At 37.7% G+C, this 141,838-nt stretch overlaps 14 protein-coding genes, 1 long non-coding RNA gene and 1 pseudogene across 24 annotated transcripts in view; 10 read left to right on the top strand and 6 right to left on the bottom strand.

Moving 5' to 3' along the window:
* LOC121774928 (imidazole glycerol phosphate synthase hisHF, chloroplastic) overlaps positions 1-5,035 on the top strand; it is a 5,297-nt gene extending 262 nt beyond the window's left edge. The window contains exons 2-19 of one of the 2 annotated variants that reach the window (XM_042171839.1): positions 117-199; positions 410-504; positions 803-906; positions 1,284-1,453; positions 1,562-1,676; positions 1,809-1,864; positions 1,948-1,986; positions 2,327-2,425; positions 2,673-2,735; positions 2,867-2,929; positions 3,086-3,168; positions 3,317-3,425; positions 3,505-3,558; positions 3,706-3,793; positions 3,967-4,004; positions 4,101-4,206; positions 4,413-4,579; positions 4,732-5,035. In XM_042171839.1, the coding sequence (XP_042027773.1) occupies positions 117-199; positions 410-504; positions 803-906; positions 1,284-1,453; positions 1,562-1,676; positions 1,809-1,864; positions 1,948-1,986; positions 2,327-2,425; positions 2,673-2,735; positions 2,867-2,929; positions 3,086-3,168; positions 3,317-3,425; positions 3,505-3,558; positions 3,706-3,793; positions 3,967-4,004; positions 4,101-4,206; positions 4,413-4,579; positions 4,732-4,791 (1,592 nt within the window). In that variant the 3' untranslated portion in view covers positions 4,792-5,035. Of the gene's footprint in view, positions 1-116; positions 200-409; positions 505-802; positions 907-1,283; positions 1,454-1,561; positions 1,677-1,808; positions 1,865-1,947; positions 1,987-2,326; positions 2,426-2,672; positions 2,736-2,866; positions 2,930-3,085; positions 3,169-3,316; positions 3,426-3,504; positions 3,559-3,705; positions 3,794-3,966; positions 4,005-4,100; positions 4,207-4,412; positions 4,580-4,731 lie in introns of those variants that run through there. The other variant, XR_006045068.1, reaches the window with a different exon arrangement.
* An 8,349-nt stretch (positions 5,036-13,384) lies between these two features.
* Positions 13,385-22,176, top strand: LOC121775365 (glycine-rich cell wall structural protein 1-like). Its single transcript, XM_042172443.1, has 2 exons — positions 13,385-13,627; positions 21,889-22,176. The coding sequence occupies exons 1-2, from the start codon at positions 13,385-13,387 to the stop codon at positions 22,174-22,176; spliced, it is 531 nt and encodes a 176-aa protein (XP_042028377.1).
* Positions 22,177-35,979: 13,803 nt separating this feature from the next.
* On the top strand, positions 35,980-45,101 carry LOC121773293 (DNA mismatch repair protein MSH5-like). Of its 7 annotated transcripts, none has more exons than XM_042170118.1 (34): positions 35,980-36,083; positions 36,534-36,565; positions 36,643-36,737; positions 36,823-36,903; positions 36,990-37,062; positions 37,723-37,786; positions 38,388-38,542; positions 38,678-38,779; positions 38,913-38,940; positions 39,032-39,063; positions 39,138-39,195; positions 39,577-39,663; positions 40,220-40,276; positions 40,372-40,473; positions 40,558-40,602; positions 40,876-40,953; positions 41,078-41,128; positions 41,207-41,288; positions 41,595-41,668; positions 41,759-41,858; positions 42,072-42,168; positions 42,287-42,376; positions 42,457-42,521; positions 42,611-42,669; positions 43,160-43,236; positions 43,344-43,430; positions 43,587-43,648; positions 43,732-43,793; positions 44,055-44,108; positions 44,204-44,289; positions 44,478-44,509; positions 44,586-44,609; positions 44,725-44,840; positions 44,917-45,101. In XM_042170118.1, exons 1-34 carry the CDS (start codon positions 36,048-36,050, stop codon positions 44,992-44,994), a joined length of 2,421 nt encoding a protein of 806 aa, XP_042026052.1. In that variant the 5' UTR covers positions 35,980-36,047; the 3' UTR covers positions 44,995-45,101. The 7 variants fall into 7 exon arrangements, with proteins under 7 accessions (XP_042026052.1, XP_042026055.1, XP_042026053.1 ...); XM_042170119.1 differs by having other exon boundaries at positions 36,004-36,083; positions 39,138-39,180; XM_042170121.1 differs by lacking the exons at positions 36,643-36,737; positions 36,823-36,903 and having other exon boundaries at positions 36,002-36,083; positions 36,940-37,062.
* A 323-nt stretch (positions 45,102-45,424) lies between these two features.
* On the top strand, positions 45,425-46,688 carry LOC121773874. The gene is made up of 2 exons (XR_006044871.1): positions 45,425-45,671; positions 45,740-46,688. It is a non-coding gene; the product is annotated as an uncharacterized LOC121773874 (long non-coding RNA).
* Positions 46,689-49,035: 2,347 nt separating this feature from the next.
* On the bottom strand, positions 49,036-50,810 carry LOC121775251 (autophagy-related protein 8C-like). 2 transcript variants are annotated; one of them, XM_042172299.1, is made up of 6 exons: positions 50,731-50,810; positions 50,582-50,634; positions 50,267-50,322; positions 50,109-50,161; positions 49,400-49,518; positions 49,036-49,314 (listed from the first exon to the last, which is right to left on the bottom strand). In XM_042172299.1, the coding sequence occupies exons 2-6, from the start codon at positions 50,616-50,618 to the stop codon at positions 49,220-49,222; spliced, it is 360 nt and encodes a 119-aa protein (XP_042028233.1). In that variant the 5' UTR covers positions 50,619-50,634; positions 50,731-50,810; the 3' UTR covers positions 49,036-49,219. The 2 variants fall into 2 exon arrangements, with proteins under 2 accessions (XP_042028233.1, XP_042028232.1); XM_042172298.1 differs by having other exon boundaries at positions 50,582-50,800.
* An 8,272-nt stretch (positions 50,811-59,082) lies between these two features.
* On the bottom strand, positions 59,083-62,610 carry LOC121775496 (probable beta-1,3-galactosyltransferase 2). Of its 2 annotated transcripts, none has more exons than XM_042172573.1 (11): positions 62,056-62,610; positions 61,249-61,345; positions 61,123-61,172; positions 60,823-61,034; positions 60,677-60,740; positions 60,461-60,533; positions 60,274-60,394; positions 60,086-60,173; positions 59,849-59,974; positions 59,664-59,773; positions 59,083-59,562 (listed from the first exon to the last, which is right to left on the bottom strand). In XM_042172573.1, the coding sequence occupies exons 1-11, from the start codon at positions 62,166-62,168 to the stop codon at positions 59,414-59,416; spliced, it is 1,203 nt and encodes a 400-aa protein (XP_042028507.1). In that variant the 5' UTR covers positions 62,169-62,610; the 3' UTR covers positions 59,083-59,413. The 2 variants fall into 2 exon arrangements, with proteins under 2 accessions (XP_042028507.1, XP_042028506.1); XM_042172572.1 differs by having other exon boundaries at positions 61,123-61,175; positions 62,056-62,609.
* Positions 62,611-67,716: 5,106 nt separating this feature from the next.
* Positions 67,717-69,088, top strand: LOC121773364 (heterodimeric geranylgeranyl pyrophosphate synthase small subunit, chloroplastic-like). The gene has a single exon (XM_042170194.1). The coding sequence runs from the start codon at positions 67,991-67,993 to the stop codon at positions 68,933-68,935; it is 945 nt and encodes a 314-aa protein (XP_042026128.1). The 5' UTR covers positions 67,717-67,990; the 3' UTR covers positions 68,936-69,088.
* A 6,388-nt stretch (positions 69,089-75,476) lies between these two features.
* Positions 75,477-76,361, bottom strand: LOC121775363 (thiamine thiazole synthase, chloroplastic-like). The gene has a single exon (XM_042172440.1). The coding sequence runs from the start codon at positions 76,359-76,361 to the stop codon at positions 75,477-75,479; it is 885 nt and encodes a 294-aa protein (XP_042028374.1).
* Positions 76,362-79,058: 2,697 nt separating this feature from the next.
* On the top strand, positions 79,059-85,873 carry LOC121773951 (aconitate hydratase, cytoplasmic-like). The gene is made up of 20 exons (XM_042170862.1): positions 79,059-79,351; positions 80,011-80,115; positions 80,241-80,401; positions 80,514-80,606; positions 80,827-81,012; positions 81,196-81,357; positions 81,752-81,896; positions 81,975-82,117; positions 82,204-82,260; positions 82,350-82,429; positions 82,545-82,620; positions 82,815-83,000; positions 83,124-83,191; positions 83,288-83,406; positions 83,724-83,845; positions 84,232-84,330; positions 84,413-84,892; positions 85,033-85,131; positions 85,232-85,474; positions 85,597-85,873. Exons 1-20 carry the CDS (start codon positions 79,096-79,098, stop codon positions 85,663-85,665), a joined length of 2,949 nt encoding a protein of 982 aa, XP_042026796.1. The 5' UTR covers positions 79,059-79,095; the 3' UTR covers positions 85,666-85,873.
* Positions 85,874-85,888: 15 nt separating this feature from the next.
* Positions 85,889-88,584, bottom strand: LOC121773952. Its single transcript, XM_042170863.1, has 6 exons — positions 88,325-88,584; positions 88,124-88,254; positions 87,862-88,031; positions 87,273-87,350; positions 86,598-86,739; positions 85,889-86,502 (listed from the first exon to the last, which is right to left on the bottom strand). Exons 1-6 carry the CDS (start codon positions 88,449-88,451, stop codon positions 86,083-86,085), a joined length of 1,068 nt encoding a protein of 355 aa, XP_042026797.1. The 5' UTR covers positions 88,452-88,584; the 3' UTR covers positions 85,889-86,082.
* Positions 88,585-89,513: 929 nt separating this feature from the next.
* Positions 89,514-93,278, top strand: LOC121775118 (AUGMIN subunit 4-like). Its single transcript, XM_042172098.1, has 13 exons — positions 89,514-89,754; positions 89,841-89,888; positions 89,981-90,106; positions 90,405-90,758; positions 90,953-91,052; positions 91,240-91,285; positions 91,424-91,517; positions 91,646-91,717; positions 91,840-91,898; positions 92,018-92,086; positions 92,161-92,212; positions 92,785-92,862; positions 93,074-93,278. Exons 1-13 carry the CDS (start codon positions 89,626-89,628, stop codon positions 93,143-93,145), a joined length of 1,299 nt encoding a protein of 432 aa, XP_042028032.1. The 5' UTR covers positions 89,514-89,625; the 3' UTR covers positions 93,146-93,278.
* A 168-nt stretch (positions 93,279-93,446) lies between these two features.
* Positions 93,447-96,747, bottom strand: LOC121775117 (calcium-dependent protein kinase 9-like). Its single transcript, XM_042172097.1, has 8 exons — positions 96,049-96,747; positions 95,381-95,524; positions 95,096-95,248; positions 94,883-94,998; positions 94,425-94,592; positions 94,185-94,312; positions 93,995-94,094; positions 93,447-93,732 (listed from the first exon to the last, which is right to left on the bottom strand). Exons 1-8 carry the CDS (start codon positions 96,695-96,697, stop codon positions 93,658-93,660), a joined length of 1,533 nt encoding a protein of 510 aa, XP_042028031.1. The 5' UTR covers positions 96,698-96,747; the 3' UTR covers positions 93,447-93,657.
* A 7,683-nt stretch (positions 96,748-104,430) lies between these two features.
* Positions 104,431-106,888, top strand: LOC121775385 (NEP1-interacting protein-like 1). The gene is made up of 5 exons (XM_042172465.1): positions 104,431-104,653; positions 104,821-104,972; positions 105,426-105,509; positions 105,604-105,756; positions 106,534-106,888. The coding sequence occupies exons 1-5, from the start codon at positions 104,506-104,508 to the stop codon at positions 106,654-106,656; spliced, it is 660 nt and encodes a 219-aa protein (XP_042028399.1). The 5' UTR covers positions 104,431-104,505; the 3' UTR covers positions 106,657-106,888.
* A 599-nt stretch (positions 106,889-107,487) lies between these two features.
* On the bottom strand, positions 107,488-109,296 carry LOC121773420 (annotated as a pseudogene).
* A 6,572-nt stretch (positions 109,297-115,868) lies between these two features.
* LOC121775362 lies at positions 115,869-116,147 on the top strand. The gene has a single exon (XM_042172439.1). The coding sequence runs from the start codon at positions 115,869-115,871 to the stop codon at positions 116,145-116,147; it is 279 nt and encodes a 92-aa protein (XP_042028373.1).
* A 3,507-nt stretch (positions 116,148-119,654) lies between these two features.
* LOC121775361 lies at positions 119,655-121,861 on the top strand. Its single transcript, XM_042172438.1, has 2 exons — positions 119,655-119,948; positions 121,319-121,861. The coding sequence occupies exons 1-2, from the start codon at positions 119,655-119,657 to the stop codon at positions 121,859-121,861; spliced, it is 837 nt and encodes a 278-aa protein (XP_042028372.1).
* The last annotated feature ends 19,977 nt before the right edge of the window (positions 121,862-141,838 follow it).

Genomic DNA, 141,838 nt, shown 5'->3' with positions numbered 1-141,838 from the left:
TTTGATTTTGATAAGTGAAATGTCGGAGCTGAATTTGCTTTGATTTTGAAGTTTTCCCCTATTGTTTCCGATACTTCGTTATGACCTATTCCGATTTTATGCTGAATCCGTGGCAGTGGTGACGTTGCTTGATTACGGTGCGGGGAATGTGCGCAGTGTCAGAAATGCAATTCGATTTCTCGGCTACGACATCAAAGATGTAACTTTTCTCAATCCTATCGTTTCCTTTTTATTTCCCCTTCGTTTTCTGTTATTCCAGTTCAGCTAGTGAAATTTCTGTATCTCCATTGCAAGATAATATAGTCTATTTCAGCTGGAGAAGGTTTGAAGATATGATACTAGGAATTGTGTTTTTTAGATAGGTTTACACAGATCCTAATTTCTCTACTTTCTGGCCTTGGTCTCTTAGGTGCAAAAACCAGAGGATATATTGAATGCCAAGCGACTTGTTTTTCCTGGTGTTGGTGCATTTGCACCTGCCATGGATGTTTTGGAAAAGAAAGGGTAAAGATATTTAGATTGCGAATTATGTTTCAGTGCTTTAATATGATAATTCTTCAGCCTTTTGTGTCCGGTTTTATGTATGTTTGTGTCACTAATTTATGCTGCTTGGAATTTAGTGGGCAGTGCTACACTGTTACAGTTAAAGCTGTTACTTTGTATTTTTAAGTTCTATGGATTGCCTTGTGCTTAATGCACATGATTATATAAACAACCAGGATTATTCATTATATTCTCTCATTAAAGTTTTTATTTTAAGTTGAATCACTGGTTAACTCAATGATTCACTAACTATTTGTAGACTGGCTGAGGCACTTTGCACTTACATTGAACAAGATCGTCCCTTTCTAGGCATTTGTCTTGGATTGCAGCTACTTTTTGAGTCAAGTGAGGAAAATGGACCAGGTAGTTATTTAACGCTCCTTTTGTTATTTCAAGCAGATGCATTATGCTTAACATATTATACATCTTTCTCTAGAATTTTTTAGAATCAGTTAGTGAACTTGTTGAATAATTCTTTGTGACCTGCTATTGTTTTTTCCCTTGCTTGTATTTCCCATGTGGTACAAGTTTCAAACATTTAGTATTTGTTTGTGTTCAACGAAAATGTATAGAAATGTTGTGCATTTTTGGTTCCCAGTTTCTTATTCATAGATGATACCAATCAGACAGGAAGTGGATTGTGCTAGGCACTGCTCATTGATTTACTTAATTACTTTTAGTACTTGTTGATTATTGATGATGCCTGCTTAGTCTAGCTAATTTACTGCCATTATTTTCAGTCAAAGGTCTCGGTTTGATCCCTGGAGTCGTTGGACGTTTTGATTCGTCAAATGGTTTCAGAGTACCTCATATTGGCTGGAATGCTGTGAAAGTCACAAAAGACTCCCAAATTTTGGATGATATTGGAAACCGTCATGTCTACTTTGTCCATTCTTATCGTGCAACCCCTGTAATATATCTTTTACATTAGCTTGCTTATGAGTTTTTTTATTTCAATTTCTCATTTCCTGCGGCCTTACATTTCAAGTGTCTGCTTCTTTTTTCTTATCTTATGTAGTCAGATGATAATAAAGAATGGATATCTTCGACATGCAACTATGATAGTGATTTTATAGCTTCCATAAGAAGGGGAAATGTTCATGCAGTTCAGTTCCATCCTGAAAAGAGTGGTGGTAAGAACTTCCGAGTTGTTGCGAAATTAAAGAAATTAAAAGGGAATAAAACTGAAATTTAGTCTCCTTAGTCCGTATTTGTTCTAGCCATGCAAATATACATAACTTACATTTTCGGGGTGGTTTCTGCAGAAGCTGGCCTCTCTGTCCTGAAAAGGTTTTTGTATCCGAAGTCTGAAATTACAAAGGTATCAATTACCAGAATATTCTTCCTTTTATATCAGATATTCCTATAACCAAATAACATACTGATATCTTCTTGTGAAGAAAGGTGCCAGTTAAAGGGAGGGCATCCAAACTTGCCAAGAGGGTAAGTGATGTAGTCAGTCAGTGCTGGCATAATAGTTATAATTCAATTAATTGAATGCAACTTAAAGTCACAAGTTCAGAAAGAAAATGCCTCAATTTTGAGCAGCATAATAATTAATTTCAGTAGCTGTTTTCTTACCTAGTTCAAACATTATTGTTTGGAATCTTGTGTTACTTATAAACTATATCTGCTTCATGTGTAAAGTCTTAAAAACTTCAGCTGATGCCTTTGAACGAACACAAAAATATCATGTTGTGTAATTGGCTATTTAATATATCAAAATTGGTTTCTACCACCATAACTACAAATAATTGTGTATCTCTTATATCACCTTGACCAGGTCATCGCTTGTCTTGATGTTAGAGCAAATGACAATGGTGATCTTGTTGTAACTAAAGGAGATCAATATGATGTAAGAGAGCAGACGGTCGAAAATGAGGTACCTTAGCATAAATGCTTCATGTATTGGTATTTTATGCCTGATAATATTCTGTCATTCAAATGAAATTATCCATGTTAGTTCTGTTATAGAAAACTCATCTATTTGAGAGAAATAGATGAGTTTCGATTCAATTTGTAACATATATCGGTTTGATGTTCAGAAAATTAACACCTTCTTGATGAAACTAGATTGTATAGTTTGTGTTTGAAATGTGTATCTCCACTTTGTGTGATTGTTTTTTAAGGTGAGAAACCTTGGCAAGCCTGTGGATCTTGCTGGACAATACTACACTGATGGAGCAGATGAGGTATGTCCTTTCCTTTAATAATGTCATATAGAGTAGAATTTAGGGGAAGGCAAAATGAATGAACCCAAACAAACCTTAAATTTTGCATTTCACAAAAATGGAGCCTAAGATTTTATCTTTCACTATTCCAGGTCAGCTTTCTCAACATTACTGGCTTCCGTGACTTCCCTCTAGGTGATTTACCAATGCTACAGGTTTGTTCTATGTATGTTGTGTAGCTTAATAAGTTGTCTCCTACTTTCATTGGCTTCTTAAAAATAGTTTTGCTAGAACACTGGCAGTTTGTTCTTACATCATGTCTATTAATTTTGCTAGACTATGTTTATTTTTCTGTTTGTCTATCTGTATAGGTGCTGAAGTATGCATCAGAGAATGTTTTTGTTCCCTTGACGGTTGGAGGTGGCATCCGAGATTTTACTGATGGAAATGGCCGGTATGTTCTATATATCGCCACCCATAAAAGAATTTAATTTCTAATTCTTTTATATTGGTAGAGATTTGATTGTAATAGTGTCCTAGAAGAATTCAGTACTTGTACATATACTTATTTTGTTTGATGTTAATAAACAAATGTTTGACAGATACTACTCAAGTTTAGAAGTTGCTTCAGAATATTTCCGATCGGGTGCAGACAAGGTCTCTATTGGAAGTGATGCAGTTTATGCTGCAGAAGAGTATCTAAAAACCAAAGTACTCCCTTCTGTCCTTGTAAATCTTCTGATAATATGGTGTCTGCCTCAAATTCATGTTGCTTTGTTTACTTCTTTAGGTAAAAACTGGAAAGACTAGCATAGAGCAAATCTCTAGAGTATATGGAAATCAGGTGAGGTTTATTATCATCAGCAATAATTTATCCATTCTGTCTTGATGTCTTCACGACATCTAGTAACGAGCTTATAGATCCTTCGTTTATTCCCTTTTGTTCCTATATTTCACATCCGACCATATTTCTGTGCATTTCATGCAACAGGCTGTGGTTATAAGCATTGATCCTCGTCGGGTGTACTTGAAGGATCCTAATGATGTAGAGTTCAAGTCAGTAAGAGTTTCAAAACCAGGTAAATGAGTCTTTTATTTTGTATGTTGCTTTATAAAACTTTACATTAGCTCGATAGCCAGAAGCTTACATTGACTAACTGACAGCACAATCAGTCAACTTATTATTTAAGAGAAAAAACTCAACTTATTCTTTTTTAACATATGGCATATGCACAACTGGTGCTTTATTCAGGTCCTAATGGTGAGCAATTTGCTTGGTACCAGTGCACAGTACGTCTCTGTCGATCTGTTTGTTCTAGGACCATATTTTCCTCAGTTTCTCTATACTTAAATGCTTGAAATCTCCAATTGCTGCTTTTTTTCTAGGTAAATGGTGGGCGAGAAGGTCGATCCATCGGTGCGTATGAGCTTGCAAAAGTTGTGGAAGAACTAGGAGCTGGAGAAATACTCTTAAATTGCATTGACTGTGATGGTAAGATTTATTCTTATGCTTTTGCCTTAAAGGAGTATTTAAATGTTGATGCATTTCGGGTTCAGTGTGTATCTTCGTTCACTGTTTTACCGTTATCTAAGCCTTTTGACGGATTTTCTCTCCCTCTGCTTGTGAGGCGGGAAAAGACATGTCGATTCAAAACACTGCCAAATCTATTTACATTGTTTCCTACGGTCTCTTACCAGGACAAGGTCAAGGCTTTGACATCGATCTAATAAAACTGATCTCAGACGCTGTTAGTATTCCAGTGATAGCAAGTAGTGGTGCTGGGTCTGCTGAGCATTTCTCCGAAGTTTTCTCGAAAACAAATGCCTCCGCTGCCCTTGCTGCCGGCATTTTCCATCGCAAGGAGGTAAAGATTACGAAAGATAATGAGAAACTTTTTGATATTCAGAAAGCATCTAAACAGTTGTATTCTACCTCATGTTTATTTACCCTCAAACATGCCCCCATTGGTTGAGGCTTTTTCCACTTATTTAGCTCCATTTGTTTTATTTGTTGCAGGTTCCCATTCAAGCTGTTAAAGACCACCTACTTAAGGAAGGTGTAGAAGTAAGGGCGTGACAGAAGTGGCCGAGCCAGTGCCGCTCCGGCAGGGGCTTGGATGGTGCTGGACCATGCGGTGGAACGAGATGGGGTTGGGTGGTGAAGAAATCTAGCAAACATGGTGCTTGGGAGATGGAGAAGAAAGAGAAGCAATAAACAACTGCTTTAACTTTCATGATTTAATTGAGGAATCAACTTAAATGTTAAATTCATATCAATGCTATTCCTTTTTCTATAAATATGCTTCTAACTTTTGTTTGTAGCTTCTTATAGTACTTACAGATGCATTTCTTTTCGACACTTATTTATTGAAAATGATGTGGAATTTCATGATACATTTGGCACTTCCACACACTGCAAAAAAAACACACATTGCACACACAATTCATATCATTCCTTCAAAATTCAAATTCAATTTTGTAAGATTCCAATTCCAATTCCAATTTTAATTCCGTGTACCGAAACATACCTTAATATTAACTTTTGTGGTCAGATTAACCTTTTGCTTAAGTAAAATTGTTGTTTATATATGATGACAATCGTATAATTAAAGAACAATAAAAAAAGAAATTATAAATTTAAAAAGGTTTTCGTTGCCCATATCTTATACTCATCTAGTCTACAATATTTTATCCAGCTAAGGGACGAATAAATGACGTGCATGTGTTGTGGATGACCTCAGTTACGTGCCTTGCACCATTTTAACATCTAGGTGCCAAACTTCGAATTTAATTAATTTGTAACACGTATAACACATACGTGTGATGATATAATATGTTGAATTTCCACTAAATTGACAAGTTTAACTCTAACTTAATTAGCTACAACAATTAAAGCCATAAGTTCCAATTTTACTACTTAAAAAAGTCGCACACTAGAATAATTTTGCTGTCGAATTAAAGAAGTCTAGCTAGAGGCGAGCTACCATTTTTTTTCCTCTTTCAAACAAAACTGTGTTTTTCTTTTCGAATTTGATCGCCTATAAATGCACATCTCAAATGCATTAACTCTCACCATCTATAAAATTTGAAACATTATCAAAATATATAGTATATCTGTATGAATATGGCTTCAAAGTTGGTTCTTGTTTTTGTTATGATGATCAGTGCTATAATTTGCATTGCCACTGCAAGAAACCTTGGTGGTTCTGGCATTGATGGTGAAAAGGTGATTATAGTTGGAGAAGGTGGAGGAATTGGTGAAGGAATTGGTGAAGGAATTGGTGGAGGATTTGGTTACAGATGGGGAGGAATTCCATGAAAAAAGCAAAAGCTCAGAATATTATATAATACATCCCTATATATATTGTGTGTGTGTGTGTGTGCCAGTTTCAGTGTGTGTGTTTGTGTGTGACAGATGCTACATTATGTGTATGTGGGTAATAAAAGTAGCATCATCTAAATAAAAGTAAATCACTTGATGATCAGTTGTTTGATTATAAGTTCTATGTTCCTTTTTCTTCAGTTGTTTGATCATAGCTATCAGTGTTGCATTACTACTATATACCTATGTACAAGTACTACTTTATGTCTATAATTTGGTGTATCTCGGGCAATGGTGCATGAATGAAGCATTATAATACTAGTGGTGTGATCTAACGGTTAGATTAAAGTCACGTGTCATCTAATAATGTGTAGATTTTTAGTCTAATAATGTAGATTTTCGGTTTAATAATGTAGATTTTCAGTCTTATAATGTAGCTCGGCTATTATTATTATTATCATTATTATTATCACAATCATCCAATCCAATGACTGTTATTTGTGTTGTGTTTTACACTAAGAATGGTGTAAGGACTCTAACACACCCCTATTTATGAATATCTATTGATCGACCCAAATAAGTGATCAAACGATTACCAACACACCCCTATTTATGAATATCTATTGATCGACCCAAATAAGTGATCAAACGATTACCATATAATATGAGATCAGACGATTACCATATACTATGAGACTTATTGTGCATATACTTACTATTTTAGATAACTTCTAGTACTATTTTATTACAAGAGACATGAAAATTATAGGGTACTTGTTCTCTAAAACTATGTTCTAGGCATATAAACTTTTTTTAAATGAAAAGTATACATCAAATAACATCGTTTTGAGATTTTTTTTGAACTTAACGTTGTGAAAAAGGAACATAGAACTTTGATGATAAAACTAACATAGAACTAAAAGTATACATAAAAAAATCTCAAATATAAATGTAACTAGAACACTATGGGAGAGGATAAGTATGTAAATTATTTTGAATAATAATAAAATAACGAATTTTGTTAATTTTTACGATGCAAGTCATCGTGACCACATAATTTTATCAACATTATTGTTCTAAAAAGTTGGCCACATTAAGAAAGTCATAATTTCCATCGAATCAGCCTAGCCACCTACCATATTTTTTACTCATTAATTACCATTTAGCTACGTGGTTTATGCATGGCAAAATTAACAATACTTAGGGCTAAACTATCCAATAAATCAATAATGCATAACTAGTTCTTCAATAATTGACGATCGATGATATTTGTCTATAAATTCAATCCCCAATTACCTCTCATCATCAATATCTAAATATTCAATTAAACTTTTTTGTATAATAATCTCTTTACACAGAAGACGATACAATATGGCTTCAAAATTGCTTCTTGTTTTTATTCTAAGCGTTCTTGTTTGCACGGCCGCCGGCCGGCCGGAACCTCGGTGGCTTGGAGAGCGGCGTTTCTGTCAGTGACAAAAAGAAAGTGGAGGAGTTCCATGAAAAGGGAAGCTTTCAAAATAATTATATGGCCAGCTGCTGGATTTATGTATGTAATAAAAGTAGCATATGGTTTTAATAAAAGTAATTGATCACTTCAGTTTTATTGATAGCTTATGTATATTTGGTGTTTAGGGTTTATGATGACCTAATTAATAATTTAGCATATGTATGAAGATGTTTTGGTATTAATACTCTCAAGGTCAAGTTGAAATATAGTGATTTTTTGTGGTATTAATTATTGATATTTTACACTCTTTTTGTCGACTATGATTATCCATATAGAATTAAGTTGTGAGATTAAATCTCATCAACGAAATATACTACATAATTAATCTTGAAATATAATCTTTCAAATCGAACCGGCCCTAAGTGTTTAGTGGCACGGGTTTTAATAAAGTGTTTGAATATCAGTGCTAGCAGAGAAAGGACGCAAATTATTTATGTACTCACTCCGTCATTTAATATAAAGATGTCTCACTTTCTTTTTTAGTTTGTCTCACAAAAGATGTCGTATTTCTTTTTCTAGAAAAAGTTATCTCACATAAATATAAATATAGTGGGTGTGTGAGTTCCAAACGGTAGAGAGGTTAATGCCTGAGGCCAAAGGTCTCAGGTTCGAGTCCTCCATACGCAACCTTTAAATTTAAATTTATTTACCCATAAAAAAAATAAATAAACATAGTACTCCCTCCGTCCCATTGAAGATGACCCACTTTCCTTTTTGGTTTGTCCCAACTAAGATGACTCATTACTAAAAATGGAAACATCTTTGTTTCTACTTTATTCCCTCTCTTTTACTTTACTTTCTCCATTTCACGCACAAAATAAAGTTGCATAATTTTCCGTGCCGTCCAAGGAAGGGGTCATCTTCCTTGGGACGGAGGGAGTATTATTTTTTCTTTCCACTTAACAAACGAAGTAACATCTCTTAAAATTTCACGTCATTATTTAAGTATGTCATCTATTATGTGCCGGAGGGAGTATTATATTTGGGTTGATTGAAATTGATAGGGAAGAAGATTTTCGTGGGTAATTAATAAATAGATCATGATATATCTTTGGTGGACCAATACAAATAAAAGCATATGAGTACTCGTCTAATGGATTGTGTACTTTGAGAGTGATATATATGATGAATTATTAAAATGACCTAAGATAATAAATGTACTTAAACATTGTTTATTATGGCTTTAAATGTTTTTGCTAAATTAGTTTTAAAAAGTGAATATGGGGGTAAGTCAACTCATTATCAGACATGTATTTTTGCCTGGAATTTCGAAGTTTAGCACCGACCATGTTAAAAGTTGTACTATGAGCTAGCATACCACTTCTATTAAAAATCTTGATACAAAACGTTAGGGGAATATAATACTATTTCTTTATATTACTTTTATAATAAATATTAGTAATAGTATCAGTGGGTCATCTTCTGATGCTTATAACAACCATAATTCAAAATTAAGACTAAATCTGCACCCTTAGATTTTGAAATGAGTGGATGGGATTAAAGCTCACAAATTTCAATAAATAGTAGACAAAATATCAACAAAATGGTAATATCGTCATTATGTTATCATATGATAATTTTCGTGGGTGTTTTTTTATATCAACATAGTGTATTACAAATATCAACAATATGATATGAAAATATCAACACAAGTAAAAGAAAATATCAACACAGTTTTATTGATATTTTACCTACACTATATTGAGATTTTACATACAATATATTGAGATTTTTTTGCATTCGTTGATAAAATCTGCTTATCAACATGTACGAAAATTGAAATATAATTTGTCAAATTTCATCACCAGAACATCGTCGGAACATATGCAATTGAGATCTCGTTGGAATCCTTATAAAATTATATTTAATTTAATATATTTTTTGCGAAAAATAATTTAAATCGAGAGAGTTACATAAATTTAAATTTTTAGATGATTTTGATGAGAGAGAATTAACATTAATACCCTTTAAGTTTATTTAATAATTTTTTTAATTTAAAATATAATCCATCTGCCATTATTTTAACCAATAGATCTCTTAATCTAATGACTAAGATTTAGTCTTAATTTGTGATTGGTAATTAGTTAGCAATTGATCACTTTAATGAAATTAAATAAGAGATTTATTATTAAAATAAAAAAATAAAACTAATATTAATAGACCGAAATGAAAATATATATGACATAATTATTCACTTACAAAAATGTATAAAAAGTTCTTTAATTATAAATTTAACTTCATCTATTCTATTCCTATTACGTACACAATTACTTTAAGCATAAAAGTGTAATTCAATATAGTATTATATTATATCTTCTACAATAAAAAAAAAACGGAAATGTATCCATAAAGATTTTTAAAAAATTATGGAACACTTAGGGCTAATTACTATCCAATAAATGCTTCATCAACAATTGATGGTCGATCGATGTCTATAAATACTGAGTAACTCTCATCACCAAGACTTGTTTGTAAAATAATCTCTTTAATTAATTTCTCAGCAAATGGCTTCAAAGTTGTTTATTGTTTTAGTTAAGAGCATTCTTGTTTGCACCGCCACCGCCGGCCGGAACCTTATCTGCCTCGAAGTCGACCTTGGCAACTTCGTGGACATAAACGTGAACCTGTCCCAGAGCATGCTCACGGAAGTGGACGTAGGCGTCAATGCTGGCGCCGACGGCAGCCACACTGGCGGAGGAATTCCATGAAAAGACGAAGATATCAAAGTATTATAAGTATTATATATATAGGTGGCGTTCGGTTGCCATGACTAATATCATGAGACTATCCATCTAGAATTAAGTTGTGAGATTATTTTAGTTGAAGGGGAAGGCTATGACTAATTATCATTAGACTATCCATCTAGGATTAAGTTGTAGGGTTCAATCTTATGAACCAAACATGATACATATTTAATCATGAGATTTAATCTTGGCAACTGAACACCTATGTATGAAGGTAATAAAACAAGTATGGTCTGAATAAAAGTAAGTTATTTCAGTGTGTATGAAAATATATTGCTGGAAATTAAGGGTTTATGATGACCCTAGTGTATATAAATAAATAAATGAGGAATAAATAATGAATTTTGGTGAAATTCTGGTTTTGTCCTATTAACTTTAATTATCAGCAGCAAAAATCATGAATTTAGGTCGAATTCTAAGTTTTCCTCGTAACTTTAAAATTCAGCGCAAAATAATTATGAATTCTTGTCTCACCCCGTAACTTTAGAAATTAACTGTAAAAATGATGAATTTAACATTTTTCTCAATTTTCTCACGCCGAAATATTCCGATTTCTTATATATAATATGTTGTTGATTTGGTGCACACGTGTTTCAAATGATGACGTGATTGAGTTATATACTAATTGTGTTGAGAAAATATTAAAATTCACATGCGATGTCATTCTTGTAGAATTTTCGGATGCTACATTAGATACAATTTAACCCAAATTAGGCTTCGTGGGAAATTTAAGAAAATTGCTAAAATTAACAATTTTTACGGCTATTTTAAATTAAGTTGATCTTAGCCATTTGTTTTAAGATCGGATGGACTAGATTTAGTACTCCCTCCGTCCCCTAAAGTTTGTCACAATTTGACTCGGCGCGAGTTTTAAGAAATTGTTTGACTTTGTAATAAATGAAGGTATGTATTGGAATAAAGGTCCCACATTAAGAAGATTGAGGGTGTATTTAATGTCTATTTTTGGTAAGATTTCAAATGGGACAAACTTTGTGGGACGGAAGAAAATGGTAAAATGGGACAAACTTTGGGTGACACGGGAGTAGTAGTTATCAGTTTAAGGTGTAGTTAGCTACCTAACAAGACCCTTACCATTGTCTTGTTATCACGCGAATATATACTTTTGTACTATTGGAATCGACCCTCTATCAATTACTCCGTATAATGGTAAAGATATCGTAGAAACTCAAGTTCTTTTTAAAAAATTCAAAATACATTAATATTGATCAAATCTAATTACTCCTTCCGTCCGTCATTAGGAGTCCCGGTCATTTTTGCGCACTCTCTCATACTTTACCATTTCTCCACTTTAACTATTTATTATCATTTTTATAAAACGAGTGCACAAAAGTGATCGGGACTCCTAATGACTGAACGAGGGAGTATAAAACAATGAAATCCATTATTTATAAGTGTTTGGAAACCCAATAAACTTAAAAGGAAATAAAATAAAATTACGGAAATTATAGAAAAATCCAAAAAAATTAGCTCGCCCCTTAAACGAAGTCAAATAAGCAAAAACCAATCGTACAGTTACATCATGGCAAAGGTGATGGGTTTGATTCGTCAGTCCATTTTGTAAGCATCATGCGAATTTCACGCCATTCCGATACAACTGACGTTTTCGGCTTTGTCAGCGCGTCTATAGATGGAACTACATCAATTTAGTTGTTATCTTGTCTCTCCTCTATTTTGATAGGTTTCATTTCTTTATATCTTTCTTCATTTTAAAATGTTACTGTACTACTTAAAAACCTTTCTTGAAGTACAAAACGACCGCATGCATGTTGTAACACAATTCGATAATGTTATTTTACAAATCTGAAATTACTTTACAACATTACAGATATGGATATGAAATGAATATAGTCCCCAACAAACTAGAGATACATCTCTAGTGCCAAAAAAAAGAAGAAAGAGAAACAAGGAAACTTATGATCAAACAACTTAATTAGATGAGTGGCATTTATTAAGACCATGCTACTTAGTTTTATTGCCTACATACATATCAAATAGTAGCAACTACTATTACACACATATAATATTTTGACTTTTGAGGTTTTGTTTTTTCAAGGAATTCCACCTCCAATTATACCAGTGCCCTCTCTAACTCCCCCTTCATATCTGTAACCAATTCCTTCACCAATTCCTCCACCAATTCCTCCACCAATTCCTCCACCAACATATGGATCCCGAACTATAATCACGTCCTTTTCGTCGTTGAGGTCAGAACCACCAAGCTTTCTTGCAGTGGAAGTGCAAACAAGAGCAACCATCACAACAATAACAAGAACCATCTTTGAAGCCATAGTTTAGATACAGTATGATTTTATATATTGTTACTAGTTTGTTTTTTCTCTTAAATCTTGATGATGGAAGAGTAAATGGGAGATTTTATTTATAGGCAATGAAATCTGATCATGAATTATTATTGGATAATTGTGTTAAATAATGCAAAATACACTTGTTGGGATTCTAGTGATGGATGTGATATATAGCTAGGTTAACTTCCTGAATTTTATGACTTAATTTTGATCTTTAAAACTGCAAGAGAGAATATGGCCTTAAATGTTTTTGCTAATTTATGTTTAAAAAGTCAATTTGGTGATAATTCAAATCATTATCAGCCATGTATTTGTTTAAAAATTCAAAGTTTGGCACCGAAAATATTTATTAGTATGATGCAAGACGCCACCTTTGAACCCTAGGGTTTAGGGTTCATCTCTCTCTCTCTCTCTCTCTCTCTCTCTCATTTGTTAATGGTATTCATCCATCACATATTTTAAAGTATAGGTGAAATCCAATCTTTTATAATAATCAAACATGCTATAAAAATGACGAACTGCATCACAACCAATCCCAAAACTTGGACGGCCCTAGCTACCATACATATTAATTACCATTTAGCTACGTGGTTTAAGCATGACAAAATGTATAACACTTCAATAATTACATGAGTATAGTTCTTCAATAATTGATGATCGATCGTTGTCTATAAATACAATTTCCCATTAATCAACTCTCATCACCAAAAATCCAAGATCTAATTAAATTCCCTAGACTTGTTTATAAAATAATCCCTTTTACTCAGCAAATGGCTTCAAACTTAGTTATTGTTTTTGTTCTGAGCATTCTTGTTTGCACCACCAACGCCGCCAGCCGGAACCTTGGCGGCTCGGTGAGCGGTTCTGTCAATGACGAAAAGTGCATAACTCCGGCAATTGACGGCGGAATTGGTGCGGATGGTGGTGTTGGTGAGGGCGCTGTCGGAGACAGCGTTGGCGTTGGCGTTGGCCTTGGCCTTGGCGTCGGCGTCGGCGTCGACGTCGATACCCCTGTCGGTCTAGGAATTCCATGAAAAGACGAAGATATTAAAATAATATTTTACTCCTTAATTCCATCCACGATATATAGTCGCTAGTCGCTAGACTAGCTGATAGATTGTATGTAAGTAATAAAAGTTGCATGGTCTTAATAAAATACTGCTACTAAATTAATATATTTGCGTTTGTCATGTGTTATTTTGATGGATTAATTAATTACTACTCCCTCCGTCCCAGATAATTCGTCTCACTTTGATCGGACACGAGTTTTAAGAAATGTAATGAAAAGTGAGTTGAAAAAGTTAGTGGAATGTGGTTCCTATTTTTATATATTAGTTTTATAATAAAATGTGAGTAGGAATAAGTTAGTGGAATGTGAGGTCCACTACCAAAAATGGTAAAAAGTGAAATGAGACAAATTATGTGGGACGGACCGAAATGGAAAAATGGGACAAATTATCTAGGACGAAGGGAGTATAATTTTGTCAATCTGTTTTCATGAATTAATTATTTTTTTACTTGATAAACGAAGTTCTTGAAAGATTCTTTGTGCTTATAAGAGAAATAGACATAGGACCCACCCATAGTTGCTAATTAGTAGTATAAGGACGTGTTCGCCTTCCCGGTTATATCAAGATCATGGCCCCAAGTCTGGGACGGCAGCAGCACGAGGAGGACAGCCAGTGGCCGAGAGAAAGATTCGAACTTGCTGGAGGATGACGGCCAGCGGCCGAGAGAGATTCAAACTTGAGGATCCTTTTACTAAAGGTTTACCGCCTTCTGTCTTTCATGAGCATGTATTTCACATGGGTATTCGACCTTATGATATTTTGGTTTAGTGGGAGTTTATGTTCATCTATGTAATAATATTGAATTTCAATTATATTAAGTGCACACTTTAGTTACTTTGGTTTTAGTTACTTTGAATTATTATACTTTGGTATTTTTTTATCTCACTACAGTTTCAGAGGACCAGTTGAAAATAAATATGCAAAATATCACATAGCAGGTAATTTTCATGCTGCACACTCATATTTTGATTTGTGTTGTTAGATGTGTTGATATTTGTGATCATTGATGAGTTTAGTCATGTATACGTGTTGTACTTAAACTTCTTTGGTTCTATATTAACATGTTTAGTAGATCGGATCAGTAAAGATGATTAATATAAATAGTGAGCGTGCAACGACATTAATGTACAATCATTTAGTGACTTTTATGTTGGCCCAAGTGGATGATTGTTGGAACGTTTTAATATGGTCGAACATAATACTCTAAAGATTGTATAATATATATATATATATGTAACACCCCGACTTTTTATACCCATTTTATTTCTTTTAGTTGAGACCAATTTTAAGAAGCTTAAATATTAATTAATTATTCTAATCCTGCTAACCTCATTCTAAATGGTTTATTCATCAATATCTCCATCTTCCCTAAAATCTCTCCAACCACCAAATCCATCAATATCTATCAGTTTTGCCTATATATATCCAATCAATCCCACAATCTTTCAATACCAAGAAAACAAAGAGTTAGAGAAGAAAACCGAGAGAGTTAGAAAGGAGAGAAGCGACGGCGCCGATTGCCGCTGAGGTAGGAGGGAGAAGGCGAACGACGACGAGCCGGCTGGGAGCAGCAGCAACTGTTCGGTAGTTCCGGGCGGCTTCGAATGGCAGCAACGATGTTTCTGACGTCGGTGATGGCACCGCCGACGAAAGAGAGAGAAGAGGAGACGGCGGCTGATGCCACTACACGAGCAGCAGACAGCAGCGGCGTCACGAAGGAGGGACAGCAGCAGCACGAGGAAGGCATTGATGGAGACTCGCCGCGATTCAGATCCGAACGGCGGTGGGTAAGACCGCAAAAAAAAAACTAACGGCGACGCAGTTTCGGCAGACTAAGCGACGGCGGAGGCAGAGGCGGCGGCGACGGAGCGGCAGTGCTGCAGTGAGGTAGAAGGAGATGAGGGAAAGATAGGGTGGTGACGGCAGTGCTTGATGCAGCAGCTCGCGTCGGCGGACAGCAGCTCACGTCGGCGAAGAACGGTGGCTGCGGCAATGCCGAGTTTTGCCGGAGAGAATAAGCGAGGGAGAAAAGAAAGTTGCTGCTCAAATTTAGAGATTTGTTCCTCTAAATGTTAAGATAGAAGAGAGGGAACGGAAAGAGAGGTGGAAGATAGAAGAAGAAGGAAAAGAATTTGGAAACTTCAAAATCTTTGGATTTCACGTGAGATGAGAAAAAGTTGAAGAAACTATGCACCTTGTTTATTTAAATGTTTCTATGAATTAATTTATAGATATGGGCCTATTGTTTTAAGTGAAGGAGATGATTGGAGTTAATCTAGTCTTTGGGCTGTATTAATAAAATGGAAGATTGGGCCGGAGTACATTAAATCAATGGGCGCCTTCACACACGTGTTTCGAGAAAGCAAGATAAGATTTTATGCAGACGAGGTGGGCTTTCTAACTAAGTATTTTGTGGGTTTTCTATCCTACATTATTGTATAGGCTTACTTTTAAATTTACGCAATATCTTTCAAGTATGAGTTATGAGATTAAATTCCAAATATATTGTGTCATGCCGTATTTTGTTTTTGAGGATGTGCCTATCTGATCGCCATAGTGGGGAGTGTGTCCCTACTAGAAGTTATGAGTTTAATCGAATTCGGGTTTGTCTAGGAAGTGAGTCCCTATTCAAACTAGTGTACACAGAGGGGATCGTGCGCTATCTTTCGAGTTGGCCGGTCCGGTGATCGAGAATGTGGCCACGTTCTCGTTTCACATATGAGGTTCAGCTATGGTACGAGGAGAGAAAAAAATGGGTTGCACGGCCATACTTTTGAGCGAGAAAAATGTTTTGGTGACTTGGCCTTTTATAAAACCCCGAGTTTACTTTTAAATGCTGACACAATATTTTATGAAAATTATTTTGGCATGTGTCCACTGAGTGCATCAAGTACTCAGCCCTGCATTTCTTTTTAAAAATGTGCAGGTTGAGCGTGACGGGCGCGGTGGGTGTTGAGCAAGACCGTTGAAGAAATTTATGTGTCTAGAATGTGTCATGTCTTCACACGTGGCATATTCCTTCTCTCAAATACTTCCGCTGAGTAGTTGTCCTTCTTTTGAGTTCTTGTATCGTTGAGATAATATTCATTTTTGAGTTGTTGATTGTTGAGATACTCTGATTTTATTCGAGCTATTCCCATTTATTTTGAGCTATGGTCGAGTTGTGTTGTTTTCTCCTTTCTTCCCCGCTTCTTTAATCATCCCCTAGTCGCGATCAACCGTGTTTTCTATCCTTAGAAAATGCGGGCGTGACAATATATGACTATTTATTGATTGACCCGATTACGTGATCTACCAATGTTATATAATTTATAGGATCAAACGATTATCTATAAAAGTATGAGGACTATTGTGCAGATACTACTTTGGATAACTTTAATTTTGTTATGGGTGAAATTAAAGTTATAATAAAGTTAGGGACTTATTCTCTAAATACATGATTATAGTCCCAGGTGCAACCTATAAATACAGGGACAGAGCTAGGCATGGGCCAAGCCGCCGCTCCAGCGGGGGCTCTGGCTGTGCCTGTGCCTGTGCCGGTGCCCGTACTCCCATTGCTGCCTGTGTCTACATTTTTTTTACTGAAAGAAAAAAGAAGGAAGGGTAAGGAGTGAGGGAGAAGAAGGCGAAAGGGGGAAGAATGAGAGATTTAGAAAGTAATTATGACTAATTAATTTACAGCTGTGTGGTCCTCTATTGATTTACGTTTAACTTTCTGTTGTTTATTTTGGGAATACATTAGTACTATAATAGTGGATATAATGATATAATCAAATTTGTATTCTTTTTATTTTTGAATAATACTATATGCTAATTTTCTTGCATTTATAGTTTAATATTTAATTTATACATAAAAAATTATTTTACATATGATATCTCCATAATATCACAATTTATGTATATCTATTTCAATATATAGAGTAAAATATTACTAATAGTAATTTAAATAATAAAAATTTGGTCAAAATCTAGTTAATTTATTTGAAAATAGAATATAAAATCATGATTTTTTAATTTTTATGAGACTATATATTTCTTTATTTTTTCATATTTTAATAAAAAATACGTTTTAAATATCACCAAAAGACAACATTTTGTTAATCGTAGGTGATGATTGTGAAAAAAATTGAAGTTTACGTTTTAATATTCTGATTTCAAATATTATGAAACTTACCAAAATTTTACTAAATTTTTTAATTTCAATGAATATTATCTCATATAAAAAATATATGAAATTTTGTAGTATTTGGAACTCAATATGTTATTGTGTTTTCATCATTTTATAAAATTTTAAAATAAATAAAGAAAGTGAGAATAATAAAATATTATTTTAAATATATATTGATCTATGCAAAACTAGATTTAAATACAGAAACGCAGAACAATATCATACGTAGGATACTTTTAGGTCATAGTTAGTTAATATTTAGGTCATGCTAACAAAGCATGACCTAAAATGATCTTAGTATGACATTAAACTCAAATATTATAATATGACCTAAAATTGCTTAATTATGACCTTCCGTGTTTTTGGTTAATTATTGACCATTATATCTTCTAATCCTAGGGCAAAGATTTGGGCTGCATTTCTGGATTTAAATGCATTTTTATTTTGATCATCTATATATATATATATATATATATATATATATATATATATATATATATATATATATATATTATTTTTTAATATAATTTTAGCACCGGCTTATTCAAAATTCTGGTTCTGTCCCTGTATAAATATGTCAATAGATTCTCATTCTTATTGATCAGACGTAATAATATTACTTCACAGATTACCGAGAATTTGTGAATGCGTTGTCACTTGGAAGACTAATTTCCATACTTCAGAATCATCAACAACATCATGAATCCGAATCTATATACGCTTCCGGTTTAAGTTTATCAATCGTAATTCTAACATGTATGCTTTGTGTGAATGAATAATTTGATTCCAACGTAACTGTGAAACAATTTGCAATTTATCACTATTTGCTACCTAGTACTATGCATGGCAAGCATACTGAGACAATCAAATGTTGAGAACAAACAAAACAATTGGGTTAATATAAATTAATCATAAATCAAAACCCTATATTTATATCTTCATTGACTATCTAGTATAGCAATTTTTCTACTCATATACGTGGCTCAAAATTTTTCAACCATATAATTGACAATTTACTAATGCGAAAATTTGGACTCCTATATCTTCTAGTGCTTTTAATAATGATTGATGCTAAGAAAGAAAATATGTAAGTGCAAAATTTTAAAATATTTTTAGATTTAATTTTATAAAATAAAATTTAAATTAATGATATATTAGTCAGATTAAGAAAGTGATCGTTTCCGTCGAATCAGCTACCATATTTTTTATTCATTAATAGTACTATTTAGCTACGTGGTTTATGCATTGGCAAAATACGCATAAGTAGTTATCCATTAAATTAATACTATTAATTATCCATTAAATTCATAATGCATAAGTAGTTACGTTCTTTAATAATTAATGATCGATTATCTTTGTCTATAAATCAATCTCCCATTAACTCTCATCATCGACATATATGGCTTCAAAGTTGCTTCTTGTTTTTGTTCTGAGCGTTCTTGTTTGCACCGCATCGGCCACCGGCGCCGGCGGCCGGAACCTCGGTGGCTCGGATACCGTCGGTGACAAAAAGCTATATATTCCAGAATTTGGCGAAGGCGGCGGAGTTGGAGACAAAAAAATCTACATTCCAGAATTTGGGGAAGGTGGAGGAGTTCCATGAAAAGAGGAAGCTTTCAAAATAATTATATGGCCAGCTGCTAGATTGTGGAGTAGTATAGTATGTATGTAATAAAAGTAGCATAGTCTTAATAAAAGTAAGTTACTTCAGTTTGTTTGATAGTTTATGCTAAGTAATTATATTTGTAAGTTTTAAACAAGGCTGGAAATTATGGGTTTAGGATGACCCAATTAATAGTTTAGCATATATATGAAAATGTTTTGGTGTATGTGAATCATGATGTGATATCAATATTCTCAAGCTCATGTTGGAATACAGTGGTTTTTGTAGTATTAATTGTTGATATTTTACCCTCACAAGAAAGGATCCCACATTATTTATGGTACTTTGGGTTGATTGAAATTGATAGAGAAGAAGATTTACATCTAATAAATAGAGTATATAGATTGCTTTCAAGACCAACAAAAAAACAAAATATATACTATAATAGCTTATATATATTGTTAAAAGTTTGTATTGCTCTTAAACCTTGATGATGGAGGAGAGTAAATGGGATACATTTATAGACAATTGGAGTTTTATCATACATGAATTACTGGATACTTGTGTTAAATACTGCACAATAAACCTTGATGGTGGATGAGAGTAAATGGGATACATTTATGATTTATATACAATGGATTTTATCATGCATGAATTGGATAGTTCATAGTTGTGTTAAATAATGTAAAATACAGTTGTTGAGATTTTAGTGGAGGAGATAGCTAGGGTTAAATTCTCGAATTCCATGACTTAATTTGATCTGTAAAACTGTACGAGAGATTATGGCTTTAAATGTTTTTGCTAAATTATTGTTTAAAAAGTTAATTTGGTGGTAAGTCAACTCATTATCAACCATGTATATTTAATATTTGTATGGAATTTCGAAGTTTGGCACCGAACATATGTTAGGAGCTAGCTAGCTATAAAAACTGGATATAAAAAGTTTATGGATATATAGTGAAGAAGATTGAAATTGATAGAAGATTTTCGTGGGTAATAAAATAGAATATGCATATTTTTTGGCGGATCTATACAAATAAAAAGATATGCGTATACTCGTCTATGGATTGTTTACTTTGAGTGATACTCCATATATAATGAATTGGTAAAAATAATCTAAGAATTTAGTAGTAATTAATTTGAAAATTCGCAACACTAGAGTAAAATTCTAATTGTTGATTTTGCTGGAAAAAATGTTGTTTATATAATACTTACTACTCCACCCATACGTATGTACACTATTAACTTTATTTATTTGTATATTTATTTATTTTTTATTCTTGTACTAGGAACAGTAGAGATCCCCACCCATACGTATGTACACTATTAACTTTATCTATTATAACAATACACGATTATTTTTCGAATAAAAGTGTAATTCAATATATAATAAAAAATGAAAAACTATCCAATATTTCAATAAATGAATATTATTAATTGTCTATAAATACAACCTCCCATTAATTAACTCTCACCACCAAGACCTAAGAATTCAAGACTTGTTTGCAACATAATATCTGTATTCATTAATTCATGGCTCCAAAGTTGGTTCTTGTTTTTGTTCTTAGCATTCTTGGTCTTAATAAAAGTAAGTCATTTCAGTTTAATTATTTGATAGTATATGCTCGAGGTAGTGTGCTAAATTAGTATATTTGCTTTTGGCATGTGTTACTCCAGTATATAAGTTTCGACAATGCTGGAAATTAAGGGTTTATGATGGCGCAAATTAATAGTTTTGGCATAACTGATATTTTCAAATTAATTCTTGATATTACACACACTCTACGACACGAAGAAATGTTTAGTGGCACAAGTTTTAATAATTTTGATAGAGTTTCACGCCATGGCTGTGCTCGGAATGTGCACAATTTCTTTAACATTCCAACAACTAGGCTCATGTGCTCGGAATTTTATGCTAGGTGAACAGCATTTTTTTAGTGTGATAAGTCAACTCATATCAGCCATTTATTTTTGTATGGAATTCGAAAGTTTGGCAACAAACAAGATTAAAATTGTAGGAGCTAGCATACTACTTGAAAAAGGGGATACAAAATGTTAATGAATACATATACTATTAATTTCATAATTAAAAATTAATAGAATGTAAAGTCTATTTAGCAATAAAAATAAACGGAAGAATTAAGAATTAATGGAATATAAGGTTTATTTAGTGATGCAATAAAAATAAACGAAAGAATTAAAAATTAATGGAATATAAGGTTTATTTAGTGATAATAAAAATAAACGAAACAATTATTTAAGAACAGTCATAATATAATACTACTAGTCAAATGTACAATAAAAAATGAAAGAGTAACCGATAAATAAATTGTGCACGTGATCGTTGTCCACAAATATGCAATCTCCCAATATCTCATCACCAAGATTCAAGACTTGTTTGTAAAATTAGTGCTAATCTCTTTAATTTCTCAGCATATGGCTTCAAAGTTGGTTCTTGTTTTTGTTCTCAGCATTATTCTTGCTTGCACCGCCGCTGCCGCCGCCGGCCGGAACCTTAAGTTCATAACTCCAGAAATTGGCGGCGGAATTGGTGAGGGAAGCGATGGCTCCGACGTCAGCGGCCGCCGCATCAGCCTCGGCAGCGGCAGCGGAGGTGGCATTAGCTTCAGCTTGGGCATCGGCCCCGGCGGCAGCGGAGCTGGTGGCGCTGGCTTCAGCTTGGACATTGGCGCTGGCAGTGGCGGCGTAGGCAATCCATGAAAAGATGAAACTATTAGTAGCTAGCTAGGCCAACTGCTTGATTGTGTAGGCATATAAAAGTAGCATGGTGTTAATAAAAGTACTAAGTCATTTCAGTTTATTTGATACACTAGGATATACTCCTATATTAGCTCGATATCAGTTACTCCCTCCGCCCCCGCAGTCATATTTTGTCATTTCCGTTCGTCTTACAATAAGAATCTATTTCATTTTTACCATAAATGGTAAGTAGGTCATATTTTTCACCAACTTATTCAACTGACATTTTATTATAATATATATATATAAATATAAATGGGACACACATTCCACTAACTTATTCAACCACTTTTCTTTACCTTTTTTAAAACTTGTGCCCAAATCAAATAGGACTCCTATTGTGGAACGGAGAGATTAGTTTTGAGGTCATTTTATAAAATACAAATTTAAGATTATTTTTAGATTATCTAGGACATCTTTAAAAATGACTTAAAAACAAACTTAGAATGAGTTCAGTTATATCTAAAAATAGCTTCCATATTTTTTATTTAGTATTTTATAACAAGATTAAATTTTGCATAGATCATGACCCCTAATATATATGTTTAATTAATATAGGGAGTATTTGATTTTAGCCTGTTTTACTCTAGTAGTATATGGAGTACTAAATATTGCATGATTTTAGCATGTTTTAATTTTGCATAAATTAATAATGCATTAGTAGTTATTCAATAATCGATGATCGATGATCTTTGTCTATAAATACAATGTCACATTAACTCTCATCATCAATATATAAGGCTTCAAAGTTGTTTCTTGTTTTTGTTCTGTGCGTTCTGGTTTGCACCGCCGCCGGCGGCAGCCGGAACCTCGGTGGCTCGGAGAGCGGCATTTCTGTCGGTGACAAAAAGCTATGTATGTAATAAAAGTAGCATGGTCTTAATAAAAGTAAGTTACTCAGTTTGTTTCATAGTTTATGCTAAATTAATAGTACTATATTTGTGTGTTACTCTAAGTTTTGAACAAGGCTGGAAATTATGGGTTAATGATGACCCAACTAATAGTTTATAAGCATATAGTATATGAAAATGTTTTGGTGTATGTGAATCATGATGTGATATCAATATTCTCAAGCTCATGTTGGAATACACTGATTTTTGTGGTATTAATTCTTGGTATCAATACGATGACAAAAATTAATTAGTGGCACGAGTAATAATTTGATCAATTGTTTTTAGTAAAAAAATTAAGGATCCCATATTAATTTCTCCATTTATGGAAATTTGAGTGATGTACTATATGATAAATTTATGAATATAATCCCAATTAAATAAATAATTAATTTTGAATTTGTTCGACCTTCTTATTCGAAAAAATTAAATGTAGTTAAACCTTATTGATTATGGCTTTAAATGTTTTTGCTAAATTAGTTTTAAGAAGTGAATTTGGTGGTAAGTCAACTCATTATGTTAAAAGTTGTACTATGAGTCTATGAGCTAGCATACTACTTATATTAAAAAACTGGATGTAAAAAAGTTTGGTAAATACAGCAGTACTGCTATTTTTATATATTAGTAGTTTTATACTAAGAAATATTAATAGTATTAGTTAATGGAATGAGAGATCTATTATTAAATAATAAAAAAATAAAACAATTATTATACATAAAAAAGAAAATATGAGACAATTATTCACTTATAAAAATATAAAAAGTTCTTTAATTATAAATTAACTTCATCTATTTTATTCCTAGTACAATATATACTATAAGTCTACAACAAAAAATGAAAATGTATCCATAAAGATTTTAAAAAATATGGAACTCTTAGGGCCAATTACTATCCAATAAATGCTTCTTAAAAGATTGGTGGTCGATGTCTATAAATACTGCAATCTCTCAATTACCTCTCATCACCAAGACTTGTTTGTAAAATAATCTCTTTAATTTCTCAGCATATGGCTTCAAAGTTGGTTCTTGTTTTTGTTCTGAGCATTCTTGTTTGTACCGCCACCGCCGGCCAGAACCTTATCGGCGTCGACATCGACCTTGGCGCCGGCCTGGGCGTGGACCTGGACTTCGGCGACCCTAGTGGCGCCGCCAGGAGCGGCGTTGGCGTCGACACTAGCACCATCAGCGAGGGGCGGAGCTAGGAATTTAGTTCAACAGGGGCAAAAATAAATATATGATTTTTTTTTTAAATTTGAGATGGGGCATTTATAAAGGAAATTAAAAAATTTTAGAAATTAAATAAGAAATTAGTATACATAAAATAAATTGAGGTAGAGCAAATGCCCCTTATATACAATAAGTAGATTCGGCCCTGCCAGCAGCAATGCCGGACTCGGCGGATCAGGAATTCCATGAAAAGACGAAGCTATATATACACACTGTATGAAGGTAATAAATATATATACATGATCTTAATAAAAATAAGTTATTTCAATTAATTTTAAATTATATGCCGGAAATTAAGTTTCAAACATAGCTGGAAATTAAGGGTTTATGATGACACAAATTAATAGTTTAGTATAGCATATATAAATAAATGAGTGAATTAATAATCAGAGTAAAAATTATGAATTTCGGTCAAATTCTGATCTCGTCCCGTAATTTTCAAAATCAGCAAAAAAATCATGAATTTTGGATGAATTATGGTCTCACCCCATAAGTCACAACTTTAAATATTAACAATAAAAATCATGAATTTAACATTTTTTTTATCAATTTTCTTATGACGAAATATCCGATTTCTTATTTATAATATGTTTTTTATTTGATGCGCAAGTGTTCAAATGATGGTGTAGTTGAGTTATTTACTAAGTGTGTTGTAAAATAATAAAATTCACATGTGATATCGTCCTTCTAGAATTTGTCGGATGCCACATTAAATACAACTCGACCCAAATTAGACTTCATGGGAGATTTAAGAAAATTGTTAAATTTCATCACTTTTATGGTTGATTTTCAAAGTTGCGGAATGAAAACTTGATCAAAATTTACGGAGCTTTAATAATTTTGGTTAAATAATTTTAGTAAAAAGGATCCTAAATCCTAAGTTATTTATGCACTCCAACACATTTACTTTGATATAAATGATAAATTATAAAAATAATTCAAACTTTTATTGTTTAGGTTTATGAAGTAAATAATTATGCACTTGTTTAATCATCTTATTCTTTATGTAATTAAGTAATACTCCCTCCATCCCGCTTTAACAGTCTCAGTCACTTTTAAGCACTCGTTTTGTAAAAATGATAATAAATAGTTAAAGTGGAGAAATAGTTAATAAAAGAGAGAATAATGTAGTGAAGACTCTTTTCTACATTATTCTCTCTCTTACTTTACAATTTCCTCACTTTAACTATTTATTATCATTTTTATTAAATGAGCGCTCAAAAGTGACTGGAACTGCTAAAGCGAAACGGAGGGAGTATTTTGCCAATCTATCATGTCAATCAAAACTAATATATGCAATAAAAGGCATTAAAATTGTCATCAATAATGTGAGGAAGCTGCCAAGTAGTCTAAGTCAATGCGAAGGAAAAGGAAAAACAAATACTCCGTAGTTAATTTTGATGAATTAATATTTTCCGCTTGATAAGTTCTTGAAAGAGAAATTAAATAGTGTAATATAACGAGGGATATATATTAGCATTGTCTTGTTATTACACAAATACTTTTGTTCTATTGGACTCGACCCTCGAGGGATTTTAATGATATTGATATAATAGAAACTCTTGTTTCTTAATTTAAAATATTTTAATATTAATCAAAACTAATCGCAAAACAATGAAATGTGTTTGAAAACACAATGAACTCAAAAAAATAAAACAAAATTATGGAAATTATAGAAAAACCCAAAAAAAATTAATTTAATGACTATTTCACCTCTTTCGAAGTCAAATAACCAAAATCCAAGCGTACAGTACATCATGGCAAAGGCGATGGGTCTGACTTGTCTATTTCGTAAGCACCATGCGAATTTCACCTCGATACAATTGACGTTTTCGTCTTTGTCAGTGTCGATTGATGGAACTTACATCAATTAAGTTGTTATCTTAACTCTCCTCTATTTTGATAGCTTTCTTCATTTTTCATTTTTCATTTCTTTTTTCTTTTCAAATATCACTTTAAATCCTTTCTTGAATTTCAAAGCGTGCACATGTTGCAACACAATTATATAGTAATATTGTTATTTTACAAATCTGAAATTAATTTACAGCACTACTTGACACTATGCTGGATTACAACATTACTGATATGGATATGAAATAGATATAGTCTTCAACAAACTAGAGATGCAGATCAAACAGCTTAAAGTGACATTTATTAATACCATGCTACTTAGTTTTATTACGTAAATACATTATCAAAGAGTAGCACCTATCACACATACATAATATTTTTGAGGTTATGGTTTTTCAAGGAATTTCACCTCCAATTATACCAGTGCCCTCTCTAACTCCCCCTTCAATTCCTTCACCAATTCCTTCACCAATTCCTTCACCAATTCCTCCACCAACATATGGATCCTGAACTATAACCACGTCCTTTTCGTCGTTGAGGTCAGAACCACCAAGCTTTCTTGCAGTGGAAGCGCAAACAAGAGCACACATCACAACAAAAACAAGAACCATCTTTGAAGCCATAGTTTAGATATAGTATAATCTTATGTATTGTCACAAGTTTGTATTTTCTCTTAAATCTTGATGATGGAAGAGTAAATGGGAGATTGTATTTATAGGCAATGAAATCTGATCATGAATTATTACAGGATAATTGTGTTAAATAATGCAAAATACACTTGTACGTTTGGATTCTAGTGATGGAGGTGATATATAGCTAGGGTTTACTTCTTGAATTTTATGACTTCATTTTGATCTTTAAAACTGCAAGAGAGATTACGGCCTTGAATGTTTTTGCTAGTTATGTTTAAAAAGTTAATTTGGTGATAATTCAAATCATTATCAGCCATGTATTTGTTTAAAATTCAAAGTTTGGCACCGGAAATATTTATAAGTATGATGCAAGACGCCACCTTTGAACCCTAGGGTTTAGGGTTCATCTCTCTCTCTCTCTCATCTGTTAATGGTATTCATCCATTTTTTATTTTCTAATCCTTAGATATATCAAATATTTTAAAGTATAGGTGAAATCCAATCTTTTATTAAGATTATTAAGTTAGAGTTTGAATTTTGATACAAGAAAAATATCCCTCATTATACACACATTCGAGCATAAATGAAAATTTTGAAAATTTGTAAATTCTTGTAATTGTGTTATTAATAATAATCAAACATGCTATAAGAATGACGAACTGTAGAGATATTAGAGAAACTTAGTTTTTTGAAATCAAAATTTATTACTACTAATAATCAAAACTGATTGCAGAACAACGAAAGTCACTATTTATAGCCTGTTTCGCAATCTCAGTCCGAATTTCAAGTCATTCGTTGACATTTTCGACTGCGTTCTCATGGAACTGCATCACAACCAATCCCAAAACTTGGACGGCCTAGCTACCATACCATAGCATACATAATTCTTTTCTTTCATTAATTACCATTTAGCTACGTGGTTTAAGCATGACAAAATGTATAACACTTCAATAAATACATGAGTAGTTCTTCAATAATTGATGATCGATCGTTGTCTATAAATACAAATTCCCATAAATCAACTCTCATCACCAAGAATCCAAGATCTAATTAAATTCCCAAGACTTGTTTGTAAAATAATCCCTTCTACTCAGCAAATATATGGCTTCAAAGTTAGTTCTTGTTTTTGTTCTGAGCATTCTTGTTTGCACCGCCAACGCCGCCAGCCGGAACCTTGGCGGCTCGGTGAGCAGTTCTGTCAATGACGAAAAGTGCATAACTCCGGTAATTGACGGCGGAATTGGCGCGGAAGGTGGTGTTGGTGATGGCACTGTCGGAGGCGGCGTTGGCGTTGATGAGGGCATTGTCGGTGGGGGCGTTGGCGTCGGCGTCCCCATCGATAGGGGTATCGGTGTAGAAATTCCATGAAAAGACGAAGATATTAAAATAATACTACTATACTCCTTAGTTCCATACACGATATATAGTCGCTAGACCAGCTGATAGATTGTATGCAAGTAATAAAAGTTGCATGGTCTTAATAAAATACTACTACTAAATTAATATATTTGCGTTTGTCATGTGTTATTTTGATGGATTAATTAATTATAATTTTGTCAATCTATTTTCATGAATTAATTATTTTTTAACTTGATAAACGAAGTTCTTGAAAGATTCTTTGTGCTTGATAAGGGAAATAGACATAGGACCCATCCATAGTTGCTAATTAGTAGTAAGTATATTTTAATATAATGGTGGATATATTGCTTTTAATTGAGGGATATATATCAGCTTTCTCTTTCTTGTCTTTCTTCAAATTTTCGGTGTTTTTCAAAATATTAAAAACCCTTCTTAAAGTTATGAAGCGTGCACAATTAGATAAAGTTAGAGTATTATATTTATCTAATCACATATTACAAATTTGAAATTAATATGTTGGATTAACACTGTTACATATATTGATGCAGCCGACAACGTAAAAAATTTTGTTATATTTTCTTTTGGAGTTCTAAGGTCTCCGAACCACTTATGGAATAATATAATGACTTTGTATTCTCCATCAGTTTCAACATTCTTGTGGGATATGGTATATTCATCCGCCATTCCACTAAATAATATAATGACTTTGTATTCTCCATCAGTTTTATTTTGTTTTTTATTCACCAATAAATATCTCATTACATTTTTACTATATTCAGTAGGTGGATCCTACATACCACTAACTAATTCCACTAATATTTTATTATAAAATTAATATATAAAAGTAAGTCTCACATTTCACTCTGAAAACATGCTGCAGAATCCATGAAGAAGAAAGATGAACAAGAATATACTAAAAATGTATTGAGAGAGAAGTTGCTATCTTTCATTGATTAGAACAAGGTTCCAAGAACACATACATATATTCCACATTCGAACTATCTAGAATATTACTCTAATCTACTCAGTACAAGATTAAAACATGTTTACAACCTTAATCAAAACTAACTCTGCAAATCATCTTTCTTCTTCAATCTTTTGATCAACACGTCTCTCCAAGTACAAGGGTGGTCCTCCACCTTAGCTGTCACTTTTGGCTCATTCACAACTTCAGCTCGTGTGAGGTTGATGATTGGTTTCTCTCGTGCACCACATGCTGCACTCACACGTTGATCATCAAGGCTAGACAACTTGACATTACACACAGTGGCTGAATCACTTTTGCTATCACTTCTAACACGCCCCTTCAAACCGAGCGAGGCTAAGGATATCACACCTAATCTTTGTCTTAGCTTCACGAATGGTTGATGGCTTAAGGGTTTAGTGAATATATCTGCAATCTGATTGGCAGTCGGCACATGTCTTAATTCAAGTTCTTTACCTAGAACTTTGTCACGAACAAAATGCATATCCAGCTCATTGTGCTTAGTTCTTGCATGAAGCACAGGATTTGATGCCAAAGCAATGGCACTCATGTTATCCACCCAAATCACTGGGCTGCCTTTCTTCTTGATCTTCAACTCACCAAGCATCGAGGATAGCCAAGTCACCTCTGCAGCCGCTTGAGCTAGGCTTCTATATCCAGCCTCTATGCTAGATCTAGCTACCATAGTTTGCTTCTTGACACACCATGATACAAGATTTATTCCATGATAAGCACACACTCCAGTGGTAGATCTTCTATCATCTATATCAGCTGCCCAATCTGAATCTGAGAAGACTGAAATCTCACCACTTTTTAATCTGAATACCATAATCTAAGGATCCTGAGAGATATCTCAAAATTCTCTTCACAGCTCTCCAATGTGTGTCTAATGGTTCTGCCATATATTGACTTACCTTATTCATAGCAAAATTGATATCTGGTCTAGTAATGGTTGCATACTGCAAGGCACCAACAATGCTTCTGATCAAACACTGGTTCTCCAGAATGTTTACTCAGTTCTGAGCTTTAAATCATGGGAGTTGGACACCCTTTATGTCACACCTCAATTCCTATGATTATATTCTTTTAAATCAACACATATAATCAAAATCAATACACAACATATAACATAATCTGGATTTCTGCTAACACTGTGTTTTTGGGAAGCTTCATCGCAACAAGTTCCCAAGGAAGGCTGTTCATCGGACCAAGGGGACACTCGACTACATTCACATAGATTGTTGGGGTCCATCACGTGTTGAATCTATTGGAGCTCACAAGTATTTTGTGTCGATGATTGATGACTACTCGAGGATGACTTGGGTGTTCATGATGAAGCATAAAGGTGACGCTTTCAAGAAGTTCAAACAGTGGAAAACCTTGGTGGAAAATCAGTTAGGGAAGAAGATCAAGCGACTGAGAACTGATAATGGTTTGGAATTATGTTCGTCTGAGTTCAATGAGTTTCGTAAGAACGAGAGGATTGTTCGCCACCACACTATTAGACATGCACCCAGCAGAATGGTGTAGCAGAACGCATGAATCAGACACTGCTGGAAAGAGCGCGATGTATTCTTTTCTAGACTGGGTTGACTAGGAAGTTTTGGGCAGAAGCAGTAAACACGGCGTGTTACCTGATCAACCGTGGACCTCACACTGGAATTGACTCCAAGACACCTTATGAGGTATGGTCTGATACACCTGCAGATTACTCGTTGCTGAGAGTTTTTGGAAGTACTGTTTACTATCATGTGAGTGAGGGTAAATTGGAACCAAGAGCTAAGAAGGGTGTATTTGTTGGTTATGGAGAAGGAGTTAAGGGGTATAGAATCTGGTCACATTCGGAAAATAAAGTTATTCACAGTCGGAATGTGGTGTTTGATGAGAATTCTATGCTTAACTCAGTTGTGAAGCCTGTCGGTGCAGAGGATTCTGGTAGTGTTGATAAACAAGTGGAGCTGCAAGTCACTCACGATCAGAGTGAGTCACAACTCCAAGGTGGAGAAGATCAACACACTACTACTGAAACTATTGGTTCTGATATCCATCCGGAGGCTCGTCAAAGAAGCATTGCTATTGACAGAGCTAGGAGGACAGGTGTGAATCCGCCACAGAAGTACGGTTTTGAGGACATGTTGGCATATGCACTACATGTTGCCAGTGAGGTGGAAGATGAACCATCCACTGCAGAACCATCCACATACAAGGAAGCTGTTTCGGGTAGTGAGCGTGCTAGATGGCTCGCTGCAATGAGAGATGAGATGGAATCATTATGGAAGAATCTGACTTGGGAGTTGGTCAAACGGTCTAAGGGGAGGAAGATTGTAACTTGCAAATGGATATTCAAGAAGAAGGAAGGGACCACAACAGATGAGAGTGTTAGATACAAAGCTCGGCTAGTTGCAAGAGGATTCACGCAGAAGGAGGGGGTTGACTATAATGAGACATTCTCACCAGTGGTTAGACACACTTCCATCAGAGTGTTACTTGCGATAGTTGCACATTATGATTTGGAGATTGAGCAACTAGATGTGAAGACGACTTTCCTACATGAACTACTCGAGGAGGATATCTACATGACTCAGCTGGAGGGATTTGTGGTTCCGGGCAAGGAGGATTTTGTTTGCAAGCTGAAGAAGTCCTTATATGGACTAAAGCAGTCCCCGAGGCAATGGTATAAGAGATTTGACAGCTACATGATCCAGCTGGGATACAACAGGAGTCTGTATGATTGTTGTGTATATCACAACGAAGCTTATGATGGTTCCATGGTCTATCTTGTTCTGTATGTGGATGATATGCTTATAGCTGCAAAGTCGAAGTCTGAAATTCAGAAGTTGAAAGCTCACCTCAGTGCTGAGTTTGATATGAAGGATTTGGGTGCTGCAAAGAAAATTCTGAGCATGGAGATATGTAGGGATAGAACAAAGAAGAAGCTTTCCCTGTCACAGAAGAGCTACATTGAGAAGATCTTGTCAAGATTTGGCATGTGTACATCAAAGGCTATTGATACTCCAAGTGCCATAAACATTCATCTGTCATCTGATCAGGCACCAAAATCTGAAGTTGAGGAGGAGTACATGTCTCGAGTTCCGTACTCGAATGTTGTTTGGAGTATGATGTATGCTATGGTCTGCACTAGGCCAGACATAGCACTGGCAGGCTGTAAAGAGGATTTATCGTTACTTGAGAGGTACGTCTGATGTTGGTCTCGTTTATGGAGGTGATTGTCGTTGTTCTGTGATTGGTTATTCTGATTTTGATTATGCTGGAGATGTTGACGGTAGAAGATCTATGACTGGTTATGTTTTCACTACTGGTGGTTCCGTTGTTAGTTGGAAGACAACTTTGCAGGCTGAAGTTACTTTGTCTACAACTGAAGCAGAGTATATGCCATTGACTGAAGCTGCTAAAGAGGGAATATGGCTGAAAGGGCTAGTTGGTGATCTTGGTCTACATCAAGAGCAAGCTGTTGTTTTCTGTGATAGTTAGAGCGCTATTTATTTAGCCAATGATCAGGTCCATCATGAGAGGACCAAACATATTGATGTGAGGTATCATTTTATGAAGAATGAGAAGAGAATTGAGGTGAATAAAGTAGGTACTACTGATAATCCTGCTGATATGTTCACCAAGCCGGTCCCGCAGAGCAAGTTTCAACATTGTTTGGACTTGCTTAACGTCATGAGCTATTAATTGCCCGAGGATGGCAAATATGAGGCAAGGAAGGAGAAGTCTGTTCGTCTGGCATTGTAATGATGCGTCCGCAAGGGAGAATTCAAGTCAAGGTGGAGATTTGTTAGTATGTCTTGGATCTGTATAGATTATGTTTCTTAATTAGGATAGGATTATGTTTCCGAATTAGGATAGGATCTCATGTGTGCCTATTTATAAGGGAGTAGAGCACATAATTCTGTGATCTGAGATCCAATCTGAAATCTGAAATCTGTAGCCATAATCAGTGGCGGATGCAGAAATATTTATCGATAGGGGCTGAAATTTCTAAATTTTGTTTTAAAGCATATATTTGAGTAATGTAGATAATTTGTAGGGGCTTTTACACTATAATATAAACTAAATTTGAATAAATTTAAAAAACAATTAATAGAAAAAAAGTAACAAAAAATATTCGTTGAGGGCTTAAGCCACTCCCCCATTATACTTGGGTCCGCCCATGGCCATAATCCGAAAACACTCTGAATAAAATCTGTTCTCCGTTTCTGCAGTGGACGTAGCCTACACAACGTTGGTAAACCACGTAAATTCTGTGTATCTTTACGTTTCTATTTGTCTCGATTACACAATTGCTCTATTCTATCACGAGCACATGTCACAACAACAACAACAATAATAACCAACTTTAAAGCCATGTTGATACAGATGTAATCTTATTGTAACAAGTTTGTACTGCCTCTTAAATCTTGATGGTGAAAGAGAGTAAATGGGGGACTATATTTATATACAACAAATCATGAATTATTGGGTAGTTATGGCTTTTTAATGTCTTTGCTAAATTGGGGTTTAAAAAGTCAATTTGGTGGTAATTCTAAAGTTCGGCATCGAAAATGGTATATAGCATTAGCATACTATATATAGAAAATTAGGCACAGTACGTATTTGAATAAAAAGTGCCTTGATTAAATTAACTACGTCCATTAATATCTCCTACTACATAATTATTTTAAAGAATTTAAGTTTAATAGTATTCAATATATTATATATTTATCATAAGGTGAACAAGAGCAACACCAATTCTAACCTAAAATAGAAATGGAAAAGGTATCCGTGATTCGTGAAGACAAAAATGTGAAAAACTAGCCTTTTGGTGATAAAAGAACTTGAATACTCTAGGTAGCTAGTTACTACTTCCCTCCGTCCCTGAAAGTTTGTCACACTTATTTTCTACGCTTATTTTATACAAATATACTAATAAATAATTAGAGTGGAGAGAATATAAAGTAAGAGAGAGAATAATTTAGTTAAGACTTTTCTCTACATTAATCTTTCTCGAGTGCAAAAAAAAGTATGACAAACTTTTAAGGACAGATGAAGTAATAAATATGTTTGTAGTAACTAATAAGAATCTGGAATGATTTCATAAACAAAAAGAAATAACAAGCCAAAATATAATATTTGGACTATAAGATAATACTTAGATACAATATGTGATAACTTAAAGAGATTTTATCAATCACATGTGTATAGGTGAAATAGATAATCCTCAAAATACAATGTAATATTACTCCTTTAGTGCCAAGTTGAGATACATTATCACATGTTTTTTTAGAGAAAGTACAACAAAACTAGATACTCCATCTTTTCGGGAATATGGAGTCTAATTTTTTTGGCACGAATTTTAAAAAATGTTAAGAAAAGCAGGTGGAAAAAGTTAGTGGAATACGTGTCTCATTTGTATATATTCGTTTTAAATGAAATGTGTGTGTATTGAGTTAGTGGAATGTGGGTCCTTTTGGGCCTTTTCACCATTTATGGTAATTATGGACCGAGACTCTTATTCGCGGATGGACTAAAATGAAAAAACGAGACTCATATTCGCGGACAGAGGGAGTACCCTCTAATCATGGATACGGGTGATAACCGAACAAATTCTACATGCTATATTATTCATCTATTTTTTGAATACTACTCCCTCCGTCCCGCAATAGGAGTCTTATTTGGTCATGGCACGAGTTTTAAGAAATGTAAAGAAAAGTGGGTTGAATAAGTTAGTGGAATATGAGTCCCACCTACATGTATAGTTTTATAATAAAATGTGAGTGAAATAAGTTGGTGGATTGTGGGGCCTACTTACCATTTATGGTAAAAGTGAAACATGACTCTTATTGTGGGACGAACTGGAATGACAAAGTAGGACTTTTATTGTGGGACGGAGGGAGTAGTATAAACCACTTCACTTACATTGGCCAATGTTTTTATTTAAATCTTAATTATTGGAATGTATAATTTCATTTTTAAAAAATAATAATAGTAGTAGTAATAATTAAATCGATTTATTTATCCAAGCCCCCTAGCTCAAGTGGTTGAGGAGGGAGGCAAGGATACCGCGCCATCCTACAGGTCACGAGTTCGACCCCTGGGAGCAGGTCACAAGTTCGACCCTTGGGAGGCGCAACTTGGGGATTAATTTCCCCTGGGGAGTTCTTGAGTCCTGGCCTATATCTGGGGGAGATAGGCTAATTTGGTACCCTTGATTGGGTTGATACAGTTAACTGGTCTGGACCCGTGCTTGGGGAAAGGTTGGCTGACTCGTTCCTTCCCATCCCGACAACGAAGCGCAGCTCGGTGGTAAGACGCTTCACCTCCGACCGTTAGGGCAGGGTCCGAGTCACTTCTGGGGTAGATGAGGAACTCGTTCCTTCCCATCCCGACAACGAGATAGGCTAACTTGGTACCCTTGATTGGGTTGATACAGTTAACTGGTCTGGACCCGTGCTTGGGGAAAGGTTGGCTGACTCGTTCCTTCCCATCCCGACAACGAAGCGTAGCTCGGTGGTAAGACGCTTCTCCTCCGACCGTTAGGCCGGGGGTCCGAGTCACTTCGGGGGTAGATGAGGAACTCGTTCCTTCCCATCCCGACAACGAAGCACAGCTCGGTGGTAAGACGCTTCACCTCCGACCGTTAGGCCGGGGGTCCGAGTCACTTCGAGGGTAGATGAGGAACCATCGTCGATCCTCCTTTAAAAAAAAGAAAAAATTAAATTGATTTATTTGGGGAATATAGATGGAATCGAGGCGTGCTATTATACGCCGTGCTATCACACGTGCCAACTCGCTACAAAATTTAAAGCGCGAATTTTTTATCTTCAACAGATTTGAAAGTCTCTCTCTGTCTCTCTGCGCTTCAGTGTACGGATTCAAGGTCGAAATCATGGAAGAGGTTGACGAAACAGATGCCCTACCTCAGGTTTTCTTCCATTCTCTCTTCTCCGATGTCTTTATCTTCGCAGCGATTTGGAATTTGTTTTCAGTAAAGTAGCTGAAACTTCAAAATATGAACTGTTACATCGCCGTCGCTCGATACAAATCCCGTTATACCTCGTTCAGCTGATTTTAGGTAATTTTATCTCTGGTTAGTCCAGGAGTGTTGGCTCTGGCTGTTTGGAAGAGCAAATTGAAGATCAATTCCTTATACCTATATTTGCAGAAATATTTGTGTTGTACCGTTCGGCGGCTAATCCGCCTTCATTTTCCAATTTGCTGGATCTAGACAGCATAATAAATGTCAATTGCACTCGGAAATAGTTATTCTCCGTTAATCCTAGCTTAATTAGCTTTTTCGGTGCACATTTTGATGTGGATCATGGAGATTTCTCCGATCTCATGAATCTTCCTGTTTCATTGCTTCATTTTTCAGGTGTATATGGCATGCATCATGCACGGTCGAAGGTAACCCTCTGTAGTTTATGAATCATATTTATAGTTTACAAATCATTGATGTGATTGTGATTGTGGCCTTGCTACAGAGTTGGAATCTCTTATTATGATTCCAGTATATGCCATCTCCATGTTATGGAATTTTGGGAAGATGAGGATGAAGATTTTCCTATGGTTGAGATGGGTACTTGAAAATAAAATGTTCAAGTAGCTTTCACTCTGGTTTTGTGCCTTACATATAATAATCTTTTTAATCTCTTTCAATGTAGTAAAATATCAAGCTCAGCCTTGTGTTATCTATACCAGCACTAAGAGTGAAGAGTCCTTTTTGAATGCTTTACAAAGCAATGGTACACTACTTAATAACTGATATCTCATTTGGGCAGCTAGTTCCATTGTTTTATCTATGGAGTATATAATTTCATGAGTTAAGCAGACGGAGAAACCGAAGCTCCAACAGTGAAGCTTGTGAAAAGTTCATTATTCACCTATGAGCAAGCATGGCACAGGTAAAACCATAATAGCAGAACTTTGTAACTGCATTTTTGCCCAAACTTTAAATTTTACCATTAGGTGTTTCGCAGTACGCTCTTAATGATAGTTTTAGCTATTCTGGTCAACTTCAGTAATCTTAATCTTCTCATCTCGATTTCTCAAAAAATATTTTAATATGTTGTCTGTGATGCATTTCTAGAAAGATGTATTGACAAATGAATAGAGTAATTCATGAATCCTAGAAGATTAGAACAATTAATACAAACTGATCAGGTGTTCCTGATGGTGGAGCTTTGTATCATTCTTTATTTCAATTGATTACTTTCATTTATAGTTGATCAAGCAAGTTGTCCTCCAAAGTAAGAGTGATTTTGCAATCTGATTAGTTTGGTTATGTGGGAGAATGGGGTTTCTGGATAGAAGTTTTATAAGGTGCATACTGATGCCATCATATCCAAAATGTATTTTCCTGAAAGTCATGAGATGACATCTTCTTTTGTTCTATGGTATGGATAAGAGCAGGGATTGAAGGATCACATAAGTTGTTTTAGTATAAATGCTGAAGTTTTATTGTTTTACCCTGTGTTTATATCTTTGGATTACTTTTTCTGGCAACATCCTTTTTGTAATAGATTTTTTAAACTCTCTGTTTTGGCCTATATTGCCTAAACCAGGCTAATGTACCTGCGTGTTGCCGGAATGGATGAAGGATTCAATATTAAGGAAAGGGTCTCTTTTGTAAGTTGAAATTTTTTCTTGATTTAGTGCTGTGTTTTATTTGCACCCTTAATTGTTTCATCATTTCTTGCTGTTACACTAGATCCACTTTCCAGTTCTTACCTGTCAGCATTCATGATTATCTGTGAACTAAATTATACTATTGCACTCTTAGGAGTATGTCATGACTTGAATTGTGTCCACCTCTAACATTAAGCTATTTGGTATGGCATTGTCAACTGAATTGAATAACTCAACTATCTCTCTTTTAGTTTGTTTTTGTTATTTCTCGTGAAGTCGAACCATATATGCATTGTGTGTGTTATTATTCACCTGACATACCAATGTCTTGTTTGATTCATTTGTCACATTTGTTAATAAACAAATCTGTGTCAGAGGCCGTGATAATCGGAGATAGCCCTTGTTACCAAATGCCAAATCAGATCTATAGATATCTGAATTCTCCAATAGATACCGAAAATATTGCGACGGAGTTTATAACAATAATAACTGACAACGTCGCATGTACACGTCTGATCACAGGCTTATGTTGTCAGAATATCAACTCCATTCTCATTTAATCTTCTATTGCAAGTTGATTTATTCTTTTGTTGAAATGTAGCTCAGTTCAATGATGGACATCCGAAGTGATGTTCAAGTTCGTGTCAGTGGGGGACTTCTTGCCATATTAGAGAGTGAAAGGTTAATAGACACCCTTGAGCAGAAAGAGTCTCTGAACCCATCAATTGCAATAAATTCCATATCTCAAATTTCACTGTATCCTTTGCAGTCTTTAAGACTCCAGTTCAACTTAATTCCTTAGGTTAAGTTCTTTCATTGTATGTCTATGCATTTTTGTTGAGAAAAGCTAGTCTCAATAAGTTGACTCCACACCTTAACAAACAAGATCAGGCAAAATTTCCTTAAAGTTGACTCCACTGCTCATGAGGCACTACAAATATTTCAAACTGACAAGCATCCCAGCCATATGGGCATTGGTAGATCTAAGGAAGGGTAAAATCTGAAATATGCTTTAACTCTTCTGTTAAAAAAATTGTCCAAGCTGTACAAGCATAGGTAGAGCGAAAGAATTTTAAGAGAAAATAAGACATGTTCACAAAGTGTTTACTGATGTTACTGATTGCAGGTTCTCTGTATACGGAATGATGAATAAGGTGTTATTAGACTTCTGTATTTATGTTTGCTGAATGATAACATATCATATGATTTCAAGACAATTAAAAATGATTATTTTGCATATTTCAGTGTGTAACACCCATGGGCAGACGTCTATTAAGGTAAGAAAACTCCCAGCCGATGTAAAAACTGCCTTATCTAGCTGAGTTTTCATCTAATGTTCCCATTTGATTAGGAACTGGTTCCTGAGGCCAATAGTGGACCTTGAAAAGCTTAATGTTCGTCTTGATACTGTATCCTTCTCTAGGCACGTCTGTATGATGCTTTGATTTTTTGCTTGGTTTTGTCCATATGACTTGTGAAGTGCCCGCATGAAAAAACACTACAGACTCCATAAGACGGACAGCTTTGAATGAGCAAACTGCAGTGTATCTTTCACAGTGATATCCGTCCAATGCTGATCAACATATGAGTTTTCTTCATATGAATCTTCTTCATTTGGATATTTCAAGCATGAATAGTGTTTCTTATTAGCAATGGTAGTTTGCATTCACCTTTTATTAAAATTGAGGTTTTACTCGTGTGAAGTCTGCATGCTTATCTCTGATCGTGTTTTGAGTACGAACGTTATATGCTTATGGGCTTCGTGCACCTTCTCCTCTCAATAAATCTAGATATCTTTCTTTGTTGGTGCTGAAGAATTTATGGTTTCCATACGTCAGACCCTGAAGTCTGTGAAAGATATTCCTCACTTACTCAAGGTGCAACAGTCTTCTCTTAGCTGTTCTAGTGAATGTATTTTAACACTTTTATGCCCATGTTATCTTTATTATATGTAAAATCAACAATATGTTTCTCATTATGACAATCCCTTTATACCTTACTAACCATGCACTCTTTGTATTTTTTATTATTTTTTATTATCATCTTATGTTCGCTCTTTGTACTCCCTCCGTTCCCTCATAGTTGAGGCGAAACATTTTGGCATGGCGTTTAAGAAAGGAATGTTGAGTGTGTTAAATAAATAGATAAAAAGTAAGAAAGAGAAAGAGGTAGAGAGAATAAAGTAAAAAGTGAATAAAGTAGAGTGAATAAAGTAAGAAAGAGAAAAAAGTTACTCCACTATATATGGAAATGACTCAACTATGAGGGAACTTTCCGAAATGGAAAAATGACTCAACTATAAGGGAATGGGGGGAGTATTTTTTTTTTTTTTTGGGGTAGGGGGGTTATAAGGGACATTGTTTTCTCTTTGTTGTGTGCTATCTAATCTCCATTTTTGTGGTTCTGATTCAGATATATTTGTATTTGTTACAGAAAATCAACTCTCCGAGTTCTGTATGTACAAATAGTGATTGGGCTACCTTTCTGAGGGTAGGAGAGATGCATACCTCAACTCACCAAGTTATACTTGTACTCTTGGATGAACTTTGTGGTGAAATAACTGTGGACGATATTTTGTTTTCTAGAGCATATGCTCTCTGCTGCACATCAACAAGATATTTGAAGTAGGTATCTCTGAAACACTCCAAGAGCAATTGAAGTATTTGAACTTGGACATAATTGAGAAGGTGTAACGGCTACTACTGATCATTATTTTAATTGCATACCATAATCTTGAAAATATCCTTCTTCATATTGTTTTGACACTGCAGGCTGGTCTTCACATCACTGCAGATCTGGCCTACGTATATGAACTGGTATGGGTTGTTTTCTTTCCCATATGTTTTTCTTCTATTGATCTGGTAGGTTACACATTTAATTTTTAAGCAGACTAATCACTCAATTATTAGTTGGCTTCATTTTTTCCCAGTTGTAATTTAAGAATCTAGCTATGTGAATTTTTTTAACCTTGAAGGATGAAGAAGTGCAGTTTTATACGTCATACTTAAATTGCTGATCAACATCATCTTTGTTGTTGCTATACTGCACTGTATTTATTAGCTTTATATGTTTACTCGAACCTTTTGTAGGTTATTGGAGTTATAGATCTAAATCGAGGTAAAGAAAAGGGTTATGAGACAATAGTGAAAGACAACTTTTGTGGGGAGGTGAGAAAGCTTTATTGTGAGGAAGCAGATCTAGAGATTTTAATCTGAATCTTCAGATCATTACAGTTTATTATTTTCCTCTTAGTTTGTTAGGAGTATAATTTAGTTACTCCATTCCATGCAGTTGGACGAGCTGAGGCAAATTTATGAGGAATTGCCTGAATTTCTTGAAGAGGTGCTACATTTTCTGTTTATCATGTTAATGAGAATCTAAACCATGAAGTTGACATGAAGATATTACCTGCACTTACAGGTGTCATCATTGGAACTTGCACGTTTGCCTTATATGTCGGGGGAAAAATTTATTCCCTGTATTGTTTATATACACCAAATAGGTTGGTCTGAGAGGATGCGTTCATTTGTTTTGTTGAAACACTTCCTGCAATTAATAAAATTTCAGTAGGATCAGTTCCAGTGTTTTCCAGTTCTTTTTGTTGTAGACAAATACTAACTTAATTGGTTTGATTTTGTCATTTATTGTTTCTCAAAGTCAATCAAACTTCAATAACTCTCCCCTTCACCTGAAGAATGGTTCTCGTCTGGAATACATAAATTCCTTTTTATTTTAGAAAGACTGGTTTTGCTATATTTTGTTACAATTACTTTATCTACACAATAAGTTAGTTTTACACATGATGTAGGCTACTTAATGTGCCTTTTTGAAGAAAAACTTGATGATGATGTTCTGGAGAAACTTCAGGATTTTGAATTTGCTGTAAGTGATAGCATATAAGTTTATCACTTTGACTCAATACATTATATTCTTGCTTCACCTGAATATGCATATTTTCTGGTTGATTCATAGTTCTCCGATGAAGATAAAGACTGCAAGAAATTTTTTTATCGCACTGCAAAGACAAGGGAATTGGATAACCTTCTTGGAGATGTATATCACAAGATTCTTGGTAAGTAAACCATCTATATCATCGACCTTAATGTTTCTTTTAGCTATTGCCTATCCCTAGCAAGAAAAATAGATATTTTGGTACTTTGAGAATGAGCTGTAAGACAAATGGTCAAAGCAGCTTAGTTTTTCAAGGCTGCTCAGCTTTTTAAGGCAATTAGCATTCCCATCTCTGATGCTTTATCTATCTCTATTATTTTTGTTTTTTCCCAAGACATGGAGAGAGCAATTACCAGAGACCTCATCACGCATATTCTTGAATTCTATGTTCCACTACTGAAAGCTGTTAATTTTGCAGCTGAGCTTGATTGGTTAGTTTACTTAAGTTCAATGGCACATTCAATTCGTGGATTTTCTTCATGCGCTTCGGCGCTTCCCTTGTTTCTTCTCTATTTTCCCTTTATTCTGACCTCTATGTGATTGTTCTAGCACTTTGTCATTAGCATTAGTTGCTCGTCAGAACAACTATGCGAGGCCCATTTTAACTTCTGAAAGCATGATTGACATAAGAAATGGAAGGTTTGAGCAGTTATGCCCTATGAGTTGCACTTTGTTTACACTGAGAATATTTTATAAATCTATCTTCTTCTGGCTATCAGGCATGTTTTGCAGGAAATGACTGTCGATACATTTATTCCCAATGATACAATAATTATGGATGAAGGTGCTTTCGAGAAACTTGTCCTGCTTAATTGATCAGCTTTTGGTTTCATCACTAATATTGGCTATTAAAGAGATATCATGGATATTCAGGAAGAATCAGTATCATTACTGGGCCAAATTATTCTGGAAAAAGTGTCTACATAAAACAGGTTAACAAAAACTTCTTAACTTTTCCCTCTAGATTTTTTTACCAAGAAATATAGTCCAGTCTGTTTTGGCGCTTAATAAAGTCACCATCAAGGCTGCAAATAATCACCAACATATTACAACACCTACGGACGTAATTGGTGATCACATCTTTTAAGATCCTCAGTATGCGAGATGTTCTCTATGTAGATGCTGTGTTTTTCTGTGAGGGGAGTGACATGAATCCACATTCAACTATAACCTGTGACAGACATCAGGAGAGTGACTAGTCCGGTCATGCAATAGATTCAATAAAGTCTTGAGTCATAAACAAACCGATCTCATGTCATGATTATGAAATGTGTATATACAAGTGTAGTGTTGCATAGTATGACCATTACAACAGATCAAGATTGCTGTAGTTTTTTTTTTGTAGAAGTTTATATTTTTTCATACATTGTCAAAAGAGTGGATGGGTAATTTTGTATTTTAAAGCCCACTTCTCCATCTCAGGTTGCCTTGATTGTTTTCCTTTCCCATATTGGGAGTTTTGTACCAGCAGATGCAGCAACAGTGGGTGTGACTGATAGGTTGCGTCCGTTGTTTTCCAATCTTCTTAATTAATCATCCTTCTCTGGTGACACTTGTTTATTTTATTTTGTTGGAGAAGATTTAATGCCATCATCCTTTAAAATAGGATATTCTGTGCAATGGGAAGCAAGTATATGACTGCTGAGCAATCTACATTTATGATTGATCTCCAACAAATAGGCATGATGTTGAGGTATGTTAAGTTTAAATTGATAAGAATTATATTCATTGAGATCTTAAACATCACTTCTTTTTCCTTGTTTTTTAAGGAATATTCCATTAACGATGTAGTTTTGAACTATGAAGTACTTCATGAATATAAAATTCCTAAAATGACTGTATCCTTCAGGCATGCCAGTTCTCGATCTTTGTGCCTGGTTGATGAATTCGGGAAAGGAACTCTTTCTGCAGGTTAGCTACTGCAATAATGCAGGACTCTGTAATTTTTTAAGGTTGCTGCTGACATTATCTAACATCCTTTATGTCAATTCCAGATGGCATCGGTCTCCTCGGTGGAACCATAAATTATTTTGCCTCATATGATAACCCCCCAAAGGTTTGGTATCGACTCCCTTTCTTCATCTCAGATTACAGGAAACTGCTTATAACTTCCTTCATCAGAAATTTTTACTGCTTCCATTCTGTTGTTAACGCCTCATGTATGCCTTTTCTCTTCAAAACGGATAAGCCTCGCCCTTCATATTCAAATTGATGAAGTCCTATCCCGTTAAACTCACCTACTACTTTCGGACATCCACATGAGGAGTATTCAAACAACTTCTTATCTGACATATCAAGATTCTCCATGTTTTTGCAGGTTTTGCTCTCCACTCACTTAAGTGAGATATTTGAAGATGGTTATTTAGTGGAGGTAACATCATTTGTATTCATGTTTCGCATTTTCAAATTTGAGCTTCTGCAACTTTCTAGATGTGGTATGACACAAACATTATGCAATTTCTTCAGTCAAGCAAGATCAAGCATTTCACTATGAGTGTGCTGAGCCTAGCTGAAAAATGCACAGACACCGACGACATTGTGTTTCTATACAGGTACTCACGCTGTTTCTGATCAGGTTTGGAAATAAAGCTCATTCTTAGAAACGCAAAACTAGGTCACAGTTGTTGAGCCAATAATCTATGTTATGCTTAATTTTCCTTACAACTTTTTGGTGTTTATATTTGCTTGAATGGTTATGGAGAGACTGTCTTCGTTGACAGTCTTGTTCTTTGCCTGTCAGGTTGGTTCCCGGACGTGCACTTCTTAGCTATGGTGAGTGACCTACCATCACAAAAATAAGAGATTCACATTTCCTTTCTAATAAGAATTGCTATAATTTGTTTTGCAGGGCTGCACTGCGCATTACTTGCTGGTACATCTCAATTCGTATCAAAATCTCAAGATTTCGTATAATTCAGGATCGTTGTTCAGCAGTTGAGCGAGCCTATTTTCGTCTGATTTATGTTTTTTAATCTAAACCACTTTAGGTGTTTCTGAGAAAGTTGTAGAGAGAGCAGCACACCTACTTGTTTCAATAGAGAATAACAAGAATGCTGAGAGACTTGTCAACGAGAGCATATCCGCGCAGGATCAGCAGTATCAGGTGTAGTTTACGCGCATTTTTCATTGTGATCCGCCTTAGTTTGTCAAGCCATATTGAAGGTGTTGAAATTGTGCAGGAGGCTGTTAAGAAGTTGTTGGCATTTGATACTTCTAATGGAGATTTTAAGCTTTTCTTTGAAGATATATTGCCTTAGAAACATTACAATCTTGGATTGTCAGTTTCCATGTGGCTTCATTTTGGCATATTGTGTGGTGCTCGGTAATTATCAGTCTTTTGAGCAAAGAAAAGTTTTGGGAATCACAAAATTCTTCTATAATTCTAATTGTCATCGTCAGTTTTTATATTGTTAAAACTTAAAATCAGGATGTTGAAGTAGAACAAAAAATACCAACTCAATGATGTTTGGTCATAACATTAATCCAAAATAAGTCGTAGCATTTTAATTGTACTAGGTTAGTCCATGTTGGTCATTTGTTTTGTTTTATTTCATACTCCTACATTTATTTTGATTTTAATATTTTTTGTTATTAATTTGCAAATTAATTAAAATCAAAATTTGATGGATTTAAAAAACTTGTCATCCGCCAATGAGACTATTTTTTGGTGGACAGATGAAGTAGTTTTTAAAAGAGTATTATTATTATTATTATTATTTAAAAGGCACATTTGGTATAGTATACATTATTTGATGACATTATCCACACAATCATTAAAATTTGAGTATTGAGAGATGATGTCCATCAACCATCCATCTCCACCATTACCACTCCGTCTCCGTCTGCACCTCACCACCACGGCGGCGCTGCCTTGTATTATCCTCGCAGCCACCGCTCCACCGGCTGGGAAGCTCTCGGTTCTTCTTCAGACAGGGTTCGTCTTCTCCAACCTCTTTTTCTTACTAATTAAATTTTCACTAATGAATAGTAAATGATGGGCAGTGGTGTATGCCTTGTTGCGTATTGGGTTGCAAATTTTGTGGTGCCGGGAATCGTTCTCAAGGATTTTCAATCCAAAGAGAAAGAGGAGAATTCAAGTGAAGACGAAAGTTGAATCAAACTTACTCTAATTAAATCCCAAAAAAATAGAAAGAAACATAAACATATCAAGAAACCAAGGTCTAAAAGAGAATTTTCAATCTTGATCACATGAATAATCAAGAAACAGCACCACATTCTTTCAAAATCAATTCATATACACTAGAAATCTAGATCAAAGGGCATTTCATTCATCAATAATTGTATGTATATATAAACATGGATGATAGTTTTATAACAAATCAAAGCATATCAAACCCTCATATATCATCTCAATCCTTTCTTGTCGAAACCCTATAAAACGGAATCCGAACACTTAGCTTTTGATCATGCTTCTTCGAAGCCGAAGCCTGTTGTTGTGATGCCCTTGTTTTTAGATAACACACATCTCCTTCACACACATAACCACTCCTCTCCGGTTTCTCGGAAAAGCACCTCTTCAAGATGTCGAACGAAGGCATCGCCATGTTCTTGAATCCTGATCTCTCAAATATTTCCAACTACAACTCTTTCTTTGTGTTGGAAACTCCTCTTTCTTTATATCGATGCCTTCAAAGCTTTCTCTACTTATGTTTGGTGGGAAAGGCTATATATTTTGTGGTGCAACAACCAACTACCTATCTCTACATCATTGAATTATTCCAACGTTATGGTCAAGATATGACTGCAGCGTGCATGTAATTAGCCACATTTTTTATTTGTATTTTTAGGAATTTAATATTGTCAAAGAGGGAACACAATTACACAATATTGATTTGTGAGTTAGATTTGTACACGTTTCCCAATGGAGAATCAATGGATGTGTTGCAACACGGCTTTCTTCTTTTCTTTAATGAGAAGTCAAATTACAAAATGTGCTGGCTTTCCATTAAAATTTAAAGCAGTACATACCCTATTTTCTACGATTTAATGGTGTGCACACATCATGTATTATTTGATACTACTATTTTAGTTTCAAATAAGAAGAAAAAGATTAATGCTATCTGCCTATCTCTAAAGAAAGTACATGATTAATGTTATGGTTCTTTGGCAACAAATTAATGGGTTGGTTCATTGACCATATATTCAAAATAAGACTAATAATGTAAAATGATGGGGAGTGATCAATTGCTAACTCATCATTTAATTGCTAATTACAATTAATTTAAGACTATAGGATTTTAGAAATCTTAAGGTCTAAAATTTGGCACATGTAATTTTTATTTTTATTAATTAAATCAAAAAATATAAAAAAACTATCAAATTAGGGTTTTGGATTAAAATGTTAATATGGTGTTTCGAAAATGTCAACACAATGCTTTGAGAATGTTAACACATTGATTATATTGATATTCTACATGTATTATATTGACATATTTTATATATTATGTTGACATTTGTTGCTGTATGAAAAAATTGAAATTTTTTTAAAAAAAATTTAATTTTGACATCGGAACATATGCAAGTGAGATCTCGTTAGAATCTTTAGGAAATTATCTTTAATTTGATATATGTTGTGCGAAAGCATAATTTAAATCGAGAAAGTTACATGCGTTTTAAATTTATGAAATATTTTTCAAAAGCTAGTTATAACTAATTTGGTGTAAATTGACTTTAATACTCTTATTGACTTTTTTGTTAATCGTATTGATATTTCGGGGCTGATGATCTAGGCCCTTTATTTGAATATCTAATGCTATTATTTTATTGTAGTTAGCAATTAAGTATTGGGTTAACAATATAACACACCGCGTATATGATTATCGAATAAAAAACATACAAAGTTAAATGGGATGTCCCAAATATGAATATTAGTCTAAGAGCATCCGCAATGGCGGACTTCGACGTGGAATTCCCACGGACGTGGCAGACGTCCGCCATTAGGCCACACACGCGCGGATACGGAATTCGGAAGAGGACGTCGCAAGTCCGTGGCCTTCCGCGCGGAATTCCGTCCTGACGTCCGCCATTGCGTGGACTGTCACGGAATTCCGCACGGAATTCCGGCCTTTGCATTAATTTTTTTATTATTATTTTCTATAAATACATCTCGTTGAACTTCATTTCATTCGCACCACTTGCATTAAATTCCGACCTTTGCATTAAATTTGTTTTAATGAAGTATGTTTTTTTAAAATAACGTGTGTTCGTTTTCTCCGTATTCGCGTCGAAAATTTAATTCCGTAAATTCTTTCCTTCCGGAAATTGGTTAATTTGTGAATTTGTGAATTTTTTTTTATGTGGGAATTCCGTCGGGAATTCTGCCACTGTGCAAAGGGAATTCCGTATGACGTGGCAGAGCAGTGGGAAGTCCTATGACGTGGCAGAGCAGTGAGAAGTCCTTATGACGTGACAGTGGGAATTCCGCGGAGAATTCCACCGGGACTCCGTAGTAGGTCCTTATGACATGGCAGTGGGAATTCCGCCGGGACATCCGCACCACTGTGGATGCCCTAAGTCGAATTGCAAGAATAAAATTCATCCAAGAAATAAAAAAAAAGAGATTCAAATTCATAACTTGGGCATTAAATTGGGGTCAAGATTTGACAACATATTATTGCCGCCCTATGCTTCGCTTCCCGAATAATATTTGTTTTCTACGAAAACTCAAATAGTGTAAAATAGAGAGGTTTGAAAATTGACTACTACTACTATTATATTGGAATGAAAGTAAGCGCCCACTTAAAAAATGTGACATTTCAATTCATATTACATACTACCTCCGTTTCATAATAGGAGTCTCTATTAGTTTTATACTCCATCCATCCCACTAAGATGATCCACTTTTCTTTTTGGTTTGCCTATATCAAGATGACTCATTACTAAAAATGAAAACACATTTATCTCTACTTTATTCCCTCTTTCTTACTTTCTCTTTCCGCTTAACACACAAAATTAAATAGCATAGTATCTCGTGCCACCCAAGGAAAGGGTCATCTTCCTTGAGACGGAGGAAGTACTAAGTGAAATAAGCTGGTAGAATGTGAAGCCTACTTTTCATTTATGGTAAAAATAAATTGTGACCCATAGTTTGGAATAGACTGAATTGGCAAAATGTAACTCTTATTGTGGAACGAAAGTAGTACGAAACTAAATGACAACATTTTCAAATTAAAATTCTGATTCAATCCTCAAACCTAAACAACGATGCTTATCTATATCGAAATTGCATACTGATAAGCTGAAAAGCACAAGTAGTAGGAGACGTAAAGATTGATACATATTGGAAACGGTAGATATGCATTCAAATTCACAACAGAATATGAATAACAACATTCAAATCCATGAGTTTAACGAAATCATCGAAGACCCATCCTTTTAGGAGAATAACGCTTAGAGAGAATTCAAGAGATTTTTACAAAGATTTTGTTCGAGGATATACAAGGCCCAGTTCGACCTTTCTTTTCAGAGCGATCCAAAGGTATTCTCTCCACTATAGGTCATGTATAGGAAGCCATCTTCGTCTTTGTTTTCCTCATAGATAGCAGACATCATTGCAGCTGCAGTTATATAAGGCACATTTCGACATCAGAAAAGAACTGAACAACACGTAGAGAAGGACTCTATTGAAGTTTGTATCATTACCAGTGGGAGGGAGAATGTTCTTGACAAAAACAAATATAGCTTTCTCAGCACTGAGCTTGATTCTTTTCCGGACAACATACACAAACTGCCCTACAGTCAGATCAGCAGGAACAAGATACCTGTATTTTTTGTTGAAAAGGGAAAATCATTACCAAAATATAGCAGAGACTAAAGAGAAAATGAGTTTTTAATTGATAAATTTGCTAAAGTTTTCCAAGTCAAGTATCACATCAAATTGATACTGTAGCTGCAAAATGAACAAGCTTTGCTGTCAAAGAATGAAAGTTCCTCATAGAGGATGACACTGTAGAGAAGATTTCTTGAATGAACCTTGGCACAATTGATAACACAAGAAGTCAAGAAAGACCACACAAGAACCAAGTTGTAGAAAATAACCAAGGTTTACTGACTTTTTCTTGTCAATATTTAATTGAAAAGAGAAAATAATTACCACCATATAGCAGAAAATAAAGAGAAAATGAGTTTTGCAGTTGATAAATTTCTACAGTGTATTCCAAGTCAGGTATCATATCAAAATTGAAACTGAAGCTGCAAAATAAACAAGGCTTTGCTATCAAAGAATGAAAGACATAATAGAGGATGACACGGCAGAGAAAAAATTTCGAATAAACTTTAGCACAACTGATAACACAACAAGTCATGACAGACCAGCAAGAGCCAAGTAGTAAAAAAACCAAGGTTTACTGACTTTTTCTTGTCGATATCAGGTATGTCACTTCTTTCAGCCTTTTCCACAATAACCTACATTACAAAACATATAGATACCATCAACAATTGGTTAAAGCTAAACAGAGAAAACATCATACATCAAGAGGCACTCATAAATCAAATTTGTTTTGTCAATACCGGAATTCTATCTGGGTACTTCTCCCTAATACGGGCCGCTTCAGCCTGTCGCCTCTCTGCAATTCGGTAAGAGCAATACGATTATAATGTCTCCTTAAAATACACAAGCAACAATATTTGCATAATGCTAATGCCTTCTAATGGGAAAAATCTAAATAGATGAAAATCCAAATCATGTAAACTCCAATTAATCGTAAATTTAGAGTGGCGATATTTAGGAAGAATTCAAAGCAATAGCATCAAACCAGCTACAAAAGTTAATCGAAATGAAAATTAAGGCTAAGTTGACCGATGATCGGAGTGTGGAGACAATACCGAGGGGGTGTTCCAGCTTGAAGGAGCTCTTGGGCATGGCGTCGGATGATTGGCTGCGATCGGGAGCAAAAAGAAGGTGAGTGGATGAATGAAATTAGGGTTCACAAACCGAATCTAAAGTAGAGTGAAAGATAAAGAGATTATCAAACTCGAGAGAATTTGGGGGAAACAATAAATCTATACGTCGCTCCAAATCCAATTCTGATTATCCAAATATTTGGAAATGAATTGCGTAAGGAATATAATATGCCTTCTCTTTTTTTTTAAATGTTACTCCCTCCGTCCCACATAATTTGGGACACTTTGACCGGGTACGGGTTTTAAGAAAGGTAATGAAAAATGAGTTGAAAAAGTTAGTGGAATGTGGGTCCCACTTTTATATATTAGTTTTATAATTAAATGTGAGTAGGAATGAGTTAGTGGAATGTGAGGTCCACTACCAAAAATGGTAAAAGTGAAATGAGTCAAATTATGTGGGACGGCCTAAAATGGAAAACTGAGTAAAATGATGTGGGACGGAGGGAGTATCAATTAATATATGTCACCTTATTTATAGCTAGCTTCATTGAACCGATTCAGCAAAGAAATGACGATTTTATCCAAATTCCCGGTTTTCGTTTCCATTTAAAATCATCGGTTTTTGAGCGATTTTGACAATTAAGTATTAATTTAATTATACCAATTAACTGTCGAATATTGTTCTAAAAATTCTGAATCTAAATTGGATCGATTGAATTGACATAACAATTACGGTTGCGCGGAGTGGCGGATATCCCGACGGACTTCCCACAATAATAAAAATTCACAAATTCACCAAATTAAACAATTTATGAAATTAAACAATTTACAGAATTAAAATTTCGACACAAAAACGGAGAAATTGCAACCACTTTATTTAAAAAAACATACATAGTACAAAAAAACATACATAATTATTAAAAGTATTTATCTTCGAAAGAAAAGTATTTAGAGAGAGAGATACTGTTGGTTATTTTAGTGTAATTGGATTAACTTGATTAATTAATATTATCATAATGAGACACCATATAAGTTTGAAAGTGCGGAGTGCATGCCTGTTTGAATTCATTGTGATTAGACGGGGGCTCATCTCAGTTCTGCCTTCTTCTTCCAACTGAAATGAGCACTCCATTATTACAATTCTCCACCTGAGGGCTCATCTCAGTTCTTGCACAAACATTGATCAACTTCTTGCAATGATCAAACTTGTCTCTACCTAGAGACTTTGTTAGCATGTCAGCCGGATTGTGCAAGGTGTTAATCTTAATCACCTTCACTCTCCCCTTCTCAATCTCATCTCTAATAAAATGCAACTTTATGTCTATGTGCTTGCTCCTTTCATGAAAACCCGGATGTTTAGCCAAGCACATAGCTGAGCTGCTGTCACAATGAATCACCATTGTCTTTTGGTCAAAACCAAAGTCAGAAATCACTCCCTGAATCCAAAAGCTCTCCTGTACAGCTGCAGTGAGAGCTATATACTCTGATTCTGTTGTTGAGAGAGCAACAACACTTTGCAAACCTGATTTCCAGCTGATTACAGTTCCAAACATGGTGAAAAGATAACCTGTTTGGGACTTTCTGTTGTCCAGGTTTGCAGCATAGTCTGCATCACAATAGCCCTGCACAACCTCCTCAGATTCACCTTCCCATCCATTGAAGACAATTCCCCAGCCACTGGTTGACTTCATGTACCTCAATATCCACTTAAGAGCATTCCAATGCTCCTTCCCCGGGTCAGCCATGTATCTGCTAGTCACTGAGATAGCATGTGCCAGATCTGGTCTGGTACAGATCATAGTATACATAACACTTCCAACCACACTAGCATAAGGAATAGACTCCATCTCCTCAGCCTCTTGCTTAGATTTAGGGGCATGCTCCTTTGAAAGCTTAAAACTCTGGGACAGAGGAGTTGATGCAGCTTTTGCATTTTCCATTTTGAATTTCTGCAAAACTTTCTCAATATAGTCAGTTTGAAGCATCCACAGCTTCTTGCAGCCTCTGTCTCTCTGAATGTGTATGCCTAGGATCTTCCTTGACTCTCCTAGATCCTTCATTTCAAAGCTAGACTTCAAATCCTCCTTGACTTGCTGAATTTCTGTCATAGAAGGTCCTGCAAGTAGCATATCATCCACATAGAGCAATAGATAGACAATAGGTGTTTTGCCCTTCCTCTTGATGTAGATGCAATCATCAAACTCTGATCTAATGAAGCCAATCTTCTTCATTTGTGCATCAAACTTCTTGTTCCACTGTCTAGGACTTTGCTTAAGACCATAAAGACTCTTTTGTAGCAAGCACACCTTGCTTTCTTCACCACTCTTCACATAGCCCTCTGGCTGATCCATGAAGATAGTCTCCTCTAGGTCTCCATTTAGGAAGGCAGTCTTCACATCAAGCTGCTGCAATTCCCAATCTAGCTGATTCACCACAGCCAACAAAATCCTAATAGAAGTGTGCTTAACAACCGGAGCAAACACCTCATTGAAGTCAACTCCTTCTTGCTGTGTAAATCCCCTTGCCACCAGCCTTGCTTTGAACCTGATTCTGTCTTTATCAGTGGTCTCTACCTTCTTTTTAAACAACCACTTGCAACTGATCAGCTTCCTCTCCTTTCCATCTGTATTCAGCTTGGATTTGTCCACCAAAATCCAGGTTTTGTTCTTGAGTAAAGACTCTATTTCTTCATTCATGGCCTCTATCCATCTCTCTCTGTCTTTGCTTCTCATGGCCTCTTTATAGGTGAGAGGATCAGCAATATCAATACTCTCAGCAGCACACAGTGCATAATAGACCATATCTGCAAATTTCTCAGGAGGCTTTGCATTTCTCCTTCCCCTATCTCTTGCAATCTGGTACTCTCTGGTAGGATCTGCTGTGGGCTCATCATTTCTTCTACCTTGAGCTGGAGCACCATCACCCTCTGGATCAGGTTCATTTTCTGAGTCAGTGACTCCACCTGCTCCTAGGCCAACTCCCATAGGCTCCACCTTGAAGAAATCACTCTCAACTTCACTGGAGTCACTGGAGTCCAGCTTATCTTTCAAGTAGGGCATCTGATCCTCCAAGAACACCACATCCCTACTCACCACCACCTTCTGCCTACCAGGCTCAATACACCAGAGCCTATACCCCTTAACACCCCTCTGATATCCCAGCAAGATACATTTCAGAGCCCTAGCTTCAAGCTTACTTTGCCTAGCATGAGCATAGGCTGCACACCCAAACAACTTGTATTTTGAGTAGTCACTATGAGCTCCATACCACATGTAATCAGGAGTTTCAGATTTCAGGGCAGTAGATGGGCATTTATTGATGAGATAGGCTGCTGTATACACCGCCTCTCCCCAGAACCTGCTGCTCAAACCAGAACCAAGAAGCAGGCACCTCACCCTCTCTAGGATAGTCCTATTCATCCTCTCCTCAACACCATTTTGCTGGGGATTACCAGGAACAGTACGGTGCCTCTTCATACCCTTCTCTTTGCAAAATATATCAAATTCAGCAGACAAGAATTCCAAGCCATTGTCAGTTCTTAAACATTTAACACTCCTTCCTTTCTCTAGCTCCACCTCCTTACACCATATCTTGAACTTAGTGAGTGTTTCAGATTTTTCCTTAAGAATATATACCCACAACTTCCTTGTATAGTCATCAATGATAGCTAGATAATACTTTCCTCCACCAATTGAACACACCGGTGAAGGCCCCCAAAGATCACTATGTATGTAGTCTAAAGGGGCTGTAGAAGAGTGAATACCTGTAGGATAGGGTGCCTTCTTTGCTTTTCCAAGTATACACTGCTCACAGGGGTCCATCTTGTTGAAATCTCCAGAGATCAGGCCCTTCTTGATGAGTTCTTTCAAGCTTCCTTCTGCTGGATGGCCCAGCCTCTTGTGCCATAGCATTAGGGAATCATCTGACACAGCATTGCTTTCTCCATCAACAGCCTTAGCCTTCAAATAATAGAGAATATGCTCTCTGTCAGCCTCCATCATCACTGCATCTCCAGATTTCACAAACAATTTTCCTTGACTCATTAATATAGTGAACCCCCTCTGCTCCAGCATTCCCAATGAGATGAGGTTCCTTTTCACTTCTGGAATATACCTCACCCCAGTCAGGATCTTCACAGAGCCATCTTGTAGGCTTAGCTTCACCTTCCCTATCCCTTTTATCTGACAAGTATGATTATTTCCAAGAACAACCGTACCCGATGCTTCTTGAAGATCATGAAACCAGCTTCTATTGGGGCACATATGGAAGCTGCACCCCGAGTCCATTATCCACCTGTGACTGACCCCACTGTCACTAATATTCATAAGTTGAGCCGGGGGATCAGCACTCTCCACACAATCAGATTGGTTGTGTCCCTCAGAGGCCATCTTTCTCTTCCATGCATGACAATCTTTCTTCAAATGTCCAGGTTTCTTGCACCAATAGCAAGCTCTGGTTTCCTTCTGAGCATCAGAACTTGAGGGTTTAGGGCCCTCAAACTTCTTCTTGAAGTTCTGCTTCTTGAACTTCTTCACATTCAAGGCCTCTGCAGCTTGAACATTGGAGCTTGCAGAGCCTCTGTTGGCTGTCTTCTGGAGTTCTTTGGCCATCAAGGCTGAATAGACTTCTGCATAGGTGATAGGTTTATCTCTTCCATAGATAATTGCATCACTTAACTGGTCATACGAGCTAGGCAAGGCATTCAATGTGAGAATGGCCTTATCCTCATCTGAAATCTTGACATCAACAGATCCCAGGTCATCAATGATCTTGTTGAACTCCTCTAGCTGCTCAATGATGGACCTATCTCCAGAAAAACTATAGGCATACAGCCTCTTCTTGAGATACAGCCGGTTAGCCAAGGATTTGGCCAAGTAAACTTCATCCAACTTGTCCAAGATCTCCACCGCAGTCTTGGCTTCTTGAACATCCCTCAAGACCTTATCTCCAAGACACAGAATCACTGCAGAATGTGCCTTGAGCTGCATCTCCTCCATCTTTGCCTGAGCTTTATCATCAAGCACTGGAGCCTTTCCTTTCTCCTCTGGTTTTGCAAGAACTGCGGCCAAGCCTTGTTGAATCAAAACCGCCTTCATCTTCATCTTCCACAGGCTATAATCATTCTTGCCTGTGAACTTTTCTGCATCAAGCCTTGCTGCCATCTCTGAAACCGTTTGATCCTCTGCAAATCAGCTTCAATATCCCTTCCCACAGACGGCGCCACTTGTTGGGATTTACACACACAAGGCTTTCACACACTCAAGAAGATCACACACACACTCACTGTTGTATGAGATCACACAATGCAGAAACACACACACTCACACTTTGAGTATTGAAGATGATAATCTTGGAGAGAAACTGGAAAACTCTTTATTATTAAAACTACTAACTACATACACGGTTTATGAGCTATTTAAAGCTCTACAATCAAGTAGCAACTGCTACTAACTAACTACAACAAGAATCAAGAAAACAAGAAGAATAACCGCTACATCTCAGCTAACTAACTGCTGCTCCAACGGCTAGTTTCTCTAGGTTGCTTCTTCCTTCACGGCTCAAGACCGAACTCCCTTCTCGGCTCAAAACCGAACTCCCTTCTCGGCTCAAAACCGAACTCCCTTCTCGGCTCATTCCAGCTCAAAGCCGAGCTTCCTTCTTCTGCCTTCTTCTTCCAACTGAAATGAGCACTCCATTATTACAGGGCAGCACCCCCGAGTTGCGGGGTCCAAGGGGCGGCAGCCCCTGGCTGGGGAAGAGCCCCAGGTCAGCTTGGAAATTTTTTATTTCCATTAAAGTTGTTGTGTAGAAAATTCATCCGAAAATATAATTTCTGATAGTCGAAGGACTGATTTGCAATTTTTGAAACTCCTTAAAAAACTGTTAAATTCAGATAAGAAATGGAAGAGACGCAATGCTTCGTGAAAAGACGCGATGTTTCGTTTCAGGCCGTATTTATAGAATTTTCGAAAAAAAATTCAAATAATCGGGACGTCTGTGGGGGTCAACGCAATGGCGGACGTCCCGGGAATGCCGCGGAACTCCGGTGTCCACAGCGGACGTCCGTATTCGCGTCACCCTTACACAATGGCGGACGTCCGGCACGCCGGTCGAACGTCCGCCGGGACGGCCCCCATTGCGGATGCTCTTAGAGGCCATTCTAATTCCAATTCCAAGTCCAGTTTTAACAGATTCTGATCACATAATTCTGATCTATTTAGCAGATTATTTAGACAAATTCTATTCGCGTAATTCTCACATGTATCATGCTCATAACTTGAATTCAAACATGCTTTAGCGCAATTAACACCTAAAACATGCTTGCTGCGGAGTTAGCCAATTTACCTCGTTGATTCACTAAAGAATCGAAGATGGCTCGCGTCTTCTCCACGTGAAGATCTTGAGTATTAAACCACGGATCTTCTGACGGGTTCCTGGACTGTAATCTGATATCAGTGTGGGCTGATCTCGCTAGAATACTAGGACTCAAATAAAGAAGACGGAAACTGCTCACGGAGAGAACAAAAAAACGTCCCCTATGATGGATAGGAGCTGGACGAAATTTTGTTGGAAAATAATGTCTCTTTTCTGTCTCCTTTATTCTCCTATTTATAATAAGTCACATATTGGGCCCAGTCAGGGATCTATGGAAGAATTTGGATATGGCATCCCTCAATTAGCTTCTTACTAATTAAATTGAACCTACAATTTAATATAAGTATATATTGGAATATTACGAGCAGCCACTACAGAAGTAATATTGCACTGTCCATCCAAATCCGAAATTACAAGTATTACGGGTTTCCATCTTCTATGAACTTAATTAATTAACATATTATTAACTCCGAGAGTGGACTTAGCAAGAAACGCTTATCCAATATTCATAGAGTAATCAAACTCCAACTAGCTAGGTTCCGAATAATGAAACCTTGTTTCGAGCTCCTCTTGTGGATGTTATCAAACGAGACTCACCTCGTGCACGATTCAATATAATAGCAATCCTAGCACCGCTAGATATTAATCACCACTACCCAATATACCAGGATTCTTGGGTTGCGAAAAACCCTCACCTTTTGGTAAGTCAAAGTAGTGCATAATCAATACCGTATGAACAATGCTAACGTACATTGATTAAGAAATTAATTATCAAGACCTCGTCTTTCAGTAGATAGCATAGAAACTCGCCTTGCCGTTAGATCCAATTCAGTGCTATATCACACCAATGTCATCTTATTTCAGTAAGGCTTAGAAATATGCGGACTGACATTGCAACATTTCACGATAGGTAGTCTAGGCCTATCTAGGTTGTGAAATTCTTCTTTTTCTTTGTTTAGAACTGACTGTGTTACCTTAAAGTGGACGACGCCCACAACCGGTCTACTAAAACAAAGACTTAGACTTTGTTATGTTGTTTATACATTTAAATATGCAATAAACATCCACTAAATGTAAAACATAACAATATTATGACAAAAACAATCTGTTTCATTCGTTTGAAAAATATCATATAAAGTTTTACAGTATTCAATCACTCGAAAGGTGATTTCTAGTATACAAACTCTAACATAACCTGCAATCTGAATTAAATTAATATTCCTAGATTGAGACGAAAGGAATATCACGAATAGCTCGTAAAAGTTGTAGTGTTGCCTCGAAAATCAAATTTATTAGCCCTATTAATAAAAAAGGAAGTGATTATAAAAATAAAATTAAACTGAATATCATTATCTATAATCTAAAAATATTTATTTATCCAAGATCATTATATTTATTATAAATATTATAAATTATAAACAATCTCAATATATTTATACATATTATGTAGTACTACTTAACATACAATTATTACAATCTCAAGAAATTAAGAGAGAACTGTAGACATTAAAGTACATATATATCTCAATAATTATAGATCGTATTGGGTGCGATATTTTGTCATTTTTTTTGTTTGCAATTTTCTATCTTCCAGCTTTTTTTAATAGTACTCCCTTTATACATCATTCAATATCTCATATTTCATTTTCTATTCATATGTTTGGTAAATGTCTTATTTCATTATTACGGAGTGTTTTTTATTTCACTCACTTTCCTTTGTAAACTCAAATAATTTTTTGAACTCACATTGATCCAATATGTAATACTCGTACTATTTATTTCCGGACGAATGATTATATTTTAATTTTAATTTTTATATTTGTCCTTTCGCTTTTTAAATTTGCACTGAGTTAAAATAAGGAAAATATTATTCATTTATTAAAATTGTAGTAAAATTCATTTTTCGGTTTTTTATATCCCTTTAAATATTATAATAATTATAAATAGTAACAAGAGAATATAAATTTAAGGGCATGTTGTTGGCATTACGTGATTATTCGGGAAATTAAGTTGGTTCCATAAATAATGCAAGAAAGGAACACTTAGTTGCTAAAATAACCACACCATACATAACATGAGAGAACTCAAGACGACGAAACACAGTTCAGTTGCTAAAACGCTTCCTCTTCAACCAATAGGTCGACGGTTGAAAAAAAGAGGCATCAAAACCTCAGCAAACAAACATTTATTACCAGTTTCACTACCGATCCTAAACACGCTAATTTATACGTATAGTTGCTATAACGACCCATCTTCTCGACTAAAACAGAGCAGATACGCATATATTACAGGTCGACTCTACGAGGAAATATAGAAAGAATCGTGTATAACGAGCAAATTTCTAAGATAAGGCACGAGGATGTTTCATCCCGTACCTACAGGCCGTGGAGCAATCTAACCTTCCATTAGATGCAGCCTCAGTGACTGGTCGGAAGAGAATCAGAAAGCCGCGTTCCACACAGCACTCTCGCCTTCTCCACACCGGCGGTGCACCTCCTTGATTCTGTCAGCAGAATTGCAAATCCCGCTGCAGCTCCAGTCGAACGAGGCAACACATATGTTGCCTGCCTGGGCCTTCCACTCGCAATCTGCAGTTTCGCAAGGTCGATTAAGAGCTCAAACGTGGCGTTTATAACACATTGATTCGATAACTTTGAGTCACATAGTGCTATATGTGGGAAAAGGATACCAGGTGGTGTGCCACAACATAATCTTCGGTCGTCTATATGTTCCACATCCAATCCGATGAACCAAGATCCCAACGAGACATCCTCGTTCGCGTATTTGTGCAGTACATGCCTACCACAATAAAGTGTATTAGATAAACCGATAGATTTATATACACCATAAAAGTAACACGAGCGAAAAACCTACTGGTTTATTGATATATAAGAAGCTAAATCTCTTGAAATAGCGTATAATTGCCCTGTAGCGTGACGGAAGTACTTGTTTCCATTTTCACCAAACTTCCAATACTCGGGTTCATGATATCTTACTCCCCTGTTAATAAGAAAGACAAAAACCAAGCCCGAGTGAGGGAAAGAAATGGGAACATTCGGGACAACAGAACGTGAAGTAGCCAGAATCGGGATAGCAACATGAGATGCTTACTTCTGAGCCAGGACCGGACCAGATTTCATGCATCCTATGTACACCCTAGGTTTAGAACGATGTCTAGCCAGAGTCGCTCCCAACGTCGCTGCAATTAAAAAAATATAAGTCCACATGCTCTTAAAGAAAGAAATGCGCAAGGATATACGTATTTTTGCTTCAATCGGAGGTGAATATTTTCTTCTTACCTATGTTTACATGCACGTCATCGTCAACTTTGACGTAGAAATCCGCATCCCAAAGTTGAACTGCAGTGGTGAAATAGGTTTTTGTCTTGGCTGATAGTTCAAGGTATCCTTCGACATGATCCTGGAAAATAAGGTAGTCTTAGGCAACGATATGAGGTCAACGAATTAAAATAAGTAAATAAATTACCAGTCTTAGAAAATCTCCATGTTTTCGATCTTCGGCTTCAATAGCTCTGTCAAGAATTCCACCGGATGTTGCACTGGTGATTCGAGGATCAAATAAGCAAAGGTGAAATTAGACATGAATCGTTGTCAAAAACGAGTGAGAGCAGCTTCCAAAAATGGTTTAGCTGACTAAATGCATTAAATTATATAAATGCTCAGACAAACATTTATTACTTACCTGTGACCAATCACAAATCGAATAATAATTCCCTTTTCTTCCTCAAGCTGTTTCCGTTTGCCCCCTGAGTTTTCCCAGCGAATAGAAGTTAGGAAAACAAATTTGCAGACATAAATAAGAAAACAAACGAAAGAAATGTGGAGCACCTTGTAGCATCCAAGTAGCGCGAACCGAGTCTCTTCTCTTTCGACTACTAAAAGCAGTGTTGATGCCTATGACCATCAAGTACTTTCTTTTTTTGGTCAATTCGGGTATTTTCAGGTCTTCGGATATCGGGGAACCACTGAGTAAGGAATCCTGTACAGCCCTAGCGGCAGCTAGCTCCATTTCCAAATTTGAAATTGTTTTATCGAGAGTCCTGCATTGTTGCAGCAGGTAACTATGAGTTACGCACTTTGCTGATGAATGCTATAACATAAACATCCAAAGACGCAAAGTATACTTACTGAACCGTGTCGGGTGTCCTTAATACATCCTTCGAACCCCATTTCACATCCTTCTGACAAAGCAATGAATTGACATTATATGCTAATCTTCAAATAAAAAACTAAATCTTGAAATTTTGTACTCACAACTTTTGGATAACAATCATCTGAGACTAACTGAAGCTTCTCGTCGGAAACCCCTCCCAACCTAGACATATCTTTAGCTTCTGGAACTGCCCACATCCTGCCAAATATTAAAACATTCAGCTCCTCGTACGAGGTTGTTATAACCAAAGAACTTCTGACGTTATCACCGATCACATAATAATTAAGCCGTTACTTCCAGAAAGTAGTGATCACGAAGATAAAACACGAACACAAACTTTATTATTTCGTTACATAAATTGATCCATAAACAGCACATCAGTCCCTAAACTAGACTCCTTGAGTTTGCACAATAGATTGAGTCAAACATCAGCATTGGAGCTATTAGCAATAATGCAGCCCGAAACGTGCCCTAGACTTGTCACAATATACTTAAACCGTTAACCGACATCCCTAGTTCATCCTGAATTCCCATGTTAAATCTCCCCATGAAAGGGGTCTCAAGTTCAATCTCAAGAATGGTAGGTATATCTTGAATATTGGGCAGATCTAACTGAATTTCCATCTTATAATCCATTGAAATAGTCATGAAGCTCCCCATCAAAGGGGTCTATCAAGGTCAACTTCAATCCCCCTAGCTCAATTAACTGAATCAACTAAATCACATGTATTCAAATCAACTCTCATCATTAGATGCTAAAAAGTGAACACCACTTTGCAATTGGATTGCAGATCAGCTGAATGATGAAAGTCATCAATGAGTTCAATACCAATTCACTAATCATAACCACTCTATAGGCCTAACACTAAGATCAAAATCAGAATTAACAAAAAAATCAAAGATCTAACCTGTCGGTGAAGAGCATCCCAGCGCAGAAGCAGCCAACGCAGAGAAGAAGAGCGAGATTCCTCGAAACAAAACTCTTCGAATTTGACTCTACTCCTCTGCTCTTCCAAGACATCCTTCCCCCCTTCAAATTAGCCTCTCAATCTCTCAAATCAAGCATTCCCCATCTCAATTTCCACCCAAAATTCAAAATTAAAACAAGATCTTCTGCTAATAGCAAGTAGCAACTAAAAAAGGCGGGAGGAATTAATTTTGGAATACTGAAAAGAACGTATGAGTACAATGATGGGAATTTGGGGATGATTGGTCTTTTAGAGAAATGGGGCTTCCCAAAATGTGACCTTTTCAGTAGCGCATAAATGGATATGGGCTTAGATTATGCACGCAAAAAGGGGCCGGTTAATGTGAATAGGTGAAGGTGTATATTCGGAAATGGGGTGGGAGGATTGATGGAGAGGATGAAGTAGGAGTGGTGGTGTGTGGAATTTGAGAAGAAATGGAAGGGAAGAATTCGAGAATAGACCCACCACCTCTCCTACCCAACTGAAATCTCTTCCAAGTCTTCTCCTTTTTTCATTTTTTTTTTCTTTGTGAACAAATTACAGCGCCATTATTATCAAACAGTGCTTCGTCAGCTAAAATGTCGGTGCGCTGTCTAATTACAGAGGCTGGCTATCGAATTTAGACGCTTAATTAATTATCTTAGGATTGTTCGAGATTGAACTATTTTAGATTAGTTTTGTGATAAAGGGCAGTCAAAAATATTTCTATAATATTTTCTCGAGATTGAGTAAGGAGGCTTATAAAAGAACGATGAAAGGCCAACCAAGATCGGTTATAAAAGAACTATGAAGTGCAGCTAATTTGGAAAGCTAGTTTTTTATGGAATTTATTTTAAATGAACGTATGTTGTCAACCAAATAATATTCATAAAATTTAAATTTATATAATCCATCAAATCGCTAATGGATTCAATTTGCTCCAATCTATATAATTTCTTATACTTCATTATTCTTTTTGGAGGAATACATGTCAAACAGAAGTTACACCCTTTACATATATAAAGACTATAATAATGTTAGATTTGAAAGATGCAAATATAGATGCCATCAAATAATTAGTTTAGGTAGCAAGATATATATGATGATATAGCTTATGTTTCTGCAAAAAAAAAGAGACATCATTCCTAATGTCTGTGGTAAAAGATATGGAGATGGGGATGATTGTACACGTGAAAACACATGCATCTGTTCTATATCATCATATGTTTACAGATCATATTTCTACAACTTTTCAATCATTTACGTACTCAAACCCATCACTTAGATTGTAAAAGGTGTAATTGAATTTATTATTAAGTGATGTTCTAAACTCTAAAGTCGATGCATATTACTACTAATTAATATAGACCCTTGCATGCACAAATTAATACTCATCAAAATACTGAATGCAAACTAGCACTAATTAAATGTATCAACCACGTATAGAATATATGGGTGATTAATTGTTATGGTTCTAATTAATAGTACTCCTTTAGTATTGAGAATTTGGAGATTATTTAGAATATTGTAAAGAAAACAGACCATTGTTTAACTCTCAAAAGTGAATGGTTTTAATTTGGAAAAGAAAAACTTTTAGATTTAATTAAAAGTTTGGGTACATATAAAATAAGAATTATCTCAATATTTATGTATCTTAGTGCATTTAATCATGTTTTTTAAATACTCCGTTATTTAATATCTTCGTTATACTAGCTAGTTGTTAATAACTAGTGCTTGTTGTTTAATTAATGCTGGATAGATGTGTCTTTTATTCTTATATACTAAGAAAAGTTTCAATTATTTTATTCTTTTTTTAAAAATTTTCTTGAATTTGAATTGACTGCATACCATTATGTGTGATGTCACTCTAGTAAATGTCATTCTCGGGCCATTTACAAACCCGGTCTCTTATCCGTCCCTTAACTGTCTCTTAAATTACTATTCATGGGTCATACTATACTTTTTTACTTCATCTTTTAACTAAGGAACAGAACCTGCAACCCTCCATCTCTTATCCATCTCTTAGCCGTCTCTTAAATTACTATTCATTCAATTTCATTTTTTATTTTTATTTCCAACAATTCAATTAATAAAAACACACTTCGTTAAATAAAATAAAATTACAACATAAAATTCGTAAAATCCTAAAAAATTAAAAATACATAATTTAATAATTTCCTCCGTCAAATTTTGCTCAAATGTGCTCCATTAGATCATCTTGGAGTTGGGCGTGGGCGGTAGAGTCACGTGTCCTTGCCCGAATAGGCAACCGTTCTTGTATAGACGGATGCACTCCACTGCGAGGCGGACTGCTTGCGGTAGAGCTTCCGGGGGCTTCAGGGTCGAACTAATTTCCCGCCTCAGGTTCTTCGTCTTGGACAATCATGTTGTGCAAGATTATGCACGTATACATGATGTCGACCATACTCTCCATGAACCACGTACAAGCCGGAGTTTTGATTATGTTGAAGCGCGCTTCGATCTTCTTCATATGATTCTTCCATTATTCGACGCATTTGCTCATATGGATCCATTAGATCGATTAACTTTGGGGGAAGAATAAAAGAGTTGATTTGAGATGAAAATTGGAGTTGAAAGAGAGATGATTTGAGAAGAATAGATGTGTGTTTGTGTGTGAAATGATGATGAAATATGAGTATTTATAGAGTAAAAAAACATAAAAAAATAAAAAATAGGAAAACGGTCGAAAAACGGTAATACCTACCGTTTTTCGATTTTTATTTTTTTTATTAAATTTGATTTTTTTTAAAAATGATTTATTGCATCAGCGTGACGAAACCCACTCGCGGGGCGGCGAGTGGGCGTCACGCATGGCGCCGGAGCGCGCCACGTTGCGCGCGCGCGTGGCGAGACGTCTCGCGGGCCGTCTCGTACAGACGGGTGTCTCGGCGGGCTAGGGACGCGACGGAACGCTACAACGCGTCCCGCGCGCGTCTCGTCACGGAGGAACGGGCTTCGAGCTACCCGTGTAACGCGTTGCGGGTGGCCTTACTTTCCATAAAGAAAAAAAGGCCATTAAATTGACCACCACAATTAGTTGTCGTTATATGGGGACCAAACATGTGATGCTTAGGTGCATATTTTTGACATTTTTTATGCACATGGTCACCAAAATAAATGACTTTTAATAAAAGTGAGGGGAAGTATGAGTAAAAAATGATCTTAATGATAGACGTAGTGTTAACAATGATATAAAAAATATATATTGTGAGTGAATAAATCAATAGAGAATGGTCTCGGTATAAAACTAATAGGATTATTTACTATAATTGAAAAATAAGACTCCCTCCGTCCCATAAAAATATGTGTACTTTCCATTTTCTTCCGTCCCATAAAATATTTGCATTCCATTTTTGAAAATTTATATCAATTTAATAATATATGTCTCACTATCCAGTAACACTACTTTAACTACCATTCTCATCATCTCTCTTACTTTACCATACCATTCTTCTCCATCTCTCTTACTTTACCAATTTTGTCTTAATTCTCGTGTCATGCTCATAGCACCTATTTTTATGAGACGGAGGGAGGAATTTTTAGTGAATGGATCAAAATTATAAAATTGACTATGTTTTTGGATGGATGAATCATGAACGTAGATAAGTTAAAATCTTTGGTAAGGGCTAAATAATGCAAATAGCATAATAATAATAATAGCGGCAATATTAATTTTTTTTTAAAAGGGATTTCTCTTAAAGAGTAGTAGTAGTAGTAGTACTATTATTTGTTATAGTGGGTGGCTGAGTTGTTAAATATATTCCTAAACTAATTTTAGAATATATACAATACTAATTGATTTATGCATCCGCCATAAAAGGACTTGCACTATATAAGAGGCTATTGCAATGCATAAACATTTCATATTTAAAAGCAACTAACAAAAAAAAATTATTCAACCAAGCTCGAGAAAATCAGACTAAATTGGCATCGCACGTAACGTGTTATCTGTCAATCACATCCATCAGATATAAATTGTCTCCTAAAAGCTACGTGACAAATGAAAGATACAAAAAACAATCACACAAATTAATTGAAATTAGTACTAACTCACACGCTTCATCTAACTATCCCCATTTGACCAATTGAGATTTTATTTGATTGTATGATTTTAGGGATATCGATTGATAGTACATATTAACAGGTTTGCCCTATTAAATATTTAGCCTATAAACAATAATGCATTATGACTCTAACAATATAAAGTTCCAAGCAAGTGGTAGGAACTTATATACTTTTAATAAGTAGGTAAGTAAGTAGGTCAACGGTGGATATTTATTTGGATCTTAATAACTTAATTATATCAAACTAAAAAGAGAATATTTTAAAAATATGTTGAAAATAATTACACATATTTAATGTTTTGTGGACCTCAATTGTAAACTATCTACCAGTTGACAATTGAAAATTTCAATATTTTGAGATTCTTGAGATTATTGGGTTGTAACGTATTTTAATAGGAAAGTAAAATGATACCGATGTGATTATTTCATATTTATATCAACATTTACACGTACCCATTTTCAATAGTGTCAAGAGTGGGCTTCATAATAAGCCCTAGAGTTTAGTTGGACTTTAATGGGCCATTAGTTTGGGTCTAATTAATTAACTATAAGATACTCCCAAAGTATGAATCAAATTAAAACTCAATTTTCCCCAAGTATGAATCAGACTATAAAAGTATGAATCAAATTACAACTCTATTTTCCCAAAGTGTACTTATACACAACTCCAATCAAATGTACTTATACACATCTCCAATCAAATTACAATTTCAATTTCAGTAACTTCATAACTAGGGAGAGTCATATAATTTAGTCATAGAAAAAAAATCTTTATTAAACGTTCTATATGGTAGAAACAAATCTTAATTGAATGTTGTATATGGTGAGATATTCACATCTGAGTCGTCTCATATTGAAAATGTGAAGTAAAAGAGATCAATAGTTATTTTTTATATTAAATTCATAGACAATCGGCCATTAAGACTCAAATTTACTATAATTGACATCGTATTTTTTGTCAGTGTCGATCATAATATGATCTATAATAATTTAAAATAAAAGGGACAATATGACATATGTGAAATCAACTATTGGGTAGGAAAAAGACAATACAATGTAAAAGAAATATAGACATATAGGGTTGTGTTAGTGTGGTAACTAATTTACAGTAATAAATAATAACTTTCAATTATATGTATTAAAATTATCAACACAAATACATAATTATATCAATACAATATGTAAATTTAAATATCAACATAAAGACATAAGTTTATCAACAAGAAAATTGATAAATTCATGTTTTTGTGTTGATATTTTTAATATGCAAAATTAATATTAGTTATTAATTATTACTATAACTTAGTTCATATTTGATCATACACCTACCTGGCTATAAGACTACCTACCTATAAGACTATAAGCATTGAATATTAATCAATATACAAACCCAGTAGAGTACTAATTCATAGTAAATTATTGAGTGAAACTTCTCACAATTAAAAAACTAGCGTATAGTTTTGCAACGCACATTAATTATATTGTACTCCACCATTAAATATAGTTTATATTATCCGCACAACATAAACGACCCAGATTTCTTGCAGTCCTCAGTTTCCCTATCCCCAACATTATTCAACCTCTTGTTAAATAATACTCCAAGCACATGTACAAAAACTATAGGAATATTAAATAAATCTTACATCCAAATTTGGCGTGCTTCTCGTGTCATGCTAGACAAAATCCAATTTAAAAACCGTCCGGGTCATTGAATCGACCGAGTTATTAATTCGTAATCGAACCGGTCAAACCGATCTAACCACAGCTCTATAAATACCATTGGCTTTCCCCTCATATCCCCACTCACAAAAATGGCCAGCTCTCACTCCATTTCCCTCCACAACACAATCAAAACCTCCATCAATCTCTCCTATGCCAAGTCCAACTCTTCCCTTCCCTCGAAACTAAGACCAAATCTCAGTCATTCAATGCAACTGCGCCGCTTAACGTTGTCAGTAGTCGCCCAAAACCAACGGTACTGGCACGCGATCGAATCTGAAATCGACTCTTTTCTCGACAAATCCATCCCCATAAGGCAGCCCGAGGCCGTCTTCGAGCCCATGCGCCACCTCACCTTCGCGGCCCCGAGGACCGCTGCCTCAGCCCTATGCGTGGCCGCGTGCGAGCTCGTGGGCGGCGACCGGAGCCACGCCATGGCCGCGGCGGCCGCGGTCCATCTCATGCACGCGGCGGCCTACGCCCACGAGCACCTCCCCCTGACCGACCGGGCGGGGTCCGGGCCTAGGCCCGAAGTCGAGCACAAGTACGGCCCGAACATCGAGCTGCTGACCGGGGACGGGATCGTCCCGTTCGGGTTCGAGCTGCTGGCCCGGTCCGTCGGCCCGGCCCGGCCGGAGAGGGTCCTTCGGGTTATGATCGAGATCAGCCGGGCCGGCGGGTCGGAGGGGATCATGGACGGGCTGTATAAGGAGGGGGAAATCGTTGATGAGAATTCGAGATTTGAGTTCATCGAGTATGTGTGTAAGAAGAAATACGGCGAGATTCATGCTTGTGCGGCGGCGTCTGGAGCCATATTGGGCGGCGGAAGCGACGGCGAAATACAGAAGCTGAGGAATTTCGGGCTTTATGCGGGAACGGTGAGAGGATTGATGGAGAGGAAAAGTAGTGTTGAAATTGAAAATATAGTTAGGAAATTGAGGGATTTGGCTCTCAAGGAGCTTGAAGGATTCCATGGAAAGAGGAATGTTGAGCTTTTAACGAGCCTTGTAGCCGAGCCGAGCCTCTGCTCGGCTTAGACTAAAAAGTTGGAGCCGCGAAGACGACTGGTGATTATTGAAAGAAGAAAGTATGAATTTCTTTCACAATAAACCTATGTAGCAACATTATTCCATTCTACACAAGTTAAATTAAATGTTAGTATATATTATAAAAGAGATAATCTTTATTCATTATGAATATTCATTAAATTCTAGGCATTCTCATAAGATTTGAAATCATAATACTATTAAACAATGAAAGTTTAGTTTATTTCAATCTTCTTGTTTGTTGTATAAAAACGTCTTTCGTTGATATTCAAAACAACGTCATTTCATTAAATAAGAAGAATGAAAGAAAAACGAAGTTTCAATGTAAATGAAGTGAAGTCATTTTAAACATCATCAAAAGAAGTTGTTTTATGTACAAACGAGACAATTGCGAAAAAAATAAAAACTTTGTGATTTACTACTTGTCGGAAATTAACCGAATTTCTTGATTCAAATTACTATTAACCCGTCATAAATTAATACTAATAAATTATTATTCAAATACGTTTATTTGCTTATGATCTTCCATCAATTTCGAATAGATGTTATGATTATAAATTTATTTTTCCTTATTCTTTCCACCAAAATTTAGTACTAGTATATTTTATTGTTTCATTTTAATTTTTTATTTCAAACCTTTTAAAATTTATTTTTTCTGATTATTCATTTATGTATTCCTTTTCAATATGTGTGGGCAATCATATGGCTTTTTAATATCACGTGTTTTTAAATTTTTTGTGTGTGGAAATGAATCATTGTTATATTGCAATGAAACATGTGATTCTTGCCGGTGGGCCTTTGCTAGTGACGTTGATATAAGGTGTAACGTCTATGGAAGTTGGCCTACAAAAATCATCAAACTTAGTTTTCTTTATAGTATAATGAAAATTGGAGAGTAATCGTTAAGTTATTTTATTTTAAGAGTAACATTACCATTGGTCTCATCCAGCTTACGTCGAATACGATGGCTTTTGTGGTTTTCTTAGTATTTTTTTTTTGTTTGTTCTCTTAGAACATCTTACTAGCCATTATTTTGTTACTTCGAGTATTTTATTTAATCGAAGAAACTCTGATAAAATACAAATGAAACAAACTTAACTCAGAGTCTCAGACGAAATGGCTTATTAAGAAATTGGTATATCTCAAAATCCCAATTCATCTAAATAAATAAAGATTAACCTAAATTATTTTTTATTTAAGTAAACGATTCCGCAATTGATTATTCATATCCCAACAAATTATTAACAAATACTTATATAAATTTGTAAATTAACAGTTTATGCTAATAATTTGGTCAATATTCGACCAAATTAATTTGACTTTAATACTAGCTAGTATCATTTATCACTATGTTAAGCTTCTGTAGAGTACAATTATTTTAGTTGAATTTAGGTATCTTGTTTCCCTATGTTCATTCAAATTCAAATTCAAATTCAAATTCAAATTCAAATTCAAATTCACCTAGTTTATTGAATGTAGATTTTTTGATGTCAAATTGATCATACAGTTTCTATGTACACGGTATACATATATATAGCTTCCTCAATAATTGCTGCAAACATGTCGGCAGATCCCTAAATGACCAAGTTGCCGTTTTATGATTGCCAGAAACGTGTGGAATTATGGGAGCCTTTTGGGTTTTCATATTTGTAACCACCAATTCTTTAATGTTATGGTTTATGAGCTTTTTGGTTTTTCATATTTTGTAATCACCAATTCCTTAATGTTATGGTTTATGGTGTCTTAATGCCATAACCTTCTATGTCCACCTTTTGTGCCTATAAAAGGATGGAGTTGTAGAGGAATGAAAAATATATACCACAACATGCCTTCTCACTTCTCTCTCTAGTTATCTACATCATAGTGTGCATTTTAGGAGCATTGTCTAGCTCGATTCTCGAAACTCCATCAAGTTCGCCGGTGCCTAGCTGGTTTGAGGTGCTTCTACACGCTAGGAAGAAGTCGTTTTATCTTTGGGGGCAATACGTCATTCCGTGAGCACTAGCCGGAGCGTAATTTGTCTTGCGGAAAGAGGGCTTCCCTCGACTCGACTTATTGTTTGTTTGTTTTATTTTATTTCCGTTGTAATTTCCATTCCACTTGTTGTTGGTATTTTCCTTCTATTATAATAGTTAGAGTACCGCCTGTACACGGCTTGGGGAATTTTATCCCATTATTTTCTAACAATGATCATATACAATGTGTACATCGACATGCTACGTCGCATGAAAGATAATCATTTATCCCGACTGGTTAGCCCAAAACCGGGTGGGTTAGAGCATCCACAACCGTGCTCTTGCCAGCGGCACGGTTGTGGGCCCGGGCGGTACTATTCATGCCTGCTCTCTGGCAAGAGCACAACACCCACAACTGTGCTCTTCCGCAAGGACGAGCACAATTAATATAAAATTCAATTAAACAATAACATTTCCATAATATTAAAATCCATTTAAAAACCATAATAAATATTACAAATTACAAATAAAATTAAAAAATACATAATTAAAATCCTAAAAATTAAAAATTACATAATTAAACTCCTTAAAATTAAAAATTACATAATTAAAATCCTAAAAATTAAAAATTACATAATTAAACTCCTAATAAGACTACGCATCCGGCGGGATCAACCCCAATTGTTTTTGGAGACCTTTTTATCATGGTATCGTGTGTTTCAAGTTGCGTGGGGGTCATAGATGACCTATCGGCCATATTGAGTTGGCTTAAGAGCATCCACAGCGAGTTGTTCGGGGGTGGAGGTGGCACATAGAGAGCGGGAGCGGCTTCGGGAGTGGCTTCGGGAGTCGAGCCGCGACGACGGTTGGCCGCCGCCTTCTTCCTTCCTTGGGGGCGGCGTTGGGAACCGCTCGGTCCGGCGTCGGGCTACCCAAGTTAGCTCCGGCGAGTTGGCTAGCCACTTCTTCCGAGCAGGAGTCGGATAGGGCTACCGACCTTGATCGTTTGGAGGAGCCGCTAGAGGAGGATGTTATGCCTCCCTTATACTTCGGGTGCGTCCGCGTCTCCTGCCAAACGTTAAGATATTTGAACGACTTACCATTCATGGATTGGTCGGTGCTCAGCGCGGCGGTGATGATGTCGACCTCGCTTCGGCCGCTCCCGGCATTCCAGGACTCCTGGATGAAATAGCCGTTGAACTTGCCAATTTCTTCGTTGGCTCGGCCGATGCAGTTGCGTACCATACTCTCGTTGCGCTCGATCGTTCCGGGCGGCCGGTTTGCATTGTACCGGCTAGAGACGCGCCACCAAAAGTGATCGCCGGATTGGTTCGTTCCAACCACCGCATCTTCGGAGATTTCCAAGTACGCCTTGAACAATCTTTCCATCTCCGCCGGTGAGTACGGTGTGCGGACACCGGCGCGAGATGGAGTAATCGGCATTTGGGAAGGGGCGCGAGGCCTAGGCTCCGGTGTCCACCCTTAGTGCCCTTCGGAGGCACCTTGGTCGTCGAATGGGTATGGACGGTAGCCACCCGGAACGGCCGAATATTGGGTTTGAGGAGGGGCCGAATATTCCGTTTCCGGACTAGGAAACGGTTGTGAACCGAACCATTCGGGGTTCCAACCGTGGGAGCCCGAAGGGTTATCGTCTTGGCCGGACATAGTGATGTTGTAGGGTATGAGAGAATGAAGATGAAAATGGATATGAGAGAATGGAGATGAGAATGGATATTGGAGAATGATGATGAGAGTTGTGTAGTTTGATGTGAATTTTTTGGGTGAAATTGGGGGTATTTATAGATGAAAGTGTGTATTTTTGGGGTAAAAAAATGAAAAAAAATTAAAAAGGTGTAAAAAACGGTTATAAACGGATATATTTTTTTTGGGGAAGTGAATTTTTTTTTTATTTTTTATCGGTTTTTTTAATAAAAAACCGATTTTTTAAAAAAAAAATAAAAAAAATGTTTAAATGCAACGGTCGATCCGTTGACGGATGGGAGCGCGCCACGTGTGCGTCCGCTGGCACGGACGTGCTCGATACATCGAGCAGCGCCGTGCCAGCGGCGCGAGCGCAGCGGCGGCGGATGGCGTCCGTGCCAGCGGCGCGGACGGCGGTGGCGACGGACGCCACCGCTGCGCATGCTCTTAGTGTTAGTGTTAGTGTTAGTGTTAGGTCGATATACTTAAACTTGATAAAGAAACGGCTTGAATAGCTTGACTGATCTCTACTTTCAGGTTAAGCAAAATATTAATTACAATCTATTAGTATTAGAACCAAAAATCAATTTTCAGTTTTTCTTTTGAGAAATGTTGCCATCTTCAACCAGTTTTCTTTAAGCACTGACATTCTCCAATTTAGGTCCACTTAAATCCAAGTTGATGATTCAGACTTTTCATCTATATCCAGCCTGCAATTCACATTAAATCCTTACAGACATAATAATTAATAACTGATCTCATAAGTCATAACTTCACCATTTATAACTTCACCATTTATAGATATCAAATACTCCATCGTCCCACTTAAGTTCGACACGAGTCTTAAGAAATATAAAAGAAAATTGGTGGAAAAAGATAGTGGGATGTGAGTCCTACTTTTTATATTAGTTTTATAATAAAATGTGAGTGTAAAAAGGTTAGTGGGATGTGAGGCCTAATACCATTTATGGAATATTCCAACCGGGACTCCTAAAGTGGGACACCAAAAAAATGATAAACCAGGACTCCTAAAGTGGGACTTAGGGAGTATTATAAATATTGTCAACTATTTACTCCCTTCGCCTGCTATTAGGAATTTCAGTCACTAGCTGATCGGGGGGAGGGGGGCAGGAGGGGGTGGTCGCCCCCTCCCGGCAGTTCGGAGAGCCTAAACTTTTCATTGAATCGAGCCAAAAATAGCATATCCGCCCCCTCCGTGGAGTGTAGAAATCTATTTGCTTTCAATAAAAGTCATATAAAATGTAGTAGCCCAATGGTTTGATTGTTGGGTTTTTTAACTAGAAGTCTAGGGTTCTATCCACAACAAGAATATATATTTTCCATTCTTTACTTTTTTATTTTACCAATTCATATTTCTTCTTATTATCAAAATAATACCTTTAAATACTTTATAAAATCTAAACTTTTACGCTAATTTGCATATAGTATGTTGTTATATTTATTCTTTAGTTAAAATCATTTTTAATCTTGTGTTAAAGTTTTTTTATCCTAAAGTACTTATAGTTTGTGATCAATGCATTCTATATGTAACAAAATAAACATTTTAAATATTTTTAAAATCTAAATATTTACTACTCTACTTATATCACTTTTGTATATAATATTTACAATGATTTTGAATAATAATTACAATAATTTTATATTTTAAAATGAATAATACATATTTGCAAGCGATAGTACATATTTATATTTTGACTAAAGTCTCAATTTGGTCATTAACATATTGCGTTTTTTTTTAAATTTTGGTTCAAAACATTATCTTTTGAATTATTCGGTCCCTCACATTTGAAATCGGATCACATTTGGTCCATTTTGGACGGTTCCGTCAAATTTTTGACGGTTTTAATTACCGGGTCACAAATCCGTCACTAACTGGGAGAAACTGATCCGTCACTAATTGGGACTTTAGTCTAAATGTTGTCCAGTTCCAATTAATTAAATCAGAAATCAAATTAATACGATCTTAACAAATTAGAGTTCAATCTTTACCATTCTGGGGGCGCCATCGATCTCGGCGACCTCCAACCCGGTGGCGATCATCCCCGGGACGACCTAGAAGTCATATAAAAGTCATCCCGGCGCCATCTATTTGCTTTCAATAAAAGTCATATAAAATGTAGTAGCCCAATGGTTTGGTTGTTGGGTTTTTTAACTAGAAGTCTAGGGTTCTATCCACAACAAGAATATATATTTTCCATTCTTTACTTTTTTATTTTACCAATTCATATTTCTTCTTATTATCAAAATAATACCTTTAAATACTTTATAAAATCTAAACTTTTACGCTAATTTGCATATAGTATGTTGTTATCTTTATTCTTTAGTTAAAATCATTTTTAATCTTGTGTTAAAGTTTTTTTATCCTAAAGTACTTATAGTTTGTGATCAATGCATTCTATATGTAACAAAATAAACATTTTAAATATTTTTAAAATCTAAATATTTACTACTCTACTTATATCACTTTTGTATATAATATTTACAATGATTTTGAATAATAATTACAATAATTTTATATTTTAAAATGAATAATACATATTTGCAAATGATAGTACATGTTTATATTTTGACTAAAGTCTCAATTTGGTCCTTAACATATTGCGTTTTTTTTTATTTTGGTCAAAAACATTATCTTTTGAATTATTCGGTCCCTCACATTTGAAATCAGATCACATTTGATCTGTTTTGGACGGTTCCGTCAAATTTTTGACGGTTTTAATTATCGGGTCACAAATCCGTCACTAACTGAGAGAAACTGATCTGTCACTAATCTGTCACTAATTGGGACTTTAGTCTAAATGTTGTCCAGTTCCAATTAATTAAATCAGAAATCAAATTAATAAGATCTTAACAAATTAGAGTTCAATCTTTACTATTCTGGTGGCGCCATCGATCTCGGCGACCTCCATCCCGGTGACGATCATCCCCGGGACGACCTCCCGGGTGTGTCTCACGATGGCGTCCTCGGCCATGTTCATGTCGAGGGCCTTCATCCCGGGGATGGTGTTGATCATCCCGATGCTGCGGAGGCGCTTGACGCCGGTGGCGCCGAAGGGGCCGTCGTGGCCGCACGAGCTCACGACGACCTTGGCCTCCATGACGTTGGGGTCCATACACGACTGGGTGTTGTGGTTTATCGACATGAGGGCCCAGTTCGTGACGACTCCGACGACGCCGCTTGGCTTGACGATGAGGTCCTCGGCGGCGACGGCGTTGAAGAGCTTGACGATGGGGCTGGCGAGGAGCTTGCTCATGATGGTGGAGATGAAGAGGGCGGCGTGCTTGATGACCACGTAGTCGTCCTGCTCGTCGTATGCGATGTGGAGCTCGTCGAGGAAGCGGTGGGCGGGCTTGCGGACGACCATGGCGGAGAAGAGCTGGCCGCCAAGCCACGCGCCGCCGCCGGGGCTGACGGATTGTTCGATGATGGCGACGTTGACGCTGGGGTTCTTGCTGAGCTCGTAGGCGCAGGAGAGGCCGGCGTTGACGACCACGACGTCGGTGTCGGCGAAGGTGATCATGTTGGTCATGTAGCGGCGGGTCATCTCGCGGGAGACGACAAACTCCTTAATGGGGTTGAATTTGAAAGTGTCGAGGTTGTAAGCGGCAGTGGAGATGGTGGCGGAGGATTTTATGTGGCAGGGGGTGGATTTGATGGGGATGGGGGAGCCGTGGAAGAGGGATTTGGTGTGGGATTTGGAGAGGGAGGAGATGAGGGTGGTTTTTGCCATGGCTGCCATTGGTGAGTCAGTGATTTCTTGAACAAGTTTTTGGTTTGAGAGATTGGTAAGGGAGAGTGAGAGTGTATATATATATATATAGGACTAGTGACATATCAGTTTCTCCCAGTTAGTGACGAATTAGTGATGGATTTGTGACCCGGTAATTAAAACCGTAAAAAATTTGACGGAACCGTCCAAAATGGACCAAATGTGATTCGATTTCAAATGTGAGGGACCGAATAATTCAAAAGATAATGTTTTGGACCAAAATAAAAAAACGCAATATGTTAAGGACCAAATTGAGACTTTAGTCTTATATTTTATTAACGAAGCTAGTGTTACTTAAATATTAATATAATATTAATTATTTTATTATTAAAAATACTATTTAATATTTAAATATTAATATTTATTAATATTTAAGTATTAAATTTGTTAATATTTAAGTATTAAATTTATTAATATTTAATATTTAAATTCCTCCCCCGCCATTTCCGGGTTCTGGATCCGCCACTGCAGTTGACCATTTTAGTCCGTCCGCTATTAGGAGTCTTGGTTCACTCTATTCATAAATGGTAGGTTGACCTCATTTTTCACTCACTCATTCTCCTCAAATTTTATTATAAAACAAATATATAAAAATAAATCTCACGTTCTACTATTTTTTTTTCACCAATTTTTCTTTTTATTTCTTAAAATCCATGACGAATTCAAATAAGACTTCTAACAGCGGATGGAGGGAGTAAATAGTTGAACATACGAATATGAATCGAACCACTTCATGTATTGTTCTTTGTGATGATTGACCTTTTTCAGCTCATTTCTACATATGTTACTTACTTTGATATTGTTATGTGTCGAGTTGATCTTCTTATATTTTTTTGTAATTTTGGATGACGTATCACTTTCAAGCATGTTTTGTGTTCAAAATTTTGATTCTCTTTTGTTATAGGTTTTCAATTTGATATAAATAAGCCCAGAAAGGCTTAAGTATCTTCCTCCTCATTTTATTTATTTAATTGGCACGTATGTATTAGCTTTCGTTTTACCTTACTAACCACTAAAAAGACATAATAAATAAATTTGTTTAAAAATATATGAATAGACCTAATAATTTAATTTAGTAACCTCGAAAAAATACTACTACTCCGTAACTATATTGTGTGGGCTTGGACGTGAGGATAAGAGAGATGATCTGTGGATTCTCTTAGGTGACAGCTTGCAACTTAATAGGGCTTTTACATGTCTTATAATAGGCCTTGATTCATAATTATGAAAATAAATATATGGGCTCATGTTTTGGACAATTTCACTACCAAATCAAGTAGTACTAGTTTTTAATGGAAGAATTAAATTGTCCAAGAAATTCAATTGATTTTTCCTAAGATTAACATAAGGTCGTCAATAATAGTATGAAACTAATACAAGCTATAATAAGGTTTAAATGAGATTTCCTAATATTAATTATGAATCATTTATCAGTAGTTATTAATGAACTTCCTATATCCTTCATAAGTGATTGATTATTCTATTTGTTAGGAGTATTAGTCTTCATTTTATAAAAAACTAAAATATTGATTACAGCATGGATTTTAAGTCATTAACCATTTATTGAATTTATCGAGTTTCATAGGATAATGTTTATCTTTTACTCGCACGTGGATGACATATATGATGACAAGTCCATGTGTCTCCATCACAAAAAGAAATAAAATCTTCATACATCTCGGTCCAATCTCAGCCGTCCGTCGCCATATTCAACGGTCCAGATCAGCCACTTGATCATCAACCACCCACTACAATTTTAGACGCAATGAATAGTTGAATACTATGATTCCTCCGCCTCTGGTATATTCCTCGACGCTGAGGACACCCCCGAACCTCACCCCCGATGAGCGGGGGATTTCGTGACATTTCGAATGGGCTGTCTTGTATTTCTAATAAGTTGTTTAATAGTTGGCATGTTAGGGTATCCACTATGGGATCGCCGCGCCTATAAGCCCGGCCGAGGCGATCCCGGGGCGATCTATAGTGGGGAGCACGTCTGCCCCGAGGCGGACGACATTTCCGGGGTGGACGGTCTCATCCGGCGTCTTCGGGGCAAGGACGCGCCGGTCCGAGGCGGACGCGGCGAATAGGCGTGCCGGTCCAGATACGATTTTTTTTTAATTCACTTTCATTTACCTATAAATACACCCAATTTCATTCATTATTTTCACACTATTCCAATTTTTCATTACTCAAACTTCATTTCACTATAATTTGTGGACTGAAATGGACAAGTTGTGGAATGACGCGTGGAATTCTCTGATTCAAGAGGTGCAACACCAGGCCGCCCAGGAGAATGCGGCGCGCTTGGCGGAGGTCGCATATAGCCATTTTCTTCTAAGTACGTATAGTCTGATAAATTTAATTATAATTAAATTAACATAAATGAAAAAAAGCTTGGGCTATTAAAAGTATCCACTGTCGCGACGGAAATAAAATTTTGAAACTGTGGATAAAAAGTTAGGGCGGTGGACAAAAAGAGCGGGACTATTAGAGGGTCCGCTTATAGTAGACACTCTACATATAAATAAATAAATTAATTAATTAAATAAAAAAAAAAAAAAAACAGGAGCTCGTTGCTCACACACTCACTCCCGCCATGTATACATACACATTTCCGTATCTATAGACGGTAACAAAAAAAAGGCATTTCTCACTGCCTTTTTAGGGTTTCTGACCTTAAATATCTATTTTAATCGGTTCTATGTTCTTATCCACCTACTACGCTTCACCATCAACCTCTTCATCACCGTCTCCCATTTTCAGAGCTCGCGCACTTCGTTTCGCTTCCTCTCTCTCTCCTCCGCCTTGTCGAACCTTAGCGCCTCCTTCCTGCCGATCGACGAGCTTCTCGTCGGCTCTCCGGTGGAGTCGCGGAGCTGATTCGCGGCTTCGTGTCGGTCTCAGAGCTCAGATCGGAGCTGCCTCGCCTGCTCTCGAGCGGAAGATCGCTACCATGGGTATGACGGATGTGTTCTCACTGATTTTGAGTTCTATTGTGATCTAATCGATGATTGCTAGCGTAGAGTTCGTTTTGTGATTTGACGAATTCCAGAGCTCGTAATTGATGTGTTTTCGGTGATCGGGATGTTTTTGAAGTGTAGTTTGTAGCGATGCTTTCTGATTTTGGCGGAGTGGTTGTGATTGCTGTTCAAACGCTGATCTTATCTGATTTCGATGGATTTGTTTGAATATGTATGAGTTAGATATGAAGTGTTAGTGTTGGTGGGGCGTATTGCTAAGATCAGCTGGAGAACTAATTGTTCATAACTGTTCTGGTGAAATATTAACTAATTGATAGCTATTTATGTATTTGGATCAATTCTACTTATATGGAAGGTGTCTGGACTTGATAAAAATTCAATCTTTAAAATGACATGCGTCCATGGGTGATTTTATTGTAATTTGTGAGGGGCTCATTGAGGTAACTGCTTGATTTGTTGTCAAGTGTATGTATGGACACAAATACATATATGCACACACATGAAGCCATGAATGTCTAGTGATCAAGTCTAGATGCTATCATATTGTCATTGAGAAAAGTAAATGGGCATTTTTCCAGCTTGTACTTTTGTAGTTTTTGTTATGGTTTTAATATAAGGTTTATCTAAACATGCAGCTTCAGAACATCCCTTCAATGGAATTTTATCTGGACTTCCAAGGCCTGCAGGAGGTGAATTTGGGAATTTCTATAGCCTTCCTGCCCTTAACGATCCTAGAATTGGTAAGGCTGCATTCTTGTGGTTCCTCTGTTTTTTCTTTCTTCTTCCAGTGTCACTCCTGTGTTATTTTTTAGTCCTGTAACAAGAATTCATTTTTTTTTCTTCTAATGATGGTGTCATGCTGCAGACAAACTTCCATTTTCCATCAAGATACTCCTAGAGTCGGCCATTAGAAACTGTGACAACTTCCAAGTCACCAAGGAGGATGTGGAAAAAATTATTGATTGGGAAAAGTCTGCACCGAAGCAAGTCGAGATCCCTTTCAAGCCAGCTCGTGTTCTGCTGCAGGTGGGGGAAATTAGAAATGATCTTGGTGATGCATACACATTTCTAGTACTGACAATTGATGTATACACTCTGGTTTGTTATTTTAACTTGTCTTTTGGATTATGTTCTGTAGGACTTCACTGGAGTTCCAGCCGTAGTTGACCTTGCTTCTATGCGGGAGGCTATCAAGGACCTTGGTAGCAATCCAGACAAAATCAATCCTTTGGTAAGTATCTTCTCCGTTTGTGCTATAATCTTCTATTTAGGTACTTGCTGAAGGATGATATTTAGATTTAAGCAATTGTGTATTGTTATGTGACCGTCTATACACATGCACATTGAAAGTTCTAGTTGCATGAAATGATGTGTATACACATGTTTTCTTGTGTAATCTCTTTCATATAATGGCTCCTGATGATGTCTTTATCTGTACCAAATGTATCCAGGTTCCTGTAGATCTTGTCATCGATCACTCAGTTCAGGTTGATGTAGCCAGATCAGAAAATGCTGTTCAGGCTAACATGGACCTTGAATTCAAGAGAAACAAAGAAAGGTTTGCTTTTCTTAAATGGGGATCCACTGCCTTCCGCAACATGCTTGTTGTCCCTCCTGGTTCTGGTATTGTCCATCAGGTATGGCACATATCATCGGTTGTGTTAATGATAAACTCAAAATCTATTTTAGCTTGATCTTGATCTTGAACTCTAGTTGTGTACCTGAATATCTTCCAGATATGGGAGCTTGTAATATGAGCATAACACTTGTACTTTGTACAATACTTCAATCTCACATTGATGATATGTAAAAAACAACAGGTGAATCTGGAGTATCTTGGACGGGTTGTTTTCAATACTGAAGGCATCCTTTACCCAGATAGTGTTGTTGGTACCGATTCTCATACCACCATGATTGATGGATTGGGTGTTGCTGGATGGGGAGTTGGTGGAATTGAAGCTGAGGCTACAATGCTTGGGCAGGTAAGCTGTGGCTGTTTTTGACATGTACTATACCATTTATACTTTTGTTGATTTTGCAGATTATATAGAGATTTACTTTTTGGTGAAGATATATTTGAATTGTTTATTCTGATATCTGAACCTGTTTATGCTATACCTATTTTCATTGGAGAAATATTTTGCGATGCCCTTTATGATAGTGTAATACTGTGCTATTCTTTTGCATAACCATCTCTTATTTTTTTCTTGAAATTGACAACATGTGATTTTCTCATCAAAATACAAATTTAGTGTAGCAAATTTTTTCTCTCATGTCTATGGATATGTAACATTAGTTGCTTTGTAATTTCCTTTCATTCATTTTCGTATTTTTCCAATCAGTTAATATCACTCTTGTTCCTTGTACTAATTGTAGCCAATGAGCATGGTTCTGCCCGGTGTTGTTGGTTTTAAGCTTTCTGGGAAATTGCATGATGGGGTCACTGCAACTGATCTTGTTTTAACAGTCACCCAAATGCTGAGAAAACATGGCGTGGTCGGAAAGTTTGTTGAGTTCTATGGTAATTCTGCTGTGAACTGAATGGTTATATATGTTTTTGTAATGGTTTAGAAGTTATTTATTAATCTCCATTTTATAGGTGAGGGAATGGGTCAGTTATCCTTGGCGGATAGGGCGACTATTGCAAATATGTCTCCCGAGTATGGAGCTACCATGGGATTCTTCCCAGTTGATCATGTAACATTAGAATACCTGAAGTTGACTGGAAGGAGTGATGAGACGGTTGGTATTCATATTTTTATGTTGCAACAATGCCCACAACTTTTTGAGTCCAGGGATCATGGAGTTTCTTTCCTTAACTTATCTAGGTTGAAATGATAGAGGCGTACTTGCGTGCAAACAAAATGTTCATAGACTACAAGGAGGTACAATAATAACATTTTGGTTTTTAGTCTTAGTTGTTTTGTAATAATGATAGAGAACTGTGGCTTACTCAAGAGTATTGGTTGCACAGCCTCAACAAGAGAGACTGTACTCATCGTATCTGGAGTTGGATCTTGCTGAAGTCGTACCCTGTATTTCAGGTCCTAAAAGGTATGCTAAATGTATTTTCTGGCGTCGAATTGATCGAGTTATAATGATTTCTCTCATCATAAAATGGAAAGAGTTGACAAAAACACACATAATAAATCCTTTTTGTGTTATGCAGGCCTCATGATCGAGTTCCTTTGAAAGATATGAAATCTGATTGGCACTCGTGTCTGGATAATAAAGTTGGTTTCAAGGTAGATAAACATTTTATAAGATTTTCCTTTGGATGACTAGTAGATGTGAAAAATATAGACCATATTATTCTCATGTGGCATAGACATTATTTATATATTTATTATTATTATTATGATGATTATTATTATTATTATTATTATTATTTTCTGATTGCGTTTGTTTGGTTTTATAACTTTCTTTGCTATTTATTCAGGGTTTTGCTGTACCCAAGGAACAACAAGAGAAGGTAGTGAAGTTCTCATTCCAAGGGCAACCTGCAGAACTGAGGCATGGAAGTGTTGTTATTGCAGCTATTACAAGTTGCACAAACACATCAAACCCGAGTGTCATGCTTGGAGCAGCTCTTGTTGCAAAGAAGGCTTGTGAGCTGGGGTTAGAGGTTTGTGTTATATGCTTGTCTTTTGTTTTATTTGTTCTTTCTATTCAATTCTGTTGAGTGTCACTGATGGTGAGATTCTTCCTGCTATGATTTCTGATGTGTAGTGTAATAACTATTGGACAGGTAAAGCCATGGGTAAAAACAAGTCTTGCCCCAGGTTCTGGTGTTGTGACAAAATATTTGCTCCAGAGGTACTATATTTTCTATTGGATCTCATATGGGGATTTCCCCCCTGCTTGGGTTCGATACCATTGCCATCAATAGTAATTTGTCTTTACTTCTTGTAGTGGTTTGCAAAAGTACTTGAACCAACAAGGATTTAATATTGTTGGCTATGGTTGCACAACCTGTATTGGAAATTCTGGAGATCTTGATGAATCAGTCTCTTCAATTATAGCTGACAATGGTATTATGTGTTTCCCTCTCTTGGACTTTTTGATAAAATTGTCCGCTGATTGTTTTGTCCTCCTTTATTGGTCAACACAACAGTCACTTGACCAAAATTTAATTGCTATAGATTTCAATATTTTTTATTGACAAAATTTAGGTATGTTGGAAGTATTCTGCTTTGGATATAGCACTGATCTTTGACGATGGGTGGGAATGGGTGTTATTGAGTGCTGAATGCATGTAGTCAATATAAAATGCACGAAGTTATGCTATGTGGGTCTCTCAACTTTCATATGTTGTATTGTACTGAAGTACCTTCTTCTGATTTGCCAGACCTTGTTGCTGCTGCCGTGCTTTCTGGAAATAGAAACTTTGAGGGTCGTGTTCATCCATTGACCCGAGCTAACTATCTTGCCTCACCTCCGTTAGTTGTGGCTTATGCACTAGCTGGAACGGTATGCCTTAAGTTTTGATTAAATGCTGTTATATTAGCAATCTTTATTTCATAAAACTCATTGTATGCATTGGATAATTAATTTTACAAATAGAAAGGATGTGATCAGCTTTAATTTTATACTATCCAGTGGACCTTGCCTAGGTATTCGAATCTGTTACAGATACGCAGTCAGATATATAGATCTCAAACTATGTTGTAATATGACTAACTCGTCCATTTCTGCTCAAGCAAAAGTGTGGTGGGCTAGATGTGTTTGTTTTCTGTTCTTTGGTCAGAAACCATTCATAAAGTTATGAGGGCTATATTTAATGTAGTTGCCAGGTTGGCCATGGAATTTGCCAAAAATATTTACCTTGTTTCTCCTTCTCGTGCTGTACTTTCCAGGTTGATATCGACTTTGAGAAAGAGCCAATTGGAACTGGAAAAGATGGGAGAAGTGTTTATTTCAGGGATATCTGGCCTAGCAGTGAAGAAATTGCACAGGCATATTTTTCTTATCCATATTTGTTAATATTATACAGATCGGGACCAATATATAAATTGGATTTGAATTGTACTTGTGCAGGTTGTTCAGTCGAGCGTCCTTCCTGAAATGTTCAAGAGTACTTATGAGGCCATTACAAAGGGTAATGAATTTTGGAATCTGTTAGCTGTACCTTCATCGAGTCTTTATGGATGGGACCCAAACTCAACATACATACACAAGCCTCCATATTTCTCTGGCATGACGATGGACCCACCTGGTGCCCGTGGAGTGAAGGATGCATATTGCTTGCTGTTGTTTGGTGATAGTATCACTACTGACCATATCTCTCCTGCTGGAAGTATCCACAAAGATAGTCCTGCTGCAAAGTATTTAATGGAGCGTGGCGTTGACCGAAGGGATTTCAACTCCTATGGTAGCCGTCGTGGTAATGATGAGGTGATGGCCAGGGGTACCTTCGCCAATATCAGAATAGTGAACAAACTGCTGAACGGCGAAGTGGGACCAAAGACCATTCACATTCCAACAGGGGAGAAGCTGTCTGTATATGATGCTGCAATGGTACGGACACAAACACGCCATGCACACTAACACACACACAACATACTTATATTAGAGGGGTTGGGGAGGAGAACTGTAGGGTTATATATATATATATTTTGACTGAAGTTGTCTTGTGATTTTATATGATCTTTCCTCAGAGATACAAGTCAGCTGGGCAGGATACCATTGTTATTGCTGGAGCAGAGTATGGTAGCGGTAGTTCTCGGGATTGGGCTGCCAAAGGGCCAATGCTCCAGGTGAGTGGTAATTGCAATACTGTCTTTATATGTTACACATTGCTTTTCTTATTCAGAATTAGTCGTTAACTCTATTCTTGTCGACCATTCTTTAAACCAGGGTGTCAAAGCTGTGATATCAAAGAGTTTTGAGAGGATTCATCGCAGTAATTTAGTTGGCATGGGTATAGTTCCACTTTGCTTCAAGGCTGGTGAGGATGCAGAAACACTTGGTTTAACGGGTCATGAGCGCTACACCATAGACCTTCCAGCGAAGGTCAGCGATATTAGGCCTGGACAAGATATTACTGTGACAACAGATGCCGGAAAATCTTTCACATGTACCTTGCGGTTTGACACTGAGGTACGAACTTGCTCTTTTTCCTTGCAACTCCAGATCTCGTTCGTTTCCTAGGTTATCAAAATAGGAAAGACACGGAATATGATTTAGGTGGAGTGTGTGACCGACTTATTTTGATTCTGCAGGTCGAACTGGCTTACTTTGACCATGGAGGCATCCTTCAGTATGTCATTCGTAATTTAAGCAAACAGTGAGGAGGTTTCGGGTGCATCGATATTCTTGGTGAAAATCGCTTGCTCGAAATTCAGTGGAAGCTTACATTCCCATCCAAGGGGTTCAATAAAATTGGGATGTTCGCATACTTTGTATCTCAAGGAGGAAGTATCATTTGTTTCAGTTATGGATATTATGCCAATTGTTGAAATGAAACAAAACTACCAAATTGTTTGGTTAACTGCAAAATCATAGCTGTATCAATGATATAATAACACAATTGACTATTGAAACAGTAAAAAATACAGTACAATTGGAGCATAGTGGAGATGCCCTAACAAATGCAAAGGCAAAGAAACCTCAAACATGAAACCAACTCGCATGTACATCACACCCCATTCCCATTTATAATCCTATAGAAAACCATCCAAAGTGAGTTTTGAGCCACAAGTTTCGGCTCACAAATTCCGGTGGTTCATCGATTTATTAGCCTTGGAAGCAAGTGCCAATGCTTTTGCCTTCATATCCGTCGTAACCCATTCCCTCTCAGCACGCCGTTGGTGTTGCCTCGTGTTTTTGGCTCTCTTTGGTGCCAACTGAGTATCTCTATCCAGGAACGCTAGCCTAAATTTTTCAGCAATGGATAGTTCGTTAGGAGATGCAGCTGGTAGAAGTGGAGTCCTAGATGGCTTGCATCCAGAAACTGCCCACGTTTTCGGATCAATATCTTCAACAATAGGGTCATCTAATGCAAGGTGCATTACTGCTTCTCGTGGAACTTCAGTTCCTCGGTAACCCAAAAGAGATGGCTTCAGATTGACCACAATCCCCGGACACTCAGAAGTTAAGGTCTCCTGGGAATCCTTGTCGATTGTTGGCTGTAAAATAGTGGTTGGCGAGTTAGCAAGATTGTAGATTTTGTAAACTACCACATGTCACAGACATGAATGTCGAGTGAAAAGAAACAGCATACCCAGACAAGCCAACGAAGCGAGGCACCTTGAATCAGCTCCACTGCATCAAGATCCTCCCACGAGTCTCCCCCTACGTCATTGAGGTTGGGCTCTAAGAGACTCAAACATCTACGAACGACATAGTCACTCCTTGTGCAACCTCTGCAATACTAACTTTTGGTTCATTTCCAGTTAGGAGGTTTATTCTCCGTGTCAAAACCCAATAAAATGGGCCACGCGATGACAAAATGCATAGCCAGAAGAATTAGCAATCAAAATGCATCAATTTCTTTAGAAGTAGCTGTCAGCGAAATTAACTTTCATGACTAGTTCATGGAAGGAGAAAGATAAACATCAATTTTCCATCGATTGTCTAAAGCTCCTCCTCCCATGTCCCACCTCCCCATTTACCCTTATTGGCTACTCCGTAAGACTTTTCTGCACTGGTGTTCCTATACCATAAGTTTAAGCATGGAATATCACTGAGTGACGCATCATTGTGCCATATTATGCCTCTTGACACTTTTATGAATTTGTCTACGGTGTATGCCTAGTTGCCTACCATCAGTATAAAAATAATGTACTATTGCATCAACACATGCATAAAATCTTTATAATCCATTGAACTTCCCACCAACAACTAATCTCTATAAATCGGTAAAAGCAATGAGGCAATAAAAGCATAATGCACTTACCCCCATCTTAATATCCCTAGTGAACGACAATGCAGGAGAAGCTCAGAAACTCCTGTTGGTGTCAGTCTTGTGCAAAGCCTGAAACAGAGATATGTCTAGTTAGAACTAAAATGCAAAATTTGCTGCAAACTGAGCTTCAACTGTTGAACAAAAGACACGGAGCACGCCAGTACGTGAGTGGTCATGGGTACAAACTTAAGCAACTGAAAGAAATTTTGACAGAAATTTGCCGAATTTGAAATGACTACAATATTATCAATTCCTGTGAATTAATGCCATCAAGGAAGCTAAAGTGGCGAATTAATGCCATCGTCATTAACTAAAGTGACGTAAACATTCAGCTACATTGTTCACTAAATTGATCGTATAAGACATGTAAACATTCAGGTGTCCAGCTGAGTATTAATTCGGAGACAATCGACAACTGCATGAAAAATCAAAACTATCCAAAATTAATGTATGTGCACTAGAATCTGGTGAAAGCTCCTGTATTAGGCTCAATCACTCCTTATTTCAACAACAAAAGCCTCTTTTCTAAGTAACTATGCACGAGTAGATGCAATGAGACCAAAGATTCAATCACAGCTACCTAATATCGATTGCTTTAAGGTTATGGCAGATGTTGACAACATGACAAAGCCCGGAATCCGAAACATCCGAACCAGACACATCTAATATCTCCCATGAACTATCAGCTAATGCAATCAACACATCATCATTCAGCAGCTTCCTTCTTCTCGCAATAGCCACCAATACCATCTACAAATCACAAATCAAAACCCCAATAATAAGAAATTCAGCTGATTGAAAAATCATAAAACCGAATTTTCTGAAAATCCCCAATTTTATACCTTGATATCAGAAGGGAAAGCGACGGCAATCTCGGCAAAGTCATCGATGATGTCTTCGAGATTGCAACCCACTACTCCCAGGCACAAACTCAGCAAAGCTGGAGCCTTTCTCCTATTGGAGCTCAGCGATTCTGCAAAGCTCGAAAAAATCAAGAATTTCGGAACCCTAGAAAATTAAGAAAAGGGGAAACAAGCGCTTACGAGATTGGCGGGAGAAAGAAAAGGAATTTGGAATTGGGGTTGATTTAGAATAATGATTATCCAAGTGGAGAACCCGCAAAGAAGTGGTGACTGTTCCTGCAGAATCTTTGGATTTCCCCTTTTCCATGAAAGAAGCTAACGAAATTTTGCAGGCGAAAATGTAGGAATTTGGGGCTGATAATTGGTCGTTATAACGATGTTTGTCTCCGCCGTCGCATTTCCGCCGACGTACATTTTCATGTCACTCTGGTTAAATTTTTTCAACTTTTTTACAAATATTGTGAATTTGAAAAATCATTTAATATGTAAAGTACTATAAGGAGGAGTAATTTTTAATTAACTTTTTCTTGAGGTTGTACGTATTTAATGTAAATTGTTTTGATGACTAAAGTCCCAATTTAGTCCTTAATATATTGCGTTTTTTTATTTTGGTCTAAAATATTATCTTTTGAATTATTTGGTCCCTCACATTTGGTCCATTTTGGACGGTTCCATCAAATTTTTGACGGTTATAATTACCGAGTCACAAATCCGTCACCAATCTGTTATACATTGTCATTTTAGTCATTTACGTGTAAGTTACATAAATTAGGAGGAAATTGAAGCATGAAAGTACTATTATTAGAATAATGATAATTAAAGTAATATATTAACTAACTAAAATATAGAATATTAAGTGGTACCAAAACGTAGTACTTCTAAATTTTATTATTGAAAATCGACGGACACGTATTTACATATTCCTATATATAGCCTAATAAAATTTGGCTCTTTTTCTATAAGTATAAAATTACATACACTTTCATTTAATTATAAAGTCTAATAAAGTAAATACCTATATTTATATACTTTATAAATACTAATTTTATGCATGTGTAGACGGATTAATGAGAGATCAGTTTCTCCCAGTTAGTGATAGATTAGTGACGGATTTGTGACACAGTAATTAATACCGTAAAAAAATTGACGGGAACGTCCAAAATGGACCAAATGTGATCCAATTTTAAATGTGAGGGGCCTAATATTTCAAAAGATAATGTTTTGGAAAAAAAATGCAAATATGTTAAGGACCAAATTGAGACTTTAGTCTTGTTTTGATTTCTATCAATTTTAAGTATTCCTATTTAATTTAGTTGTAAATATTTGAAAAAAGGAAATGTTTAGTGTTTCTCTATTTTTTAAGTTGAAAACACTTCACGCCATTTGGTAATCCCCCATTTCAATTTGGAAACCGGTGAGATTCAGAGAGAGCACTGAAATTTGTTGGATTGAACTCAAATTGAAGCTGCTGAAATTCATCAATGGCGAAAATATTCGCCTCGCAAAATCTTCCCTCTGACATCGCTCAAGTTATGGATCAGCTGGAGCGCCATTGTTTGGCACCTGACGGCTCTCTCATTTCCAAATCCACCTACTACGATCTCCAGCTCGTATTGTCCAATTTTCTCCCGCTTCTAATGACTCTCTCTCGTGATCGAATTCAATTTCCGTATTTTTGATTGATTTGGCAATGCAGGCGAGAGAAGAGATGTGTAAGGAGAGGCAGCGTTATTTGGAAGCCATGGTACTATTTATGCGATTTTTTCCTCTAATTGCAGTGCCGGATTTGGAGGTTTCCTCGTTTAAATTAGGATGAGTGTCGGTGCAATTTTGCAGGCGATTTACATAGAGGCAATTGCGATGGTGGAGGAGTATCAGCAAGCGGTTTCCGTGGCTAATTTGGGCGGTATTCGCGATATTCAGGGACTTTATCCGCAGCTGGGCTTGAAGAGCTTGCCTCAGGTTCCAAACAGTTTGCTAACGTTGAATTACGAGTAATATTAAAGTTTGGTAGACATTTGAAAGTGAATGGATGTGATTTGCTGCAAACACGTGCACAAAATTATGTCAATTAGAGTCTGAACTGAAGTATTAACATACACGATTAAAGCTTCTGATGCTGTGCTTATATGTATGTTTCTGTTTGGTTTAGTCCAATGTGTTGTTAAGTTGAGGTTGAATGAGATAGATGAGAATTGGCTTTGGATATTATATTTAAGACCTGAGCTGAAGGAGATGGCTGAAATAGAGTTATTTTCAGGTTTACGAGACCCTTGAGCATCGGATGGTTGTTGCTGAAGCTGCTCAAAAATTGAGGCTTCCTCTGATCTCCAAAGATGGTGAGATTCATGAGGAAGAAATTGAAAAATGGAGTGTAGCGTCGAGGAGCTCGCTTGATAGTACAAGTACTGGTGTCACTATCAGCTCAAGTACAAATTCGACTAATCATACAAATTTATCTGCCATTGGAGCGGGGACATCAGCAAACATTCCAGTTTCATTCGGAGCAACCGACTCGTCCGAACCTGAGGTTGGTGGTGTCCCTAATAGGTTCCTTGGGATAACTCCAGCCTATTTATGGCAAACCCAACTTCAGCAGGCACCGCTATCAATGGTATGTAACAACGCACAATGAAGGACAATCATGTATGTTACTGTCTACATGCAATTTGTAACAGCATGAAAATTCTTCTCCTGACTTCATTTCTAGAATTGAACTTTCTATAATCTGAACTTTCTTCTTATTGCTTAGTATTATTACAGCAGTGTTTATTGTTTAAAAGTGTTTCCAATTTACTGAAAATGCAGGACATTACAGAATACCAGGTGTTGCTTGCCCGTGAAATTGCCAGCAGGTTAGATGCCAAGTGTGACAAGGTAGCTGAAGCCATTGTGATAGATGACATTGGTTAGTGTACATTTTATCTCTACTCTCCACATTGTAAATGAGTTTTGGTCAGTGCCATTCATGCTCTTGAGATTGGTTTGCATCAGAACTGTTTAATGTTTTGTGCATATTGAGTTTTTCGTTCATAGTACTTAATATTGTAAAGATCTATCTTGTAATTGGACTATCTTTGACACTGGATTCCTAGATTCACGAACTGGTCACCAGAGCATGACTTCTCGACTTCCAGAAAGGTCTATCTCTCTCTCTCTCTCTCACACACACACACACACACATTCACTCTGCAAAATGACATGCATGCAGCATGCCTTTCCTTCTAGATTCTAGCAATCATAGATTGAAACAAGTTTAACCTTTTTGACATATCACAGGGTGAAGTTGATTATTGAAGAGATAGAAAGAGAAGAATTAGCATGGAGAGAGGATCTATATTCTTCTGACAGAAAATTTGCAGAATACTACAATGTAAGCAGAGCTGTTGTACTTTCTTGATGATCTATTATCCTTATATGACTTCTTTTACCTGACTATGTGTAATCATTAATGTTGGTGTCGTGATCTGCATGTACTTTCAAATATATTTTCTATCCAAGGTTTTGGAGCAGATTCTTGGGGTGCTTATTAAGCTCGTAAAAGATGTAAAACTCCGGCATCAACATAAATATGTAAGTTTTTGTATCACAGTTGTCTCAAAATATACCTTGGCCTTTCTTTTGGGCTATTCATAGCACTTTCTGTGTCTGAGAGACTCCTGTGAGCAATATGCTAATTGTTCTGCCTTTTATAGGATGAACTACAAAAGACTTGGCTATGCAAGAGATGTGAGACGATGAGTGCTAAATTAAGGTCTTTCTTTCCTGCTGCTGACATTTCTCTTGGAATTGAATTTCAACATACAGAAGTTGTTTATGGAATGTCCCATTTAAGGAGGATTGCTAACAAATTGTTTTGATTTGTTATTGAAGAGTTCTAGAGCATATTCTCCTGCTTGAAACTTATACTAGGGAAACCATTCCCGCACTCCACAAAATCAGGTAATTATTATATATTTGAAATAATACTTGGTTAACTGTTGGCCAGCGGTGTTTACGTACTTTGCTTTCACCAGGAAATATTTGGTTGAATCAACAGATGAAGCTTCACTTGCATACAATAAAGCGGTGAGCTTCCATATTCTTGTAGTGTGTTTTTAGCTATGATCAGATTAAGTTCTTGTTTGCATTGCACATATAACTCATTTGCTGGTTAATTTAACGGTCCTTGAAGTATGAGATAGTGTAGAGGATTATCGTGCATTGTTGCTGACCTGCTATGCACATCACTCTTCCAAGCTGAAGGTGTCGATTTGTGGAGTTATCAAATTATATCCAGATATTACGTGAGGGCAAAATTGATTGGTTTTTTCTTTTGACCGACAAGAATTACTAATACTACATATAATTGTAGCCTCTAGAGTTACATAGATACTAATAAAATCTTAAAGTTTGTGATGATCTACAGGCTTAAAATAAATTTACTTTTGAAGTGCTGCCTCATTCCCCATGCTTCAAACTATTCTATTAATCAACACGACTTTGAGTGTACGGTTTTTTCAGTCTATCTTCCACACACATCTGATTTGTAGTCGGAGATTGCACTTATTATGTGAGGATATACATGTAGACCGAGATTATTGCAGCTAACCAAAAATAGGAAAACTAAAAACAAATGTGTGTTTCAATTTCTTTACCAGGTCACACGGCTTCGTGAGTACCAAGGTGTCGATCCTCATTTTGATACCATAGCCAGGCAATACCATGACATAGTGAAGGTAAAATCTGGAGCAACTTCAATTCTTACTTATGATGCCTTCACTTTGCATGTAAATTTATCATGGGAAAACGAGGGAAAAGAAAATCCCACCCTTCAAATATCTACTTTCTTTTCCCTGATAAATTTACAACCAAAGAGAACGTACCATTCGATGCTAGGCTGCACTACCGAACCCCCCCTCTAATTTTCTAGGAAAATTCCCCTTGCAGAAATTGGAAAACATGCAATGGACCATTCATCAGGTGGAAATGGACTTGAAACGTGATCAACCCACCACCTAACTTTTTTATAAGAGAAACTTTCACCTGTGTGTAAATAATATAATGATACTACTACATTATTTGGGTTTTTATTTCATGTTTTGTCACAGAGAGAGAGTTATTCGAATCTTCTATTGCTTTCTTTTATTCACGAGTCCCATGTTTATTTTTCTCTTAAATTTTTTACACGTTGTAAGAGGATCTATATGCGGGCCTGAGTTGGTGGCATAATGTATCAAAATTTAAGTTGTATACGAAATATTAATATTTAGTTTATTAAAGATCGAGATAGATTCGATCAGTGACCGTTGTCTAAGCTAACCAATAACTGCCCAAAGCTGCATTTGGAATACATCAGGAGACTAATGTTGTAAGAAAAGGAATGTGTAATAAAAAGAATGTGTAATCTTCCATGTTAGTATAAAGGAAGACAAAAAAGAAGAAAAGAGTAGAAACATGGGAAAGAGAATAAGTGGGATTTGTATAATCTATATATGATACAATTGCCATTTGCAGCAGATAAAATTCACCAACTAGAAGAGATTGGCTTGATTCTGGTTTCCAGTTCTCATCATAGTACAAAACTCTTCATAATTAATTCTTCCATCCTGCAAGGAGAAGAAGGCGATTGAAACGATGTAGTTCGATCGTGTCCTCATAACGACATCGTTTTGTGCTATGTCATTTAAAAAAGCCAAATTGGATTGTAAACGATGTCTGTGTCCTTTTTCGATCCTTGAAAATTTGACGTGAACAATAACGTTTTTAATATTGGATTATAATTTAAAATAACCCCTTAATTTAATATTAGATGATAATTATATTAAAAAGCACCATTAATTAAAATATGAGGAAGTTAATTAAGCTTACATTGTCTGAGTCTACTTCAGCAATGATCTCCTTTATGGTTGCTGGATCTCCCATCCCATGTTCTTGCATACCTGTTTCCAGTTCATCTCTTGTAATGAACCTATCAACACAAAAACACAACCATTAGTTATCCTTCAATAATATATGATTCTCAAATATATTAATAAATAAGTAAAAAAGAGATGCTTACCCACTATTATCTTTGTCAAAGTATTGGAATGCTTTATAAAGATTTTCCTCCCTTTCTAATCTGTGTCTGTGCATTGTGGCTGTTATGAACTCAATATAATCTATTGTCCCATTTCCATCCACATCAGCCTACACAAATGTTGTCACAAATTAAACATAAGTTTTTCCATAATTCAAAATTCACTAGCACAGTAGTTGAAGACAACTTAATGGGAAACTAAGGGTTTTTTTTATTAATTACCGCGTCCATTAACTGTCGAACTTCAGTCTCGGTTAGTTTGGATCCGAGCCGGGCTAAGCCGGCTTTGAGTTCTTCATAAGTGATGGTGCCACTTTTGTCAGTGTCCATATTTGTGAACATTGCTTTCAGACCATGTATTTCCTCTGTAGACAGATTTTCTGCTATCACCTGCATAGTGGTCCAGACATATTGTCACGGGGTGTGTTCAACTAATTACAAGATAAAAAAGAGAATATTTCTTCAATAGGTCAGAGATTCAAGACATCCATGTATGTGTGAGTTGTAATTCAAAAAAACGACAAGTGGAACATAGATAAAAGGTAGCCACATTAGATGGCGATAAAACAACTTAATCGGTAAGATGTTTCCCTTCTAATCAATAGATCTATCACGGGTTCAGTCACTTGAATTGCGCGTATTTGTGAAGGTATCAAGTGTATGTGAGTTGTAATTCATACCTTAAGTGCAAGCTTCTTAAGTTTGTTCATTGCTCGGAATTGCTTCATCCTAGTGAGAACCGCGCTATCTATAGGTTTGTCAGACGCTTCCCCTCCTTCTTTAAGCCAAGGATGCTCTAATAAGTCCAAAACAAGAGTGAATATTAGTGTAATTAAGAAACAAATGGATAAGGTAACAAAATTAGAAGATAATGTGTATGTATAGTTACATACCAAGAACTTGTGCAGCGGTAATTCTCTTGTTTGGGTCCATAGTAAGCATTTTACGCACAAGGTCCTTTGCACTCTCCGATATAGATGGCCAAGGTTTCGTCTCGAAATCCACGGTGCCCCTCAACACGGAGTCGAATATGGCACGCTCATTATCTACACGTAGCGATGAAGCTGTTAGGAGCGTTTATTTTTTAGGGGGGGGGGGTTATCCTAAATATATAAAATTAATGTGGAGGAATTCCAGCAATTATGATAAGTAAAGACGATGAGGAGGAGGTAGTTTACCGCCCCAAAAGGGAGGTACGCCGCTGAGTAATATGTAAAGCATGACTCCGGCACTCCACACATCGGCTTCCTTCCCGTATTTACGACGGAGCACCTCCGGAGCCACGTAATAAGCGCTCCCCACTACATCCTTGTATGTCTTGCCTGCATCCGCACAACACCAACACCAAAACACATACATTATCAATTTTCAACCTGTTCACAAAAAATATGATATAGAGAGCTTATGCTTTTTAAAATTTTAGATATTAATATAATTTTGATAAAGACACTATAAAGGAAAAAAAAGAAAAGAAAAAGTAAACTTACAAGTTTGATAGGAGCTTAAGCCCCTTTACCATTCTATTCGTTTCTATTTCACATAAATTTGGTAAAACTTATGATGTCAACATACTATAACGTTTTGATCAAAATCAAAAAATTAAAAAATTTAAAAATTAAAATTGCAATATTAAATTTAATGACTTTAGTCAACTATTGCTTCATCCCGAAAAGTACCTAATTTTAATATGACATCAGATCATTACCAAGTCGATGAGGATCGTAGAAATTAGTAAGAAATTCCAATTTTAACTCCCTGGAACTATTTTCCTGTGTTCGCCCCTACTCGTATATACTACAAATTGACACAAAACGCAGCGTTTAAAGAGTAAAACCAACCACATTACCTTCCTCAATAAACACGGAGAGGCCGAAATCGGTGGCCTTGAGCAGCGCCTCCTCCGTCTTATCGGAGAGCAGGAAATTCTCGGGCTTGAGATCGCGATGCATGACCCCCATGAAATGGCAAATCTGCACGACCCCAACAATGCTCCTGCAAATCCCAGCCGCCTTCCTCTCGCTGTAGTGCCCCTTTGCAATGATCCGGTCGAAGAGCTCCCCGCCCTCGCAGAGCTCCATCACGAGATGCACGGAGTGCTTGTCCTCGTAGGCCCCTTTAAACTCGACGATGTTGGGCTGGCCGCTGAGATGCTGCATGATCTGAATCTCGCGCCTCATGTCGTCCTTGTCGCTGCGGGTGACGAGCTTTTTCTTGGAGATGGATTTGCAGGCGAAGTGGCGGCCGGTGGCGGAGGAGGTGCAGAGGTGGGTGACGCCGAACTGGCCGCGCCCGAGCTCCTTGCCGAGGGTGTAGTGGGATTTCACGTCGGAGAGGGGCTTACCGAGGATGGTGTTGGGTGTTTTTGTGGGGGGAGGGGAGGGGAGGTGGGCCGCGGCGGCGTAGCCGGGGGAGATGGAGAATTGGATGGGGGTTTGGTGGTGGTGGTTGCCGGTGGTGGAGGGTTTGGGGTTTTGCTTGCTTATGCAAAGCCCCATTTTTTTTGTTTTGGGAGAGAGAATGAAAGGATTGTTAGTAAAATGGATTGGATGTGTTGTGTTTTTGTATTTGTTTGTTTGGAGATTGTTTGATCATGGAGAGGGAATTTGTCAACGTGAGGGGGTATGGAGGAAAAGATGTAGTGGGTGTTCGGTTTGCATGATTGTATCTCGGATTAAATATGTAAAGTGTTTGGTTCATGAGATAACTAAATCATAGATGGATAATCATGAGATAATTAGTCATAGTTAACCCTCATATGACTAAAATAATCTCACAACTCAATCATAGATTATATCTTGGTATTATTTTATCTAGGAAACCGAACACCACCACCGTAAGAGATTAGTTTATAGGGTTGGTTATTCTACTGATTTTTACTTACTTTTTAAAAGATATTGGAATGTTAGTTTGTCTTACTCTAGCTTCTTTTTTGTTTGTGTAAAGGAAAGTGTTAGAATTTCATTTTTTTTAAAGTAAACGGTTATTAATGCATTCAGCCATATTTTCTTTCTCTTCATTGTTATTTTACTTATTTTTCTCTCTATGTATTAACTATGTATTTAACACTAAATAACAATTTCTAAAATTCTGTATCACCTTCCAAATGTGAATTAAATGTACTATTAGTTTTGTAATAGCATGCGGAAAATAATATTGTAATTATAGCTAGTATTTATGTATTCTGTTATTTACCTAATAAAGACTGAATCTTTCGAGAGATTTTACTAATTTATTTAATTTTAATGAATGGAAATTTAACTGTCGCATTTATGAGAAATACTAGTATCAAACTAGGCCAAAGTTTATAATTTTAGTGATTAATAGTCTTATTTTCAATTTATTCTGTATTATATCTTCCACGAATTTTTTTTAAAACGATATTCATGTCATGCTTATTTAATTTATTTGTTACAACTTACAATGTGTGTGGTCAAATATTTTATGTGTTTTACATAAAATTTCAGATCTAAGTGCTCATATTTATTCATTAATTATGTGTAGCAAATATTTAAATAGTAGATTTAGTTAGTCCCTAATATCTCAAAATATTATGGTGAAAGCATATTTGGACTATGATTTAAAGTGAAATATTATTATTGGTTTTATATTGACTTTCCACGATTAAATATGGATGGAAAAGTTCACATACACGTTGAATTGAATTAATCTAGATTGCCAACCAACGAGGAAGTATTATATATGAGAAATAATGAATCAACAGTGGGAGATCGGAAAGAGGAACGAAGGCTGTTATTTGATTTATTAATTAATTGAATTGTTGGCATCTACGATGTAATTACAACGCAAAGGCCTAAGAGATTTATTTAATTTGATACTCATTCTTCACTTTCATTGATATAATCAAATATTATGATTCTTGTCATCAGTTAATCACGCATTTATATTGTATAGTGTGATAAAATAACTATACTTTATTGCCGGCCAACTTTTCATAACTGTACTTGTTTTTCTTTTTGTTTCTTCTTTTTGGGTTTCGAGAAAGAGAATGAGATGCGTTGGAGTATTATTTTAAATGGATCCAAGTTTTAAAAAAATACTATGAAAAAGTGAAGGAAAAATCAGGAAAAAATATATATATTTATAGTTAATAGTATTAAATATATCTAAACATACATATAAATTAATTACATATATAAAATATTAACTTGTATGTAAATGAACCATTCTAATATTATTCGAATTTGTTACATTTCAATTTATTACACAATATGATTCACTCAAAGTGAATAATTGGAATACTATTACTAAAATATAATTAAATAAGTCATTATTACAATTATAGTATAATTTTAATATTAAAACAGGGTATACAATAAAAACATGAAACAGCAGATTAGATATGTGCCACCTATAAAGGGAATTTCCACTTTTCCAACATGAATTTAGAATATATATGAAAGAGAGAAACTCCAAAATAGTGATTCGCACACCTTTTATTCTCTCAAAGCTTTTTATCTTTTGATGTAGAGAAAAAGATTCCATTAATTTTATTTTATTTATTATTATTATTATTATTATTTCAATTATAATTTGTTAAATTTAATGAAACATGGTCTCATTGCGTCTTTTATTTATAAAAACTATCACTGGTTATTCTCCATTCATCACGTAATTAATTATTCGATTTGAACTTTATTTTTAATTAATTAAAAAATATTCTTATCAATTAAACTTATGCTTTATAGTTGGTCTCAACGCGTAGGACATTTCTACGTGAGGTACCTCATAAAGAAATCAAATTTATGTTGCTTTGACACCTTGACACACATTGCAAAACATTCGTGGATACTTAGTTATGATTTTCTTTCTTAGTTGTATTTTTGGATAATATTCATTATTTTTTGTTGGAGTTAAATAATGGAGTACTACTAATTCTTATGGAATACTAGTATTATGCAAGTCACATGGCTACGATCTAAATTTTTTGATTGTTTATATGAATATATGATGGTGATGCAACATGGAATTCCAAGAAATGGGAAGCAATCAAACGTTGATTAGATTACAAAATATATACTTCTATTGTCTATTGAATATATTTATATACTAGAAGTATAAAACATTATAATTATTTTATTAATCATTCATCGCCCGAGTGCTATTTATTGACCAAGAATAGATCAATTAAATATGTCACGCGGAAGTGGTCTTTGAGTAGTGAATTACACGTCTTTTGTTTCACGAGCATTATGTGAAAATGATTATCATATTTTGGTCATAATATTTTATAAAATATCAACTTATTTTCAATTAAACCTCAATTATTGGTCGAATTTATTTAAAAAAAATTCTAACTAGCTAGGAGTAATATAATATGTCTAATACTATAGTTTTGATTAATGTCCGAACTCAACCCATTATTCGATTTGAAAACAATTTATTTTTATTTTATTGAGGATCTATGAGTTTGGAATTGAAGTATTTATTTATACAATAAATTTAGTTAAAAACTCATTAATTAAAACAATTTGAGCCATAAAATATTTTTTTACCAGGGTTAGAGGCCCAAAATGTGACCTAGCTGAAGAACTTGGATTAATTCCAAACCACAAGCCCAAGAGTATACAATGACTTTTTAAAATAAAAAGGCCCACTGATAATTCAACATATTTAAACCGATCACTCTCTCTAGGCCCATTCATTCAAGAAATTATCTTAGTATTTTTTTATCATATAATCCTGCTATAAATATTTTTTTTTCTTACATGCCTATACAGCCACATTTAATATTTATGATTAAATGTCCTTTAATAATATAACACTTTACCAAGGTTTTTTTAAAATTTCTTTTAATTACGACTCATACACACTTACAATACATATGAGCGAATAAAACCTTGACCTAATCAAACAACGCCAACATAATAAACAATACAATCTCCTACAACCACTATTCTTATTAATTGAAACTTCATACAAAACCGTCAAAGTTAAATACCAATCCAATGGATCAAATAAATACATGGTACAACACCCCTAGGCAAGAACAATTTCATAAATGAGGACTTTCAATCCTTTTCTAGTTTCCCCAATTAAAACAAATCTACTTCTCACCATACCACATTTAATTTTTAAGCAAATGTCCATATCGTACCCATATCTCATATTAATGGCGAATCCAGCGGGGCCGACTGATCCCTCTACTAGCCCACGAGGGTCAAAAAATTCTATTAAATTTGACATTCAGCGTTGCTATATACAATCTCACATTAGGGTTCACTTGCGTCTTCATCCATTGTATATTGTGAGCAACAGTCGCTTCATTGCCTTTATCTTCCGATGCCAACAACAACCTTCTTCAATCTCGAAAGCCAAAGGTCCTGAATTCGAATCCGTTGCTATTTATATATTAAGAATAGGAGGATAGAAAATATCTCAAGCAACAATAAATGCAGAGTGAATGATGGAGACCAATAAATAATGAATCATAGTCAGCTTGAGGCTTGAGCACACAGATAAGGTGAAATTTCAGGTAACGGCGCCTGGTTTTGTAGATCTCATGCATTTACTCTCATGATACCATTTTTATTTTTTTTTATATAAACATTGGCCTATGGGATGTTACTTGGACCATTTGTAAAAATAATATTATAATAATACTAAACAAAGTATAGTATAATGAATTAAGAGCATCCACAATGGTTTTGGACAATCAATAGCCTAATCACAAACTCCTCATGCCACATTAGCAGCCCTAAAAACTCCTCCTGTCACATCATCAGGACCATCAATAGTCCAGCCATAGCCTAGCCACAATAAACAAAATTATAAAAAAAAATAATTAACAATCACACAAAATACGGAATTAAATTTTTGACACAGATACGAGAATACTCAATAATAATATTAAAATTTTAAAAAGTACATTAATTAAAAAAAAGTACATTAATTTAAAAAAAATTACATAAATAAAAAAAATCCTCCTCCGTACACGAACCCCCCGCCTCCGCCTTACTCCTCGCCGTCGTTGCCGCCGTTGTCGCCGCTATCCGGGACCCCCAAATCTGCGGCATCTGAGCCCGCGTCTGAGGCCCTCACCTGTGCCGCGGCGGAGGTTAAATCGGCCTGCATACTCACGAGCATCGCGTGGAGAAAACTCTTCTCCTCGGGGTCGGTTGCCGCCCTCCATTCAGCTAAGACCTTCCACATCTGAGAGCACGTTTGTTGACGCGCGAAGAAGGCGAGGTCGGCTGTCGACTGGCCAACAGGGGGGATGCCGACTGGACCTCCTGGGAGGCCTGGCGAGCCCGTTACGCCCGTCTTTGACCAATCGGGCGAGTGCGTCGAGCAAACGCGGGAGGGGACGAGAAATCCTGTGCATCCTCGGGGAGGTCGTGGGAACCGTCACTGCTATCGCCGCTGTAATCACCGGTATAGTTCAGGCGGTGCTTCTTCGGCCAGCCAGCGTCGACACCTGCCCGAAACTGCTCGTAGTCCATCAACACCTCGTAGCAGTTTCAGTAGGTGAACTCCTTGTAAAGCCCGGGCACGGGGAACTCTTTCTCCGCCATCCTCCTGCAGTCCTCGTCAGTTTGGCCACTGGACTGCATGCGGAGGGCGTTGGTGTACAAGCCCGAAAATCGGGAGACCCCAACCCTGATTCGGTCCCACGCCTTCCGGCTCTCCTCCCCGCTGCGTGGCCGCCCCTCTGTGCAAAATGCCTTGTAGGCTGCTGCTATTTTAGCCCACAATTTGACGATCCTCTGGTTGTTCGAGGCGAGGGGATCATCGCAAACACTCACCCACGCCTTGGACAGCGCGACGTTCTCCGAGTCCGTCCATTTCCTCCGTGCCGGGCTGTCGTCACCAGCCGGCTGCGACGACTCGCCGACCACCCTCTTCACCTTCTTCTTCTTTGGCGCGCCCCGACCCCGCCCTACTCCCCCCGTTTGAACGGGAGTGTCCGCATCCCTGAGATTTATCCCCAACTCCTCTAGGGAGAAAATCTCAATCCCAGTGAACTGCGTCTCCGCTGGGGTCGATGTGTGCGAAGAAGTAGTAACAAAATCAAAACTGGGGCGATAGACGTTGCCCCCCCCCCGGCGTCGGCGTCCCCTGCATCCCCGGGTACCCCGGCATCATCTGCATCCCGGGTGCCCACCCCGTCATCATCTGCATCCCCGGTACCCCCTGCCCGCCCTGCATCGCCGGCCCCTCTGGCATCCCCTGCCATCCCTGCACACCACCCCCGGGCATCATCTGCTGCCAAGGGTACATGTTGTAGTACCCGCCCATCGGACCCCATCCACCTCCCACGGGTACCATGGGGGTTTGAGACCCGCTCGTCCCTGGAGTTGGCTTGTTGTTGTGTTCCATTTCGCGTTGTTGCTCTTGTACAGAAATTAAGATAGAGAGAGTACTCGTTATAACAAGTGGTGCAAATGAAAATGACGTGCAAGTCGCGTATATATAGTGTTTCGAAAAATAAATAAATAAATAAAATTTCGCTTGTCGATCGCTCGCCGATCGGGAGCCTGTAATGGCGGCCAGCCGATCGACGAGCGCTTCGGCCAGCGCGAGGGAATCGGCGTGCGCTCGCCGTTTTTCTCGCCGATTTGGCGCTCGCCGGCTGCAATGATTCGGCGAGCGGACCGGCGAGTACCAGGGATCGGGTAGCCGGTGGGCTCGCCGCCATTGCGGATGCTCTAAGTTAGGGGAGATAATTGGTTTTGGTGTGATGGGTATTTTCAACGTGTGAACAATTAAAATTGGAGATATGTAGCTTGTTTATCCTTTTAAAGGGACGATGACATTTCTGTTTTCATCCATTTTCTATCTTGGTGTCCAGTTAAACAGGCACAAGTTTTAAGAAAATTATTATTTTTTAGTGCTGAGATGATAAAACTGTTTTATTTAGAGTATCTTTACATAAAAGTTAAACCTATTTTATTGTAAATATAATCTCAAATATGATTTTACCTCAAACTCAAACTTAAAAGAATATTCTCTATATTAGTATCTTTATTGCTTACAAAATTGATTTTTTTTTGGTTTTTGTCATGTAAACCTAAAGATAAGTATTCTTTACTCAAAAAAAAAAAATGAAATTGGTTTTGGAGTACTATTGAAGCTAATTATCTATATCATTTTAGGTTTTAGAGTATTATTATATTTGTGAATGATTTTGAATAAATTGTGATGGTAATTATTGTATAGTACTCCCTCCGTTCCATTGTAGTGGGGGCATTTCTTTTCGGCACGGAGATTAAGAAAGTAGAGAGATGAAGAGAGAATAAAGTAAGAGAGAGTAAAGTAAGTGAGAAGAAATGTGTTAACTTTTACTAAAAAGGGAAATGACTCCACTACTATGGAACGTACCAAAATGACAAAATGACTCCACTACTATGGAACGGAGGGAGTAGTACTTATCAATTTGTCAAATGGAAATATAAAAATAAAAGTTCATATTATTAGAGGAAAGAAAAGGGAAATAAATTTATTTCCCTTTTACTTGTAATAAGTAGGGTTGGAACGGTACGGTATACCGTGCCGAAATTGCCATACCGTATATTGTACCGAAAAATGCGGTATGACCAAAAACTTTACCTTTACCGTACTGCTTTTTTCGGTATACCGCATACCGGTATATCAAAAAGTCGGTATACCAAAATTTAGATATCGTTACCTTACCGACATTTCGGTATATCGTACTGTGATTTCGGCATACCGTATATTGCGGTATACCGAAATCACGGTACGGTATACCGAATACCGCGGTATACCGCAATTATGTTTAATAAAATTATATAATAATATATTTTATAAATAATAAATATGTTAAATATGGTATATCTGTGGTATATACCGCCAATTACGGTATATACCGTATTTGCGGTATGCCAGTATATACCGTAAATACCGAAAATATGCGGTATATACTGTAAATTTGCGGTATATACCGCAATTGCGGTATGATGTGGTATAACGCGATATACCGCGATATATACAAAATGCATACCTTTACCGTACCTAAAACTATCGGTACGGTATGATACCGTACCAAAAAGTATGATATACCAAAAATTCGGTATTTTCTATATTTTTTCGGTACGGTCAGTGCGGTATTTCGATATATTTTCCCCTCCCTAATAATAAGGACCTAAGAAATAAGACGACGAAATCCGATCATGGCCGAACTCCTTGGACACGTGTGTGGTAGCTCATGAGCTCCCAACCAGATATAAATGCGCTCCTATAAAATTCAATCCCTCACCGGTTTTATTCCTAAAGAAAAAAAGGGGCCTCTCCCAAATTAGCGCCAACAGTCTCTCTCAACACTTAAATGTTGATCTCCTATCAGCTGATCCAACGGTGGGCTTCCGCCGCCGCCTCTCGGATTCACACTCAGCTCCGCCGCTCCCAATTTCTGCTCCTCTTCGCGCTGCTCAAGAAATCCGCCGTTGCTCTGCTCACCTGCGTCTTCGCTCTCGGTAACCAATCCAGCCCCCTTTTCACCTCTTCGATTTCGATTGATTTTCAAAATTCGGCTCTATTTCACACCAGTTTCGTTCCAATTAGGAGAAATTCGATGTATCTGCTTGTTTCGTGCTTCTATTGCTAACTAATTTGAGCATTTGGGGAAAATTTGTGTGTGTAGGCGGAGCTATTGTAGGGGTAATTAGCGGAGCGCTGAAAGGGCAGACCACAGAAACGGGTCTGCTGCGTGGGGTTGGTGTAGGGGCGGTGGCTGGCGCCATCACCGCCGTGCAGCTCATGGAACTCATACTGAATGGGGAGCATTTTTCCAAGGTGATATATTCTTTGCCTCCGTTGTTAACGAGTATAGTGTCCCAACATCGATTGGTTAAAGACTGTTGGTGTGGGGTTTATAGATTAAACGAGCTGTCTCCCGATAGAATAGTTTTTTGGGACGAGCTCTCCTAACTCGGAGTGGTGGTCTGATAAAGGAATTAGCTGTAACCAACATGATATGGTGTGAGGTTTATGGATAAAACGAGCTCTGTGTCTAGAGATTAGTTTTTTTGGGGATGAGCTTTCTGTTTGGTTTGTAACATGAGATGTTTTGGAGCTAATTCGGAGTGGTGGCCTGATAAAGGAATTGGCCGTGCGATAGGGAGTTGAGAAAGGGAGTCGATTTGACAGCTGATGTGGGGTGTATGAATGTGAATAAATTGGATTATTAGTCACTTTGTTGAAGAAAGAGGGGATTACAAGAAATTGAAGGCATGTTTTTTTTTTCAGGCAGCACTAATATGCAGTCTTGTGAATGGGAAGATATTTATGGAGTGGGTAAGCCCTGCAGTCTTAAAAGCATACCAATGGCAGGTAAAGCTTGATTCTTTATTATTTGGAATTCCTGATTTTTCTGTTTTTTTTAAGTGTTAGGTAAGTTGAACTTACTTTGTTTGAAAATGTTCAGATCAGCACTATGGAGACAGGTTTGATGGAGATTTCAGACATTTTTGAGGTGAATACCATTAGGGGATTATCTCAGGATGCCATTAAAGGACTACCAAGCTTTGAGTTTAATAGTGCTGAGACTTCCAACACTAATTGTGCCATTTGCTTACTGGTATATATCTCTTATTAGCATTAATGTTTGGTCCATTTAAAGCATAATTTGGAGTATAACTAGTCTGATATGTTTTTTATGTGTTATTTCTATGGTTAATTGTAGTTTATGGTATGGAATTTGGAGGGATTCGAAGAAACACCCTAAATTTTGAAAAAAAAATGCAAAAAGTTGCATTTGGTTGTAAACTTATGGTTAGAAAACGAGGATAATATCTTTTCCTTTGTATTTCTCGTTTTTTCCCCCTTATCTTCTATAAGGGCTCTGTTTGGTAGTCATGTTTCGCTGGGATCACGGAATTATCTTGGCTCTACTTGCTGTTTGGTTTGCAAATTAATTTAACTGCATAACCCTCTCCTTGGCCTTTAAGGACCCGTGTTCTTTTCTTAGATTTCCTGGGTTATTTGACCCACCAATTTGGTGGGTTAGTTTATTCGGCTTGAAATTCGAACCCACGTCTCTTATTCCTCATATTCAATTAGTTTATTCGGCTTGAAATTCGAACCCACGTCTCTTATTCCTCATATTCAATTAGTGTATTCGGCTTGAAATTCGAACCCACGTCTCTTATTCCTCCTATTCAATCCAATGAGGATAAAATCATCACACCAAGCTTGCACACTTAGGCTCGAACTATGACATTAAAGCTAGTGCCCAAGCTTGAACTATGACATTAAAGCTAGTGTTCTCATGTGGTGATTGATGTTTATTTTCTAACATGATTGTAACAAAAAGTTGCATTTTTTGAAAACTAGTGCTCACACTGTTTCTTGCCAGGATTTGACGGATGGCGAATCTACTCGGTTGCTGCCTAGCTGTAGGCATTTCTTCCACATGCATTGTATAGATGAATGGCTCATCCGACAAGCAACCTGCCCGGTTTGCAGAAAAGACGTTTGAGGACTCTCAGAAGACGAAAATGAGTTGGAAAAGGAAACTCGGAGCCCTTGGAACAGTTAAGGGGGCTAGAAAAAGAGGTGGAAATGATGCGAGGATGTCTGTTTCATGAACTGGGATGCTGGATTAGTATAAATGAAGTTATAACCGTTGTTTGTCTATAAAGAAAAGGAGACATCTCTGTATGATATTGGCGTCGCCTCTATGTCGATAAAAGCTTTTCTTTTTTACTGCATTTTGTGCAATGTGTCATCTCTGATCCAACACTGAGTACTTAAAAAATGCATCTTGCTTATGGTGAACGGAGAGACTGCTTATTATGCAATTATAATTTTCATCTATAAATACTCACATTCTCCTTCTTTTCATTCCTATAATTTTTATTTTTAATTTCATTGATTTTTTAAAATTCCTTATTATATAAATGGGTGGGTGGAGGTATGGGTTCTCTGTTAAGGAAAAATCATATGCACCAACCTCTTTTGCTTATTTCAGAATGCTTGATTGAATAAATTAGTGCTTTTTAGAATGATGGGTTGATCCAATGCTACATAAGATAACTATGATGATTGGTTGGACATTAAATACCTACATTAAACTGGATCATGTTTCCATTGGTCAGTTGTAAATATATTTGAACTGATTAAATGCATCATGAGAATCTCAATATCAACCTTATCTATTTGTCAGGATAAAGGATAATCTCACCATTATTATACAATATATCTATGCACAAAATTCTACTCTTGTATGAAATAAATACATTAATCAGTTGGAAATTGAAAACATAATCTGGTGGCAGGGTGTATAGTATAACTATGAAAACCAAATATCTTATCTGAAAAGTAGAAGTCAAGGGTAAGTATTTCTTCAAATATCTAAAAGTAGAGTTTTGATCAATCTCCACAATCCAACAATCAAAATACAATTCAGGCAATTAAAATCATATCAAATAAACATAGGAGATTAACAAACAAATAATAACTTGTAGACTCCACAGTACTATCTTTTAAATCATCCAACCAGATTAGCCTACACCTTCTTTGATAAACGTTTTATAACCATATCAAATATTACACTATCTTTACCTTCCCTTCGTAGAGGTTCACTCAACTCCGAAATAGTGGTGAAACTAAGTGTGCATCCCCCTCTTGCATTCATCTCTTTCAATACAATAATCACATCGTCCATCTTGTTCTGTCTGAGAAGGCCTTGAACAAAAACATTGTACGTCAAACTATGGGGCAAGCAACCTTGGTTCACCATTTGTGTCATCATATCCTTAGCCTCTCCCATCCGTCCTTTTTCGCAAAGTGCAGCAATAAGGACATTATATGTTACAACATTAGGCAAGCAGCCTTTGTTCGCCATTTGCGTCATCAAACCCTTAGCTTCTTCTATCTGCCCTTTTTCGCAAAATGCACGGATAAGAATTGTATGTGTTAGGCTCCAAATTTTTGGAAGGAAGATCGTCAAACACATCCTTTGCTCGTTTGAGTTTATCATCTTTGCACAATCCTTCAATGAGGATACTGTAAGTTACTATATCCGGAATGGTGCCTTTGTTTTCCATGGTAAGCAACATGGAAAACGCTTCATCAATACGAAGAGCATTGCACAAACCATGGAGCAAGACACTGTATGTCACTCTATTAGGACACACAGGTAGAGCTTCCGCCTCCATCTCACTGAATAACTTAAAGCCATCTTCACATCGGCCTTCACGAAATAAGGCCTCAAGCATTGTGTTATAAGAAACCACGTCGTGCTCTAACCCTTTAGCAGAGGTAAAAAAATGACTATGTTGTAAGCATACACATCCGGTTGGAGAATAGTTGGAGAGCCTCGTCGACTTTTCCATCTTTGCACAGACCATAAATGACTATGTTGTAAGCATACACATCCGGTTTGCAGCTTCCATTTCCCATTCTACTAAGCAGTTCAAGTGCCTTGAGAGTACCTCTGGCTTTGCATAACCCATTAATCATCGTATTACACGTACGTTCATCGGGATTGCACAGCTGCTCTGCAGACAACTTCAGCACTAACTTTGCAGCCTCTGGGATCCTTCCGACCTATACAAGCCCTTTGCGGGCAGTGTTAAAAGTGACCACATCAGGCTCGTACCCACGCTTGAAGGAACTGCCTAAAATAGCAAACCCAAAATCAGGTCTTTTAAGTCGACAGAAGCAGTCGATCGCAATACTCAAGGTGAAGTGATTTACGGGAGAACCCCTTTGAAGCATTTTGTCGACCAGGTGAAGGGCAAGTGCGTATTGCTGCGTCTTGACGACTGCAGTCAATAACTTGGTGAAATCAATAACAGAAGGGGGCGGATTCATTCTCAACATATCCCGGAATTGATCAATGGCATCATCGGGATCACGTATGCGGCTGAAATGGAATTTGGGATAGGCGGAAAAACATCTAATTTGGTGGCTGGTGCTTGGAAATGAGTGAAAATGTAGGGGTTTAAACGAACAATTTGACAAGGTGAAGATCTGGGTTGAACTGAAAGGCATGATGCTTACCTCTCTCTCTTTCTGGATTGGAATTTAGGGGATTCTTGGCTCGTAGTATTATGCAAGTTGCATAGCTATACCTCCATTAATTTTGAAAATTTGTACAAGTGTTTAATTAATTTTATATTGAAATTATAATACAAAAATATTAGTATTAGTAATAATTCATTGTGGGCCTAGGCCTAATAAAAAGAATTAAGTATTTTTAGAACAAACTCACGTTCTTATAAATAACTCTACATTCCATAGTAGTTTAGTTCTCTAGCATTATGAACTATATTAAAAGATGTCCATAAATTTAATTTACACAAAGGAAAACCCACAATCCATTGATATCTTAGTTTCATTTTTCTAATCGAAATTGTCTCGAGCTTCGTTATCAAGAATTTTCCAATTTTTAGCATCTTAAATATCAAAATAAAGGATAATATATACAAATATTGTGGATATCACATCTTCTATTTCCCCTGGAACTTTTCCTCCCCTTCTGCACTGAAGCCGGCTCCCTACGTCGGATCCATGGTCTGCGCGCATGTGAGTTCATTTTTCTCATGAAATAACAATTATATGTCTATTTTAAGTTAGTCGCAAAAATCTACTTCTACCTTTTAAACAACAATTGTATCAAGAGCCCATTTTTATGATTTTCTTAACCCATTTTTCATTTTCACATCCATATATTTATTCAGGTCTCCTTTATATGGATGTCAGGTAAATTGTAGAACAGTGACAACATGAATTTCTAACCATTCACAATATCTTAAAAAATAAATGATAGACAAACAATTTACTATTAAATAGTAAAAAGTCGATATATAAGACGTTTTATCCTTTGACTAGCTTCCAACGTGGAAGTTTTCTAATAATTTGAGTCAGTCAGGGGATTGCTGTCACTAATTGTCTAATTCCAGTAGAGTGGATAAACATTGCCAATAAAAATTAAATTAAATTAAATGTCATAATTATTTTCCTAATTGATTAACATAATAGAAATGCGAAGCCACGGTGGGAGCCGCGTTCAAATCTAAATCAATCAAAGTGCCACATAGATTCTAGATTCCATGCCTCTTGGCTTTTCACACGGAGCCGGCTAGAGTGAGCTGAGCCGTGGCTCATGGTCTTATTTCTAGATTACTAAGCTATTTTATTAATTAATCTTATCTTATGAGGCTTATAATTATTGTGGCAGTCATATTACGGAGTAGTATTTGTTAAGCCAAGTCCATGTTATTATCTAAGAAATGATCTTTGTATGACATGCCATAGAAAGGATAGTTGTGTATAAAAAATAGCTACAAACCTCCAATTTTTTATGTAGCTGTCTATTTATCATAAGGAGGGAACGTCTTTTTTATTAAGTCAATTATCCAAATGAACAAATTTAGTAGTTTACGTTTCATAATATCTTTTGAGATCCATCAACTATAAGATAGTATCAACTCAACTACTTTTTAGCTATTTTTAATATTTTTATGATCAAAGTACCCTTAAAGCCATGAAGGGCAATTAAATCTATTTACCCTTTCATTTTCATTAAAGTATGTAATTTGGAATAGTTGATGTACCAAACAAAAGGTTTCATCTAATTTAATTTCAAAATAAAAATATCTTAATGATATTAATATTCTATTACTATTAAGAGCATACGCAGCGGCGGACGTCGGACCGGCGTGCCGGACGTCCGCCATTAGGCGAGCGCGAGGCGAACGCGGCGCTTGCGGACACCGGAGTTCCGCCGATTTCCGACGACGTCCGTCGGGACGTCCGCCATTGCGGGTTCCCGAGGGACGTCCCGGCAGACGTCCTGATTTTTAATTTAAAAAAAAACTCTATATATATGGCTCGTTGAACTTCATTTCATTCGCACCACTTGTTTTAACGAGTTTCTCTCTCTATATTTTCATTTCTTTTAAAGATAAATGGAGCACTACGATAGTGATTCCCCCGTCACGAGCGAGTCACAAACACCGATGTTTCCCGTTAGAGTTGGGAAAAATGCCGGCGGAAGTGCACCGATGTTCGGGATGATGCCCGGAATGACGCCGATGATGCACCAACCCCAAATGGCTGGGATGATGCAGGGGTACTACAATATGTACCCCCCGTGGTGTGCGGGGATGGGTGAGATGATGCCCCAAATGCCCGGGGTGAGTGCCGCGATGAAGGGGATGATGCCCCAAATGCCCGGGATGATGCCGCAAATGCCCGGGATGATGCAGGGCATGCCTGCCGCTGCGGGGGGAGCAGGCAGGGGGTCACCCAATCACCTGGGGACAATGTCTATCGCCCCTACATGGATTTATTGTCGAGTGATTCCCCCCCAGAGTACAGAGTACTCCTCTGGAGACTCAGTTCACAGGCATCGAAACTTTCTCTTTTGAGGAGTTGGGACTATCTCCGGTCAGGGAGTCTCCTACTGAGATGCAACCGGCGGCAGGGAGGACGCAGAAGCAGGGGAGAGGGAAGGGCAAGGGCAAGGGCACTACCTCGTCCTCGCGTGCGGGGAACGAGGGTGGGGCGGGGGCCGAGGGGGTGGGGAAGAAAGCCGGCGGGAGAAAGAGAACCATCTGGAGCATAGGGGAGTGCGTCGCGCTGGCGAAGGCTAGGGTTGATGTAGTCGAGGATCCCTACGTCGGGGCTAACCAGCACATCGACAGAATGTGGTGGCGCATTAGCCAAAGCTACCTCCAATTCAAACCGCCAGGTGGGAAGCCTCACGATGGAGAGCAATGCCGGAAACAGTGGGAGCGGCTGAGAAGGCAGCTCAGCCGATTTACCGGCATCTACCAAAACAACCTCCGCACGACATCAAGCGGCATGTCCGCCGATGATGTGAAGCTTCTGTCTCACCAGCAGTACCCCGACAGTGAATTGAGTTTCGGGGGGTTCAAATATTGGGAGGTCTATCTTATGGTGCAGACTTCCGCCAATTTTAGTGCGGGTGTTGAAGCTGGCTGACCGAAGTAGACGAAGATCAACACCTCCGGGGAGCACAACAGCAGTGCCGGTTCCTACGAACTCCCTGACGCCGAGGCAGAGTTCACGACCCCTCAATCATCTTCCCGCCGCCTTCGCCCAGTTGGGCAAAAGACCGCGATGCGGATGGCTAGGGGAAGCGCCAGCGAGTCCCACCTGAGGTCCAATCGGAATCTCCGTCCCTGCTCACTCCCGAGCTCAACAATCTCGCCCGTGTGCAGCTAACGCAGAGTATCGACACCATGGACAAGTGGTATGCAGAGACTGATCACTTATACAAGATCATGTTGAAGGATGCCATCGACACTATGAGACGCGATTTGGGGATGGCACCTCTGCCCGATAGTATCACCGGGACTGGCGGCGGGGACGATGAGGAGTGAGACGGGGGCTGCATTTGTCGAAGCTTGAGGTTGTTTTTTTTAACTATGTATTTTTTTAGTAATTATGTATGTTTTTTGTTTTAAACAAAGTGGTTGCATTTTCTCCGTATTCGTGTCAAAATTTTAATTCCGTAAATTGTTTAATTTGGTGAATTTGTGAATTTTTATTATTGTGGATGTCCGTCGGGATGTCCGTCATTGTGCAGTGGGATGTCCTTATGACGTGGCTGTGCTAGGGGTGGCACGGTACGGTATACCGCACTCAAAATGTCATATCGCATACCATACCTCAAATTGCGGTATAAGAAAATATCATACCTATACCTTACCGAATTTTTCGGTATACCTCATTGCGGTATACCGCAAAATTTGGTATGATTATTTTCGATATCGTTACCATACCGTCTATGCGGTATACCATACCGTATTGCGGTATACCGTACTTTTACATTATACTGAAATAAGGTATGGCATATCGAGTACGGTATACCAAAATAGTTAGTTTCATACAAAAAAATTTCTATCATAGCCAAATATTTAAAATAAAATTTCACTTATTTAAATAATTTCCAAAAGATTAAAACTACACCATAATCAAATCTATGTAGTAGACTTGATTTGCATCTTTGCATATGTATGTTTGGGGTTGGGGGCGGTTAAACTAAAATATGAAAGTATGGTAAGGGATTTTAACATATTAACTATTTTTTATATAAATTTTAAATACAACATATATATCAAATTTTTGGCAAATATCGTAAATGCGGTATATTGCGGTATACCGCGGCATAGGAAAATCTATACCTTTACCGTACCGATAGATATCGGTACGGTATCATACCATACCGCAACTTGCGGTATGCAAATTAGGTATTTTCGGTATTTTTTCGGTACGATAAGTGCGGTATTTCGGTATTACGGTATATTTTGCCAGCCCTAGGCAGTGCAGTGGGATGTCCTTATGACGTGGCAGGAGGTGTTTTTGGGATGTCCGTCGGGATGTCTGTCGGGACATCCGTCCCACTGTGGATGCTAATTGTTTACGTCTAGTTTTACTTATTTGTAATATTTTAAATCATTGTACTATATTTAATATTAATAGTGAAATAACTTAGGTATATATGTAAAAATTATACTTATACAATATCTGTATATAAAAGTAGTTCAATTTATTAGATGTAATATTAATTTTTCAATCTTAAAGCTATATATAGGAGAATATGTTATTTTTAAGTGCAATACAAAATTGACAATTAAAAATAAATTAAAATTCATTAATATACACAGAATCTTAAATAATTCAAAGAGCTAAGTTTTATTTTACCTACTCTTATGTAGTAATTGTAGTCTAAAAAAATTAGTTGAAATTATCAATAATAAATTTAATAAAAAAGACAATGACATTCTTAGTTGAATATATGATTAATTTAAATCTGATTTTTTAATTAAATAAAAAATTAGTAGTTGCTATCAATTGTTTAATATCACAATTTCACGTCTTAATATTATCATTAGGTCATTTACAACAATATCATGAAAACTGTTCATAGTTCTCATATCTATTCCCTTGACTATTCATGAATCATATTTTTTCTACTTTATTAAATTTTTATTTCAATATAGTATATATTATATATTATGATTAACTTAAATTTTCAGTTTAATAAAATTACGAGATTCATTAAAATAAAATATTTATCTTAATTTTATCTAAATAATTGATAATGTAACCATATAAAAGTATTAACAAGCACTAGAAAGTAATATCTTAATATTCAAATAAGGTATGGTATATATTAATAATAATAGTACAAGAAACTATTAAACTTAATTCCAAATAAATTAGAAGAAAGAAGAAAGTGGATGAATAAAGAAAGAAACATACTTTAATGAAAATGAGAGGATAAATAGATTGAATTGTCCTTCATGCCTTAAGGGTATTTTGGTCATAAAAATATTGGAAATAATAAAAAAAAAATAGTTGAATTGATATTAACTTATAGTTGATGGACCTCAAAAGATATTATGAAATGTTACGGACCAAATTTGCCCATTTTGAATAGTTGATGTACTACTAAAAAAGATGTTCTCTGTGCCATAAATCACCGATAAGAGGATGATTGAAATGGGTATATAATAATACAACTTAATTACTAAACATTATGTTAATTGTCAGTCAGCTAGTTACAGCGATATTAATTTATCATTTCAGTTAGTCATGATTGCACTAATCTGAAGGTTATTAAAATTCCCCTGAAAAATCTAGAGAAATTAAAAGTTTTGAGTATTTTGAGACAACTTTTAGTTCATGTACAATATCATAATGTGATGAATTTTCATGTGTGTATTTACTCATTAAAAATGACAACTTCTCATGTTTGTATATACTTATTTAAATAATGTGATGTATCTCAAGAAACCATCGTAACTTTCACCATATATATATAATTTGTGGCTCAAGCCTCAATGATATTAATTCATTCGTAAGAATAGAAAGTCAAACAACAATCAGCAGAAACCACAATATAATTAATAAAAAATGGAAGATAAACTCGAGAAATTAAGACCTCATATATGTCCGTACCTTTGGCTGCTGATATGATTCTTCCAAAGTCAAAAAAATCCCAAAATTCGTTCAACGCAGGCGCTTTGTTAAGCATACTTGATTTTGCACTCCCATTTAAAATAAGTTCATCTATCCGTAATTGAAAAAACTATGTTTGTCTTTACAATATATTATTTATATTTTTTAATAAAATGAAGTTGTATTCTTATAAATTCCTCATCCATTATATAAAAATAAGAATTTTAGAAACTTTTAATATGAAATTGATAAGTAGAAGATAAATCAAAAGAAACGTAATTGAAATTAATATTGCTAATAGATACAAGACAAAAATTTATCAAATATAGAAAAAAACTAGTATATATTTGAAATGTACCAAAATAAAAAGGAGAGTACAATTATGGGAGGGAGAAAGTATTATTCTCATCATCATCAACTAACTGACAAGAACGACCCAATATAATTCCTCAATTGTTATACATTACATAGTTTTCCAAAGTCGGATAAATTGAATTGAATAAAAATTTATGATTTTTAATGTCAATTTTTATAAAAATAAATTCAAATAAAAAAAAGGCAGCCGACATGCATGAAGAGCCGACAACTTAAGCTCAACAAGAAGAGCTGAAGCCAACCCAAAATAGGTGGAGCGGGCCCCACACTTTAAACAACCATCCCCTTCCCTTGCATATATCAATATCACCCTCTCCTTCTCTCTCATTCACCAAAACCGATCTTCCAAAATCCAATAACCAATTCATCATTAATATGGGAAACTGCATAAGGAAAGGATCGTCGACGGAATGGGGCGGCGAAGACTGGGCCTCATTCGGGTCGGGTCGCGACATGGACGAACCCGGGCTGCCCCCGGTTTTGCCTTGTTCCTTGGAGGTGAAGATCAAGATATCAAAGAAGGAGCTTCAGAAGCTGTTGAACGTGGAAGGGATGTCGGTGGAGAAGGTGTTGGCGCAGCTCGTCGCCGGAGAGGAGAATCAGCCGCCGTGGAGGCCGGCTCTTGGTAGTATACCGGAATGTGATGCTGCATGAAATTACTAGTATTTGATTTTGTATAAAAAGTTGTATCTATTGTGTAAAGATTGTAGTTGTAGGTAGGAAGTTGGATACAAGATGATGGGTTCTACTTTTATTTTTTTTGAAGTTTGGATTTTGTAAATTTTGTGGGATAGTGAAAATTGATTTGATTGTTTTGATTCTTTGTTTCTAATTAATATTAAGAACTTTACATGTATTTTTGTTTAGTGCGATCAAAAATACAGTCGAGTGACATGTGACTCGTCCATCCTTAACCAAATGATGAGTCTTTATCTTTAGATATATATCAATCTAAAATCCTTAATATAGCTGGGCCCCCACCCCACAGTGTTTACAATTTACAAATAAGCACATAAATAGTCATCGGTCGATATCCTGTTCTAAAAACAAAAAAATGAAATAAATATTTTAAGTTCACATTCAATTAACACATGGAGCTAGTGACATATGACGATTTTCCGAAAATGATTTACTTGACTTATATATAGAAATGCTTGACACGTTCCAAATGGACTCACGAATCAACTAGAAATTAGTATCAAGGTCCAAAACAATGAGAACAATGACCGTACATGAATTTCACACGCATATATTCATAAAATTCATGCATATATAACTATATGAGATGAATGAACGAGAGCCCTTAATTAGTCAACAATAATAATGAACAATTCGATAACGATAGGTATTAAGAAGATGCAGTTGGTTGTTGGCGTTAATAAATAGAGATACCATCACTTGACAAGTAGGAGACAAAACAACTATATATAGCTTCAAAATATCTTCATATACTTAGAATTCTCACTTCAATTGCAATAATCATTCACCATACAAAAAAAATAAAATCCTTTTTTGTTAGAAATAGAATATGAGAGTCTCAAGATTATGGGAAAGAGTAACTTTAGGGTCTCAAGGGAATATATCATTATTATGGTATAGTCCTAATTTCATAAGTCCCTAGGTACATTTAGTTCTCTAGTTCTATAAATATGAATGTACAATTTATCTCAAACAATTCAAATAAATCACAATGTAGTCTTCAAAGTTCTCTAGTGTCTTTTATTTTCCGCATTTTACTTTTTCAACATGGTATTAGAGCAGGTTCGATCACATGAGTCGATCTCTGTCTCTATATAAAAAAAACAACTTAGCCATATTCTTCTCATACCAGTCGTAAATTCCACCAAATATCCAGCAAATAAACCTACAAAATGCCGAATTTGCCATAGCCCACGAACTGCCCAACCATCCAAATATTCAGCCAAGAAAGCTATAAACCAAAGCACCCTAAAACAAATCCTATAATCTCAAATTATCGAGATATTACCAGTCTAAATTACCGAGTTGGCGAATCATGGAACCAAAAAAAAGGTCTTCTCTGCTGCAGGGAAGGAGAAAGGGAGCTGTTGTCGGAACCGGATGCAGGAAAGGGAGCCGTTGTCGAAAATGCAAGATCGAGAGCGATAGTAGCCCCAATTACAAATCTGATCCAACAAAAACCATCGCAAATTCAACCGCTGAAACTCTGGCTGAGAGGGAGAGGACAGTCCCAGCCAGAAAATTCATCGAGGTGAGAAGATGAAAGGTCAGTGGCCAACCCTGAGAACCACGTCCGGAAAATAAGACTGACTACAACCGAAGAGAAAACAGCAGGAAGAAGGAGTTCACAGTTTGTTTGGCCGAGGGGGAGATGAAGTATCCGACCAAACAATCAGATCTGGCCTAAGAAAGTACAGCCGAAATGGCCATGAGAAGCTTGCCATGACCAACAACAGGGCATTCGGGTAAGGAGACAAAGCAGTTGAAGAATTATCCGGCCGAGGGGGAGAGGTTAACCCCAGCCGGATAATTATTTGAGATGATTGGAGCAGCACCTATGCTAGAGAAGATAGCTTCAAGCAGAAATGGTCCGGAGAAGAAGAAGCAACCGAGAAAGTAGTCTCTGATGTCGGAAGTGCAAGTGTACAACACAAGAGCAGATCCAAAAAATGAAGTCTTTATATTCAATGAATCATCCGAAAGAGAGGGGGAGCACTCCCTTGTCGGATGATACCACCCACCGCCGGAGAAGGTGAATGTATAACGAGTGATAGGCGTAAGGGCGCCTAGATGACTGCTGAGAAGAGAGGAGCGAAAGCAGCCCGTAGAATATGGGCCACCGAGAAGGGCGAGCATATGCGGTCGAGAAAGCTACAAAGCTAAGGGCCGGCGATAGGGCATATGCGGCAAAGCAAGCTATCACCGAGAAGATGCTGGTGGCTGTGAGGAGCCGCGAAGTTTGGCTGTGACTCGTCGAAGATGGCCAGGCCTATTGAGAGAGGAGAAGCTACAGCCGGGACAGGTTGCGAACGTATATAATAGCATACGGCCGAGGGGGATACAGAAGCAACTGCCAAACGACTCATCTCTGAGTCGGAGAGTAGCATCCGACATGATGAGTTATCGCTGATGGGGAACGAGGCTTGGCAGCAACTCATTCTAGAGGAGCCCGCCTGGAAAAGGGAGCAGGTGGTAAAACTAGCATGTCTGGAGAAGATTGAGATGACCGAGATGAGTTGCTGACGGTAGAGGCAACAGAAAGACCACAACGACTGCCGGAGAAGAGTTGGTCAGCAAAAGAAGTCGACAACGGAGGAATGAGAAAAGAAACGTCGAGAGAGCGAGAGCAAAAGCTTGTCGAGATGTCTCTTCGTGCCAAGGGTGAAATTCACGTAAAGAAGAAATATGAGTAATTTTGGGCAAGAAAGCAAAAAAAAGGAAAAGAATATGGGCTCGTTATATTTGAGCGGAATGGGCCAAGAATGGCCTTCCAAAATTAAGCTTTGGGCTGCAAATTAATTCAAGACCAAAGACGAGTGAACTCCCGGACACGAGTTAAAACTCTCTAAGATGGCTCCTTGATACGAGCTAAAACTGTCAACCAAAATTTGAAGAGCTCCTTGACAAGAGTTAAAACTGTCAACGGAAAATTGAAGATCTCCTTGAAACGAGTGTAAACTTTCAATGATGAATGAATAGCTCCTTGATAAGAGCCTAAACTTTCAATGAAGAAAAATGAAAGAGCTCCTTGAAATGAGCCTAAACTTTCAATGAAGAAAAATGAAAAATCTCCTTGAAATGAGCTTAAACTTTCAATGAAAAAAATAACTCCTGAATACGAGTATAAACTATTTATAAAAGTGAAGATCATGCAAGTTAAGTTTCGAAAAACTCGACACTTAACTTGAAGGGGAGTGTTGGAAATAGAATACGAGAGTCTCAAGATTATGGGAAATAGTAACTTTAGGGTCTCAAGGGAATATATCATTATTATGGTAGAGTCCCAAGTTCATAAGTCCATAGGTACATTTAGTTCTCTAGTTCTATAAATATGAATGTACAATGTATCTCAAACAATTCGAATCAATCACAATGTAGTCTTTAAAGTTCTCTAGTGTCTTTTATTTTCCACATTTTACTTTTCAACACTTTTCATTGTCTTTGTGATCACAAAACTGTAAAATGAGAAACACTGAAAAATATGGAAGGTTTTCGAGCTGCAGAGGCGTAGCATTTGAAATCAAGCCGCATGCCGACCTCTTCGCCATTTCGGACCGAAGCCGATTGACTAACCAGTCCCGCAGATCTTGGGGTCAATGGAGGAGCAGCTTCGCTCGGATCATTCCATCCTCCGACCTCATCGAGAGGTCTCTCAGCCGCGAAAGCAGCCATTTCTGCGATTTAGACGACGATGAAGATGAAGATGGAGATGTCGAAACCCTTGCCGACATTGAAGAAAGCAACAAGGAATGTATTGTTAGTAATTCATGTCGTTATCTAATGATAGCAGAAAAAAGACAAAAATTTGAATATCATCTAGATTCATAATATATACAGTATATTGTTTGTTTAGTATTTAAACACGTGCATGCGTTTTAACTAAATCGATGCTGAATTGTTTTTAAAAAAAATAATATTTAAATATTAAATTTTAAAAAATATTAGGTGATATAATTGAGTTTGACAAGTCGACATTATCAATTTTATATTTTATTCTCCCGACCAAATCTGTCTTATAAGTTTGAAAAATTGTCATAATAAATTTAGAAGTTTGAAATTAAGCTAGTTTTGAAAATCTGAGAAAACTAAATAATTGTGATAGATTGATTTTAGAAAATGATATTTATTGAGTTAATTAAGAGAATTGAGGAAATAAAATATGAGAAAAAATAAAGTAGAAATCGAGATATAAATAGTGTGATGTAGTTCTAGAATATAAGACTTGGACGCTAAGCAAATTATATTTTTGGATTTATTTATTTCCTATTTATTATAATTAGTAGAAGGAAAATTTTGAATTGTTTTTCTTTCTACTAAATTAGAATTTTCCTTTCAGTTAGTTGCTTTAAGTTTTATTTTTCCATAAATTTGGATTTCCTTTGCCTATAAAGGCCTCATTATGGAAAATAAATATATTTTCTTATAAAAATCGAAATCAATCACTTTATAGTAGTTATTTAAACAAAAAAAGATATATCAATCGCTTATAATGAATGAAGGTTTTACAATATAAAACTCTCCCTCTTTCCTATCTAATCCCTCTTCTTCGATTAAATCCTAAAGATCGAATGCCAGACATGAACATAGAATGTGGCTAAGAAATTTCCAATACATAGTTCAATTAGAAAGCTAAGAAATTTCTAATTGAACATACTATCATTTTGCAATGTTTATCATACTCTATCGTTCATCTATTGCTCTACGGTACATAAAATATATTGCACTATAAGCTCTTAGCCGCACTGTATTATTTTTTCTGTATTAATTTATTAATTACTACTCCGATGATCCGTCAGTAATTAAGATTATTAAGGTGACGTTCGATTGCCATGACTAATATCATGAGACTATCCATCTAGGATTAAGTTGTGAGATTATTTTAGTTGGAGAGGGGAGACTATGACTAATTATCATTAGACTATCCATCTAGGATTAAGTTGTAGGGTTCAATCTTATGAACCAAACATGATACATATTTAATCATGAGATTTAATCTTGCCAATCGAACACCCCCTAATGATACAAAGCAAGTCGGTAAAAAAAATACCGACGAATTTTGTCATTACAAAATGTTACTAACCAATCAAAATACAATATCTTAATCTAATTCGTAGTATAATTTTCAGGTAAATCCGACCAAACTCCACCTTATCATCTTCTTCCCCCGGTTGGATCATCCTCAATCCGCCACCAAGAAAGAGCCTCCTTCATCGCGCCTCTCCGTGATCCTCCTCGACCAAGGCCTCTTCACCGTTTACAAGCGCCTCTTCGCAGTGTGCTTGGCACTCAACATCACCGCCTTAGTCCTCGCCGCCACCGGAAAATTCCCCTACGCCTCAGACCGCCCCGCCCTCTTCTCAATCGCCAACATCTTCGCCTTGGTCCTATGCTGCAGCGAGGCCGTTTTACGCGTCGTTTTCTGGCTCGCGGTGACCGCTCTAGGCCACCCATGGATCCCCCTCCGCCTCAAACCCATGACCACCGCTCTGCTCCAATCCCTGGTGATTGTGACGAGTAATCCGGAGGGGAGTAGGGATGTGGTTGATGCATGCAAGGCTAATGGGATTGCTACTTTTGGCCCTATTTGGGATTCTTGGATCTCTTTACCCGTGTCGAGTTCAAGTGAGACTATGAATCGCGGAAAGAGGGAGTATGATTTTATAGCGTAATTATATCTAGAGTTCAAGTGAGACTGTGAATCGCGGAAAGAGGGAGTATGATTTTATAGCGTAATTATATCTAGAGTTCAAGTGAGACTGTGAATCGCGGAAAGAGGGAGTATGATTTTATAGCGTTATTATATCTAGAGTTCAAGTGAGACTGTGAATCGCGGAAAGAGGGAGTATGATTTTATATCGTAATTATATCTATATATGTTATGGTTATATCATGAGGATGTGCCGGTTGAATCCTAGCTAATCAACCATTATTAATACAATAATTGTACTTATGGTGTTCGATTTTCTAGATAAAATAATACCAAGATACAATCTAGGATTGAGTTCTGAGATTATTTTATTCATAAGGGGTTAGCTATAACTAATTATCACATGATTATCCATCTAGGATTAAATTGTGGGATTGAATCTCATAAATCAAACACATTACATATTTAATCTGGGATACAATTTTGCAAACTGAACACTCCTCGTTAGCTTAAACATAATTTAGTTGGTAAGATATTTTTTCTATGTGAATATAAATTTGGATTCGAAACAAATGTTATGTATTAGATAATTATACACAATAATTAGTAAAGTTACTTATTTTATTATACCCTTTTAGCGTTTGCTTGCTTGAATGTTGCAAATGAATTCACTACTTTCAGTATCATGCGTATGTCAAGATGACGCATAAACAATTCTGCATACATAATTCAATCGAAAATAATATATTAACTGCACAATAGAATCTGGACCCAATAGTTGGTATTTTTATTGTCTAATTGAACATACATATTTATTATGTCATAAAAGAGAGATTATGAATCTACTAAGCAAGCCCAAAGAGAAATTTAGAAGGCATAAATAGGGGGAAATGTGGGCCTTGGAGTAGTGAAGGATCCATTAAGCAAGCCCAAAGCAATGGTACGGTATGCAGCCTCAGTTAAATGGACCCCACCCCAATTTGCATAACCCTTTGAATTCGCACACACCGTTGATCCAACGTGGCCGCATCTCGCTGAATTATTGAAATTGTAGGGCCCACCTCCTCCGCAGCACGACACTAGCGTCTCTGTAAAACCTAACAAACCATGTGTGTCGCATCGTTATCTAAAGTAAGGCGAAATTCATGATGCAAACACGAATGACAAATTGCACAGACATAGAAACGATAACAATGTGGTTTAAATTCATGCTTCGGATAAGATACTACTAAATAAAAACATAATTTTACACGGCCTGATACCATATAAAGTATAAATTCAATCATTTTCTCTATAACTCCAAATAAAACTACAAATTGAGTTTGGATTTTATGCAACTTACAAAACTAACAATTTCAACAATTTTTTAAATAATAGAAATAAATATATAAAACAAATAATTAATGTTAAACCCGAATTTATGTGAAAATCTTAGATTTGCACTCACCGTAATGCTTGGGAGCATGGAAGAATCTCTTAGCAGCGCCATAGTAATCAGCATAGCTGATTTTTGCATGTGGATATTTTTGCCTCAACTTGTCCAAAGCAATTTTGAGTTGAGAGTTCTTTTGAAATATGATGGATCCGCGAATTTCTGATGTTAGTAATTGCTGGTAGAGAATGAAAACTACGACACAAAGAATTTACGTGGTTCGATTTACTGAAGTAAATCTACGTCCACGGGAAGAAGGGAGGGCAAGATTGTATTGCTTGATCTGTTTTCTACAGCTTACAAATACAAACTTGCTATTTGCTATTTTATCTCTAGAGAGCTTAACCTTCTTCTATCTGATCTAAGTTCTATTTATATCTTGAACTAAGATCGTGGCTTGCATCACCACCCTAAGTCGTGGATGTCGCGTAGGTCATGGCCTAAGATCGTGGATGTAGCGTAGGTCATGGCCTACGATCGTGGCCTGAGTTGACACCACGTGGTAGTGGGTGTGTTGGACATCCTGTATGGGTCCACTAACTCCTTGTTCGGTCGAATACTGAGACCGAACTGCTTTGGTTGCCGATCTGAGAGTAGAGCTTGATGCCGACCTGAGAGCAGAGCTTGATAGGTTGGCTTTTACCGAGCTGTAGGCTGAGGCCGAACTCTTTGGTAATGCCGAACTCATACTCCTGCTTGGGCTTTGGGCTGATGGGCCGTCATTGCTGTTGGGCTTGTTTAGTACGCACCCCATCACTACCCCCCCCGAAAAGCGAAGTGAATCACTTCGGCGAAGCGAGTCACTTCGGCATTCTGGAAAAGGGTACGGGGGAGGCTGAAGTCAGGGGACGTGCCCTGCGCGTGACTGCATTAAATGCGGCATTAAATGCGACAGTAAAATCCGGCCGTCGAATCCTGAAAAGGTGGGATATGAAACGGTGCGATGATTTGAAATCTTTTCCAAATCTGATAAATACCGCCTTTCTTCATCATTTGAACACCTTTGCTATTGGCTTCTTCTGCACTCTCTATCTTTTGCGTGAAAAATTTCCTTCCGCTTTCAAAAATTTCCTCAGGATTTCTTCAAACTTTCAAAGAGTAAGAACCATGTCTGCTTCTTCTTCGTCTGAGTCTGGTAGCGGTAGAATAGGGGGGTAAGGGGTCTTCTAGCCGGAAAGAATCCGGGGAGAAGACCGTAGAGTATTTTCACAGTATCTTGAGTAAGGATACTGTGATATCCCTTTACGAAAAATACTCTTTTCCTGGGGGGAAGGCGGTGGTTCCCGACGATGATCATAGGGCTAACGACCCGCCGGAGGGTTATGCCACCGTTTACGAAGCCTGCTTAGAATGCGGGCTTCGTTTCCCTCTTCCCCCACCTTTTGTAGAGCTTCTTGATTTTTTTCAACTCCCTTTAGGTCAGGTGACTCCGAATTCTTGGAGGCACTTGTCGGCTTTTGCTGCCGAACTCCGTAGGTTAGATAAGGATCTGTCTCTGCGGGCAATCCTTAATTTTTTCCAATTTAAAAGGAAGGGATCTTGGTTTTACTTGATCCCCTTACAGCCTTTTAGGGCATTCTGCAAAACCAAGTGGCCGAAATGGCAAAACCGCTTCTTTTTTTATAATAGGACAGCGGCTCCGGGCTTCCCCTGGAGAGGGCCGAAGTCCGTGATTCCTCACCCTCGGTTAGAACCATTGGCCGAGCTCGATGACGAGCTCAACAAGATTCCCATAGTTAGGAAACAATACACGGAGTCTGAGCTCGTCAAGGGCGACGTCGTGTTCGACATCTCGTCTTCGGACGAAGAGGCCGAGGGTGAGGATTTCTCTTTACCTTTATGTTCTACTGCTTTAACGAAGAAAACTAACCTTGCTTTCTTGCTTTTTGGCAGTGTTCATGCTGAACAAGGCTACCCGAAAATCTTCGGAGCCCAAGGAGCCGGAGAGGCCGAAAACCACCAGCTCGGCGTCTGATGCCGAGAGGACTCCGAAAAGGCAAAAAACCTCTTCGGATCCGAAGAAGCCGGAGTCAACTTCGGCAAAGGGGAGGGGGAAGGCCCAGAAGCCCCCGAGAGCGCCAGAGAAAGACGTGGTCTTGGCGCCTCCTTCGGAACATATCTGTGAGCCGTTTTTATGGCCCACGGACTTCGCCGAGGTGAATTCTCTTCTTGATTTTCTGGCCTTGCTTTTTTCCTGTATTTTTTGTGGTCCCTTTGTTGACTTTTTTATATTCATTTTCAGAGGAACGATATGCTCTCCAAGCTCGTTGCCGTCGAACTCTCCAAAGCGTCCAATGACTATGCTGAGATGCAGAGGAAGTTGGCGGCTGCTTGTCATCGGGCCGAACAGGCTGAGGCTAACTTTGAGAAGGCCAGAGCTGCTAGGATTTCGGCCCAGGATGAGGCTCAGTTTGCCAAAAACCAGCTCGTCATCCAGCGGGAGCAGACGAAACGGAGGGACGCTGCTGCCGTGGTTGCCCAAGGGGAGGCTCTCCGTGTTTACACGGAGAAACTCTTTTTGAGCAGCCAGTTCTCGGCCTTTGTCGGTAGCCTGGTAAGGCTAATTGCCGATAAGGGCGAGCAGGGGGCCGACGTCGTGCTGCCTCTGTACAGCCGAGAGATAGCAGCTCGGCTTCAGAATCTGCCGCTCCTTGAGGAGCTCGCTTCATCCTCGGTCCTGCTTTCTGCAGACCGAGTCCGGAGTTGTCGAGCTGATCGGGACGAGAACCTGGAGGCTATCTTTGCCTCCGTGGGACCCGTTTCACCCGCTTCGACTTACAACGGAGAGGGTGAGGCCGAGCCGCTGGAGCTGGAGGCCGAAGTCGAGCGGGCCGGGCATCCGGAGAAGGAGGCCGATCAGGAGGCGGAGGCGAGGCCGGCAGGATGCGAGGCCGAGGCTGAGGTAGTTCAGGAGAAAGAAGCTGAACCAGACCAAGGAGCCGGAGACGAAGCTGGCGGAGTATGATTTCGTCTCCCTTCTCTTAGTCTAGTTTCTTCCTTGTAAAATGGCCTTGATGCCCTCCTGGTGTAAAATTTTCCTTGTGAATGAAAAATTCTCTACACTTGTCTTCGTATAGCTTTTCGTACTCGCCTTTATTCCTGTTGTATTTTACTATCTGCTCGGTACAGCTGCCGAACTAATATAGCTGCTTTGTACCCAAGGAGATGGAGATACTTCACTGGAAACGGCTGTACTCTTCGGCTTTGGACGAAGCTGAGAGAAGAGCTATAGCCGATCAGACGAAGAATGACGAGCTTCTGGCTCGTTTAGTGAAGCTGGAGGCCGATATCAAGGACTTAGAGTCCGATAAGAAAGATCTGGAGGCCGAGCTGAATACGGCCATTGCTGAGAGGACTGCGTATGAGGATTACATCCGTGTGCGCGGGGGAATGACCATATCAGATGTTCAGAGTCGAGTTGACGAACTGTGGGAGGAATATCATGTACTCCGTATGAACAATGTGCTGGAGAGCCCGGCTTGCCAACAAGTTGTGACATCACTGCGGCGTTGGGCTTCTCGGTACAACATTGTTCTTTCTCGGCGCCCCTCCATAGAAAGATTCCTTCGGCATATCGCGCCAACAGATGCTCGCACTCCAGATCAAACCTCTGGTTCCCTTGTTCAAAATCCTACTCCCAGTCAACAACGAACTCCGGAACAGCCGGAAACGTCAAGGCAGGGACGGACTGAAATTCGCCGAGGAGTTGTGACTATGAGCGAGCAAGATCAGCAGATGATTATTGCAGAGACTCTTCATCGCCGAGGTGTTAGGACTTCTCGGGCTCGGGGAAGAGGCGTTGGGTCGAGGATAGCATCTCGTCGACCTGCTTATTCTTCATCTGCTCGGAACAACCGAACTCGGCTTCCAGAGGATTTTGCAGATAGGTGGCTTAACTTCAGCAACCCTGGACAGTAGAATAGTCCTTTGTAATAGCGTAACGCCATTTTGTAGGGTAGCGGAGTTGTATGCCGAACAAGATTTGAAAAATGAAATTTTGTTTTCGCTTCTAACACTGTATTTACAGCTTAGCGAAAAAATTTCATCGTACTTGTCCTCGGTCTTATGAAGTAAACTTCTTTGACCGGACTTGGTCCTTGGTCTTATGAAGTAAACTTCTTTGACCGGACTCGTCTTTGGTCTGATGAAATAAACATCTTTGACCGGACTCGTCTTTGGTCTGATGAAATAAACATCTTTGACCGGACTTGGTTTGTGTTCTAATTTGGCGATTTGTCGCCGGGATCGAACTTTCCCTTGTCCTAATTCGGCGAGTTTTATCGCGTGGATCGGACTTTCCCAGTTAACCGAAGTGGTCTTATGCAGTAAACCTCTTTGACTAGACGTGGTCGTCCCCGGTCTTATGAGGTAAACTTCTTTGACCGAACTTGGTCGTCCTAATTCGGCGAGGTTTATCGCGTGGATCGGACTTTCCCTTATTGCAGTTCGTTTCAGACGAAGTGCTTGTTAAGCTGAATTGCGGTCTTGTATCCTCCTTGGAAGCTTGGACTCACAATCGTTTGCTTATTGCAGTTCGTTTCAGACGGACTGCTTGTTAAGCTGAATTGTGGTCTTATATCCTCCTTAGAAGCTTGGACTCACAATAGTCTTTAATAATCGATCTAAAAAGGGGATCAGTCTTTAAAGAACGATATACCTTGGTACCATTTGTAAGAGACGACAAGCACATAGAGACAAAACACATAGAGAAAAAATGAAAAAGACGAAGGAAAAAAACTTTAAACCTTTTTTTAAAACGACAAGTAAACGGTACAAGTAAAAAACAAACAAATAAAAACACATACCCCTATGACCGAACTAGACACGAGACGGACTGACCGGACTTTGTCTCTTACAAGTGGAACTTCTTGAGGTTGGAGACGTGCCATGTTCGGGGTACTTGTTCTCCTGACATGTGAGTCAATTTATAAGACCCTTTGCCGAGGACTTCGGACACCCGATATGGACCCTCCCATGTGGGTTCGAGTTTGCCCAGCTTTTCTGCTCGGCTTACTTCGTTGTTTCTCAAGACGAGATCTCCCACTTGAAATTGAAGCTTTTTCACCCTTTGGTTATAATACCGGGCTACTTGCTCCTTATACTTGGCTGCTTTTATGCACGCCAATTCTCTTCTTTCTTCGGCGAGATCTAGTTCTGCTCTCAGTCCGTCGTCATTCATTTCTGAGGAGAAATTTAGAGTTCGGGGACTGGGTACGCCGATCTCCACCGGAATTACGGCTTCAGTGCCGTACACCAGGCTATACGGAGTTTCACCGTTGGAGGTTTTGGGTGTAGTTCGGTAGGACCATAGGACTTGAGGGAGATTTTCTACCCATTGTCCTTTGGCTTGTTCTAACCGAGCTTTTAACCCTTTCACCAGAATCCGGTTCGTTACTTCCGTTTGTCCGTTTGCTTGGGGATGGGAGACCGAAGTGAACCGCTGTTGAATGTTCAGCTCTTGGCACCAATTCTTGAACGTCTTGTCGGTGAACTGAGTCCCATTATCCGAGATGAGGATGTGGGGTATGCCAAATCGGCACACTATGTTCTTCCAGACGAAGTCCAATGCCTTTGAGCTCGTTATCGTAGCTAATGGTTCAGCCTCCACCCACTTCGTGAAGTAGTCCACGGCAACGATAAGGAATTTCATTTGCCGAGGAGCTTGAGGAAGTGGTCCCACTATGTCTATGCCCCATTGCATGAAAGGCCAAGGGCTTTGCATAGTGTATAGATCGGTCTGCGGCATCCTTGGGACATTTGCATGAATTTGGCACTTCGTACACTTCTTGACGAGCTGCACTGCCTCTTGTACCATGGTTGGCCAATAATATCCCCATCTCAGAACTTTTTTAGCTAAAGCTCTGGCTCCGATGTGGCTACCGCACGATCCTTCATGAACTTCTCTGAGGATGTAGTCCGTCTCTTCTGGTCCTACGCACCGCAATAACGGCTGGAGGTAAGACTTTCTAAAGAGGACTCCTTCATGAAGTTCGTACCGAAGTGCTCGGCATGTGATCTTCCGAGCTTCTCTCTTATCCTCGGGCAATTGTCCTTGATCCAGATACTGCAAGATCGGCGTCATCCAGTTCGGCGAGCTGGATACTGAATGTACCTCGGCTTCATCAATGCTTCGATGCATTAATTCTTCCGCCTTTGAGTTCGGATCTGAGGCCAACTTACTTAAGGCATCTGCTCGGCTATTTTCCGCTCTGGGAATGCGGATTATCCGAAAATAGGAGAAACTTCGGCTGATGCTTTGCGCTTTGTCCAAATACTTCTTCATTCTCTCGTCACGAGCTTCACTTGTACCCAACATGTGATTTACTATGACTTGTGAATCACAATGGACTTTGAGAGATTTGACGAGCAGACTTTGCGCTAACTGGAGTCCGGCCAGGAGGGCTTCGTACTCGGCTTCATTATTAGTAGTGGGGAATAGGAAACGAAGTGAGTAGGTTACCTCGTGTCCGTCGGGAGCGACAAGTAAAATACCAGCTCCACTTCCCATCTTGTTTGAAGCTCCATCTACGAATCCGCTCCAGCAGTCCGGCGGCTCTACTTCGGATTCCAAGGGCTGTGCTAGTTCGGCATTGGCAGAATTCTTCTGTTCGGCAATAACGGGAATTGCTTGATCGAACTTCGCTTCTGCAAGAAAATCCGCCAAGGCTTGTCCCTTGATGGCTTTCCGAGGTAGATATTCAATTGTGTGCTCTCCCAACTCTATAGCCCACTTGGCGATTCTGCCTGATGCTTCTGGTTTGGTCAACACTTGCCGAAGTGGCAGATCAGTTAAGACGCATACCTTGTGAGCATAGAAGTATGGCCGCAGTCTCCTTGCTGCATTTACTAATGCCAGAGCAATCTTTTCCAGTGGTTGATACCTGGTTTCTGGACCTCTTAATGCTCGGCTTGTAAAGTAGATGGGAAGCTGCTTTAGGCCTTCTTCTCGAACAAGTACTGCGCTGATGGTTTGATCCGATGCCGCTAAGTATAAGAATATTACTTCGGCTTCGGTTGGAGCAGAGAGAATAGGAAGCTCGGCTAGATAACTTTTGAGCTCGTCAAAGGCCTTTTTCTGCTCGGCTCCCCACTCGAACTTTGGTGCCTTTTTCAACACCTTGAAGAACGGCAGTTGCTTTTCGGCTGCTTGGGAAAAGAATCGATTCAGTGCGGCTAGACATCCGGTTAGCCTTTGCACGTCATGTATGGACTTCGGCATTGCCATGTTCTGAACGACTTGAACTTTTGAGGGGTTTGCCTTGAGTCCGTCCTTTGAAACCCAACAACCCAGAAACTTTCCCGAATCTACCAAAAAGGTACACTTTTGGGGATTAAGTTTGAGGTTGGCTTTCTTGAGCACGTTGAGAGTGGACTTGAGGTTGTGCTCGTACTCCGAAGTGCTATTGCTTTTGACGACTATATCGTCAACATATACTTCGACCTCCTTTCCAATCAGGTGCCGAAAAAGCTTGTCTACCATCCTTTGATAAGTGGCTCCGGCATTCTTTAAACCGAATGGCATCTTTTTATAAGCGAAAATGCCGAAATCAGTAATGAAGGCCGTTTTTGAAGCGTCAATCTCATCCATTAAAACCTGATGGTATCCTTTGTATAGATCAAGAAAACAAAAAATTTCAAAGCCTATCAGAGCTTCTACTTTTTTATCTATGTTCGGAAGGGGATAGCAATCTTTGGGACAGTGCTTATTTAGATCGGTGAAATCTATGCACATCCGCCATCCTCCTTCCTTTTTCTTGATCATGACAGGATTGGCCACCCACGAAGGATACTTCACTTCGAATAACACATCCGCCTTCAATAATTGCCGGACTTCGTCATGGATGACTTGACTTCGTTCTGCCGCAAAGAGTCTTTGCTTCTGTTTTATCGGCCGGACCGAAGGATCAATATTTAAACGATGAGTGATTACCTCGGGGGGCACTCCGGTCATGTCCAACGGAGACCATGCAAAGACGTCTTTGTACTCCTTGAGGAGCTGGATGGTTTTTTTCCCGAAGTAGAGGCGTTCCCGCGAAGCCGATCTTAACCGTTCTGGATGGATCGTCTTCGTACAGCTGAACTGTCATCGAATTCGGCTCCGGTATGACTTCGGTCATTGCCTCTGACTCCGGCTGCTGTGATTGCTATGCTTGGTGGTGCCGATCTGACTGCTCGGCACTTCTAAGCGCAATTTGCAGACATTCCTTTGCTCTCTTTTGGTCACCTCGGATGACCGCTATCCCTCCTTTAGTAGGGATCTTGATGGTGAGGTGATAAGTGGAGCAAATGGCCCGAACTGTGTTGAGCCAGTCTCTTCCCAGGATGACGTTGTACGGGGACCGAGCTTTCACCACGAAAAACTCAATCATCGTACTGGAGCTAGTAGGCGCTTTCCCCACCGTGATCGGAAGGCTGATAATACCTTCAGGGCGGGTGTCCTCCTGGGCGAAGCTCTTCAGGGGAAGCGGAGCCGGGCTGAGCCGAGCTGGGTCCACTTCTAGTTTGTCGAAGCACTCTTTAAAAAGAATGCTGACTGACGCTCCTGTATCCACAAACACCCTGTGGATCAGTTTGTTTGCCACTCCGGCTTGGATGACAATGGCGTCTTGGTGAGGAGAGATGGCCGGGACGGGATCAGCATCCGAGAACGTAATCACTTCGTCCTGCTTCAGCCTTTTATGCGTTGGCTCTTCTCGATTGGAGCCTCTGCGTTCTGACTTCAGGGACGACTTGGTCTTCCCGGCAGGGAGAGCGTCAATAGTCAGGATTACTCCATCATATTGCGGATCGTCATCGTCTTCGGATCCGGCTGCCTTTTCGGATCCTGAGGAGCGCAGTTCGCACCTCTCTGCTTCTTATTCTTCTTTGACTGCTTGCTTTGGTATTTTTTCAATGTCCCTGCCCTCACAAGAACATCGATACCTGCAGCCAAGTTTCTGCACTCCTCGGTATCGTGACCGTGGTCTTGATGGTAGGAGCAGTAGTTATCCTGGGGTCGGCGCGCGGCAGATTTCGTCATCCGCTTTGGCTTTTCGAACAGGTCAGAGTGTAGTTCGAAAATTTCCGCTCTCGGCTTGTTCAGCGGTACGAACTGAGCGGGCGGCTTCTCGGGATTGAGACGGGGTCCCAATCTGTCTTGCACCGGAGTCCTTTGAATCCTTTCAAAAGGAGTTCGGCGAGGATGTCCCTGATCGCCAAAAGGAGTTCGGCGAGGATGTCCCTGATCGCTATGATCGGGCTTCCTCCTGTCTCCTCGGGACGATGAGCTGTCTAACGACCGTTTACGACGGTCTGCCTCATCGGCCCGGGAGTACTGGTCCGCAATGTCCCACATTTCCTGAGCTGTCTGCGGACCGCACTCAACGAGCTTCCTGTAGAGAGCTCCGGGCAGGATTCCATTTTGGAATGCCGAGATGACAAGCAGGTCGTTGAGATCGTCTACTTGCAAGCATTCCTTGTGGAATCTTGTCATAAAGTCGCTGATTTTTTCGTCGCGACCTTGACGAATGGAAAGCAGCTGAGCCGAAGTGATTCGGGCTTCCGCTTTCTGAAAGAACCTCCTGTGGAAGGCATCCATTAGATCTCGGTAAGATCTGATGCTGCCCTGGGGGAGGCTATCGAACCATCTTCTCGCGTTCCCGATGAGCAGCTCGGGAAACAGCTTGCACATGTGGACCTCGTTGAGACCCTGGTTCGCCATGTTATACTGATAGCGCCCCAAGAAATCGTGAGGGTCCACGAGCCCGTCGTAAGTCATCGACGGAGTTCGGTAGTTCTGTGGTAGGGGAGTTCGGGTGATGTCGTCCGAGAACGGAGTCTTCAGTGCTCCGTAGACGGCGAATCCGATATCTCGTCGGTATGGAGGAGATTGAGTTCTCCTGTGATTCCGGTACCGAGGAAGAACAGGAATGTGTCGGGGTTGAGGATTCTTCTTCCTGGAGGACACGGCACTACTGCGGTAGTGACTTTCATGTCTGGATGAGGAAGGAGAATCCTCCGTTTTCGTCTTCGGCTCTTGGCTCTTTTGCAGGAAGGCTAAGAACTCATCCTGCTTCTCAGCCAAGAACAGCTTGACAGCCTCATTCAAATCAGGCTGCTGGGAAGACTCAGTGGGACGATTTTTGGAGCGGCCTGTTCCTTCGCCATGAGAACTGGTGGTGGATTTATCCCTAGGCTGTTTTCCAGACCTATGGGATGGATTGGCTTCCTCCTGGTTCTCACGGGCAGGAATACGGGTACTCTGCGATCTGGTATGCATTTTTTGGGTGGAAAAAAATGGATCAAAAATTCGCTTTATCACAAATTTTGTTCTCTGATTCCCACAGACGGCGCCAGTGATGGATCCGCGAATTTCTGATGTTAGTAATTGCTGGTAGAGAATGAAAACTACGACACAAAGAATTTACGTGGTTCGATTTACTGAAGTAAATCTACGTCCACGGGAAGAAGGGAGGGCAAGATTGTATTGCTTGATCTGTTTTCTACAGCTTACAAATACAAACTTGCTATTTGCTATTTTATCTCTAGAGAGCTTAACCTTCTTCTATCTGATCTAAGTTCTATTTATATCTTGAACTAAGATCGTGGCTTGCATCACCACCCTAAGTCGTGGATGTCGCGTAGGTCATGGCCTAAGATCGTGGATGTAGCGTAGGTCATGGCCTACGATCGTGGCCTGAGTTGACACCACGTGGTAGTGGGTGTGTTGGACATCCTGTATGGGTCCACTAACTCCTTGTTCGGTCGAATACTGAGACCGAACTGCTTTGGTTGCCGATCTGAGAGTAGAGCTTGATGCCGACCTGAGAGCAGAGCTTGATTGGTTGGCTTTTACCGAGCTGTAGGCTGAGGCCGAACTCTTTGGTAATGCCGAACTCATACTCCTGCTTTGGTTGCCGATCTGAGAGTAGAGCTTGATGCCGACCTGAGAGCAGAGCTTGATAGGTTGGCTTTTACCGAGCTGTAGGCTGAGGCCGAACTCTTTGGTAATGCCGAACTCATACTCCTGCTTGGGCTTTGGGCTGATGGGCCGTCATTGCTGTTGGGCTTGTTTAGTACGCACCCCATCAAAATACTTGTTCACAATCTGTTCCAACAGTATAACTGATCATTCCTTAGTTCCCACAAAATTTTGACGCAGTTGTAGAATAAAAGGTGAGACCTTGTTTGTGGGAACTGTTATGAGGATTGGGGCAAAACTGCACAATCAGTTCAGTTCGGTTACCAATATACTGTTCGGCGATTAGGGACCGATATGCTGTTCGGCGATTAGGGACCGATATGCTGTTCGGTGATCTGACGAACTGCAATCATGCTCGGTGATTGGTCGAGTTTGTAGTCGTGCTCAGGGATTAACCGAGCTCAATGTTCGGTGTTGAGCTCGGTGCTCAGTGCTCGGTGTTGGTGCTCGGTGTTGGCCGAACTTAAACGAGTTCGGAGTTGACAGTTGTTATTAACTGATGCACGTCGTCGGATGCGACTAGTTAGTTAGCTTTAAATGAAAGCCGTTAGGTTTGAACTAGTTGTTAGATAAGTGTTAGTTAAATAGAGCCGAGCTGTGGAAAAAGAAAAAAAATTTTCATCCATGAGTTTTGTAATCTTCCACACAAATAAAACACAAGATTTCCATTGACTCTCCAAGAATTGTTTTTTTTGCTTATTCATTTTCATATCAAGTATTCGTTCTTCTCGTTCCGGAATCGATCTCGTTGTGATAACAAAGATTGAGTCGCGTATCTGATAGCATTAAAAATTGGCGCCGTCTGTGGGAATCGAAGAAGGACGACGAATTCAACAATGTCTACCGCAAAGTTCGACGTTGAGAAATTCACCGGCGAAAATGATTTCGGCCTGTGGAGATTGAAGATGAGAGCTGTTCTGATGCAGCAAGGCGTCTGGGATTATGTGAAATCCAAGACGGACAAGAAAGAGATTCAAGGGATGGATGCGGCGAAATGTCAAGAACTGGAATACAAGGCGTATAGCTCGATTGTCTTGTGCCTCAGCGATAGAGTCTTGAGGGAGGTTCAGAAAGAGGATGATGCCGCGGGAGTGTGGGAGAAATTGGAGAAAATATATATGGAGAAGTCAATCTCCAATAGGTTGCATCTCAAGCAAAGATTGTTCAACTTTAGATTTTCTGACTCCAAGAATCTGGCGGATCAGCTGGAAGATTTTCGAAAGTATATAGATGATCTTGAGGGTGTGGATGATCCCATGAAAGATGAGGATAAAGCTTTGATGTTATTGAATGCTCTGCCTCAGAGTTTTGAGCAATTCAAAGACTCAATACTTCTTGGAAGGGATTCGAAAGTGACTTTGGAGGAGGTATTTTCTGCATTAAAGCTGAAGGCAATGCAGAAATGTGTCAGCAAGCCAATCGATCAAGCTGCTGAAAGCCTCAATGTGAAGGCAACTTCAAAGAAACAATTCAAATTCAAGAAACCCCCATCTGACAAGTGGAAGCCAAGATCATCTAAGGAAGGAGATCAAAAGGAATCTAGAAGCTGCTTCTGGTGTAAGAAACCAGGACACATCAAGCAAAATTGTTTTGCTTGGAAGAAAAAGCAATCTGAAAATCACAAAGGAGATGGTACAGCAGCTATCACTGAGGAAATTGAAGAGGCAAGAGCTCTCAATGTGGTGGAGGATAGCCCATTATCAAGGCTATGGATCATGGACTCAGGCTGCAGTTTCCATATGTCCTCCAATCTCGACTGGTTCCAAGATTTAAAGGAATCTGAAGGCTCGGTGTTGCTGGGAGATGACCATGTGTGTGATGTAAGGGGTGTTGGGAGCATATGTTTGAGGATGGACAATGGAATTTTCAGAACTCTCACTGATGTGAGATACATCCCATCCATTAAAAGGAATCTTATATCCTTGGGTCTTCTTGAGAAGAATGGCTACGAATTGACTCTCTTTGGTGGAGAGATGCTTGTCAAAAAGGATGGCCAAATGATCATGAAGGCTGTCAGAAACAATGTGCTCTATTATCTGAAAGCTGAGGCAGTTGCTGGAACAGCTAACAACACACAAAAGACCATCAATTGGCATGCTAGGCTGGGCCATGTGGGGGACACTGGGCTGATGCAGCTGGTAAAGCAAGGCATTATTCAGATGGCTGATTCAGAGATACAAAGAGCCATTGGATCGTGTGAAGAATGCATTCTTGGCAAAAACAAGAAGCTGCCATATGGAGTGGGCAAACATAACTCAACACAACCTCTCCAATATGTTCACAGTGACATATGGGGCCCTGCACCAGTAAATAGCATTGGAGGAGGCAGGTATTTCTTATCATTTGTTGATGATTTTTCAAGAAAGGTTTGGATAATGATCATGAAAGAAAAGTCAGAGACCTTCAAGAAATTTCAGGAGTGGTGTACTGCAGTTGAGCTAGAAAAGGGGAAGCCTTTGAGATGCCTAAGAACTGACAATGGGCTGGAATTTTTGTCCCATGAGTTTGATGAGTTTTGCAAGAGAAAAGGAATTAAAAGGCATAGAACGGTGCCTCACAACCCACAACAAAATGGGGTCGCCGAGAGAATAAATAGAACCATTCTTGAAAGGGTAAGATGCATGTTGATAGCATCTGGAATGTCAAAACCATTTTGGGCAGAAGCAGCCTCCACAGCTGTTGTTTTAATCAACAAATGCCCCTCTGCTGCCATTGAAAATCAGACTCCGGATAGTAGATGGTATGGATCTTATGGAGACTATTCAAAATTAAGACCATTTGGGTGTAGAGCATATGCTCACATCAAACAAGGAAAGCTGGAACCAAGGGCTCTCAGATGTGTGATGATAGGCTATCAGGTTGGAGTTAAAGGTTACAGATTATGGTGCTGTGAGGAAGGGAATAAGAAGGTTATCATCAGTAGGGATGTTATTTTCAGGGAATCTGAAATGCCTTTCTTCATGAAGCAAGTTCAGACTGTTGAGTTTGAGGTGGAGGGTCAGAGGGAATCCTCATCTGATGCTGTAAGAAGTCCACCAGATACTGTGAGAAATTCACAAGAAACCAGTGTTGGTGGATCCTCTGAACATGAAAGTAACATCAAGACTCCACAGAGACTGGTTGCAAGAGACAGAACCAGAAGAAGGATCAAGCTCCCTTCCAGATTTCAGGATTTTGATATGATGCACTATGCACTGGCCATAGCTGAGGAGATGGACTATCATGAGCCTTCAAATTACAAGGAAGCAATAAGGAGTCCGGAGAAGGATCAGTGGCTATTAGCCATGCAGGAGGAGATTGATAGCTTGTACAAAAATCACACATGGATTTTGGTGTTGAGGCCAACTGATCAGAAAACAGTTGGTTGTAAATGGATTTTTAAGAAGAAAATTGAGGCCTTCAACAACAATCAAATCAGATTTAAAGCCAGGTTGGTGGCCAAAGGCTTTACACAAAAGGAGGGAGTAGATTATAATGAAATATTCTCCCCTGTGGTAAAGCATAGCTCCATCAGGATTCTACTTGCCATTGTTGCTCAGAGAAATTGGGAATTGCAGCAACTCGATGTCAAAACAGCCTTTCTTCATGGAGAGCTCGAAGAGAAAATTTACATGGAGCAGCCTCCTGGTTTTGTCCAACCAGGAAATGAAGGAAAGGTGTGTTTGCTGAAAAGAAGCTTGTATGGTCTAAAACAAAGTTCAAGACAGTGGTATCTCAGGTTCAATGAGTTCATGCATAAGATCGGTTTTGAGAAGTCTTTGTATGATCATTGTGTCTTCATCAAGAGAAGAGGTGGAGTTGCTGTGGCATATCTACTATTGTATGTAGATGATATGCTGATCTCTGCAGAGCATAAGGAAGAGGTGGAGTTAGTGAAAGGTGATCTGAAATCTGAATTTGATATGAAGGATCTTGGAGATGCAAAGAAGATCCTTGGAATGGAGATCATAAGGGATAGAGACAAGAAAAGGATATGGCTAACTCAGAAAGATTACATCAGGAATGTGATCAAGAAATTTCAGATGGATAAAAGCAAACCAGTGAGTGTGCCCCTGAGCCAGCAGTTTAAGCTCAGTGTAAATCAGTGCCCTAAAGATGATAGTCAGAGAAGAGAGATGGATAAAATCCCATATGCAAACATAGTGGGAAGCATCATGTACACCATGGTGTGTACAAGGCCAGACATCAGCCAAGCCATAAGTGTTGTGAGCAGATACATGGCAGATCCAGGTATGGAGCATTGGCATGCTTTAAAATGGATACTAAGGTATCTGAATGGTACTCAGGATTATGGCATACTGTTTGATGGAAGTAAGAATTTTGATGCACAGCCTCTATTGGGATATTGTGATTCTGATTTTGCTACTAACATTGACACAAGGAAGTCCCAATCCGGCTATGTTTTCTGCATGTATGGAGCTGCTGTAAGTTGGAAGTCGAGTTTGCAATCTGTGGTGGCACTCTCAACAACTGAGGCAGAATATATTTCCATGGCTGAGGCCGTGAAGGAGAGCATGTGGCTGAAAGGAATCTGCTCGGATTTTGGAGTTGATCAAGGAGCTGTGACTGTATTATGTGATTCAAATAGTGCCATATGTTTGTCAAAACATCAGACATTCCATGAGAGGAGCAAGCATGTGGATGTTAAGCTTCATTTTGTGAGGGATGAAGTTGAAATGGGCTCAGTGAAGATTGAAAAGGTAGCTACTGAGCACAATGCAGCTGATATGCTAACAAAGGTGTTGCCCGGACTTAAGTTGAAGTATTGCATGGATTTGGTGAATCTGATTCAGCTGGAGTGATTGTGGAAGATGGATGAAATCTATGGATTGTCCAGTTATGTCCCAAGGTGGAGATTTGTTATGAGGATTGGGGCAAAACTGCACAATCAGTTCAGTTCGGTTACCAATATACTGTTCGGCGATTAGGGACCGATATGCTGTTCGGCGATTAGGGACCGATATGCTGTTCGGTGATCTGACGAACTGCAATCATGCTCGGTGATTGGTCGAGTTTGTAGTCGTGCTCAGGGATTAACCGAGCTCAATGTTCGGTGTTGAGCTCGGTGCTCAGTGCTCGGTGTTGGTGCTCGGTGTTGGCCGAACTTAAACGAGTTCGGAGTTGACAGTTGTTATTAACTGATGCACGTCGTCGGATGCGACTAGTTAGTTAGCTTTAAATGAAAGCCGTTAGGTTTGAACTAGTTGTTAGATAAGTGTTAGTTAAATAGAGCCGAGCTGTGGAAAAAGAAAAAAAATTTTCATCCATGAGTTTTGTAATCTTCCACACAAATAAAACACAAGATTTCCATTGACTCTCCAAGAATTGTTTTTTTTGCTTATTCATTTTCATATCAAGTATTCGTTCTTCTCGTTCCGGAATCGATCTCGTTGTGATAACAAAGATTGAGTCGCGTATCTGATAGCATTAAAGGAACAAAGAGTGGAGTTGAGGGTGTTGAACAGCTAAAGAATCGTTTGTCCAAAGGAACTGTCCGATGTTGCGGTCGTGGAAGAATCTTGAGTCAAGAGCAGTAGCTCCCGCCACTGCGAAATTCACCCCTTGCAAAGTCTTTTCACTTTTACCGTGCGATAAATACAGCGGTAAATATGGCAAACCATGTGCCTCCGCTGCATTTTTGGTAGTGGACCCCAGATTCCACTGTCTCATTTATACTTATATTTTATTATAAAACTAATATAAGCTCACATTTTACTAAATTATTTTACTCACTTTCTACTAGTATACATATTCTAAAACTCGTGCCAAGTTAAATGATGAAAAATTATTAAGAACAGAGGAAGTACTCCCTCAATTCCGTGTCAATTGAGTCATTTTTCAATTTTGAAAAGTTCCAAGATAATTGTGCCATTTCTATTTTTGGTAAAAAAAAGTAACCATTTTTCTTGCTTTATTCTCTCTTTATTCCTCTTACTTTATTCTCTCTTATTTTATCTTATTCACTTAACACACTATTCTTAATATATGTGTCGGAAAGAAGTGTCTTTATTAATAAGGAACGATGGAGTACTATTTAAACCCACTTATAAATCAACCGTTTTTACTCATAATACATAAATTAATTATTACTAATATTATTCCTATCAACTTATAACATTCCACCATCCACTTTTATTAAAATTCCAACATCCACTTTGACTTCTTTTTTAAGGGATAAGGAAGCATATTGCAAATCATGTTGTGCTTCATTACATATAAAAGCATAAAAATTGACAATTGGATAAGAAGGAGATTATTACTCCATAATGTATGTACCTATAAAGTCGAACAATGAGGCGGCCGTCGGAGCAGCGGCCGGTGGCGTGGCGGAAGAATGTTTGGCCGTAGGGAAGTTGCCTGATAACCGGAAACTTGAGGGCGCCGGAAAGTAGGAAGTTTCCGGTATCGGCAAGCGAATCGCCAAAGCTGAAAATTGAGTCATACTTGGGAAGAGGGCTGCATAAAATAGTGATCGAAAAGGAAAGTACTAAGAAGAAAACGATTTTCATGTAACCTAGCTTGGGAGTATTAAGATTCAAGAGAATTTTCAAGTAAGAAACAAACAAGTGTGGATTTGGGCCACTCATCAATTAATACTATGACCAGCCTTAATTATATAGCCATCACCCCAACGGCTCGGCTGTGAATTTTAGTTGGCCTGTGAATATTAAATGGCTAATTTTTATTAGTATTTTCTACATGGTTAAATCATAATTAATCATTTATTAATTCTATTGACCCGGATTCTGGTTACAATATTTTAAAACCGGTGAAAAACAATTGATTTTGAACTGAAACTGTAAAATTTCTTCTTGGGCCGGTTTCGGTTCCAGTTCCAATTTTTTGTCAAAAACGGAATTGACAGTTTTTTCAAAAGGACATGGAAAAATTCAACACTATATAAAGCGAAAAGAAAATTCAATATTAGTTCAACTAACTCCTAATTTTTGACTAATTAATGCCTCAGATTTTGATCATATTACAACGCAAGCCACTTGTCTTCTACAAGAAATAGGCTATAGTTATTAAATTAGGAGGACCAATTGAGCAATTGCAAAGCAAAGTAATTAACAAAATAAAAATCAGTGAGTGATAGTAACTTTGTAACTGAATCAAACTCTTAATAATTGTTTTAGGAAAGCAAGAATGCAATTTTCAATGTTTTAAAAACCGGACTGGCAAGCGAACCGACGTCGTTACTGGTTCAACCGGTTCACTGGTCGAACCATTGGTTGAACCGGAATACTGTTTATATATTTATATATATATATATATATATTTAGTAGTAAATAATAAAATTTAATTAAATATTTTATCAATAAATATTATAGTATTATACATTTAATAGTATTATTATAGAAAACAAGTCTTGTACTAGTATATTAGAATATTTAATGACGTTAAGTTTAAATAAATAATAAATTATAATACACAATATTAAAAACTAGTATTAAAGTCTATGTATAATTATAAACTCCTATATTGTAAAATATTAGTGATTGTAAAAGTATAATTAAAATATAAAAAATATATTATAATTAACAATTTCTTAAAAGAATATAAAATTAAAATGAATTATTAGTTTCGGTGGAAAAAGAATTTCAGAT

The sequence above is a fragment of the Salvia splendens genome, chromosome 17 (assembly GCF_004379255.2).
Source record: "Salvia splendens isolate huo1 chromosome 17, SspV2, whole genome shotgun sequence".
Classification (NCBI taxonomy): Eukaryota; Viridiplantae; Streptophyta; class Magnoliopsida; order Lamiales; family Lamiaceae; genus Salvia; species Salvia splendens.
The sequence above is the reverse complement of the archived record's forward strand: the minus strand, read 5'-3'. Positions and strand labels throughout refer to the sequence as shown.

Bases quoted from the DNA above. Each gene is read 5' to 3' on its own strand.
- LOC121775496 (XM_042172572.1), bottom strand. From the start codon at position 62,168: ATGTCTTGGAAGAGCAGAGGAGTAGAGTCAAATTCGAAGAGTTTTGTT. The intron at 61,346-62,055 runs GTTAGATCTTTG...AATATTTGGCAG, and splicing joins GGGATGCTCTTCACCGACAG to GATGTGGGCAGTTCCAGAAG. The intron at 60,534-60,676 runs GTAAGTAATAAA...TCGAATCACCAG, and splicing joins CGATTTGTGATTGGTCACAG to TGCAACATCCGGTGGAATTC.
- LOC121775118 (XM_042172098.1), top strand. From the start codon at position 89,626: ATGGCGAAAATATTCGCCTCGCAAAATCTTCCCTCTGACATCGCTCAA. The intron at 91,718-91,839 runs GTAAGTTTTTGT...TGCCTTTTATAG, and splicing joins TCCGGCATCAACATAAATAT to GATGAACTACAAAAGACTTG. The intron at 92,213-92,784 runs GTGAGCTTCCAT...TTTCTTTACCAG, and splicing joins CACTTGCATACAATAAAGCG to GTCACACGGCTTCGTGAGTA.
- LOC121773951 (XM_042170862.1), top strand. From the start codon at position 79,096: ATGTTCTTATCCACCTACTACGCTTCACCATCAACCTCTTCATCACCG. The intron at 83,001-83,123 runs GTTTGTGTTATA...ACTATTGGACAG, and splicing joins CTTGTGAGCTGGGGTTAGAG to GTAAAGCCATGGGTAAAAAC. The intron at 83,407-83,723 runs GTATTATGTGTT...CTGATTTGCCAG, and splicing joins TTCAATTATAGCTGACAATG to ACCTTGTTGCTGCTGCCGTG.
- LOC121773952 (XM_042170863.1), bottom strand. From the start codon at position 88,451: ATGGAAAAGGGGAAATCCAAAGATTCTGCAGGAACAGTCACCACTTCT. The intron at 88,032-88,123 runs GTATAAAATTGG...TGTGATTTGTAG, and splicing joins CTTTCCCTTCTGATATCAAG to ATGGTATTGGTGGCTATTGC. The intron at 87,351-87,861 runs GTAGCTGTGATT...TCTCTGTTTCAG, and splicing joins CTTAAAGCAATCGATATTAG to GCTTTGCACAAGACTGACAC.
- LOC121775362 (XM_042172439.1), top strand. From the start codon at position 115,869: ATGGGAAACTGCATAAGGAAAGGATCGTCGACGGAATGGGGCGGCGAA.
- LOC121775385 (XM_042172465.1), top strand. From the start codon at position 104,506: ATGTTGATCTCCTATCAGCTGATCCAACGGTGGGCTTCCGCCGCCGCC. The intron at 104,973-105,425 runs GTGATATATTCT...TTTTTTTTTCAG, and splicing joins ATGGGGAGCATTTTTCCAAG to GCAGCACTAATATGCAGTCT. The intron at 105,510-105,603 runs GTAAAGCTTGAT...GAAAATGTTCAG, and splicing joins TAAAAGCATACCAATGGCAG to ATCAGCACTATGGAGACAGG.
- LOC121775363 (XM_042172440.1), bottom strand. From the start codon at position 76,361: ATGGCAGCCATGGCAAAAACCACCCTCATCTCCTCCCTCTCCAAATCC.
- LOC121773364 (XM_042170194.1), top strand. From the start codon at position 67,991: ATGGCCAGCTCTCACTCCATTTCCCTCCACAACACAATCAAAACCTCC.
- LOC121775361 (XM_042172438.1), top strand. From the start codon at position 119,655: ATGAGAAACACTGAAAAATATGGAAGGTTTTCGAGCTGCAGAGGCGTA. The intron at 119,949-121,318 runs GTTAGTAATTCA...TATAATTTTCAG, and splicing joins AAAGCAACAAGGAATGTATT to GTAAATCCGACCAAACTCCA.
- LOC121773293 (XM_042170118.1), top strand. From the start codon at position 36,048: ATGGAAGAGGTTGACGAAACAGATGCCCTACCTCAG. The intron at 37,787-38,387 runs GTAAGTTGAAAT...GTTGAAATGTAG, and splicing joins TTAAGGAAAGGGTCTCTTTT to CTCAGTTCAATGATGGACAT. The intron at 38,543-38,677 runs GTATCCTTTGCA...AAACAAGATCAG, and splicing joins TCCATATCTCAAATTTCACT to GCAAAATTTCCTTAAAGTTG.
- LOC121775365 (XM_042172443.1), top strand. From the start codon at position 13,385: ATGGCTTCAAACTTAGTTATTGTTTTTGTTCTGAGCATTCTTGTTTGC. The intron at 13,628-21,888 runs GTCGGTCTAGGA...TTAATTTCTCAG, and splicing joins GCGTCGACGTCGATACCCCT to CATATGGCTTCAAAGTTGGT.
- LOC121775251 (XM_042172299.1), bottom strand. From the start codon at position 50,618: ATGCCCAAGAGCTCCTTCAAGCTGGAACACCCCCTCG. The intron at 50,323-50,581 runs GTATTGTCTCCA...ACCGAATTGCAG, and splicing joins CAAGCTGGAACACCCCCTCG to AGAGGCGACAGGCTGAAGCG. The intron at 50,162-50,266 runs GTATTGACAAAA...TTTGTAATGTAG, and splicing joins AGTACCCAGATAGAATTCCG to GTTATTGTGGAAAAGGCTGA.
- LOC121775117 (XM_042172097.1), bottom strand. From the start codon at position 96,697: ATGGGGCTTTGCATAAGCAAGCAAAACCCCAAACCCTCCACCACCGGC. The intron at 94,095-94,184 runs GTAAGCATCTCT...TTGTGTTGATAG, and splicing joins TTTGACAAAGATAATAGTGG to GTTCATTACAAGAGATGAAC. The intron at 93,733-93,994 runs GTAAGCTTAATT...TTCTCCTTGCAG, and splicing joins CTGAAGTAGACTCAGACAAT to GATGGAAGAATTAATTATGA.